Raw genomic sequence first — 109052 nt, forward strand, 5'->3', positions numbered from 1 at the left:
CTTGGCCTCCAGGGCTCTGGTAAAGGACATGTTTATAAGCTGTCTAGTCTGTAGGACTTTCTTTATAGCAGTCTCTGAGCTATGTGTAAGTTTCTTCCTTTCATTTCTTGCTAATGGGGAGATGACATGATCAAGGATGAGCTAGCTGGTCTGGACAAGGTCCTCTGAGGCTGAGCTAACAGACACAATGGAGATCCGAGTCCAGGGTGGGCTTTGCTGGAGTGGGACTTGAGTTTTCAAACACCTACACCAGGCCCAGTATCCATCCTCCCTCCCTCCCTCCCTCCCTCCCTCCCTCCCTCCCTCCCTCCCTCCCTCTCTTTCTCCCTCCCTCCCTCCTTCTCTCTCTCTGCCTCCAACTTGGGAATAAGATGTGAGCTCTTAGCCCACCTACCACCGTGCTTCCTGCTATGATAGTCATGGACTTACCTTCTGAAGCTGTAAGCCCCCAATGTCTTGGCCATGGTGTCTCTTCACAGCAATAGATCAGTAACTAAGACAGGAAATCACTTGGGTAGAGTGCTCAGGGTTTATTTGCAGGAGATGAGCACCACTCATGTACTTTAAGGAGAGAGAGAGAGAGAGAGAGAGAGAGAGAGAGAGAGAGAGAGAGAGCGCCAGTGCCAGAGGAGGACATCAAGTGTCCTGCCCTATCACTCTCCACTGTGTTCTTCAGGCAGACACCAACGATAACAAGTGGGTTCAGTCATATTTGCCTTTTTGAGTGGGTCTCAGGGATTTGAACTCTGGTCCTTATGTTTGCACGGCAAGTATTCTTACCCACTGAGCCATCTCTCCAACCCCAGGAAGAAACTTCTTAGAGAGGTAATTAGGAACTTTAAAAACTGCTCAGGGAGCTAGAAAAAGGCAGAGTTGGCCCTTTAGAGAATCATCAAAGCACTTTCCAGAGCATCACAGTCTCCCCGGGAAGATAGCCTCTTCCTCACTCCCACCGAGAGTAACTCTAATAAAACTAGGGCTTGCAGGTATCACTCACCCAGGAAAGCAATTGTACAACTGACTTGGTTTGTAAGTCACCAAGGTAGACACTGTCACTGTGAGGTCTCAGGAACCCAGGACAAAAGGCTGAGGTGCCTCTGAACATATCAAACCAGACACTGGCCAGCCACTCTCCTAGCATCACTGTGGCTCCTCCCAGCACTTCTCATCCCTCCCTCCCAGGGGCGGGGCTTCCCATCCCCAAAGTTCCCCAGTTTGATCCCTATATAACTCAGCCATTTTAGCTGCACTGGTCTCTTGGCCCTGCCGCATCTCTTGGTTGGCAGCTTCTCTCCTGTTCTTCCTCCCACTCTCTCCTCTCATGGGTCATGTTCACCCTGCACTCTCCCCTCTTCCTGCTTTCCCCCTTGTATCGACAATAAAAATCTCCTCCATACTTTAGGAGTAGTCATGTCCTTCTCCTTACTAACCTCGTTGTACAGACAAGGACGCTGAGGTAGGAGGGTAATCAGAAAGTCACATGGGCAGAAAGCAACAGTAGAGACGTGGATGCATCCTTGGTGTAAGCTATACAAGCAATGTAGGGCTTTGTTGTTGTTGCTGCTGTTGTTTTAAGACAGGGTCTTCTGTCTCCTTGGCTGGCCTGGAATAACTCACAGAGATCCTCCTGCCTCTGTTTCCCCAGTAAACACTGGAATCAAAGGCATGCACCAGCACATTCAGTCTTCAAGTAGGGGATTGTGGTTCTTGGACACACTAGATGGGGATCATGGTAGCAGTGGTGCAGCTGTCTACCCGATCCATTCACTAGTTGCAGCTGCAGAACCAGGGTTGCCACAGCAACAGTCGGTGGTCAAAGTGCCCAATCTGCTTGTCATCTGTTGCCCTAAGATAAACTCACCACAGGCCCCTATCACGGCAGTTCAAGAGGTCTGGATTGTAACTGGCACACACTTCTGTCTGAATAAGCCAGGCATAAGCCCAGGACAATGACACATGCCCAGGATTGTGGTACACACCTGTAACCTCAGCACCAGGAAGGTGAGGGCAGAAGACAGGAGGTCAAGGCCGATCTCAAAAGCCCCCAATAATGAAGAGGAGGAGGAGGAAAGAGGAGGCTGGAACTGGCTTGCTTCCTACTTTTATTTTGAGGATTGAAATAAAAAATTTAATATTAATTTTGCTGTTTCAGCTTCACTGGTTTTTGGCACAGTAAGAAATACTTTCTTTAAAAACAAGCAAACAGCCCTAAATACAAGCTCAGTAGATTTCTGTAGGTTTCCCTCATGTCTCAGAAACAAACTCACTGTCGCCTCTTTTGCAAAGACTATCACAGCTCTCACAACAAAGGGGTTATGAACAAGTTTGGGGTTGCAAAAAAAAAAAGGTCACCACTCAACTGAAGTGTCTCAACACCGCAAAACTTTATTCTTGATCAAGAGAGCTCTTGGAAGGGGCAACAGGAAGCCACTGGTTTTCACTCTAACACAGGTGGTGATGGTGTCTTTTCCCCATTGGCTGGGGCTGACCCCACAGTCTCCATTTGCTTTAAAAGAACGAGTGCAAAGGAAGTGAAGCAGGAGGGGAAAGGCACTTTAATTGAGAATGTAGTAGGAACTTTGTATAAACTAAGGTTTTACTGGGTAAGTGGGTAGGATCACAGGTAAGGAGGATAAAAAATTTGAATTCCTTGCCAAAAACACAGGTTTTATCATATTTGATAGAAAAGATTCATAGTTAATGTTTCCTACAAAGAGATAGTTTATTCTGGAGTCTAATTTTAGTGACCACACCCAGGAAACAAGGAGTTAGGTTACCCCATGTTCCATGTTCCAACACGGAAGTGGCTTTTCATGAAGTTTTTCAGTAGCAGAACAAAGCTGTAAATCAAGGCAATTTAAAAATATGTCAGTGGGTACATCTGTTGCAGAATATTCCTTTACACTGTGTGAAGATGTGTCGCTGTGATGGGTTTAATAAAGAACTGAAAGGCCATTAGCTAGTCAGGAAGAGGTTATGTGGGACTTCTGGGAACAGAGAGCTCTGGGAAGAAGAAAAGGAGGGGTTTCGAGCCAGATGTTGAGGAAGCAGGATGGGCAGGACAGAGTAAAGGTAACTGAGCCTCATAAAAGAATATAGATATGGGTTAATTTAAGTTACAAGAGCTAATGTGACAAACCTACTTTAAGGCCAAGCTTTCATAATTAGTAAGAAGTCTCCATGTGGTCATTTGGGAGCTGGTTGGCAGAACAGAAAAAGATGAGTTACATACATCAAAGAGGAGGGTTTTGAGAAGATGGGGGAAGCACTCCTATAGGCCTCAGATGCTGTCTCGGGCTCTCCTTCTCTGGAACCTATCACACAGAGCATGGCAGAGCTGAACAAGAGGCCTCTGGGAACAGAGTGGAGAAGACAGAGCTGGATAGTGACCCCCACCCTTTTCCCCAAACTCAGCAGTCATAGTTTGCTCCCTCTTCACCTGGTGAAGGTTGGTGAGAGACAGAGAGAGGCAAAGGTATGGAGACTGCAGAGCTTCCCAGGATCCAGAAGGAAGGACTAGGGTGAAGAAGTCAACACCAATAGCATAGCACACAAAATGAAACAATGAGAAGTCATTTCCTAGAACTGCTTTAAGAAAGTGCTTTGAACTGTGTGGCTTAAAACAAGAAGAATTTCCAGAACTAGGGAGGCAGAGGCAGGTGGATCTCTGTGAGTTGCAGGTCAGCCTGGTCTACAGAGTTCCAGTAGAGCCAGGGCTACACAGAGAAACCCTGTCTTGGAGAGAGAGAAAAAAAAAGAGCCAAGAATTTATTCTTTGTGATTCTGAGGAGTAGAGGACCAAAGTCAAAGTGTCAGAGAGGCCATCCTGGATTATAGACCCACCCTACCTCCCTACTGCTGTCATTGTTCATGACATTCTCCCTGCTTGTGTGTGCATGTGTGTCTGTGTGTGTTTATAACAGGATGAACCTAGGGCCTGGTGTACGCTAAGCATGCACTCCACTAAGGAGAGCCACAACGCTGCTGTCTAGGGGTCTTGATTAGGTTCATTTTCCCCAACTATTAACGAATTAAAGGGGGGGGGTAAATCTCAAGTCACAGACATAGAAGGCAGAAAAAGGTAAAAACAAAAAAAAATAGGGTCTTTTGTGGTCTGGTGTCTTAGTCAGTGTTCTGTTGCTATGAAGAGACACCATGATCATGGCAACACATATAAAGGAAAACATTTCATTGGGGCTGGCTTACAATTCAGAGGTTTAGTCCATTGTCATCATCTCAGGAAGCATGGTTGCCCTCAGGAAGACATGGTTCTGGAGAAGTAGTTTGAGAGTTCTACATCTGGATCAGCAGACAATAGGGAGAAGAGAGGGGGAGGGTGCTGGCTTGGGCTCCAACAAGACCACACCTCCTAATTCTTTCAGATAGTGCCACACCCTGGTGACCGAGTATTCAAATCTATGAGCCTATGGGTGCCATTCTCATTCAAACCACCACACCTGGGATTGGTCTCTCTACCCTTATTTTGGATTGGTTAGCTTAGACAAAGCGGGAACTGAGAGGCCTGCAGCTTTAGGTAAACATGTTCAGGACCTGCCTTGAATGTATCTGACCAGCCAGGCCCAGTCCATGTCCACCTTTGTTTTCCAATCAAGGCAGAGGTTCCCTCTTTTCTTTTCGGCGTTTGTCAACATGACAGTGAAAACAAATCATCCTAGCAGCTTTGCTATGTACAAAAGGGTGTGACATTGTTGCTTTCATAAGCTCCTGGCAACTGCTGCCCTCTAAACCACAGATGCCACATTGGCCTTGCTCCCTCATACAGGACCAATAATTAGGAGCACAGTCGAGTGCATCGTAAATATGTATGTGTTGTGAAGCAAACACAGACAGACCGCACACTGGTGTCAGCATGGATTATTTCTGGATGGGGAAATTTTTAAGGTTCTCTGTGTTCTAAATATTTAATGTTTTTTTTTTCTCGTCATTGCAAAGCTTTTCTTCCATAACCACATTAAGTAAATGACAAAAGTCATTAATGGTATAAGATGGGTAATGTCTTCTCTTATCTCCTGGGTCACTCCCATTCACTGGTGTTGTCTTTTTCTGATACCTTCAGTCCATATTGTTTTTGGACAACATGGGGCCCAGTGCAACATGCCTTTCTGTGTGTTCGTGTGTGTGTGTGTGTGTGTGTGTGTGTGTGTGTGTGTGTGTGTGTGTGTGTGTATGTGTGTGCTGGCCAGTCAGCATCCCTTTTCTATGGCTGGGCATAAACAAAATGAAGGCGGGCCTTCCCGTGGAGGCTCTGGGTCTCTGCAAGGAGTCAACATTTGCCTCCTCAGCTGGAGCTCCTTTACTTGACTTGTTTTACAGCTGAACTGTTAATCACTGCTTCTTATAGCTATGGGATTATTTTATTAACTAAGCTCCTGCTAATGAAACATGAAAGACTATTTTTAAAAAACAGACTGTGGCCGGGCATTGGTGGTGCACGCCTTTAATCCCAGCACTCGGGAGGCAGAGGCAGGTGGATCTATGTGAGTTCGAGACCAGCCTGGTCTCCAGAGCAAGTGCCAGGATAGGCTCCAAAGCTACACAGAGAAACCTGTTAGCCTCCCATTCCTATAACAAATACTTGAGACAATCAACTTACTGAGACTTTAACACTTGGGCCTTTGGGGACCATTTAAGATCTAAACTATGCAATTAAGTAGACAGATGTAAGGGAAAACAGAGTATCTTGTTCTAAACTGTCACAATGCTCACGGCTGGCACTTCTATCACAAACAAAAATAACAACAACAACATAAAACAATGGAAAGAAAGCAGAATTAAGATAAAAGAGCTCCAACTCCATGGCTGTGGTATCTGTACCCACATGCACATGATCCCCCACCACCACACATGCAACACATAATTAAAATAAAAAATAAGTCTTAAAAAATAAAAGGAGTTAAGCTGGGGATGTACCGTAATGAAAAGAAAAGGATAGGATAGGATAGGATAGGAGACAGGACAGGACAGGACAGGACAGGACAGGACAGGACAGGACAGGACAGGACAGATCAGAACAGAACAGAACAGAACAGAACAGAACAGAACAGAACAGAACAGAACAGAACAGAACAGAACAGAACAGAACAGAAGGCTTTCCTAGCATGAGGCCCTGGGTTTGAAATCAGGCAGAGTAGTAAAAACCACAACAAGCTGGACGATGGTGGCACATGCCTTTAATTCCAGCGCTTGTGAAGCAAAGACAGACAGTTCTGAGCTCAAGGCCAGCCTGGTCTACAGAGCGAGTTCCAGGACAGCCACAGCTAGGAAGAAAAACCCTGTCTTGAAAAACAAACAGAAACAAAACAAAACACACCCCCGACCAAAAATAAACCTCCACCTAAACCAAAACAACAGAAACCTAAAAAACAAAGTGTCAGAACACAGGGATGCACACACCTCTAATCCTGAGCTTAGGAGGCTGGGGCTGGTGAAGACGTAAGGCTGTGGGTTAGACATGGCTATTTTAGCAAGATCCTGTCTCAAAAAAAAAAAAAAAAAAAAAAACCAAAGAAAAGGTAGGGCTCCTTGTAGGGGAACCTGTAGCCATGCCTGCTTAGGCATGGTAATTTCCCACTATAACTCCTGGTAACAAAATTTGAGCCCCAGACTCCTTTATAAATCAGGAACTTTGCTCAAACCCCCAGGGAATGGAGACCCTTAGCCAAATGCTTGGCCTTGGGGAGCAGACACTAAATTATACCATTGTTCCTTAGTCTTACTGTATGGTCCTGTTTCCCTTATGATGCTCCCAGAAGGGAAGGTCCTGATGTCTTACTCTTGCCCTTAATGGCCTCAGGCTTTGGATCTGAACTGTAGGCATTTCATCCTTGCCATCAGGTGTGTTTCCTGTTCTTGGTGTAATTAGGAGGGTACAGTGGTGGTAGGGATTTTTTTTCCCCCTGGTTCCATGGTGGTAGGGATTTTTTTCCCCAAGGAATTATTTTGTTTAGAGAGGCTACCATTGTGTGCATTTTAATCCTTTACCAAGGCCCCCACAAAATTTCCCAAATGGAAAATCATTAATATTGAGAATCATTAAAAATGAAAGTAAAAGGTGCTGGAGAAGTGTGGTCCACAGTGTGGAAATGCTGGAACTTTGTCAAGCAGCAATGGTGGCCATGTGGTCCACACCAACGCTCCATATGCATGCAGTAGTTAGAAGAGGGTGTTGAATCCCCTGGAACTAGAGTCATTGGCAGTTGTGAGCTGCTGTGTGGGTGCTGGGAATTGAACCCAGGTCCTCCAGAAGAGTAGTCAGTGCTCTTAACTAGTGAGCCAGTTCTCCAGACCCAGTTCAGGGTTTTTGAGAGTGACAGAACCTTTCACAGCTCAGTTGTGCATGACCCAAGGTCCTAAGATGCTGGGCACTCGTGGTCATTACAGATGGATCTGGGATAGTGGTTCAATGTTTATTATCTCAAGACAAGGAAGGTTAATGACATGGGAGGATGCAAAGTGGAAACAGACTTCATCAAGAATTGTTACAGGACAGTGGAGATTGAGAAAAAATGAGAAATTAAAGGAAAGCGAGGGAAACTCCTAAGGGAGGAGGGATTTCCAAGAGAGAAAAAAGCCATCAGGTTTCCTGTGTCTCTGGGTTTTAAAAGTTGTTTAAATTACATTTTATCTGTGTGTGTGTGTGTGTGTGTGTGTGTGTGTGTGTGTGTATGTGTGTGTGTGTGTGTGGTGTGTATTCATGTGTATTGTGTGTGCTCGTGTGTGTTTGATATGTGTGTTTGTATGTATGTGTGAGTATGTGTGTATGGTGTGTGTGTTGTGTGTGTGTATGTGTACTTTGAGTATATGTGCAGGTGCACAAAGGCCAAGACATTTGTAAGGAAGTGTTGATCCCACCGGGTGAGAATAAGGTGGAGGCGGGAAAGCCTGAGACAGTGTGTGCTGTGTGTGTGTGGTCCATCTTCTGCCTTGCTGTGCCATCCCCAGAAAGAGAATCTACAGAGGTTTCTCCTGACTTCAAGGAGATTTGAGGTAGCTTCATTTCTTAAGTCTCTACTTTCAGCTAGATAAAAGAAACTCCCAGAAGGCTTCTTCCAGCATCTGCTGGATCTCACGTGTCTTCCAATGAAAATATCTTCGTATCAACTCTGGGATTTGTGTGTGGGGTTCCCAGAGGCTAAACCTGAGTGCCATGTGGAGAAGAGCACCTGGAGACTGCCAATGTCCAGATACCAGACCATGTGCTTCAGAGAAGATAGGAGCTGGGGATGGTTATGAGAACTTAACAGTCTGTTTAATTCTCTTAAAAATATGTTTTTAAGTAGGGCATTGGTGGTGCACGCCTTTAATCCCAGCACTCGGGAGGCAGAGGCAGGTGGATCTATGTGAGTTCGAGGCCAGCCTGGTGTCCAGAGCAAGTGCCAGGACAGGCTCCAAAGCTACACAGAGAAACCCTATCTCAAAAAACAACAACAAAAATGTTTTTAAAGTGTGTGTGTGTGTGTGTGTGTGTGTGTGTGTGTGTGTGTGTGTGTGTGTACACCTGAGTGAGGGTGCCCATAGAGGCCAGAGGAGGACATTGGATACCCTGGAGCTGGAACTAGGCAGTTGTGACCTCTGGATGTGAGTGGGTAGGAAAAGAACCCAGGTCCACCACAAGAGCAGTAAGTCCTCTTAACCACTGAACCATCTTTCCAGGCAGTAAAGAGTTAAGTTTCTGTTGCTCTAGACAGGGTCTTGCAATATAGTCCTGGCTGACCTGGAAGCTGCTATGTAGACAGGATTAGCCCCAAATTCAAAGACTACCATGCCCAATCCATCTCTTTTTCACTAGTCATATGTGACAGTTCTTCCACATGCCTCTTGTAAGTACCCAACACTGAAGGACTCATTGCCTACCACAAACATCAAACCCCAGTGTCCACTCCCGGCTCTACTCAACCAGCTGGCCTGATGGCACTGCCTGAAAAGCCAGAACAGCTGCTGCTGCTGGTGGTGCTTCTGCTGCTGCTGTGCCCTTTGCTTCTCTTCTTTTCTTTTTAAATCTGTGAGATCTCCACACACCCCAGTATCCACACATGTGAAATCCTCACGTTGATTTAAGAGCTGTGGGCTAGAGCTCATTGTCTCCAAGGCCACTTGAGTCACCAGTGGAACGACCACACAGAAGATCCAGGGTTTGTCCTCAAGGCGGGGACCAACACTCCTCACACAACAGACACCATTCTGGAAGAGTGGAAACCTAGCATGGGTTTTTTTTTTGGGGGGGGAGGGGTCTCTGTGGTCTGTATTAGACACTGGAATCCAACTAGCCATTATTTGTGAATGAAACCATGCTTCTTTAAGGATTCATAGCCTGTGATTATGCATTCTGAATAAAAGATGGGCAAGAGTGTCTCAGTGTCCAATGGGCAAGAACATTTCGCAGAGTGTTTGGATGTTCTCGCTTTATAGGAAAAGACAACAAAACCGCACATGGTAAGTCTATGGGGGAAGCTGGCCATCCCTGAAGCACATGCTGGTCAGCAGCTGCCTGGGAGTGACACTGTTTTTAGGGGCATAGGATCATTCTCCTTTTTAAATGTCTGTTTTCTGTGTGTATCAATGCCCTCTTCTACGCTTCTCTCAGGGACCTTCAGCCTCTGCAAGAACACCTGCCTCCAGTCCAACCTCTGGTCAAAGAAAGGGGAGTATTTCATGACCATTGTTAGGCATTGGTGTAAATTCTGACAGCCCAGGCTCAGGGGAAGGCAGTGACCCGATTACTGACAGCTGTTAGAACCTCGTTTCTCTGCATTTCACTTTCCCCAGCAGATTGGCACAGACATTGCCATCATTAACATTTAATTTTGATTTAGTAAGTCTGTATTTGCTGGGCCAGCTAAGCACATCCTGCTGCCTATAAAAGTCCAACCTGTCTTGAGGTTGTTCTAAACTGCACCTGCTCAGGCCCAAGCGATGGTCAGAGGAAGCCTTTCAAGGTCACACCAGTTTCTGAAAGTGGAACCAAAGAACTTTGCTAGGTGCTAGGATAATTGCCAAATACTCAGCTGACTTCCCTATGATTTTATGCAGAGAGAAGAGCAGACATTAAGTTAGATACTCAGGCTATGACAGAAAGAAGGCAATAAAACATCAGTTTTAGGATGTCATTTTTAACAGTGGTCAAAACAGATCATTTATATAGTAAGATAGCAAGACTCTCTCTCTCTCTCTCTCTCTCTCTCTCTCTCTATATATATATATATATATATATTATATATATAATTTTTAGAGACAGGGTTTTTCTGTATTGCTTTGGAGCCTCTCCTGGAACTTGCTCTGTAGACCAGGCTGGCCTCGAACTCATAGAGATCTGCTTGCCTCTGCCTCCAGAGTGCTGAGATTAAAGGCATGTGCCACCACTGCCTGGCTCAGCAAAGACTCTCTTGATGAAACTTTGAATATACTCTTTTCCAGTATGTCTCAACTTTGCTCTAAAAGTGACAAATGATTTTGCCCACCCCCATCCCCACTCACTAAAATACTTAGAATGGTTTCTAATAGCTCAAGGCTACACATCTAAGGAACACCCAGCTCCTCTTAAAATTCCTGTGTGGCAAAGGTTTGCTGTAAACCTGGTAGTAGATGAGCCCTAGAATGGTTCCTTAGAAAGCCTGCAGTTGCACATCTGTTTTCTTCCACTCTGAGATGCTGATCTTCACACACTCACACACACACACCACTCACATGGTTGTTTTTAGGACCTGCTCCCAGCTGTCTCATGTGACTCCAGCTTGCTCAGTGGCCTCCTGTCCAAAGAGTCTGACAAGTCTGCTTCTCCCCCAAGGAAGCACCAGTTAACATGCCAGTCTGTGCCCAAGCCTCTACTTGTGCCTTACCTGGCTTCCACAGCTCCCAGCACTCATGGAGGCTGAGTTGAGTCCCCTGCTTTTTTTTTTTTATCCCTTGCAATGGGGTTATCACAGAATCCACTGCATGGTTCATACACAGAACTTTAACCAGTGTCCAGTTTTACCCTGGTCAGAGTAGATCCAGTTAGACACAACACAGAACTAAGAAGGCTAAGGTTATGAACTTAATCTTCCTACGGTTCTGCCAGTATTGTGGTCACATGTGTCACCTCTCAGCTATTTCACAAATGCCTTTTATGGATCACAGGGGACACCAGATGAAGGACAGAGATGGTTCAGCACAAACTGTGTACCTTTTGGGTTCCTTGTGACTGTTTAAGAATCCAATATACAGATGGTGTGGCTCATTGCCTCTTTTATGAACTTCAGCTGGGAGAGCACCTATTCTCTCTCTCTCTCTCTCTCTCTCTCTCTCTCTCTCTCTCTCTCTCTCTCTCTGCAAATGCCCTTTTTATGATTTGTCACAAATGCCCCAAGTTCTCCTGTTCTTTTAGCATCTATTTCATGGTCCATCTCTTCCACAGTTCCTTTCCAAACATTCTACCTCCCACTACACTCACTCTGGTACACAAAGAATTTGTCTTCGGTACCCTGACTTATTTTGTTCACACAATAGCTCATGGTTCATGTATTTGTGCCTTACTACATCTGAAAGAAATGAGGACAAGATAGCCCACCTCTTTTGTTTGATATTGTGGCTAGTATCAGACTAACTACATTTGTATTTGATAAGATGCATTTAAATGTTTTCATTGAGTTTCCAAGTGACCTTGACAAATTTCAGCAGAAATTATGTTGAGTCCCTCATCAATTCTAGGGCAGACTGTAGACTTTTATTATAATCTTCGAAATTCTTACCAGTTTAAGCACTCAAACTATAATGTAATTGTACTTTTTATAGAGCTGTCTATTGCCTGTGAATCATTTTATGTGTACATCTAACCACAAAACCTCCAGTTTATAATGTTATAGCCCCTGTGACTACTGTCTCCTCCCTCCCTCCCTCCCTTCCTTCCTTTTTTCAGGACTGGGTCTCACAATGTCGCCCTGACTGGCCTGGAACTTGCTATGTAGACCAAGCTGGCCTCAGACTCACAGAAACCCACCTGCCTCTGTCTCCTGCATGCTGGGATTAAAAGGATGTGTGCCACACCTGGTGTTATTTTTATTTTTAATTTTATATGCATGGGTGTTTTGCCTGCATGTATGTCTGTGTATCCTGTGTATGCCTGAAGCCCACATAGAATGTGAGAGGGTGTTGGATCTGCTGAAACTGGAGCCACAGATGGTTGTGAGCCACCATGTGGGTGCTGGGATTTGAATGCAGTTCTTGGGAAAACCAGCCAGTTCTCTGAACCACTGAGTTATGTTTCAGGACAACAATCGGTTCTTTACACTTAAGTTGCTGTCAGCTTACATTTTCATAGCTTTATGATAGTGTATTTTTATGATAATGTATTTTCTGCCCATTTTAAAGAAGCAAAAATAGTTTTGAAGAGATGGCTCATAAAACTGCACAGAAACCAGCAATTCGGAGGCCTGAAGAGTTCCCTGCTTCAAGAAAGCCAGTACCTTATGGGAAGCTGCTGAAAATGTGATGGTAGGGTGAGCTTTGCCCATTCCAAGCTGGTAGTCAAATTGGCAGTGCCACCCATTGGGGATTGGCTTTGAAGGCATGAAAGATGCAAGAAGGGGTTGTGGATCCTTCCTCCATGGTTTCAGAAAGCGTCTGAGGCCAGACAACATGTAACAGGGATGAAATCTCTGCAAGGCTGTGAGAAGCCATTGTGTGAAGCTGGGTTGGGATGGGAATCCCAAGATACTAGCGATGTCATGAGACATCTGCCAAGGGGAGCTACACACAAGGAGTGGAACCAGCTCAAGAGAGAAACTGTGTCTAAGAAGCAATATATAAAGAACTAAAAAAAAAAAAAAAAAAAAACAAAACAAAACAAAAAAAAAAACCTGAACATCAAGAAAACAAACTGATTAAAAGTGGGGTACAGAACTAAGCACAAAGTTCTCAAAAGATGAAACATATTGGCTGAGAGACACTGAAAGGAATACTTCTCCATTGCTGGTGGGATTGTAAAACTTGTATAGATGGAAATCAATGTGGCGGTTCCTTAGGAACCTGGGGATAGATCTACCTCAAGATGCAGCTGTACCACTCTTGCACATACACCCAAAGGCCTCAGCACCTTACCACAAAGATGCTTACTTAGTCATGTTCATAGATGCTCTATTCATAATTGTAGATGCAAGTTTCTGTCCCACCCACCAGTTCCCAAATAATTGACAGAGGCTTCATCTTAATGCTCAATGCTCTGTTGATAACTCAGGCTTATTACTAATTAGCTCCTACAACTCAAATTAACCCATTTCTATTAATCTATGTATTGCCACATGGCTGGTGGCTTTTCCTGTTCTCCAGCATGTCTTTCTCCCTCTGTGTCTGGCGACTTCACTGACTCCGCCCTTCTTCCTCTCAGCATTCTCAGTTTGGCTGTCCCGATTATACTTCCTGCCTGGCTACTGACTAGTCGGCTTTTTATTAACAATGAGAGCAACACATTTTCACAGTGTACAGGATTATGTCACAGAACATAATTGCCAGAAATTGGAAACAGTCTAGATTTCCATCAGCTGATAAATGGATAACGAAGTGTGATGCATTTCATTATGATAATGTGGTACATTTATGCAGTGGAATATTATTCAGCTGTAGAAAAATGAAATTATAGGGGCTAGAGAGATGGTTTAGCAGTTGAGAGTACATTCTAGTCTCCCAGCACCCACATTAGGCAGCTCACAACTGCCTTAACTCCAGCTCCCAGGACATTCAATGCACTGGTCTCTGTGGGCACCTGCATTCACATGCAAGTACATATATGCACATAGATAATAATAAAAATAAATATTTAAAAAATAAATCATAAATTCATAGGTAAATGGATGGAGTTAGAAAAAAAAATCCTGCTTGAAATAATCCAGACCCCAAAAAGAAATATTGTATGTTTTCTCTTATGCATAGATATTAGATTTTAAGCTTTTGATATGTGTATTATAATCTGAATAACCTAGTAATTAGGTACCTGGTAAGGGACTAGGGTGAAGGAGAGGATCTCCCAAGGAAGGGGAAATAGAATACATTGTTAGGGAGACACAAAGGAGAAACTACAACAGGAGGATTAAATAGGGAGAGGATGGAAGAGAAAGGTAAAGGAGGAAATATGGGAGGGACAACTAACAAGACAGCCCATTTGAAAAGCTACATAGAAACCTACTCCTGTAGAAGCTTCCTTTCATGTATTTATGGAAGTCACCAGATAATAGCAGAGAAAATGCCTCAACTAAGTATCGTTAAGACACCAAGTAGAACGTTCAGTGCCAGGAACGGGTCACATCTTGTTGAGGCATTTGCCAAAAGGATCCCATGGAACCTCCTAAACATTACAGGCTATTGCCAGAGCTATTGGTTGCTCTGTGCAACCTAGGAAGTCCCTAGCTGAGCTGGTGCCTGACTAGAAGTGTCACCCCTCCTGACTAGCATTCATGGTGCTAAAATGAACTTTGCATGGTTCCCAATAATAAAGTATGGCCCAGGTACCAACCTACAATAGTGACCTGACTGCAGGATGTGCTGGCGCAACAGTGGCAGAACTGTTACGAGAGTAACCGACCACTTTTAAAAATTGGATATAAGGTCTACTCTAAGAGATGGAACCTGTATCTGGTACCGCTAAAGTGGCCAAGAAACAAAGACTTAGGGAAAACCTGTTACTATTCTGCTAAAGGAACATAGCAATAAAATGACTCAGTGAAATACTGCTCTGCCCATAGATCAGTGCCTCACTCAGCCCACATCAGAGAAGCTTCTTCTTGTAGTAGAGGGGAACTAACACAGAGACCCACACTTGGACAGTGTGCATAGAGAGAGACAGAGACTTTGGAGCACTTGGTCCTAAACGGGATGATTTTCATCAAACCCTGCCCCAAAGGCTCAGGGAGCTATGCTGAAGAGCAAGCAGAAAGAGGCAGCGGTGATGAATAACTCCCAGGAGACAGTGTACTGGCTAGTTTTATGTCAACTTGACACAAGATTTAGTCGTCTGAGAGGAAGGAACCTTTATTGAGAAAATGCCTCTAAAAGACTGAGCTGTAGGCAAGCCTTACTTAGAGATTAATGGGGGAGGGCCCAGCCCATTGTGACTGGTACCATCCTGGGTTGGTTGTCCTGGGCTCTATAAGGAAGCAGACTGAGAAAGCCACGAGGAGCGAGCCAATCAGAAGCACCCCTTCATGGTCTCCATATCAGTTCCTGCCTCCAGGTTTCTACTTGATTTGAATTCCTGCTTTGAGTTTTCCTCAGTAGACTGTGTTTTGTGGTATATAGGCCAATTAAACCCTTTCCTCCTCAGCTTGTTTTTGGTCATGATGTTTCATCAAAGCAATAGTAACCCTAACTAAAATAGTTTTCTAGACACAACAGGACTGATGTTCATATGAACTCACAAGAGAGCGTGGCAGCATGCACAGGACCTGTACAATCTTAGCACTGAGAGGGGGAGTAGAAATGGGATACCACCCTTAACCAAGAAGCTGTTTGCAATTGACACCTGAAGGCAGTAGGAAAATCAGTTTTCTCCAATTGAGTGTATTATCAACCACACTCCAAATCAAGCCCCATGCCCAGAAATGGTTGTCCAAAGTTGGGTGGGTAGGGAGGTGGGAAGGAGTTGGGGGAGGAGAAAAAGGGAAAAAACCCACAAGGTAAAAATGGAAGAGAGAGCTGGGCAGGGGTGGCAGAGGCAGGTGGATCTCTATGAGTTCGAGGCCAGCCTGGTCTACAGAGTGAGTGCCAAGACAGGCTCCAAAGCTACACAGAAAAACCCTGTCTCAAAAAAAAAATGGAAGAGAGAATAGTTTGACTAAATCTTGCTTTAAACTGGGCATCTTCTACTTTACTGAGAGGAGAGATGGCTTTAAATACAAAGCCAATATCAGAACTAATTCTAGAAATGGGCATATTTCTATTTTATGTTGGGTGCATTAAGTATTTGATCTTCTTTTTTTATTTTTCTTCCTTTTCTTTTTTCATTTCTTCTTTCTTTCTTTCTCTTTCTTTTCTTTTTTTCTTTTCTTTTCTTTTTTTTTTTTTTTTGCTTTGTTTTGAGGCAGGTTCTCACCATCACACAACTCTGACTGTCCTGGAACTCACTAGGCAGCCCTGGATGGCCTTGAACTAAAAATGTTTGAGAAGTGAGCTTTCAGCTGCTGCTTCAGCTGTGTCTTTATTCCACCATCTTGGACGCTCACCCTCTCAAACCATAAGCCCAATTAAACACTTTCTTTTATAAGTTGCCTCAGTCACGGTGTTTTATCACAGCCATAGAAGAGTAATTAAGATACTGTCCTTTGCGTCCACTTCTTCCAAACACTTGTAGGGCAGTGTCTTAATTACTCAATCTGAAAACAGGCAGAGAAAGCACACTGGGACGGGCCCATTCTTTTGAAACCAAAAGCCCACCTTCAGTGACACACCTCCTCTAACAAGATCACACCTCCTAATCCTCCCCAAACAGTTCCACCAACTGGGGACCAAGCATTCAAACATGAGCTCATTCAAATCACCCCAGAGGCAACTACCATCAAGAACAGAATTATCACTGGGCATTTCGATTCACACCTCCAATCTCAGCACTCAGGCAGAGGCAGGAAGATCAAGGATTGAAGGCCAGACTCGGTGAGTTAAAGACCAGCTTGAGCTCTATGAGATTCTGTTCACAACAACCAACCAACCAGCACTGAGAAACAAATAAAACAATTGTTAGTATGACTGAATGTGGGTCCTGGCTGTTGCCCTATTTAAAGGGAGTTGTAGACAGACTTCTGAAGGTTGTCATCTGACCTTTACATGTATGCTATAGCAAGTACATCTGAACATTTGCACACAAATGCACCCCCCCACACACACACAGTTCTTAGAAACCTATGAAAGGAAAAAGCCAAACAAAAAAAAATAACCAACCAACCAAACAAATAAACAAAAAAGGAGCTGGGTCTGGTGGTGCACACCTTTAATCCCAGCACTTGGGAGGCAGGGGCAGGCCAAGCTCTTTGAGTTTAAACTCACCCTGGTCTACACAGCAAGTGCTATGCTAGTCAGAGCAACATAATGAGACTGGGTCAAAAAAAAAAAAAAAAAAAGAAAAAGAAAAGAAAAGGTATTCTGGGAAAGCCATTTTAGACAGAGTAAAAAATAAACCTTAGATATCTGATGGGGGATGTCCTGCCCCCTTCCCCTTGCCGTCTATCCCATTTTTCTCTTTTAGTCCCTGCCCCATCCCTCTGGGGCAAACAAGTCTCTCTTGTGTTAAGAACTTAATCTGGGGTCCTGAGCCGATACTTTTCCTTTCAGTCAGTGGATTCATTCCCTTTTGCTAAGGTTACATTTGGATTTCTATCACACGAAAGTGAAACCATGCTTATTATCAACTCTTAAATGCATCTGGGTCTACTGCTCCCTACTGGTGCTGGTGTACTTCTCTATTCTTTTTGTTGTTGTTGTTGTTTTGTTTTTTGTTGTTGTTGTTGTTGTTTTTTTCAAGGCTGGGTTTCTCTGTGTAGCTTTGGAGCCTGTCCTGGAACTCACTCTGCAGACCAAGCTGACCTCGAACTCACAGAGATCCGCCTGCTGGGATTAAAGATGTGCACCACCACTGCCAGGCTGTACTTTTTTATTCTTTTCTAAAATAAAATTGTTTTTTTTTCTTCATGATTGTTAACATCCCTACGAGCTAATGCCCCCGTTGATCAATTTTCATTCCAGTAACAAATATCTGAAATAAACCAGTTTAAAGAGGAAAGGCTTATTTCAGCTTGTAGCTGTGTAGTCCATGCTCACTTGGCTTTGGGTGTTTGGTGGCACAGGATGTCATGGTGGGAGCAAGAGTCAGGAACTCAATATCCCCACAAGGGGCACATCTCTGGTGTCTCACCTCACTTCTAATAGTCACCATCTTCAAAAGGTCCCATGACTTGCCAATAGCTCCTTAGTCTTCTGACCGCCACACCTTCAACCTAGGTCTTTTGAGTGTTAGGAAACACACTATGATCACTATGATGACATCTGCCTAGATAACACTGATGGGGTGCTGCTCTGGCTGCAGATAGACATTCTAGTCACTGTGAAGGTACCCTCTCCTTATCCTGCTTCTAATTTTAAATTAGTAGACTAATTTTGAATTATAAATCTCTTTTTTAAATTAGTTAATTTTAAAATTTTTATGTGCACTGGTGTTTTGCCTGCATGCATGTGTGTGTGAGGGTGTCAGATCTTGGAGTTACAGACAGTTGTTAGATGCCATGTGGATGCTGGAAATTGAACTCAGGTCTTCTGTAAGAGCCATCAGTGCTCTTAACCACTGATCCATCTCTCCAGCAGCCCCCGCCTTTTCCAAGACAAGGTTTGTCTACGTAGCCCTGGCTGTCGTGGAATGCTCTCCTGTAGACCAAGCTGGCCTTGGACTCAGAGATCCATCTGCCTCTGCTTCCTGAGTGCTGGGATAGCTGGGGTTTCTAGATGTAACAAAACTGAAGAGTAACTGGCCCACTGTGAGCATCTATCCAAAGCTGTTCAAAGTGGCCAGAAGGCCAGCCACCTGCTCTTGTATAACCCATTTGGCCATAATAAACAGCATGTGCTTGTCAGTCTGTCATACTTTGCTATGTGTAAAGAAATGTAGAGATGGAACATGGATAATGGGGTGTAATGCTAGGGATGAAGTCAAGCCTAGGGATGTTGGGTAGCAGTTTCCTCTGAGATTGAAACATTCTATCTCCCAGAGGAGCTCCTTCTAACACAGAAGGCAAACAACTCAAGAGAGCTTCAGGAAGTCCCTGGAACTGAACATATTCACTAGGCTCCACCCTCCCGGAGTAAGCAATAAAGCCCAGCCAATCAGGCAAGAAGGAGACCAGCCCACTGCCTAGAAGAGGCTTAGATCAACTGGGCCACCTGGGACACTCTCCAACCTGTGAGCTGCTTGCAGGCTGCACAGTGTGCTTCTGGTTCCCAGCTTTGTGAGCTGTCACCCATGCTGGGCTGGGCTTTGGTGATGAAGTTTTCTTTAAGTCATTTCTTCTTTTGTAAGTAATCCTTCACCCATATTCCTGTAACTCTAATAAAACTCATTAGTTCACCAAGTTGGTGGTGTATTCGTTAGGGGCTTCTATCGCTGTGGTGAAACATCATGACCAAAAAGCAAGTTGGAAAGGAAAAGTGTTTATTTGGCGTACCCTTCCACAGCACTGTCCATCACTGTAGGAAGTCAGGACAGGAACACAAGCAGGGCAGGAACCTGGAGGCAGAGGCCATGGAGGAGTGCTGCTTACTGGCTTGCTCCCGCTGGCTTTCTCAGCCTGCTTTCTTATAAAACCCAGGATCACAGCCCAGGGATGGTCCCACCCTCCATGGGCTGGGCCCTCCCAGACTGATCACTAATTGAGAAAATGCCTTACAGCTGAGTCTCATGGAGGCATTTCCTCAGCTGAGGCTCCTTCCTCTCTGATGACTCTAGCTTGCGTCAAGTTAATATACAAAACCAGCCAACACAGGTACCTGCACTTTGGTCTGCTTGGACTCCTTATCTGTGTTAAGTTAATACCTATGTTGCATCTCCCTGGGAAGTCTTGTCACACAAGGGGAAAGAAACACTTGGAAAGGAAAACATGGACAGAGCCACCAAGAAAACTGAAGGGGCTCTAGCAGGCCTGAGCGTGGCAAACATGGCTCTGGCAGACTTGCCTTTTCCCCATTCCCTCCACCTTGCTAAACCGTTATAAAGCTAGTCACCAAGGTCTGTTCCTTTATTTAGACACTTCCTCCCCGAGGCTGACCACCAAGGTACAGCTATCAAAGTATTGAAGTCCAGCAATCAAAAGCCCCCTTTTGGCTCACCTAATTAACATGCATAATTAAAATTAACCACTTCATCCTAACCTGGGGTTTCCCTTTTTCCCTTTATGAAATGGCATAAATTATGAATTTGCCTATGGGCCATGTCTGTCTTCCTCTATCGAGAGGCAGTCCTTTGTCCCTCTGGAACAAGTATCTTTTCCAACACTCTCCCTTGTCCCCTTCCCCTTCTCCCTCATCCTCTATCTCCTGTCTTTGTCTCTTATTCCCTGGCCTTTGTCCCCAAGAACTTGGTCTTGAGATGTCTTGTGCAATACTAGTCCTTTCAATAATAAGTTCATAAACACTATTGGGATTACATGGATCTTGGTTCCTGTTTAGCAATCATCGGTCTAAAGCCTTGGATAAGGTGCCTTAACCTTTTTGCTCACTCATGCAGTGGGGACAACAGCAGTACCTGGGATGTTGTTGGTTACTTTGCATGAGCAGTAGTTACTGGACTATGTCAGTGAGCGCAAAGCTGTCATCTACTGTGCTAGGACACAGGACATGGTTGTGAACCCCTCTGAAAACATTCCAATGCAAGGCACTCAGGTGATCAGAGCTGACCCAAACCAGTCCAGTCCAGTGTTTGCAATGTTGCTGGGCTGCATCTTTCCTTGTCCTGGGCTTAGCTGTTAAAACAGATTTTAATCTTTATTTTTATTTTATGTGCATGGGTATTTTGCCTGCAGGTATGTCTGTGCACCACATATGTATATGCAATGCCCGTGGAGACAAGAAGGGGACATTAGAGTTATGGACTGTCGTAATCTGCCATGTGGGTGCTGGGAACTGAAGCCAGTGCTCTTAGTCCCTGTGAGTCCCTGTGCATCTCCAGGTTAGCTATTTTTTCACTATAATTCTGATAAAGGAAAGTTGTATTTAAGGAGATTCTTGGAAAGAATTATTTCTAGTTAATTTTGGTGTGTGACTTTTTAAAAGTTATTTGCAATTTTTTTAAGTAATAAAGTTTATAAAGTTAGAAAATAGATTCTTCAATTTGTTAATCTGGTTCTTCATCACATTCTTACTCTGTGAGCTATGGTAGATGCTGTGTGGCATACACACATGATCAGTAGGCAGGTCATATACTCTTAAGGTAGCAGCAAAAGAGAAAAACAATCCCTTAATACTTAGAGGGCACCCTGTGAGGCTTACACAGATGAGTATGGAGTAATTCACGGATGGGATTTGAATGTTTTCAGTTGGCACTAGAAGCATACTAATATTTTTATATAGGGCTAATAACATACACCAGCTAGGACAGACAGGGTGTGGAAATGACAAGGCAAGTTCTGGTAACTTTGGTCCAATCTGATGAGAGAAATGAGAGAGAAGGCTGGGTGTACAATTTACCATCAGAGTATGTGTTTAGCAGATACAAAACACTGGGGAAAATTAGTAAAAGATGTGGCCAAAGAGCTAGGTTGGGGGTATGTGGAAGAAACTACGAGGAACAGGAATTGGAGAAAATGGGTTATTAGTGGGACAGTTACAGCAGTTACAGGTGATAGTAGATTCAATCATCCAGAGGGCCTTTTAAAAAGTTCATCCACAGTCTTTAATGTACAACTAAAATACATATTTCATTTATAAAGAAAATCTTCAATAAAAAGACATATGTATAATAATAAATAAATCAAATGTGAAGATATACATCAAACAGTTTCGTGGTTTGTTGTTGTTGTTTTTCCTTTTGTGAGAGACTCCTGTAGCTCAGTCTGGCCTCCAACTCTATATGTAGTTGAAGATGACTTCAACATTCAGTCTCCTGCCTCTACCTGGAATTACAGATGTTCACCACCATGCCAACTTATAACCTCTCTAGTTTTTTTCTTCTTTCTTGGAGGTACTGAGGGTTTAATCCAGGGCCTCAGGCATATTAGGCAATGCCCTACCACAGAGATGTGTCCTGAGCACAGCTTCATGCCTCTTCAGTGTTAGGACCCCCCAGTCCAGGGAGGTCTGGAGGCAATCTCAGCAATTCTTCAACTTCTTCTTGCAAAGCCTCTGCCTTTTCATGCAACAGCATCTGCAATAAAAACCCAGGCACAAGGCTGAATGTACTTGGTTAGAGAGTTGCCAACATTTTTATGTCTGCTAAAACCTAAGCCTGACAACATCAATATCTAAGGTAAGAGCTAAAATAATGAGACTGAAAAATAGCCACTTAAGAGCAAGTGATTTCAGTAAATGAAGCCAAGGAATTCTGTTAAAAACCATTTTAGCTGATCACAGTGTTCAGTGTACCAAAGACAATGGAATTTTTCCTACACTCAAAGGTTCGCTTCACAAAAGACTCATAATCTATAAAATTCCAGAGAACTTTGCAAAATTTAATTACCTCTTGAAACTGTTATCCTGTGCATACATATTTAATTAGCCCTGGAAACTTATATTAATATATACTTTGTTCTCACATCTAGTTTGCTTTTAAAAGCCCACTGGTGTTGCAGGGAAACTTTTCTACGAAAGCTTCTAAGGTGAACACAGTCTGATCTAGCCTCCTCCCTCCATCTGCTCCCTCCCCTCATTTTCCCTCCTGTATTTTTTAAATTTAATTACTTAGTTAATTATTTAATATGTATGGGTATTTTTGTTAGCATGTATGGGCATACACCATGTGTTCCTGGAGGCCAGAAGAGTTGGCTGGATCCCCTGGAACTGCAATTACAGATAGTTGTGGTGGCCACATGGGTGCTGGAAATATGAACCCAAGTCCCCTGGAAGAGCAGCAGTGATCTTAACCAATGAGCCACCTCTTCACTCTTCTTCCTATGTTTTTGAGGTAAGATTTCACTATGTAGGCTAGGCTGGCCTCAAATTTGTGATCTTCCTGACTCAAGGCCCTGAATGAGCATGCTACCATGTCTGGAAATATGGTTAATTTCAAAAACAGTGTTCAAGGAAGAAAGTACCCCAAGCACAGTGCACAGGACGTGTGCTGGCCCCTTTACTTCTCCCACACAGGAGGCAGAGGCAGGAGGGATCTCACTGACTCAAAAAGCAAAAAAATGGCATTTAGAAGATTTCAATAAATAATTGATGAACAGTGACTTCTTTCTATTTTCTAAACATTAGAAACAAAATGCTAGGATTAGTTGCAGGTGGGATTTATCTAGAGAGCACAGAAACTTATTTGTAATGCTGTTTATAATAAAAAGCTTAGCAAAAACTTCATAATGGGAAAAATTCTAAGGAACAAAGTGGAAATGAAAAAGAAAAAATGCTCTCTAATTAGATAAGGCATAGCATTACACAAGAGAAATTAAAATATTAGTCAGGTAACCATATAAATGTCCCATCATATCCTCTGCAAACTACACAGATCTCTTGGTGGTAGTGGAGCACGCCTTTAATCCCAGCACTCTGGAGACAGGCAGGCAAATTTCTGTGAGTTCAAATCCAGCCTGGTCTATAAAGGGAGTCCCAGGACAGTTAGGACTACACAGAGAAACCCCACCTCAGAAAACAAAACAAAACAAAATGAAAAAACAAACAAACAAACAAACAAAAAACAAAGAAAAAAACTACACAGATCATAAACTGGGAGTGGTGGTGCATGCCTTTAATACCAGTGCTCGGAGGATCTCTGTCAGTTTGAGGCCAGCCTGAGCTACACAGTGAGACCCTGTCTTAAAAAAAAAAAATCAAGATGACAAAACCCAAAAAACCTCCCCCAAACCCTACACAGATCAGCAACAATACAAAATCCACACACCAGTATCAGGAGACACAGATCACTGCCAACCTCAAACGTGTGTCAGGAAGTAGAATGAGCTGACTGGGAAGTGAGAGAGGTGGGAATCTGAGTGTTGAGCTGAGGCCAGAGCCGTGGCCAGAGCATGGCTGAGTGCTAAAACAGGAGTACGGTCCCTGCAAACACCACTGGCTCCCAGAAATACAGTCTGGCCCCACAGTCCTGGCTCTATCATTTGCTGTTTCCTTGTGTAAACCACTTGATTTCTTTGGGTCTTGTCTATTTATTTCTGCAAGTGTGTTGCACAGATAACTATCAGCTGAGTGTGTGCTAGGTGCTATAGAGGAGATGACTGCAGGCCCTCCCTACCCATCCAGGAACACCTAGCCTACTGGACACAGTCCGTCTTGGAGCTGCATCTGTAAATACCTAAACTGTCTCCCTTACAGAATCAATGCAAAGATAAATTGAGGCAATGCTCAACCACTCAACAACGTGTCAAAGAAATGTGTTTTTTTTTTTTTTTAGCAATTCTCTTTCACATAACGACAATAACTGTCTTAGTTAGGGCTTCTATTGCTATGACAAAATGCCATGACCAAAAAGCAAGTTGGTGAGCAATAGGCTTGTGGTAGTTTGAAAGAAAATGGCCCCCAAAGGGAGTGGTACTACTAGGAGGTGTGGCCTTGTTGCAGGAAGTGTGTCACTGTGGGGGTGAGCTTTGAGGTCTCCTTGGACCAAGCTATGCTTAGTGTGACACACAGTTGCTTCTGCTGCCTTCAGATCAAGATGTAGAACTCCCAGCTCCTTTTCTAGAACCATGTCTGCCTGCATGCTGCCATGCCACCCACCATGACAATAATGGACTAAACCTCTGAACTGTAAGTCAGCCCCAATTACATGTTTTCTTTTTAAGAGTTGCAGTGGCCATGGTGTTTCAGCAATAGAAACCCTAAGACAGGGTTTATTCAGCTTACATTTCCATATCATTAAAGGAAGTCAGGACAGGAACTCAAATAAAGCGGGAATTTGGAGGCAGGAGCCAGGGTGCTTGCTTCCCCTGCCTTGCTTAGCTTCCTTTTCTATAGAATCCAGGACCACCAGTACAGGGTGAAGAGCACCCACAATGGACTGGGGCCCTCCCCTAAAAATCACTAATTAAGAAAATGTGTTACAGCTGGATCCTGGAGGCATTTTCTCAGGTGAGGTTTCCTCTTTTCAGATAACTCTAGTTTGTGTGTCAAGTTGACATAAGACTAATCAGCATAATAATGCAACAATGGAGTTTTAAAAAGCTGAGCAATTTATATAATTGTGACCAAGAAGAACATAATTCCAAATTGCTGTGCAATGGCTTCACCCACACAAACAGAAGTACAATGGCAATCTTGAAAGGGAACTGAAGACTATGAATGGTTTAAATAACTTAATATAGAAAAGAGACACTCTTGCTTAAAAAGTGTGAAAAACTACACTAAGAAAGAATGGCCTGGCTCTGAAGGGCAGTACGCCAGATGTAATGGCAGATGTTTGAAGAGGTAAATAACCCCAACATACTGGGATGATTTTGGTAATACTAAAAGCACCCAAACCAACAAGAACCTGATTCTGGAGGCTGAAAGCTCCTGGCCAGTGAAGGAGTTTGCAAGCTGAAGACTGGATGCTGGGCTCCCTAGGGAAGGATTTCTGTGAGGAGGCTGTGGGCAGGCCTACACTATTACATGACCTGTGAGGAGGCTGGGGGGGAGGGAGGCCTGCATGACCTGTGAGGACGCTGGGGGGGAAGGGAGGCCTGCATGACCTCAGCAATCCTGTGTCAACAACAGGTACAGTATCTGTACCTACAAATTCTGGTTACATGGTTTTGTTTTTTTTTTCTTTTTTTTTTATTTAGATTTTGCTTTACGTGTATGGATGTTTGCTGTATGTATGTCTGTGTACTATGTGTGTGGTGACCTTAGAGATCAGAAGGCATGAGGTCCCCTAGAACTAGAGCTACAAAGTATAAGTTAACCATGCGGGTACTGGGAATCGAACCTGTGGTGCTCTGGAGGAGCAGCAAGTGCCCCTAACCACTGAGCCATCTCTCCACTCTGAGCACGTTTCGTAACTACACTATGATGCACACTACTTTGCTCTGATACCTACAGCATAAGCACATGATGCTACTTTTCAAAGCTTGCTCACCTTTGCTGAGGACACAATCTGCTTGGCCTGGCGCCTGGACAGATGGCCAATTGTCCGCACGAGCACCTCTGGATTGGCGTTGGCTAAGTGCATGACACTTTTGTAACCTGCACTGTATAACTGCTTTGCTCGACCCTACGGCATTAAAGAAAAATTAATACTATGAGTATTTGAGACTATAAGAAAATCCACATGCAACAGACAGGAGTAGACAAAGATAATAATGGAAATATGAAGAGATGACTGGGCAGAATATGGCAGAATTTTAAGGATGTGTTTGGGAGTCTGTTCTGACTCAGGGGAGTTTCCCACAAAGTAGAAGTCAGCTGGTGTGCTAAAACCAGGAATGGGGACCAGTTTGGCACTTGGGAGAGCAGCACTTCATGTCTTCAAGTTCCTGCCCAGTACCCTTCACTGGTGGGTAGGCTTACTACGGAAGTGGGCACTTGCTGTGCTTCCTAGACAGAATGAAAAACTGAAGACACAAGAGGCTGACGCTGAGGGTCGTTGGTACAGGAAACTGAGAGCCCACTGAGGTCTTAAAGAGCACCAATGGCCTTCCCGCCACCAGACAGCACCGAACTGGGTACAAAATGACAGAAGGCAGGATATACATTCAGTTTTTCATAACTGAAATCTTTCATTGTATTTTTGTCTCTCAATTAGCAATGGCTTTCTAGGAGGCCATCGCATCATTTTATTTAAAAACAAGAAAACAGACTTCTGGTGATGTGGTCTGGGATCAATGGAGTCTCTTACCTAGGAGGCCTGCACGGGGTCTCCTGGAAGGACTGACAGAAGGGGAAGACCCTCCCCTCCCCCAGAGTGGGCAGCAGCCCAGACGGAAAAAGGCCTGGGGGAAAGAAGCAGGGATGCTCCGCCTGCCCATTTTTGCTCTCTGCAGTTCAGTGTATCTACGCTGTTGCTGCTGCTGCAGTCGCTATTCCTCACTGACAAGAACCCAGCTTCTTCAACCTCCACATGAAGATCAGCAGCCCTCCAGGAAACTCCAGCTTTCCACACCAGACCAGGACGGACTGTCGAGCATTCGGTATCAGGGTCTGAGCAGTCTCTCCAGTGTGGAGACTTCCACCACAGGATGACTCAGCATTGTCAGGCAATCTACCAAGTCCCTTTGTTTACATATATTGATTCTATTGGTTCTATTTCTCTATAGAACCCAGAGCAATAAGACTCTTTCTAATACCTATTCTGCAGTGACACTAAACAGAACAGTAAAAAATAATTTTCCCGTTAGTAGAAGGAACCTGAGCGGGGAACCAGTACAAGGCTGACCTCTAGGACCCCGGTCACTTCCATGAGCGGGATTAGCTCCGCCTTCACGCAGTACGTCAGTTTCTTGGTAAGTTCCACCAACAGGGCTTTGTAAACCCAAAACTCCTCCAACTCCTGGGAAGACAAGGACACATCAAACGTTAAGGTGAGCAAGTTACCTCTAAGTTTTCCTGAAGTTTGGGCACAGCGAGGGGAGAGGATGACCCCATGCACAACGACAAGGAGGCAGGGTGGGCACCTTGGGGGGCTTGATGAACTAGATTTGGGGGAGGAAGAAGATGAAAATAAAAATAAAACCCAAGTTATTTCTAATCAAAATCACAGGGAGTGGATGTACGGCTCTGACTGTCAAGTGACTACAGTTCTTACTTCTGGGAATTATCCCAGAGATGGAGTATTAAATAAGGAAAGATTCAAACGCAGTGTAATATTCAAGGAAACAGTTGCTAAGTTAATAAAAACAGGAAATATGAACAGAGAACATTAAACTTGGCTTGGAGGTTATCACATCAGTTTATCTTTTTATGATATATATTTTAGGGCTGGGAGCTGGGGCTGAGTGAGTGAGTGAGGGAGTGAGTGAGGGAGTGTGTGAGGGCCGGGAGCCAGGCTGAATGAGGGCTGCACAAGCATGAGCTGCCTCAGCACCAGCATAAAAGCCAAGTGTAGTGGCCTACGTCTGTGACCCCAGCACAGCCACCCGCACAGCACTGTATGTGTGGGTGTGTAGTCAAAATGGTGAGCTCCAGGTTCATCTAGAGACCCTGACTCAAAAACTAAGACAGAGGCCGGGCGTTGGTGGCACACGCCTTTAATCCCAGCACTCGGGAGGCCGAGGCAGGCGGATCTCTGTGAGTTCGAGGCCAGCCTGGTCTCCAGAGCGAGTGCCAGGATAGGCTCCAAAGCTACACAGAGAAACCCTGTCTCAAAAAACTAAAACCAAACCAAACCAAACCAAAACAAAGATGGAAAAGCAACTGAGAAAGACACCTCTGATGTTGACCTGTGACCTCCACATGTGATTGTGACAAATATAAGGACAGGTGTTATCACCCTGAAGTCACCGAGAAAGCAGAGCATCACGAATAGAGCAGAGTGAAAAGATGCCCTAGAACAACCAGACAACCAATGCTGGCTTGGAGCTGCCTTGGTGTGGGCCTTCCTGCTACATGGGAGAAGCCATCAAGTTTTCACTGTTAACTCTAGTTAAAAACCATCTTCACTAACACAGCTGCCGTACTATCTCACAGCATTCACATATAGATTCCTTAAAGAGAACAGAGTGAAGGTTAAAATACACTAATCACCCTTCATTACTATACATGTGCACAGTGTACAGAGGTTTAAGATAGGATAGAAAGAAAGTTGAAATTAAAACCTGGCAAAAACAGCTTGCATGATATGTCAATTAAAAATTATTTACGTAGCAAAGTCTGGTAAGATTTGCTGTTACTTAAAGAAATTCTACAGTTTTCTAGTTTTAAACTAATCTACTTCAAATGCATATATAAATAAAGTTCATTTTCTGGGCGGTGGTCATGTACACCTTTGATCCCAGCACTTGGGAGGCAGAGGTGGGCAGATCTTTGTGAGTTTGAGACCAGCCTGGTCTACGGAGTAAGTTCCAGGACAGATTCCATAGCTACACAGAGGAAACCCTGTCTCAAAAAAAACAAACAAAAAATTATTTATATACATATGTCAAATATATGTATATGTAAAACCCCTGTATTTGATGTAGATCCCTGCCTGCCTGCCAGGTACATCACGGTGGCTGTCCAGAATACATGGCACTGAGTAATCAATCACATGGCAGCTGATGACTCAGGTAACTTACCACCCCGCCCATCACTCATGAGTCACCACGTGGAAGCCACAGGTTGTAACAGACACCTTGAAACTATTAGCAGTGGTCCTGGCAGCAGGCTAACTCTGCACCTTCTACTGACTTAAGCATTTTAGTTGACTCAGTAATTTCTGCACCATCCCATAAGCTCACACAGTAATCTTGTAAACAGGCAGAAACACAGAAATGTTTTAAATAAATCTGCGTGCTTTGAAATAACACAGTCAGCAGAGAGCAAAGATAGACTGCAACTGCTTTATGAGTTTAATAACAGTTAAAACGAGAAGACCAGAAGTATGTATGTATTACACATTGAACTGAATTACCTCACAGAAATGTAACACACAGGACGAGAAGGAGGCAGCTCCAGTGAGCAGGTTTTGTATGTATCCCCGGGGCATATTAAACTTCTCAGACACACTCCAAATGTTGGTCTCTTTCAGCAAGGAATAAAGGACAAAGGACAGATAAAGCCTGTTGACAATGTTCTTGTCCACCTTCTAGAAAGACACAATCGAATAAACACAGTTGGTAGATGGGTAAAAGGCAAAGTGTACGAAACTATACTGCAGGCCAGCAAGCACAGGATGAGTTCACAAATGCAATATGCACTTTACATCAACTCTCCCATTTTCCTAGTCATACGGAGAGAAGGTAAGCTGTTTCCAGTGTGAACTACACTCCCTCTGCAGGGAGGGAGTAGACATAAACTCAGGCTCTAACACCTGGCACCCGTGACTGTGACAAGTTGGGAAGAGGACCTTTGCAGATGCAGTTAGTTCAGGACTTGTAAATGACACCATCCAGGAATCACCATGGGCCCTGAACTCACAGAAGAAGTAAATGAACAGTGAGGCTCAGGTCAGAGATGTGCCTGTGAGCCAAGGAGCTGCCTTGCCCAAGCCACACAGCTAGGAGAGAGCATGAGAGAATTCTTGCAGCCTACCCAGGAAGCCAGTGTTGCCCATACCGTGTCTTCAGATCTAGCCTCCTTTACTGCTAGGAACTGAGTCATGGGCTTCACATATTCGAAGGGAGTGCTCTATCACTGAGCTGTAGCCCGGCTGGCTTCTGTTGCTTAAGTCATACAGTTGGCAGTGGTTGTTTATGGTGGCATTAGAAAAATCAATATGAGGAGGGAAGCAGGAGTGTTGGAGGCATGGAGGTCCTTGTGTTTACAGAGAAGCACTAGGGGACCAGGAATGTTCTATACACAGGGTTGTCCCTTCAAGCACAGACAACCTGTTCTGTGTGTGTAACCTGTTTTACACAGAGCAGATGTGCCTAACAGCCTAGTGACCTCTGTGCTCATCATGAGCTTGCTTTCCTCAGTCACTCTACAGAACCCATCTTTTTTGAAGAGGCTACGTGTACTTTACAAAGAGCTTTTATGTAGTCATGTTGTGCACACAGGATTGAGTTATTTATCATTAGGAACATTTTTACCAAATTGTGCTGTACTTAATTAAATATGCCTAAAATAAACTACTCGGGGTCAGACACTCAAAGTTTGAACCAATACTGGCTACAGAGTCATGTGGAACCAAACTACCTTCTCGCCTCCCAAGGGTCAGTGCTCTGCTGGAGGGCGGGGAGACCTCCACATTGACTGTACTGTTGTAAACTGCATTTTCCTGTGAAGGAAAGTTAGACACACACAGCTAAAAAGTAAGCTTGTCTATACATATACTATAAACTTCAAGGAAATATGCTATGGCTTCCACATGGTGGTGACAATTGGTGCTCCCGAAGTGGAAAGAGAGACAGGAAAAGGCTTCCTATGGCAGCTTCTGTTCTGTGATTCTACTTTGGCTAGTGGTGCTTGTGACCTTATTTTTTTTTTTTTTTTTTTTGTGCAAAGAATCTCATCACTAGTATCAAACTAACTTAAGAAACAGAAGTAGGCCGGGCGGTGGTGGCGCACGCCTGTAATCCCAGCACTTGGGAGGCAAAGACAGGTAGATCTCTGTGAGTTTGAGGCCAGCCTGGTGTACAGAGCAAGTGCCAGGACAGACTCCAAAGCTACACAAAGAAACCCTGTCTCCAAAAACAAAACAAAACAAAATAAAAAAAAAAAACAAACAAACAAAAAGAAAGGAAAGAAGCAGAAGTTGTCCTAAAATACATTAGCTGGGCATGATGGTGGGCCTATAATCCTAGCACTTGGAGCCTTAGGTAGGAGGACCAAAACCTGAGTTACACAGCAAGTCCCTGTCTGAAAAAAAAAAAAACAAACATAAATATGATATAAAAATGAATACTGAGGTAAAAAGCTATGTATCGGTGGATTTTGAGTTATAGATTCAGCATGTATAATGGACCATCCTTTTAAAAGCCTTAAGCTGAAAAAATATGTTGAATACTTGGTAGGCAAAGATAGCCTTTTAATTTGCCATGTTAATGTGCTTTTACCATTAACTATAAATTGAGTTAATGGAGACTTTGCTTAGAATGTAATTTCAAAGCCAGGAGAAAGGATAGAATTATTAAATGGCCAGATGGATGCTTTAAAGACAGTTTCAAGCATTTGCAGGAAATGTCGATATAAGGGGTAGGGGTTGGTGAGACAGCTCAGTGGGTGAAGCACTTGCTGTGCAAGCCTGACCACCTGAGCTCCACTGTCGTGACCCTTATCAAAGGGAGAGAGAACCAACTCCCGGCGTTGTTCCCAGACCTCCACGAGTGCTGCGGCATGAATACACACACACACACACACACACACACACACACACACACACACACACACACAAAAAAAAAAAAAAAAAGAGAGAGAGAGACAACAGGTTTTAAAGGAGCAGGTGCAGCTTGGAGTTCTTGTTTTTTTTTTTTTTTTCAAATTTTATTTATTTTTGTGTGTGACTGTGTGTGCCTATTAGTACTTGTGCATGTGTGGGTGGTGCACATGAGGAAGTCAGAGGTCAAGTTTTGGGAGTGGGCAGGACAGGTGCAGCATTGAGTACAGATAAAAGTGAAAGCTGTTGTCAATATTTAAAACAAAATTAGAGCTGCTACATATATCCAAATATATGTGGGAAATGGCAGGTAAGACAATTAAGTTTTAGTAGAAATTGGAATAACAATGAAACCTAAAAAGGACACAGCATATTGAGTGGGAAATGATAGTAGCTTAAGAAACTGGATGATTACCAAAGAGCTATTTGATAGGCATTAGACTGAGTTTTGTTTTGTCCCAATAAATGAGGATGATACTATTTGCTTTATAATTAACATATGCTTAGTTATATCAAACGGTCAGCATCTACTGATATGTCTACACTCGTTTTCTTTTTTTATTACAGTATATTTGCTATATAAAATTTCCTTATGACATGTTCATATGTATATCAAGTATGATTATCATACCTCTATTACTTCCTTTCACAGTAACTGAATTTTAAAACAGTAAAATATAAGATACAGCACAAAAGAATCTTAGCTTATCCACTTCAATCTTCTCAAATGCTTTATATACTCCAAGGATTAAATTGGGAACTTCTAGGCTTTTTTTTTTTTTGGAGACAGGGTTTCATTATGTAGCCCAGGCTGGCCTTGAACTCACAGAAATCTGCCTGCCTGTCTCCAGAGAACATTGGGAGCTTTTTGAGACCAATAAATAACCATAAACCCCAGATCCCACCCATGCAGAATTTGTACATCAGGTAGGACAGCTCATATAAAGTTTCTAGAAAACAACTTTACATTGGCTTCTTTAAGGGCTGGAAGCTGAGTGGCAGAATGCTCACCTATCATGTGCAAGTATCTGGGTTTCAAACAGCACTACACACACACACACACCACACACACTCTCTCTCTCACACACATTCACACACATACACCACACACTCACACACATACACGCAAGCTATATATAATATATAAAACCTGTATGCATCATATATATTATAAAACATTCATTTCAAATTGAATTTTACATTTAAATGATATTGTATAAATATTTTATAAGCCTAACAGATTAATAATTGTCTTTGTTTTTAAAGGCAGGGTCTCACTGTGCAGCTCTAGCTTGCCTGTTATGTACCCTATAGAGCAGTCTGGCCTTGAACCCACAGAGATCTACCTACTTCTACCTCCCAAGTGCTGGGGACCAAAAAGTCAGGTCAGTAAAGGAGATGATAATACTAATTTTGCTGAGTGGCTTTAGTTCATTATTAGAAAACAGAGAGACACAACACCTTTCTGATGGCTTGCCCTGATGCCTTCTTCCCAATGAAGCTTTCGGAGACTCCAAGAAGAGCAGCCACATTTTGCTCTGCTGGACTGAGTTGGCTAAACTAAAGAAATAAACACAGGAAAAACATAAAATTGTAGCTTTAAAATTCTATCACTGGAGCCAAATCCAGTATTAACTTTGAAGTCACATTTTCATAATTGTAATGGAAAAGAAAGAAACCCATGACATTTATTTACAAATATTACAAGTTTCAAAAATATTGGATCAGAAGATAACAAACTGTATAGAGTTATCATCATAAGCAGAACAATATTTCGTTAACATCAGACTATACATATGATGGTGGCTCTGTAAAATTACATAGCCTAGAGAAGTCACAGCTGTCTTGGGTGTCAGCACATTCTGATGACCATGTCTTACTGCATTCCTCAGAACACATCTTCATCGCTGGTAGCAAATGACTGTGCATGAAGACATGGCCACAAGTACTTTTTATGGACTATGCTTATGTTTAATATTAAAGTGAGCTACAAGAAGACACGAGGGAAGGGTTTGAAGGTAACTGCATCATACAGTACCACTTCAAAGACTCAGGCAATGACTAAAAATGATGCTATAGAAGTTAGTTTCCTGAGAGTAAGAAGCTGTAGACCAGGGGCTTGGGGGTGCAGTTCAAAGGTACAACATACACTTATTATACACAAAGCTTTGGGTTCAATCTTTAAAGCCATGGGAGTTAGGGGGAAGCCTGTCACCATTTTTGCCAACAGTAATCCTGTGTGGCATTCAGCTAGCCTGTCCACAGGAAAAAAATCATAACACCTTACTTTACCAGTTAGTTTTATTACATACAGGGCCAGCTCCCTGCATTACTGTCTATAAAATAAATACTCTTTGTGAAGCTGGGAGATGCTCAGTAAAGTTCTAACACAGGCATGAGGACCTGAGTTCAACCCCAAAACCCAGGTAAAAGGCCAGGTGTGGTGGCCCCTGGAGCTCATTTGCCACTCAGCCTAGACGAAGTAGTAAGCTCCACATCCCAGTGAGAGATCCTGTCTCAAAACAACAACAACAACAACAACAACAACAACAACAACAACAACAACAACAACAAAACCCAAGTCTCCCCCAGACCTCCCAAAACCAAAAGAATGACACCCAAGGTTGACCTCTGACTCTACATGAATGTATATACACACAAATAAATATTGAAATGAACTTGAAAGACGTGTGTGTGTGTGTGTGTGTGTGTGTGTGTGTGTGTGTGTGTGTGTGTGAATGTCATAAGACCCATAGTTTTGCAGAATTAACTTACAGTAGTCTAAATGAAGAGAAAGAATCTCTGAAAGCTGGGAGTCCCAAGTCCAAATACTTCAACAGAGAAGCAGGTAACAGTAGCCAATCACTTGAGGGAAGTCCAGATTAGTCTAAGCTGAAAAGTCCTGTTTTCTCACCTGCCTGAAGTACACCATCCAGTCAGGCTCAGTCTGAGCAACAAGGTCATAGGGGGTTGTTAGGTAGACCAGATGGAGAAGACTTTCCAGGACAAGTCCTTCAAGACCTTTCTTCAAGTCTCTGTATAGAGTGTCACAATAGGCCAAATCAATGGCCCCTGAAGAAATACAAACACATTCAGGAAGTGACTGCATCTACTCCTGTTTGTCCCAGCACTCGGATGGCAGATGAGGATGGCGGGCTAGGGGAGGATCAACCACAAGTGCCCGGCAGTCTGAGGCCAGGCTGCCTAGAATGAGACCCAGTACCCAAAGCCAGTTTGGAGTAGTCTGAATTTGAACAAATATATTCAACCTCTCAGAGTCTTAGTTTTCTCAGTTTTAAGAGACAATAAAACACAACTGAGTCATAAATGAGAAAACATACATTGAATACTTGGGCTTTGTAAATTGGAATAATTCCTACATAAATAACATGAATGTACATGAGATATACAAAGATATCTATGATATTGGTTTGTTTGTGCCTGTAGTATTGTAATGAAATAAAAGGAACACTTTGAAAAACTGAAAATAAGCAAATACAAAGACTTGTTATTCTTGTTTTCAGAGGATCTCAGCCAGGGTCTCTTGCTCTACACCTGTACTAGAGTTCAGGTCCTATGTTAAATCTTGTGTAGTAGTTAGCTAACTATACCAGTAACTTCAAATTACCTTGTTTATAATGATTTTGAAGGTTACTTTAATAGTATGTATCAATTTTTAGACAGTTCTGATATAACTACTCTAATTTTGGTAATCTAGTAAAAAAGAAAAAAAGAAAACATTTCAATGTGTACCCAAAATAAATTGAGATGCCCACTTTATAAACCATGTAGCTATTTATAATTAGAAAAATCACAAACAATGCAAATGTTTATAAATAAGAGATGATTAAATAATTTATGCTACAGCCCTATTATGGATGACTACAGTATAAAAGGAAGGTGAGTCTGGGCTCTCTCAATACAGGCACTCATATAATCTCAGCTACTTGGAGGCTGAGGCAGGAGGATTGCAAGTTCAAGGGCTACCTGGGCTACAGCTGACAAGCTGGGTTGACCAACTTAGTGAAATCCAATTCCAAAAACAAGAGAGAAAGCTGGGGATGTAGCTCAGTGGCAGTGTGCCTGTCTAACATGTGTGATGCCTTGGATTCATTGTATTTTATAAGCACAATTCCATTAAAAAGTGAGTAATGTACACATGTTATCGATGCAGAAAAATACAGTCAGGTGCCAACTGCCAGGGACACACTGCCCTGTGTAAACACCAAAGAGATGGCTAACACCACTATTAAGTCACATGATCTTTTTTTTTTTTTTTGATGCAAACTGCACGAGGCTTTATTGTAGTTGTTTAATGAGCTAACCCCATGTTAGCTTGGGCCTTTCATCCAACGGCCACGGCAGATGGCTAGAAAGACAGCTCGAAGCATCTGCATAGAGATCTTATAGGGCAGCGTAAGGGGAGTGTCCACGGGTACACGAAGGCTCAGGATTGGTGTGCCTCCAGGCTTGGAGGGTTTGCCCTGTGTTGATTGGTCAACTGGTGGTTACTGCCCATAGGCTCTCCCAGGGTGGTTGCTATGCTCTGTGTGTCATTGCTGTGCACTTGAAGTGACATGATCTTTTTGGACCTCTGTGATGTATGTGGTCAGAGTAGGCGGACAAGCTATGTGGTAGGTGGATGTATTTGGAAGAGTATATATTGAACTGAAAACAGTGGGAGTTCCTGGGGAGTGAACAGGGGACAGAGTATGGGACTTGTGATAACATAATCCTGATGACTTAGGATAGTTTCCCCTTGTGTATATGTGTACATGTGTGCCAGAGGATAGAGGCCAGAGGATAGAGGAAGGTTCTTTAGCCATGCCCCACCTGGCTTTTTAAGACAGACTCTCTCACTAAGTCAAGAGCTCACTGATTTGGCTGGGCCAGTTTGCCAAGAAGCTCCAAGGACCTACCTGCCTCAGTCTCCCTACTGCCACCCATACTACCATGCCTGGCTGTTCATGTGGGTGCTGTCGTTTGAACTCAGGTTGGTCTTCATGTTTGCATAGCAATCACTTTGTTGACTGAATCATCTCCCTAACTGAAGATTTTTTTTTCTAAGATGTTTTTTTGAGGTAAGTTTATTTTATTTTGACGTTATTGTCTTCATAACAAGATCACTTAGAACTGGATCACTTGGCCCTTTCTCTTCTTATCTCTTCCCAGTTCAAAATGTTTGCATCTCTTAGTAGCCAGCATCCAGTTGGGCTCAACACACTCAAGCCTCAGCACAGTCTTCTTTGTAGTTTCAGCCTTTTTACAAAAATAGGCTTAGTCTGCCTACTGTGGCCACTCTGTTTCCTGTCATACAACTGCTTTCCCTGGGCATACAAAGAGTCCTTGCCTTTCTTGTACTGTGTCACTTTATGGGGCTGGTGCTTGCCACATTTCTTGTATACTGTCTGGCAGGTCTTAGGAACGTTCACCATGTTGGTGGGAGCAATATCAGAACAGAAAGCTCTAAGAATTTTTTTTTAAGAGCAGACCTGCATTATTTTTTAGTAAGTAAATTATGATATACTCATTAAGTAATAGACTCTTTGTTCAGATATAATCTATATAGCATGTAAAAAGCCAGTTCTAGAACAACAGAAACTACTTATTTAAAAACAAAAACTTAAGCCTGTTTATAGCATGTACTGAGAACTGAAGTAAAATACACAGGTGTTATTCATGACAGGATTTAAGCTCCGTGTTGATGAGGGAGGGGAGTGGGAAGGAGGCATGGCCACCTCTTTGTCTATAAACTGTGCAATGACCTACAATTCAAAATATTTCCTCAACTTTTGAAAGCTGAAGTAGCTTGTAAGATTAACACTTCTAATATGAAACCACAAATTCAATTTAAAGAAAGAAAATAACTTAATTTCTACTGTTTCCAATATATCCCCTTAGAAAACACTGGGATTTAGGTAAACTTACCCTTAAAAGAAGCTTGGCCTAGTTTTGTGACACGGAAATGACTCTCTAATTCTGTGTCACCGCGGCTCTCTTTCTGTAGAAGTCCTTTCTCTGTCAAGTAGCTAAGTGAGTCAACAGTTATTTCCCAGAGACTTTTTTCTTTCAGTAAAATCTTTTGCTGAACACCAAAAAATGTACCATTCATAAACTGATAGATGTCACCAAGACTTGTTGCAATCTGAAAGAATTCAAAACATCATTAGAAACTTTTTCTTTAGTTCAAGGAACAAGATTATTCACTTTTATAACTTAAAGCTATTTGAAGAAAAATTAGCAAAAAAATTTTACAGTTAAAAATTAACAAGAAAAATAACTGAAGGGGAAAGATGTCATCATGTTCACACTTGTTATACATATTTTTCATTATGATGCTTTTTAAAAAGATTTATTTTATGATGATGATGATGATGATGATGATGATGATGTTTTGCTTTGTTCTGAGACAGGGTTTCTCTGTGTAGCCCTGGATGTCCTGGAACTATGTAGACCAGGCTGTCCTTAAACTCACAGAGCTCCACCTGCCTCTGCATCCTGAGTGCTGGGATTAAAGGCGTGTGCCACCACACCTAGATCCTATTTTATTATTTTTAGTTGCAGGCCTGTGTGTGTGCATCAGTGCAGGTGCCTGTGGAGGGCAGGTGTTAGATCCCCTGGAGCTGGAGTTACAGGTGGTTATAAATCACCCGATATGGGTGCTGGGAATTGAACTTGGGTCCTCTGCAAGACTAGTACTGGCTCTTAACCTCTGAGCCATCCTCCAGCCCTAAAATGTGGTTTAGTTGTTGTATTACTTCTGAAGCTGGACTTTGTTCAACCTCCCCAGTTGGTTCCCAGTTCCACTCAGACACCTTTGGAATCTTCTCTTTAGCCACTTCTACCCATGGACGCATCCTTCAGCTCTAAAAACTTCGTTCCTTTTCCTCCTCGCTCCTGTTCATCATTTACAACTCACAACAGCGATCCTAACATACCCTGCATTTGGTATTCAGACGAAAAAAAATCACTCTGAATCAGAACATACTTTTATTAGCCAATTTCACCAAAATCAGCATGTTATATTAAAATATGATCAATCAATAGCTCTCTCTTACAACTCTGATGATGCTGCAATGGGAATATTTAAGTAGTCATTTTATATAAAACCAATATGTGGGATAATAAAAATATTATGGGGCATTTGTTTCTCTATTGCTTCTTTCCTTTTATTAGCAACCATTTGTAATATTCAATCAAGCTCAAATGCACTTATAAGATATTCTAGAGCTGATCTTCAGTTTGTGGATCAATAACGTACTTAAGCTTCTGTGTGGTTTGAATAAGATAGTCCCCATAGTCTTAGGCATTTTAATACTTGGTGTTTAGTTGGTAGAGCTTCTTAGCCTTGCTGGAAGAAGTATATCACTAAGATGGACTTGGAAGGTTTAAATGCCACACCCTATTTCCATTAGGAGCTCTGTTTTCTGCTTGCAGTTTGAGTTGTGAGCTTGCAGCTTCCAGCAGACATGTCTGCCACCTGCTGTATCCTGTCCCCACCATTATGGACCCTCACCCTCTAGAACTATAAGCCCAAACAAACTTTTCCTTCTACAAGTTGTCTTGGTTGTGGTGTTTTATCTCAGTAATAGAAATAATTAACAGTTTCCACATTGCTTCTCTCCTGACCGATTAGTTGATGTAATAGAAGACCAGGTTGAGTAGATGCAAGGAACATCTTGCTTGACTTATCTACCTGCCTTCAAGTCATTTTTGCACTCCTCTCGGGGTCTTGTAGATGTTAAGTCTCTGTCCCACCCAGTCCTGCAGCCCTATGGTCACAGAGGCTTATATTAATTATAAACTGGATGATGGCTCAGGCTTCTTATTGACTAGCTCTCTCTTAATTATTAACCCATAACTATTAATCTGTGTATCTCTACATGGTCTTGGCTTACCAGTAAAGGCTTCCTCAGCAGCTACATGGCATCTGTCTCATGACTTGTGTTCCTCTTCCTAGAATTCTCCTAGTCTGGTAGCACCACCTATACTTCCTGCCTGGCTACATCCTGCCTGTCCATTGGCTTTATTCATCAATCAGTAAGAGAAACATATATTCACAGCATACAGAAGGAATCCCCCATCAGAGTCTCATGTAGCCCAGCTGGCCTTCAACTCCTGATTTGTCTGCCTCCCCTTCCTAGGGACTGGGACTACTATCCCAGGTTTTGGGTTTAAATGTTTTTTGTTTTTGTTTTTGTTTTAAAGACTGAGTCTTACTATGTAGTCCTAGCTGGCCTGGAACTCACAAAAGGTCTTCCTAACCTCTGTCTCCCAAGTGCTGGCATTAAAGGTGTCATGGAATATTGCTTGGCTTCAATTTCTATAACATCAGGAAACCACTGACAAAGCTGAAGTAGAAAGAGTGGCATATTCACTCATATTTTGTAGTTACTCCGTGTGAAGCATCACTTGGAGGGGATATGGTAGGCCAGGCAGTGAACAGGGAGCCATCAGAAGGCAGGAAAGTGAGGATTCAGCAAGGGACCCAAGAATGCAGTGCAGGTCTACAGTTGAAAGCAACTAGGCTCTTTGCTTTCAGTTCAGTGTTTGTAAAATGGAAATTAAACTTGGTTCAAGGGTGTGAATCCTTGGCAAGGATCGAAGATAAAACAGGGTGTTTATCAGGGTGTCAAACATGGCTGTGATAAACAACTGGGGCTCCCTGAATCTCACGATGTAACTGCTATGTCCTCTTCCTGGAGTTTCCTTCCCTTCCCATCATCTGTGTCTCTAGGGTTGCCCATTTCCATCCTCTGAGCCTCTGACCTTGGATACAAGTCTTGGCTGGTATCAGAGCCCCTGTTCTTACCAAGTCTCTATGACAACTGTTACTTGCCTGACAGCATGCTCCCCTACTACCCCCAGTCAACACCATATGGTTTGGGGCAACTTTTCCCACCTGACCATGCACTCTTCAGTATCCTCAGCCTTTCTCCAGTGTTACAGTATCCAGCCTGCTGACTGCCCATGTCACAGCCTTCTCGAGTGTTACAGTATCCAGCCTGCTGACTGCCCATGTCACAGCCTTCTCCAGTGTTACAGTATCTGCCTGCTGACTGCCCATGTCACAGCCTTCTCCAGTGTTACAGTATCCAGTCTGCTGACTGCCCATGTCACAGCCTTCTCCAGTGTTACAGTATCTGCCTTCTGACTGCCCATGTCACAGCCTTCTCCAGTGATAAACTAGCCTGCTGACTATTACCATGTCACAGTAAGCTTTCTTTTCTTGCTTTCTACTCTCCTCGGATGGCTTATCTCTTCCTTCTGAATTTATTTGGGGTCTCTCTTTCAACCTCAATGCTAATTCTTTTTCTTCCTTTGGACCTTTATAGTGGGAAATTACCAATACGGAGTCAGGTAGAAATATAAGGGTATTTAATAGGGAAAAGCCTTATTTACAGAGTGACCTAGCCCAGCCGGCGTGGCAGCAGTCTGTACAGCAAGTACCAAAGTGAAAGTGAAAGAGCAAACGCAGTCAAACTACGTCACCCTGACCACGCCCTCACAAGCATGGTCAGGCACACCTGTAGCCAGCCCCTAAGTAGGCGTGGCTACAGCTTCCCCTACAGACCTTCATGACTATAAGTGGGCAGGTGATACTGTATGGATAACACTATTCATCTGCAAGGTACCAAAACTTACGATATCTCTTTTATCACTTATGCCTCACACCTCTACTACTATATTCATAGTAATGAGGACAGGTTATATGATGAGCTAAGAACAGTGGTTTTACAGTTAGAAAAAGCTAATTCAAACTCTGGCTTTTACTACTTTATGGATAACTGTACTTGGGCACAGGACAAAATTTAATTAACTCAAGAATAAATCTAAAAGAATAACCCTAAAAAAATCTAATTTCTAATCTCATTATTTTTCATACTTGATAATGGCCATACAGATCTCTAGGGTGCTGTTTACACATTAGTAAATCCATCGTAAGGTCAAAATATGGTAGTAAAAATGCACTTATTACACCTCACCTACAGAGCCTCCCAGCTTGGTAACACTCTGCTCTGCAGAGCATCAGCTACTGCATTTCGTGTTTGCAGAGCTGGGGCTTGCTGTAGCTGTCCAGCACTAAGGTGACGGTACTGTACCAGAGGGTTACAGGCATGCCCCTCTTTTCATGAGAGCAGAGGTGATAGGGTGTCACAAATATGGACCCACTGTTTCATAGCTCCACAGTACTATCTCCTATAAAATAACTTTTGGTAGATATCAATTATTATCTGATTTCTTGTATCTCCTCTAACTGAAGAACTAAAAAGATCCAGATTTAGAGTATTTTTTAAAACGATTAATTAATTAAGTGCCTTGATGTTTGCCTGCATATATTTCTGTGTGAAGGTGTTGGATCCCCTGGAAATGAAGTTACAGACAGTTGTGAGTTGCCATGTGGGTGCTGGGAACTGAATCTAGGTCCTCTGGAAGAGCAGCCAACACTCTTAAACTCTGAGCCATCTCTCCACAGTCCCAGATTTATATTTTTTATGTCATAGATTTCTCTTTTTCACATTATACTAGAAGCTAACATTTTTTTTATATTTTATAATTTGCCTGAATTTTTAAAAACTTATATTATGTCAGGTAGTAGTTGTCACATTTAAGAAGACCTCTTTAAAAATACCTTCAAACCAATTAAAGACAGAAACAAACTCTGGATTCCCTTGCTGAATTCCTCAATAAGATGGCTGTAGCAATTTTCCAGGGGTCCATTTATCAGTTCCAGAACCTATAAAAGTTAAAGCAGTATTAAGTTTTGTGCTGTTCCTAAAGCTAAACAATATTCCACATAAAGGCCTTGTACTTTGTACAGGTCCCAGGAAGCCCCAGACTCCTCCAAAACCAAGACAAAACCATATAACAAGAAACAGAAAGAGCAAGAATTAACAGATGGTCTACAAAATAATAGAAAAATATTTTTCATTGTCTGAAATATAAAAATATTTGAACTACTCTTTCTAAGTCTTAACCATATGGAGGACATATCATTTAAGGAACATTGGTAATTAGTTTTTAAGAGATGATTTCATGTAAGGGCTAGGCCGATGATCAAGAAAGAAAAAGACAGGGCAACAACATTAGTCTGGTCAGATGGAAGGTTACCTGCTGCTTGTCTTTTTCTTGAAGTACAAGAATGCTCTCTCCAACAGTGTCAATTCCAGCACGCCCAGCCCTGCCAATCATCTGCTTATACTGATTCCTCCTTAAGAACTCTCTAGCCACATAGGGGGCTCTTAGGATGACTCTGTGGACAGTAGAAAATGAAAAGTGGTCCTCTATGTCAATAACACCACTTTTTAAACACAATTCCATTTTATCTGTTATTAAAAGTAATGGCATGTTAGCTTTATATAAAACTGCACTTACAGTAGAACTTTGATGTTTTAGGTTCTTAAGTATAATTTCTGTAATTCTTACGAAATACTTAACAATGTCCTTATTTTCTTTTCTTATGAAGGAATTGGCTCAAGTTCAGTAAGTGGCTTAACGTAAGCCACAGGTTAGTAAATGCCACAGCCATCACATGTACTCAAGTCTCTGTCGTTTCGAGGCCTATGATCAATCTATAGTAGTGTTCGCCAAAGCTTTTTGATTTTATACTGGGACTGAAAGATCTGGCATGTGCCACTGCCACAGGCCACCAATTTATGAACTGATGTTATCTTTAACTGAAAGATCTGGGATGTGCCACTGCCACACGCTACCAATTTATGAATTGATGTTATCTTTAACTGTGAGGCATTCGTTTCAAGTTTCAACTGGATTTAGTCTATGAAACAGCAATTCCAACTCTGTTCAGGTATAAACAAGTCTGTAGCCAGCTTCCTTCTTCAAAGAGACTGAAGAATCAATCTGTCATTGCCTATATATTATCAACCTCTTCATTTACATATCTCAACAGACTGTTTAGATTGATGAACGCTTAAAGAAAACAAACAAAAAAAAAAGGAATGAGAATGTCCAGAAAAAACGACTAAACATAATAAATAAAATAGGGAACAGTAAAGAATTGTGAGAAATTATAGTGTCCACAAAAAATCCCAGAGAGAGTCATGGGCACTCTACTAAAGCAGATGGCTACAAGAGTATAATACAAGAGAGTTCTTGGAAATTTAAAATTCATTTAAAATCTAAAGAAATAATAGATGAACAAAGCTAACAGAACAGTAAGAATCTAATTTTTTATATTCTGACAACTCCATAAATGTATAAAATGTATAAAATATATATAAAATGGGGGCTGGAGAGATGGCTCAGAGGATAAGAGCACCGACTGCTCTTCCAGAGGTCCTGAGTTCAATTCCCAGCAACCACATGGTGGCTCACAACCATCCGTTATGAGATCTGGTGCCCTCTTCTGGTGTGCAGATATCCATGGAAGCAGAATGAAGTATACATAATAAATAAATAAAATTAAAAAAAGAATATTTATTAATATATATATATATAATGTATAAAGTGTATAAAATGTATAAAATAATGTATAAAATGTACTGTTATCATATTCATCCATTTCCACACTTTCTTATCCCTCCCACTGGGGCTAACCTCCTATTTCTGTGTCTTAAATATCAATTTTTTGGGGTGGTGGTACTGGGGTTTGAACAGGGCAGGGAGGGGGGGGAGAGGGGGGGTCTCTGTTGGTGTTATGCAAGCACTCTGCCACCGTACTGCTTCTCAGTCCACTAAGAAACCTGAATTTTATACAGAAGGTAAAGCCAAGCCAAAGTCACCAGAGAAGACAATCCAGAGGAAAGGATGGAATACAGATATGACTACCAAAAGTTCTAAGATGAAGAAAACCACAAAGCTCAAGATGGAGCCTCTCAGCCAGTGCCAAGCCCTACCTGACAGACAGATAAGCTAAGACTGTTGGGATCACACAATCAGGCTGCTTAGATTCCAGCCTTTGCTTTGAAACTCTTACCTGATGTGACATTCAACTAGTTAACTATTTTATACATTTAACTTCACAAGATGTTAGTCATAAATTGTGAGTGTTGAGTAAGTAAATTCATGTTTAGCAGTTGGGTGCTGGGGGTGGGCGATGGTGACGTGGGAATAAGAGGGAAAGACACAATGACTATAGTCAGTGTAATTACACACATTGAGGGAAACTTAAGGTTAAAGGGAAAGTCTAAAAGCTGCTGGAGGGACTAGCTCTGTAGACAAAGGCACCAGCCTCCAAGGCTGACACCCTCAGTTCTATCCCCTGAACCCACATGGTGGAAGGGGACAACCAACTGCCTCCTGACTGGCAAGGCTGTCCTCTGACCTCCACAGTCACAGGGGACATGCATGCTTTACCCCACAATATAGATATCATTTTTTTTTACACATTTTCATTTATTTATTGTGTATACAACATTCTGCTTCCATGGATATCTGCACACCAGAAGAGGGCACCAGATCTCATAACAGATGGTTGTGAGCCAGCATGTGGTTTCTGGGAATTGAACTCAGGACCTCCAGAAGACCAGCCAGCACCCTTAACCTCTGAGCCATCTCTCCAGAAAACCACAAATCCATACAGAAATAAAAACTGGTTCCACACTGAGTGTGGTAGTGCAGGCTTTAATTCCAGCACATGGATGCAGGGGCAGGAGGAATTCTGTGTGTTTAGAGAGGTCTACATAGCAAGTTACAGACCAGCCAGAGCTACAGAGTATGACCCTGTCTCTAAACAGATGAATAGATAAATATGAACTTAGAGGGTGACAGAACAATTAACGACTATGACACTGAAACTGTCTTAAGTTTACCCAGCAGAAAAGCATGCTTTTCAACAGTCACAAAAATTTTGTGGAAGTCAGTTATATAGTTTTACAAGTTTGGTACTATGTGAAAAGGTGACGAAGGATCTGACCTGGAAAAGCTACTACATTCAGCCTGGGCAGTGGAAGCACATGCCTTTTATCCCAGAACTCAGGAGACAGGGTAGGAGAATGAATTCCAGGCCAGCCAAGGCTACACAGAGCACCCTGTCTCAGAAAACCAAATCAAACCAAACAACAACAACAAAAGCTATCAAATTCAGCTGACTTTAATCAGTCCCTCCCCCAAGGACTGAACTCAGGGCCTCGTACAAGGCAGGCAAGATTCTAACCACTGAACTCCACCCATAGACTGGCTTTCCAAATGAAGTCATGCTTCTAACTCCATCACTAGGAAGGAGGCTGACGCAGACGTATTCCCTCCAGTTGGAGGCTTGGTCTACAGAGACCCTGCCTCACAAGTTCAAAACACAGACAGATTAAACACATGAAAGAGACAGGGCACAGAAGAGAGGAATCTAATACCAGGAAATTTGCTTTTCATTAAAATGTCAAAGGAAACAAACCAATCAGCTCAGAAGAGGAAAGGGCTCCATGAGTCTCACCTGCTATGGGATGATGCCTTACCTGCGTGCTGGTAGGTTGACCCCTGCTGCCAGGGTGGACGTGCAGGTGAAAAGGCAAAGGACACCTGTGGAGTAGGCCTCTTCCAGAAGCCTCCGTTCATCAGTAGTTAGACCACTGTGGTGATAGGCAACTCCGAAAGGGATGGTGCGCTTCAACACAGGGCACACTTTACCATTGCCCACATTCCTCAAGTTTTTAATCACTTCAGATTTTTCTTCATCTCTGTGGTTTAGATAGTCCCTAGGGGGAAAAAAAAAATCCATTAGACATAACAGCTGGGACTAGAGAGATGGCTCAGCAGTTAAGAACACTGACTACTCTTCCAGAGGACCCAGGTTTAGCTCCCAGCACCCACATGGCAGCTCACAACCACCTGTAACTCCAGTTCCAAGGGATCTGAAGACTTTTGGTCACCTCCAAAGGTACCAGGCATGCACATGGTATGTGTGTGTTTGTGTGTGTATGAATGCAGGTGTCCACGGAGGTCATCGGTGCTGAGTCCTCTTGGTGCTGGGGTTATAGTCAGCTGTGAGTCTCCTGAGATAGGTGTTGGAAACAGAGCTTGGGCCTCTGGGAGCCTCTGGGAGCTTGGGCCTCTGGGAGCAGGAAGTGCTCTTAACCACTGAGCATCTCTCCAGCCCAATGCACTTCACTGCTTTTCTGTTTGTTGTATATGTCATTGTGTCTGCCCTGGAACTTACTATGTAGACTAAACTGGACTCAGACTCACAGTGGTCCTCCTGCCTCTGCCTTCTGAGTGCTGGGATTAAAGGCATGAGCTATCATGACAGTTTCTTTTGTTTCCCTTTAAATAATCAAAACCATCACTGTAAAGGCAGATTATCAATCACTGAAATTCAACTTCTTGACTATACCCTAAACATTTTTATCATTGTACTATCCAGTACATTTAATTCTAATTTATACAGTCTATGCCAGTAGGATTGAGAGGGAGGGTACAGAAATCACCATATTAAAAATTCATGTTAGTAGTCTATGACTACTGAAAGAGCCTCAGGTAAGGGGCTAAACAGGGCATAAAAATTACAAAACCCTCACACAACAAACAGGTGTAGGAAAACAGAACTAACAGCACGTACAGCTGCCTTACTTTGTCTTTGTGGACACAGCAGAGCTCATATTAAAACATCTCAAACTCCCAAACTAATGCATTTCTAAAATTCATAGGAAATTATTTCTAGTGCCCACACAAGTTAAGAAAACAAGGACAGTGGTTATTAAAGAGACGGGTCAGCTGCAGACATGACCCGGTCTCAGAGCCATGGCAGTAGTCATCCTGCCCTTGCTGCATGCAGCCTGCCCTTGCTGGGTTCAGCCCATCCCTGCTGTGTGCAGTCCTTCGGAGCCCATTCCCAGACATGCAGTGTGGTCTAAGATGTGGCTGAACCCTGGGTCACTGCTCAGCCAAAGCTTCAAATCTACGTCTCTGTGGGGGGTCACTCTCCTGTAATTGTAGAATTTTTTACTTCAATGTGAATTTCAGTTAAACTTGCTTTAAGGTCAATTCCTTCAGAACCTAACAAACAATGCATAAGAAAACAGTGATCATCCAACAAATAGAGTGGACTACTAGTCTGTAACTTGTGACAGAAATAGAACAGATTATTTTACAAAAAGATTAACGTACTTGCTTAAAAATTTGCACAACATTTCTGCTACATTTTCACAGTTCTTCTTACTGGGACAAAAAACTAGGCAGGAGTAGTTGGGGATAACTTCTGTCACCAGTGCTACCAAGTGATCGGGGTCCATCTTTCTCAGGGCGTCAGAGTACTGCAAAACAAGGAGCCAGGCAGATCTCAACCACAAAGCACATTCATTTCCCAGTGTGACTTTTAAACTACTCCTTATCTCATCATTAAAACAAAAGATAAAAGCTCTATAAAACACCAAATGCTCAATTTTCTTCTCAGGTAATTTGCTAGAGATTTGGTTTGAGGACACATTTAGTCCAGAAAGAGGATCAAACAATTAAGAATTAAGGAAGTGAAAACAGTTCATGTTATTAATAACTCTGTTATATGCCCACCTGCGCCCGAGCAGAACAAAAAGCCCAGAGAGAAATGAGGATTGATGCCACCAACAGTCAAAGGACTGCACAAGTAACAACTTCCTTTACTATTACGAATCAGAGTCCCTAACACTTTTCAGAAGATGACAATTTGTAACATCATGCAGGGACACAAAGGACATGAAATAAAGGCTAGTCATTTAAAATCTCCTTAGTTCCTTTTAGTTTACTGAAAACTAAGATAAGGATTTAGACTATGCCTCACAAGATTCTAAAGGTGTGATAAAACACTTTCCTCATTAATATCCTTCATGCCAGTTGTAAGCATTAGCACGCAAACACGAACACTTCAATACACCAGTGTGCCACGTACAGACTATAAATTATTCTTTTGTTGTTCCTGGATGAATGACATACTTACATGATATGTCTCCAAGTTTTCATGGTTTAGGAGCCAAGAAACATCTTACTGGATCATCAATTAGTCAGGTGCAAACAATCTAATAGGTACTTCCTCAAAATTCAGGAGTCATTTGAATAAATAGTATTCTAATTCTTAAGTAACATAAGAGCTCACTAACAGGATGTGTGTACAATGTGGTACTGTCTTTTAAACTCTGGTGTGGGATTGCACACAAGTCCTGTTCTCCCAGTTTTCACACAGTATCGAATACAGCAACCATAAAATACCCAACTTCACAAACATACACCAAAGGAAGAAACCCAGTATGGTCTAATGATAAAATGGAACTAGGGACTAGGTTGAGCTCTGTGGCTGTGTGTGTCTTGTATGTACAGGAGAGGCCCTGGCTTGATCCCCAGCCCTGAAAACAAAACAAAGAGGAAACTAACTGCATTCAATCAGTAGCTGTTATTCATGACAAATCAAGAACCAGACACCTCCCCCCAAGTACAAACCAGCTAGAGCCACAAGAACCTACTGCAGCGCCCCAGCACACACAGGTACAACAGAAGGGAGCCTGGATTGAAGGGTTTCAGTGCATCATACCTTATAGTTAAGGAGACGTGAAAAGGTCATGCCATTTGCAGCTCTGCTGTCTACCTCATATATTGTATCATTTACTTTCAGGTATTCTTTTAGTTCAACCTTGAATTAAAAGGAAAACACAATTAATATAAAATTTGTATATTGAAATTTAATAAAATATCTTAACAAAGAACACCTACACTGTGTTCACCACCCTTTTTTCTTTTTTTTTTTCCCTTTCTTTTTTCTTGAGACAGGGTTTCTCTGTGTAACCTGGCTATCCTGGAACTCTATCTATATACCAGCTGGCCTCGAACTTACAGAGATCTGTCTGCCTCTGCCTCCTAAGTGCTGGGATTAAAGGTGTGTGTGTGTATACCAACTGGCCTGCCACACTTATTTCTAAGGTGAATACATAATAACCAATACCGTGCAAACCTTGGGTACATACTGGTCTGAACTGACTGGTATAATATTCGGCTTTCAGGAATTCCTGTAGGTCTTCGACGTTGTTTAATGTTGCACTCATGCCGATAATCTGAGTTGTTTCTAAAAAAAAAAAATCAAAACATTAAGAGTAATGTGTCATTTACATCCTAAAGTAATTTTAGCAATACTTCAGTGTTATCCTGCCTGAGTGACCTGGAAACTGAGCAGGGAGATGAGAGTACAAGTTGAGTGCCCTTTATCCAAAATGTTTGGACCAGAAATGTTTCAGATTTGGTCTACAGAGTGAGTTCCAGGACAGCCAGGGCTACAAGGAGAAACATGGTCTTAAAAAACAAACAAAAGACTGTGCTAGAAATACTGGGGTATATGCAGAAAATGAGGAGGCTCTGGAAGGAGGTGAAAGGTAACATTGTAATTAGGTTTTGCATTTGTAAAGATCTTTTTGTCTACATTAGAGGAGTCAGGCTTGGAGGGGGAGAGATGAAGACCAAGATGTGTGCAGAGTTACAACTTAGTGCTTTCTATGGCAATGTGGCAGAAGGGAGGAGACAGCTAACCAAAGAGTCAGTGAAAAGGAACAAGGGGAGAACCTCAAACAGGCTCTCCAGTAAGCCAGGAAGAACTGGGTGCTGACAGATGTTTACAAGTGAAAACTAGAAGACTCATTGCTTGGGACACTGAGGTAGCAGGATCACTTGACCCTGGAAGTTTCTGTCCAGCCAACCTGGCAATGTGAAAATGTAAAAATACATTTTTTAGGTTTAGCTTTAGCTTTTAGGTTTGGCCCTACCAAGGGCCAAAATACATTAAATAGGTTTAGCTATCTGCCAGTGAATGGTGATGGGAAGTTCAGACTGAAGAATGGGTTTGAAGGAAATAAACTTCAGGTGAGCTTGGCTGCTTATAAAACATTCAAGATTCTACTTGGAAGGGAAGTGTAATCTGGAAATACAGACTGAGTTGCGAGTGTATGGCAAGCTGAAATCTGGAGGAAAGATGATTAGCAGTATAACTGTCCTGGCAGATGAAGACATTCTAAAGGGACACCTATGTTCCTCCTTTCTCATCAGACTGCTGAAATGATGGACTGCAGGAAAGGTAATTTCCCTGGGGTTACCATGCTGACATCAAGAAAAGGCTGGGGCCCTAGTATCCGGAGCAGGAGCCTGTCTCCTAGAAAGAGATTTCAAATTGTCCTGTCATTTTCACTGACATACAAGTCTGATAGTGGCAGGAATTATTCACTCCAGGAACCTCTAGCACTGAAGGAAGTGACAGGAAAGCAGTAGCTGTTCAATAACTTACAAAAAGACTACCAAGGGCCATAATCTACCTAAATGCAATTACTTTCACAATTAAAAAAAACAAAAAACTATTCTTAGGGCCCAGAGGTGTTTCCTAGTATTTGAGTTCATGATCGGCATAGATACAATGGACTCAATCCCTAACACCTGCCAATTAAGATTTTATGAGATGACATTTATAGTTTTCTATATATAAGGTAAGCACTGCAATACCACATCAATAAATATAGAGATGTTTAGAACATTTCATGCATATCTAAAGACAAGTGCATGTTGCAAAATAGTTCCTTAAGGTGACTTCTAAAATACATTTTGCCAGGTGTGCTGGTACACACCCTTAATCTCGACACTCAGACCCTTAATCTCGGCACTGAGAAGGCAGAGGCAGGCTCTTTGTGACTTTGAGGCCACCTGTTCTACACAGCAAGTTCCAGGTCAGCTAGAGCTAGATAGTGAGACCCTGTCTTTCAAACAAAAACAAAAACAGAAAAAGCACATACTGTTCTCCTGGGAAGATGATGGTGATTGCCCTGAGGGCCATGGTGACAGTAAACCTTAGCCAGGGCTGTGTGAAGCCCAGTGAAAGCATCACATGTTCTCAAGTAAGCCTCACAACCATCTCACCAGGCTGGCACCATTACAATCTCCATTATATAGATGGAAATGAATATGGAGGCTGATGCTGTGACTGACAATGCAAGCATTTGAAACAGGCCTGCTTCAAGTACCTTCATAATTCCCACCCATCTATTCTTTTGTTTGTTTGTTTAGTTGGCTTTTTGAAACAGGGTTTCTCTGTGTAACAGGCTGTCATGGAACTTGTTTTGTAGACCAGGCTGGCCTCGAACTCAGAGAGATCCACCTGCCTCTGACTCCCGAGTGCTGGGATTAAAAAGGCGTGGGCCATCACTGCCTGTTGTCACCCATCCATTCTTTCAACAAAAATGTGTAATTTGACAAATTAAGACATGACCCTTAAGTACCATGCGATAGGTTATATAATCTAGTGATAGAATTAAGTTTACAACACAGAATTCAACTATAAGTCAATACTTACTGCTAGTGTAAAGGACTTTTGCTAGGGTCATCTCCAGTATGGCACCACGGCTCCCTTCACCAATCATGTGCAACTATGAGATTTAAAAGTGGGAGTAAAGAAGTCAATTGTCATATACTGTCCATATAAAACATGGCTATTTGTTACAGCTATAGTACACACTTAGTGCTTTAGGTTGATGAAATTTGGAGCAGCATCCCCACACATTTGGGATTTAGTAAGGCCCACTTTCACAGTTCAAGAAACATTTGCCATAAGAGCAAATTTAAGACTGTCTGACATGGAAGGTCTCCTCTTGTGCTCTCTGTATATTAATTTAGTTGCTGAGAGGGTTCACACCACGGCTGGGTAAATGAGAGCAATATGCTAGTATAATAAATATGATGTTAACTGACCTCATCGACGACTACCAGACCCAGAGTGCTGATCCTTCCGGTTTCAATCAAGGCATTCACCAGGCTGTGCCCTTTCTCAATAGTGGCGATGTACAGTGATTTCTTTTCCCTCCTTTTAGTGGGAGGAAATCTTCCTTTGCTTCCAGCATATTCTTCAACAAAGAAACCAAGTTCTATACCAAAACTTGATAAACTGGAAATCTAGAATGGTAGTTAAATAAACAAAAACATAAAAAAGAGGAGTAAAAAGTGCTCAGAGAGATTCCCTCGAGGTGTGTCCAATCTTAAGAACATCTGTCTAGGAGCTACTGCAAAAGTAAGGTGATGATCTTTACAAAATGAATGCATGTAATGTTTAAATTAACTTTTTACATGTGTATGGGGCATTCTGTCTGCCTGTCTGTTTGTGCATGCAGTGCCAGAGCCGAAGAGGGTGATGGGTCCCCTGGGACTGGAGTTACAGATGGTTGTGAGCTGTTTAGAACTACACCCAGAGCCTCCGGAAGAGGAACCAGGCTTTCCACCATCTCTCCAGTTCTGATATGTGTAACTTTAAAAGTATATAAGGTGAAAATAAATTTTGTCTTCTTTTATACTAAAAAACTCCATCAGATTGGCTCATTTATTCTGACAAGGTGATGAATTAGTTTCTGCTTGAAAAAGCAGGCTAAATGTTGATGGGACATTTAAGATACAGTTCAAACCACCAACATAGTAAAAAAAAAAAAAAAATGCAATTACTATGGAAGTAATTAAGTATCTGTGCTACTTCTGCACACCCTAAAAAAAATAATGAATCAGTTAATAGTTAACACACTTACCCTAGTTTTAAATCTTAAAGAGTCATAGTAGACAATAACAACTGTTTAAATATACACACCTTTTCTTGGACAATTGCCACATATGGAAGAATCATTAAAACATCTTTCTGTCGGCAGAGTAGTTCTTGTAGCATTAAAATCTCAGCCACTAGAGTTTTTCCACCACTTGTTGGCAAGGAGTATATTAAATTTCTTCTTTTTTGCACAGAACTTAATGTTAGACAAGTATGCTGCCAGTCTGTAGAATTTAAAGAAAAATAGCATATTATTTCTTCCTTCAATATTCTTAAGAGTTTTTCTAGTCAGGCATTAGTGGCGCACACCTTTAATCCCAGCACTCATGAGGCGGAGGCAGGTGGATCTCTGAGTTTGAGACCAGCCTGGTCTACAGAGCGAGTTCTAGGACAGGCTCCAAAGCAATACAGAGAAACCCTGTCTTGAAAAACCAAAACAAAACAAAAAAGTTTTAAGAAATTGGATATCTCAGTGTGGTGGTCTATGTGAAGATAAATGAAATTCTTTTTTTTCCCATGTAAACTATTTTTATTTTTTAATTTTTAAAATAATCTTATTTTACATATTAATCCTAGTTCCCTCTCCCCTCCTTTTTTTTTTTTTCTCCTTCACAGAGGGTAAATGCCCAACCCTGAATGTGCACAGCCAGCAAGTATGAGTTCAGTCCTTGTCACCCTTACAATACAGACACAGGTGTCAAATTCCAGTGGAGCAGACAGCTGCCTGGGGACAAGGGGCCAATATGTATAGAGAAGGGTAGTCTAAGGACCTGTGTTGGTTCTAAATTCTTTGTATGCTCTACAAGATCATGTAGACCAAACCCCCTCATCTATCCAAGAGCCTCTTAGGCAGAAATAGAGGGAGGAAGAAAAGAAAATCCACAAGATCTTGTACAAACCAGAAAATCCTTCAATTAGACTTGGTCTTTGATTGGTCCAAATATCATTTTAAATAAGGACTACTTAGATCATAAAAAGCTTCAGTTGCTAACTGGGACACCCAGGGTCTTCCCATCCCCAATTCAGTAAGAAATAATTGGTGAAAGTGGACCATGTGTGAGACATTATGTGAAAACTAGTGCTCGAAGGAATAGTTTAGACGTTGAGGATGTAGTTCACTTGGTAGAGTGCTCACCTAGCATGTATGAAGCCCTGGGTTTCATCCCCAGCACCCCATAAAAGGGGTCTCCCCAGACCCCTGTAATCCTAGCACCTGAGCAGTAGAGATAGGACGATCAGAAGTTCAAGTTTATTCTCAATTACATAGCTAGCCTGCAATCCACGAGGCCCTGAATCAAAATGATGGTAATAATGGAAACAAGCAATTTGACAACGTACATCAACAATCTTTAGAATGCAAATTTTGTGAGTGTATGCTTAGCATACACACACACACACACACACACACACACACCACACACACACACACACACACACACACACACACGCACGCACACGCGCATGCCTGTGCACCACTTATATATACCCTGGTGCTGAGACTTGGGCCTGGGTACCCTGGAAGAGTAGTCAGTGACTGTTCTTTAATGTTGGATCATCTTTTTTATCATTAGAGGAACAGGAAAACAAAGTAACAGATACATAAAAAGAAGCTCAACTGTAATCTACAGGATAGGCAAAACAAACAGGAAGGAAAAAAAAAAATCCCACAGTCGTAAAAACCCAGAGACTACAGAGAGAAGCTGACACTAGACAGTCTGTGAGAAAAGTGATGTAGCATTATGAAACATAAAACTGCACCTTGACTTCAGCAGCATTTCTTCAAGAAAAAAAAAGTCGAAAATATTAAGCTGACAGGTTCAGCTCAGTAGTGTGTGCTTAATGTGAAAGGTCTTAGGTTTGATCTCCAGATCTAAAGTATCTCAGACTGGTATCACCGACCAGTTATAAAACTGCACGTGCTTATACCCAAACTACACACACACACACACACACACACACACACACACACACACACGATGTGCACACATGCACTTGCACTCACACACAGAAAGTGACTTACTGAGGCTTTTACTTAGACAATACCAATATAAGGACAGTCATTACAACTAATTTATTGTGTATGTCTAACTACACTGTAAAATAATTATTTTGCTGTATCTTTTTTTTTCTCTACTAGATAAGGCACTGTTTAAGTAACAAGGCCAGAGTTAAAGAAGCTGACAAACTCTAGCAGTTGGGGATTCTATATAAAGCCCGATATACTAGGAAAAATGCTGGTTGCATAAAACACTGAGTCCAAGTCCTGTCCCAGCTGAGCACTGTGCTACATGTCTGTACTTCCAGTATTTGGGAGGCAGATGCAGGAGGATCATGAGTTTGAGGCCAGCCTGTGCTACATGAGATCCTGTCTGGAAACATGAAGGCTGTGAATGGAGTTCAGAGGAAGAGTATTTGCCTACCATGTTCAATGGCATGGGTTCAACTACAAAATACATTCAGGGCACAAAAGCAGAACAAACAAAGCAGGGCCTGCCACTTGACAGCTGATTCAGACTGAACAAAGTAGCCTGCAGGAGAAGAGTTTGGTTTTGTTGAGACAGGGTCCTCACGTAGGCCAGACTGGCTTTGAACTTGCTGGGTAGCTGAGAATGACCTGAGCTCCCGACCTTCATCTCCTGAGGGGGAGGGTTGCACACTACACCTAGCACTAGACTGTTAGGTCGAAAGCCACATGTCTCACAACTTACAATGTCTAAGATTCTTTTGTTTTCTGTGCATGAGTACATGTCTAGCCCCACTTTGGTCTGAAGAGGGTCTCAGACCCCCTGGAAATGGAGTTACAGATGGCTGTAAGCCACCACATGGGTCCTGGGAACCAGTCCCCAGTCCTGAGGGAATCAAGCACTCTTAGCTACAGAGCCCTCTGGAATGTCTTAGATTCTTTCAGTCTGATTAGACTTTATTTTCCCATCGTTCTACTTCTCCTTCCTGATTGTCTTCTGAGTTGATAATCCACATTTTCAAACGGTTCATACGTTCTCCAGGAATATTTATAAAGTGAGGGCGAATGGACTGACCTATATGGCACCTGCTGTCCCACCGTCTAAAATGATGTATCTGAAATTTATGCGAGGACTTAGGACTTCTGAAAAACACTGTGTAATTATTATTGTTACTGCAGCCTTTTTTTGCACTTAAATCTTAGCTGTCTTTAGATGTGCTTAACTGCTACTACTGATTTCTTTCACTTAAGATTCTGAGCAGTCAAAGGAATTTAAACAACTCAATTGTTGGAGAATTCAGATGCAGCCAATAGCAAGGAAACACTAGAACTAATCAGAGAAGAATAGAGTGAGAAGCAGAGTGTGAAGGGACGAAAACTCAACGATGTCGTCACTAGGAAGTGGCTCTGGACGCATGTCTGGGCTTGGATTCCTTAGTCTTTGTAACTTAAGTGAGGGCACAGAAAGTGAGGGGACTGAAGACAACTTGGGCAAGGAAGGAAGGAAAGAAAGAAGTCCATGATAGGGATGCAGGGCTAACACAACTGACATTCTGGCTATTCCAGATGAAAAACAGAACCAGGGAATCACCTGCTTCCACTGATTTGAATGAATGTTATAATATTATTTGAATTATAAACTTGGTTTTCATTTCACAAAAAGTATTACCATAGAGTTTTTTGATTCCTTTCAACTGAACATAAAGGTCTCTCACTTTGCTGGGTAGAGAATAAAAAGGACCACGATCATCCGACGGTGACTCCATTGCTTCCTTAGCAACACTGATTTCCTCAGATAGGAGAATCTCTTTGAGTTGTTTACTCCGAGAGAACACTGGTGTTTGGGCTGTGGCGTTGCCAGTCATGGCACTTTTTAGGCGGTCTGTAATACTCTTCCTCCTGTTGATCTCGGGAGAAGCTGTGACTTTGGAGAAGCCATCACTCTGCTGAGGTTGTTCTTTACAGCTGCAGGCCGGTTCTTCATTCGGTGATTGATGTGAGTTCCCGTCTCTTTCCTTAGTAGACTGATCACCCAAATCACTCGATGAGCTCTGCATGCTTTCAAAGTGTAACATTTGAGAAGAAGGCACATCAAATAAAAGGTCATTGTCAGGTTCAGGTCCAGCAGTGACATCTAGACCACTCTGACTGCTTTCAGAGTGTAACATTTGAGAAGAAGGCACATCAAATAAAAGGTCATTGTCAGGTTCAGGTCCAGCAGGGACATCTAGACCACTCTGGCTGTTTACAGGTTTATTAGTTTCAGAGTCAGTAAAGCAGCTCACAGTGGTGACACTGACTTTATTTTTGGTGCTTTCTGAACAAAGACCTTTGGTGGCAGAGTCTGTAACAAGTTCCCTATGTTCAAATGATTGCATATATTTCTGTTCCAGGTCATCAACTTGAGCTAAAAAGGAATTTTCTGTAAAGCTATCATAGCCACTAAACATGTCCTCTTCACTGTCATTTTCCTGGAAGGAAAACAAAAGTACGTAAATGAATTCCATCTTTATAGAGAATAAAAAAAAAAAAAAAAAAAGGTCCAGCAAAGGTATATACCACTACTTGCCAATTATCCTCTAAATATATATTATCATGACCAGATTAAAAAAAAAAAAGTCCAGAGAGTTGAATTGACCTGCCTAAATAGTGCTTAGTGCTGCTGGATTATTAATGGGTATTAAGATGCTTCACATTTTTTGAGGGGGGGGGGTCAGGACAGGGATCTCATACAGCAGAGGTACAAAGCCTTGAACTTCCCACCCACCTCTATCTCCTGAGTGTACCACCATACCTGGTTTTATGAGGTGCTGGGAATCAAACACAAGGCTTTGTGCAAGCATTCTACCAACTCAGTTACATCCCCAGCTCAGCTTAAGAGGTGACAACTAGATTATTTATTTAGGTGCTGATGTGTGAGCCCAGGACTTGCCTCTGGCTCCACTGCTGAGCCCAAACCCCCAGCCTTTGGGATTTCAATTGTTTTAAATTTATATGCTTGTCTATGTGAGTGTTGGGTCCCTGAAATTGGAATTACAGACAATTGTGAGCTGCCATGTGGGTGGTGGGAGTTGAACTCAGGTCCTCTGGAAGAGCAATTAGTGCTCTTAACCACTGGGCCATCTCTCCAGCCCTTGGGATTTTAATTCTTAAGCCTGTACTACAGCACTAAGGAACAAAAGAACAGTAGATATCTATAGGTTGTGAGTTCAATAGATGCTTCTGGTAATTCCCACACAGGCACTAGTGTAGAGGCTGGCCTGTTACAAAACCATGGTTGTACCACTAGACACTAGTTCAGAACTTTGGTTCTGAACTTGGAATTGTGACAAGAGTATGCACACTGATATGGGGTGGCTTACTGAACTGAAAAAAAAATGTAAATTGGGAGGCAATAATCATTTATTAGAGTTGAAACTTTAGCTTCTCAACTTCCCTGGGGCCAATTACTGCTGCAAATTCTAGATACTATGGCTAGTTTAATAAAGTAACCAGCACGTCATAGGTCACCAATAAAAGTCATTTTGAAGGCTGACCTTCTGTCTGTCAAGCCAGTTAACTGCCCCATGAACACTTTTTATAACAGGGATTTGTGTGTGTGTGTGTGTGTGTTGAAGGCTGACCTTCTGTCTGTCAAGCCAGTTAATTGCCCCATGAACACTTTTTATAACAGGGATGTGTGTGTGTGTGTGTGTGTGTGTGTGTGTGTGTGTGTGTGTGTGTGTGTGTGTGTGTGTGTGTGTGTGTGTGTGTGTTTAAGGCAGTGTCTCTCACAAATGGAGAACAAGGAAGTGTGTGTGTGTGTGTGTGTGTGTGTGTGTGTGTGTGTGTGTGTGTGTGTGTGTGTTTAAGGCAGTGTCTCTCACAAATGGAGAACAAGGAAAACGAAGATGAGAAGAGCACATGAAGGCTATTTATTCATCTAACCTGTCAACCGTGTGCACCTGGGAAGTTTCGATCCCCCGCAGCTGTGCCGGGTGCAGGGGGCGCGGGTCGGCCCCGCAGCCCTTGGCGATGACGGGAATCAGCGGGGCTGTACCTGGGTGGGCTCCGGGCTCCCGGTTTTCCGCCGGCGGCTCCCGGCCGCAGCTTCGTCCTCCAGGTCCTCGGCGGGCTGGCTCTCCGCCGAGGCGGGGGCGACACTGAGGCTCTCCAGGCTGCCGCGGTTCCTTTTGCGGACAGACACCCGCCGGCGGATGCGGGAACCGCCGTCCTCCATGGCTAGGGCGGAGAGCCGGGTCGCCCTGCGTCCAGACTCAAGCTACCACCGCCGCTCTGGGGATGCAGGTGCCCGAGCATTGGCTCTCCATCTCTCCGCAGCCCGGGATGCGTGTCACGTGACTTCCGGCCCGGGAAGGGCGGGAACAGAAAGGTGCAGCCCTGCGGTCACATTGAAATTCCGTCTGCTTCCGTACCCGGAACCTTTGCGTGGAGTCCCCGGGGCCATCGGGGGACGAGTACCCGGAGGGACCCGTCCGGGCGATCAGGGAAAGGAAAGGAAGAGCAAGGGCGGAGAACCATGGCAGCTCTGGTTACCGTGTGCGCTGGTGTAGGGAGGAAAAGCTTGACACCGGCTGCAGTCTGCCTCGCGGATCGCGGAGCTCACACCGGTAAAGTCTGCAGCAGAGCTCTGCAGCAGAGCCCTGCAGCCGCAGTCTGCTTCTTCTGGTGGTCGATGGCGTCTTCACTGTTAGCACTTAAGTTTAAGATGGGTGGGAAGCTCGAGTCGCTTTACACTGGTTTCTCAGAGCTGAAGAGGACTGTGGGGATGTAGTCAAGGCTTTACTTTTGATGTTTGTTTCTGTGCTTCTCTGTCAACGGCTCGAATCTTTTCCTTGTTTTCCCTTTGGAATGGTAGTGTCCTTCCGTTGCTTGTGTTCATATTTGCATTACAAGCTAACAACTGTAGAAAGGGGAAAGGTTTTATAGGAGACGTTAACAAATCACTGAGTAAAAAGAATGTGGAACCTCTATATTGTGCGGGTGGTGTTTTTTTGGGGGGGTTATATCCCTGTTTTTTGAGACAGTATCTCAGTATTAATGTAGCTGACTGTCCTGGAACTCACAGAGATCCATCTGCCTATGCTTACCAAGTGCTGTGCGCCACCATGCCCGGCACTATATCATGCGTTATGATTCATGTAGTCTCTTTAAAAACATTAAGTCTTTGTTAGATATTCAGTGAATGAAAACAGTTGGGTCATTGCCATTTCTATTTAATTACAGTGCTGTGGAGAAGAGGTTGTTCACAGTATAAACAGGTAGCCAGCAATGAGGACCTGGTAAGATTTCTTTTTATGTTTTTAAAGAAAACATTTACTTTATTATTTGTGTGTACATTGGGGTGGGGGAAACTGTGTAAGCCAGAGAGGGTGTTAGATCCCTTGGAGGTGGAATTAGAGGTGGTTGTGAGCCACTGGATGTGGGTGCTGGGATCCTAACTGTCCTCAGTAAGAACATTAAGTGCTTTTAACCACACCCATCCAGCCCCAGACTTTTCCCCCCTTATATTACTAAGCCATTTCCAAATTCAGCCTAGTTTTTTTTTCTATTTGGAATTTAATTATAGAACAAAACGATATTTACTTTGAGTTTGGAAAGCATAACTTACTGACTATAGTCACTTAGGTTTTGAAGAGAATTCCTAAATTCAGGCTTCGGTAAAACCATGTTTTTTTCCCTAGATATTAAAGGATATATGATTTGAGAATTTCTAAAGATAGCTCAGGTAGATAGAATAATTGTAGATGCGGAAATTTTGGTATGGCACTATCTTTTATCTAATTTATCAGTTTGACATGCTACCTTGATGAGAGATACAAATTAAAGTTGTTTTGTTTTTCAGGACAGGGTTTCTCTGTGTGGCCCTGGAGGTCCTGGAACTCCATCCGTAGACCAGGCTGGCATCAAACTCACAGAGATCCACCTGCCTCTGCCTTCCACCAAATTAGTTTTACTTTAGGACATTTAACCAGCTGCTTCTAAACTGTAGGTGTATTTTTATGGGTTTAAAGTATGAACATGGATGTGGGCACCTAATCACACCATACAAGTACTTGGCTAGAGTTGAAAAGGAATACAGCTTATGTCTCAACTGATTATAAATTGGATTAAGAAAATTCAAGGCAAGCTAGACAGGGTGGTACAAACATATTATAACAGCACTTAGGATACTGATGCAGGAGGATCTTTTGAGCTCAAGGCCACTCAGAGCTACAACAAAAACAATCACTTTTTGGCCTTTAAGCTAAAATCAAATGTTAAAAAAAAAAAAAAAGCAAGAAAACAAAGAAATCTTAGGGAACTGTTATATACCAAGGAATTCGTCTAAACAAATGTGTGTCTTTCTTAGTCATCTAATTCATATGTCATACTTAAAAAGAATAAAGGAAATTTACTCTTCTGTTTTAAGTCATAAATCCCACTGTGACTAATGAAAATTAGAAAACATACACAGTCATACTCATTTGTCACAATTAAGGAAGACTATAGATTTCAAAGTCATTTCTAAATTAAGACCCTGTACCAGGGTGTGGTGGTGAAACCTGTAATTTCAGCAGTTGGAAGGCTCATGAAGGAGGGTGGAGAGTTTGAGACTGCCACGTGCTACACAACAAGTTATAGGACAGCTGAGGTTACACAGTGAGAATCTATTTCAAGAAACAAAACAAAACAGACTACGGAACAGGAACATAAAAAGGGACTGTGACAAGGAAAGAAGAATTTCAAAGGGCAAGGGGAAAAAGAAGGTCGTGGGATACATATGTTTCGTTAGTGCTGCTTTAGAAGCAGAAAAGGGTGTTATTGGGAATGAAGGGGACCAGCAAGAGAGGAGAGGCAGTCTGAGTGAGAGCTGTAGAAGTATAATCACACACACACACACACACACACACACACACACACACACACCACACACACATCTCTCTCTCTCTCTCTCTCTCTCTCTCTCTCTCTCTCACTCTTAATAAATCTGAGAGAAAATGATAAAATTATATGTATACCAAAGAATTACCTTGAAATAAAATTTTAGTTGCACTAATTTTGAATAAACTAATGCAGCATTTGAGCAAAGAACCCTTCATCAGCATTCTTATCTTGAAGTCCTTTTCTGCAGAAATGATTCTTCAGTGCAGGATATTTCATGAGGTAATTCCTCTCCATCCAGATTGACACAAAATAAGATGCTTGCATAAAGAAATTGTAAGTGTAGCTGTAGCTTTGACTTTCCTGACTCAGTCTTAACATTTTCTCATCATGAGACTCTTGTTTTATCCTAGCCAATCCCGATGGAAAACCCCTATAAGGAGCCCCTTAAGAAGTGTATCTTGTGCGAGAAACAGGTTGATTATAAGAATATACAGGTGAGCGTTTGTTTAACTCTGTGGTACTAGACAAGGATTCTGTTCTTTGTTCATTTGTTCAGAAGATCGTGTCACTGTCATCAGGTTTTATGTAGGACAGACTCGGCAACTTCATGATATCAAGTATGGTTATAATGTCCTATGTTATCCCTATTCAGCTTAGAGCCCTTGGCTCCCCTCTGTCATTATTTGGCTAAGTATTTCTCCTTTTTCTCTGTTTTTGCTAAGTAGCTCACTGCACATGGATAGAAATGAGTGCTTTGGGGAAAGTTCCTCTTGGGAAGTTGACCTGTACAGTTCACTATCATATGCTATTGCTCTAAATACTGTTTCTCCTTAAGCTTTCAGCAAATTTGGGGAAAGTGAATGATATTAGAGTTAAACATTTTCTCCTTTGAAGAAAGAAATTATAAATTTTAAAAACTACAATGCAGCAGATGATTGTGGGGAGAGCCAAACACAGTGTCTACTATCTACAAAGTTATTGAAGTGTTCAATAAGAATAAGTTAGAGTACAAAACAAACCAAACAAAGAAATAGGTTAGAGTAAATGCCCTAGTCTGTGTCTCCTAAGAGCTCACTCCATAGCCTGCCATGACAGGCAAAGTATCCAGTAACTGACTGTAAGCAGCAGTGTTGTAGGTGCTGGTGGGAGTTGGTAGCCTTGGGACCTAACATATAGGTTGACTCATGTTACTTGTTCTTGTCAAGCTGTGATACACTAGATGTTAACTTTTTAAAGTTGCCTTGTTACTACAAGGTATTTTATTTCATGTTATTAACTTTGTTTGAAACACATTAAATGTTAATAACTTGAAGGTTGTTTCTGAATGTTTTTTAAGTTTGCACATTCAGGGTTGAATAACAAATATACTAATTATTTTTCCCCTTCCAAATGTATCCCCCAAACAGCTTTTGTCCCAGTTTATTTCTCCATTTACTGGATGCATTTACGGAAGGCACATAACAGGTACTTTTTTAATCTTAGAAATGTAAATGTAGATAAGAATTACGCTGATGGATTTTGCTATTTCAGGAGACTGGCAAGTTTTTAGTCACTGTTAAGCCAGCTGCCACAGGGACTGGAGTGAGGTCTTTAGGGAAGAAGACCTTCAGTGCAAGGGGCAATTGCTTTTTCTCTTCAGGGTGACAACATGCAGAAATTTGGGCTTAAGGAAAATTGTATCTTGGGTCTAGATGGTGGCCCAGCAGTTAAGAATGCATACTGTTCTTGCAGAGGACTGGAGTTCAGTGTCCAGCACCCACAGCAGGTGGCTCATAATCATCTGTAACTCCAGCTCCAGGGAATACAGCATGCCTGGCTTCCGAAGGCACCTGCACTCATGTGCACATACCCCACCTGCATTGGAGATGGCCAACCTAAATCTATTGTAAAATTACCATCCCTAGACCAGAACTTAGTGTCAGCAACTGATGACTCTATCCAAACTGTCATTTGCTTTTTTTTTTTTTTTTGTTTACATAGGGCCACATGGTTGTCATTGAGTTACAGTAACAGAATTGAGTGTGTGAGACCAAATGACCCACAAAAGGTTTTCCACTTTCTTCACAGAAAAAAACTTAGCAGTATTCGACTTAGAAAGCTGCTGTAAGTGTAGTGTTCTTATTTTCTGATGTGTAGGAAAGCACGTGTTCTATTTTCACAGGTCTTTGTGGAAAGAAACAGAAAGAAATAACAAAAGCCATTAAGAGAGCTCAGAAAATGGGTAAGTCCCCCTGCACAAATGAATGGGACTAGTTAAGATTTGCTCACTGTCTTTGTGAAGGACTTTAATTATCTCTTTACAGGGTTTATGCCGGTTACATACAAGGATCCTGCATATCTCAAAGACCCTAAAGTTTGTAACATCAGATACCGGGAATAAGTTGTGTAAAGTACTGCCAATAAACCTGGAAGTGGATATGTCAGCATTGACTTGAACTAATTTGAATAGAAATGTCTTTCAATAGATTAGGAGGGATGCACCCTCTCCACACCAGTGAGTGTCTCTGGACATACTGCTTGAGATGGTAATGTTACATTGTACACTTTGGTAAAAGTGGTACCTCATGGTTGTCACAGCTTCTTTATACAGTGCTTTTGATTATGGAAGGGGAGGGCTTCTATTAGAATCCACCTGAGCCCACATTCTATTCTTGTAAATGGGATGGTTTTAGGGGAATGGTTATAGAAAGGTAGTGTTTGAATAAGGCTGTGGAGTTCAGCTTGCTTGGAATCATTTTGTGGTTTTGTGTGTGAACAGGGATTTATGGAGGCTAGAAGATACTAGACCTTTTAATGTTATCTCCACTTTTTTATATATATAAAAAAATTACTCTCTGATTTGTGTGTGCCTGCCATAAGAGCACATTTGGAGGTCAGAGGTCATTGTCCAAGCGTTGGTTCTCTCCTTCCAACCATGAATTATGTGGTGTCAGAAACCAGGTCTCCAGGTTTAGCACAAGTATCTCAACCAACCAAGCCATTGCACTAGCCCATTCACCTCATGTTTTGAGACCAGGTCTCACAGAATCTGGAGTTCACTAGCCCCAGGGTGCCTCTTCTCTCTGCATCCAGTCCAGGGACTCAAATGCACATCACTGTGCCAGGGTTAAACAAAACACAACTGCACTTGGCTCTTCAGTCAGACTCCCTTTGACCAGTTTTCAGGTTGTCAGACTTGTGCGGCATTTTTATACCAAGTCATGCCCCAGCCCTGGCCTTTTCTTTATTTTAATGTAGTTGCTAGGTTCCAAACACATGTCCTCAGACTTGAGACTTTGTTGACTGAGGTTTCTCCTGGGCTCCAGGAGTCCTTTGCTAACTAGTTAGTTCACTAGTTAGCACCTGATTGTGACAGTTCTCTTTGCAGAGGTGGGATTGATTCTGGGCCAGGCCCTGCAAGACAGACCATTCCTGGGAAGTGTATCCTTGAACACAGTGTTCCTTACACGAAGGTATGGCACATACACAATCTGCTTACAGTCATCGGTGATATGAGAAAGATCTAGTGACAACTGTGGCTCTTCCTTTCCAGCCATGTACAGTACCACTTTACTACATCACCAGTAAAACACCCCAGCAATTTGTACCAACCATCCCCTGGGTGATGGGTGGTTTCAGAATTACCCCATATAATTAAGCCATATCTTAAAGTAGTTTCTCTAGGAAGCAACAAGTAGAGCAAGGGGGAGGTGTGTGTTCTGTGTTAAATGTCTAGTGAGTAAAATGTGTGAAGGTACCATGTGTGCACTTTTGAGACAGATAGATTTCCCAATTCCTGGGCTTGTGTAGTCATCTGTCCTGAGGTGGGAACTGCATGTAGATACATGCTGGTAAGTCCACCTTAACAGACTGTCAGCATTTAAGAGTTTTAAAAGAGATTTAATTCTTTTTGGCTTTCCAAGATAAGGTTTCTCTATGTAGCACTGGCTATCCTGAAACTCACTCTTATAGGCCAGTCTGGCCTCCAACTCAGAGGTCAGCCTGCTTCTGTCTCCCATGTGGTGGGATTGAAATGTGTTGTTATCACCACTCAATTTGAGAGGGAGAAGGGAGGGAAGGAGGGAGAGAGAGAACGAACATTCTTGGAAGCTGAAAGAGGGCACTGATTGGACCCCTGGTGCTGGAGTTAACAGGTAGTTGTGAGCTACCTAAAGGTGCTGGGAACCAAACTCCAGTCCTGGAAGTGCTTCAAGCACTCTTAATTGCTGGGCTCTCTCTTCAGTAAGAATTGCAATGAAGTAGATAAAAATAAGATTTTACAAACATTTATTTATGGGGGTTTCATGTATATGCCAGTGTGAAAGTCAGAAGAACTTGTGGAAGGCGGTTCCTTCCTTCCATCGTGGGAGTCCCAGGAATCCAACTCAGGTTGTCAGTCTTGATTGCAGATGTCTGTGCCAGCTGAGCCAAGTCCCAGGCCCAATCTCACAAACTTTTGTGCTTTATTTCTGTGCTGTAAAACAAAGCTAGTTTCTCGTTTCCAATTTGAAGAATGTTCTAGTTTAAAAGAATGCATCTATTTAATCTTTCCCTTGATGACTTAGGGAGGAAGTTGAAAAGTTGTGGCTTTGAAATAAAAGCATCTTAGCTGGGTGTGGTGGTATGTATCTTTTTTGTTTGTTTTTTTTTCGAGTCAGGGTTTCTCTGTAGCTTTGGAGCCTGTCCCGGAACTTGCTCTGTAGACTAGGCTGGCCTAGAACTCACAGAGATATGCTTACCTCTGCCTCCCCAGTGCTGGGATTAAAGGTGTGGGCCACCAGTGCCCAGAGGGTGGCATGTATCTTTAATCCCAGCACTTGGCAGGCAGATATTTTTGAGTTTGAGGACAGCTAGAACTATACAGAGAGACCCTGTCTCAAAACAAAACAAAAACCACACACACAAAAAAACCAAACAAACAAAACAAAAAAAGTACGGAAAAAACCCAAACAATTTAGACTGCAGTTCAATGGTAGAGAAGCTGCTTACCATTCACATGGCCCTAGATTCCATTCCTGCCCTGCGAGTATAAATAAGGCCAAAAAAGAAAAAAGAAAAAGAAAAAGAAAAATGTCTCTATTTCTAAAAAGTACTTTAGATGTGGATAAACAGAAGTGAAGACACTAGAAAGGGGCCATGAGATGGGAGACAAAGAATCTATGGGGAGAGGAAGGTAACAGAACACACGAGATATGAAAGGAGAAATTACTGCCAGCAGAAGGCACAGTAAGAAGAGGCTGGGAAATGAGGAGGGGGAGGTTGCAGCTTAGCTGAGCATGCACACATTTACAAAGCATTTACAATGTATGAGATATAAATAAGAATTTCTAAGATATTTTATAAAACATTAACTTACATATTATAAACAGTTGGAACAGTAAAAATACCTTATTCATACATTATAAACAGCTGAATACAGTAAAAATAGGAACAAGTGGTCTGAACCTCAGTCAAGTCAAAAACATCATCTAACAATCAAAATGTGGGAGACCGAGGATATTCACCATCCTCTTCTGTGCTCCCCATCTCTGTGTCTGTATCTAGGTTGCTGGAGGAAGTTTTGTTTTGGTGACTGCTTTGGAAATCTGTCAGAGGTCTGCTTTCTGTCTCCAACAATCGTGGTTTCTTCATAGGCCACTGCTCTTGCGTGTCTAGAGCCTTACGCTTAGTCAGCTGGGCTTCAGAGGTTGGACTAGCATCAGGGCTGTGAACATACTCCACCATTAAGGTCAGCTTAGCCACATCAAGATGATGGTTCGTGTTACACCCACTTTGAGAAATATGTCTGTTTTTCAAAGAAATAACACAAGAATGAAGGACTTCGGACTCTGGAAAAAAGGTTCTTAAAGCTTGACAAAGAAGGATATTCTCCTGGGGGTTGTTTTGGACAGTCTTCTCTCCTAAAGAAAATAAGGATTTAACATGTGTTTGTTTCACAATCTTTTATAATTAGCTGTGTCGATAAAGTAGATTCCAAAAGATGGATTATTCAGGATAAGAATGACATAATACTTAATTCCTGTTTATGTGCCACAGTATTCTGTGAGAAAATGAGTCTTGTGCTTTTTTATTCAACCCAGCACACCCACTACAGTGCCCTGTTCACCCCCAGGGAGGATTTAGGGGCACAGTGTAATCACCACTTGTAATCCCAGTGCACCAGTTCATGGTCAGGACTGCTGACTCGTCCATCACTGAGCCTCATGCAAACATGAAGCCAGCACCCACAGTGTTCATTCGATGCTTACCTGCTGCTTTAATCTTCGCATGCTGTTCTTTTCTAACTTCTTTTAATTGATTTATATCCATCATTAGTTTCTCTACTTCTCGTTCACTTTGTTCAACTTTTTGGCATAGACTCTGCACAATAAAATAAGGACACAGATAAAAACATTCCAGGTTTTATAGTCATGAGGACTCAGAACATAAAATCCTCAGACTGTAAAATACCATTAACCTTTTCTGTAAACTATCTTAATAACAAGACTTGATGTTGCTCTGTAGATTGTGTAATACTGATTTGTAGCATTTATTGGAAGTGATTCTAGCATTTATTGGAAGTAGAATTAACAATTAAAGGTTATCCTTATCTATAGGGAATTCAAGGCCAACCTGGGCTATAAAAGAGCCTGTGTCATTAATACCAAACAGAACAAACACCAACAAAAACCCATGCTAAAATAAATAAAAAGTGACTATGGGGACTGGAGAGATGTTTCAGTGATTAAGAGCACTGACTGTTCTTCTAGAGCTCCTGAGTTCAATTCCCAGCAACCACATGTTGGCTCACAACCAACTTGAATGAGATCTCGTGCCCTCTGCTGGAATGTAGGCTGAAGGCTGTATACATAATAAAATCTCAAAAAAAAAAAAAGAAAAAAAAAAGTGACTATGTTTTAAGAAAATCATGGAATACTATATATAATTCCTGTAAGAGAAGCTACACTTGAAAAGCAAACTGATGCTATGTGTCTCAATTTGAAAAGAATGAATAATTTTATTTTGGAAATATACCTAACAAAAGTTTATATATGGTAATAATGTTTCTTACTGTTAAATCAAACATCATTAATTTCAAAATATAGGTCAGAATGTTAGTACAACCCATTAGTGAACACCTTTTATGTATCCGCCCAGAACTATTTAAATAATCAAGATATAGAATAATTACAAATGTCCACTGAAAGACAAGCGAGTAAAGAAATATGGCGCTGAGAAAAGCTAAAAATGATTTACTTGGAAAATGTAGAGTGAATGAGTGTTCTAACCACAAAAATGCTGACCCAGGCATTTGTTATCTTCCTAGGTATAACCCTTCCCCAACACACATTTTACTAAAGGTTTTCCCTCTCTTTATTTATAGAGAGGGTCTCATGTAGCCCAGGCTAGCCTCAAACTTAACTGTGTTTCTGAGGATGACACTGAATTCCTGATCCCCTTGCCTCCACCTCCACAGTGCTAGAGTGGCAGGTGTGCATTTACACGTGGCTTTACATGAGTTTTACCTGTCAATTTAAGGTTTAAAACATACTGCATTAAAAGTAAAAGATTATGTGGCAAAGTGAAAATGTTTAATGATAAATCTTTTTATTTTTTAAATCACAATACAAATTCACTCTTAAGTATGTCAAAGTATTTATGTGTTGGGAAAAAATGGCAAAATAAAAATAATCACTTGAAAATGGTGACACTCTCCACTGGGTATGATAGCAAATGCCCTTAATCCCAGCACTTGAGAGGCAGAGGCAGGCAAACCTCAGTGACTTCTAGTCTAGCCTCGTCCACATAGTTCCAAGCTAGCCATGACTACATAGTGAGATGCTGTCTACAAACAAAGCTACTTAGCTTTCCTCCTGCAGCAGAAGGGAACAAATAAGAGACCCACAGTCAGACATTATGCAGAGTGAGAAACCTTGGAACACTCAGCCCCTATGTCTATCAAATCCCTCGATAGGGGTCAGGGAGCTCTATGGAGAGGCAGTGAAAGACTATCAGTCAGAGGGGATGGAGGATGCCAAGAACCAAGGCATATATTAGCAGGGTCAAAGCTCAAATAAACTCAGACTGAGGCAGCATGCACAGCGGCCCCCGCCCCCCCCCAGGTCCTGTCCATATGTATTATGGCTTCCAGTTTAGTGTTTTTATGGGATCCCCGAGTGAGAATGAGTGTACTGCGTCTCTTTTTTTTCTTGTGCCTTCTCTTGGGCACTTTTTCTTCTGCTTTGTTCAACTCTGGTGTATTATTTTTTGCTTTATTATATTTCATTATTATCCTTTAGAAGCCTTTTTGTTTTTGGTTTTTTTTTTTTTTTTTTTTTTTGGTGTAGTCCCAGTTGACCTAGAACTTCAGGGCTGGCCTTGAACTCAAGATATGCCTGCATCTGCCTCCCAAATGCTGGGACTGAAGGTGTGAGACACCAAGGCTTGCCTGTTTGTTTTCTGAGACTAAAAGGGAGTAGATGGATGGAAGGGGAGGTAATAGGAAGAGTAAAGTGAGGGAAACTGTAATCAGATGTATTTTATGAGGGAAAAATTTATTTTCAATAAAAGGGGGGAAATGGTGACAGTCCCAGTGTTATTTTCAAAGTTTGTATGTTGTTTATTCATTGCATAAATTAGTATACGGGGTTTAGAGAGATGGCTCAGCTTTTAAGGGGACTTGAGTTAGATTTCCAGCACCCACATGGCAGCTCATAAACTGTTGTAACTCTAGATGCAGAGGAACAAATGCCTTCTTTGGACTTCTGAGGGCATTAGACACACAAAAAAGTGAATCACATCTGATGGGGTATGTCCTTCTGTGTATATGTTTATCTCATTGGTTGTTGAATAAAGTACTGTTGGCCAATGAAGAAGCAAATTAGGTGGGACTAGGGGGTCAAGGATAATTCTGGGAAATGTAGTAAAAGGAAGTCTTGTGATATAGGCAGGAAGTGACATAGTAGGCAGACTCATATATAAGCAAGAGCAAGAAGGAAGTCTTTCCTTTTTCTCTTCCTCCTGCTCTCTGCTCTGGAGCTGCCATGTGATCCCAGCAAGAGAAGACTGCAGCAGCTAGCGTCCGATAAGATAAGTCTTTATGGTTGATACTTAAGACTGAGCTAGCAAGGAGGAAATCCTAGTCAGCATTTGTACCTAATAATAAGTCTCTGTATGTTACTTGGGACCTTAATATGGTGGTGGGTGGAACTCAGGTGGCCTGGTGGAAAGCGCCCACGTGGTGGCAGGGCTCGGGTGGCTATGAAGTAAAGACTTATTGTTACATACATCAAAATAAATAAATCTTTAAAAAATAATACATAATGTGCTGGGCATTGGTGGCTCATGCCTTTAATCCTAGCACTCTGGAGGGAGAGGCAGGCAGATCTCTGTGAGTTTGAGGCCAACCTGGTCTACAGAGTCAGTTCCATGACAACCTCCAAATACAGAGAAAGCCTGTCTTGAAAAACAAACAAATAAATAAAATAGTACATAATATCAGTAGTATACAAAGTGTGTTAGCCTTCACCCTCCCTTACTATGCTCCACTGACAAGAATGGCTGCCATGAAAACAGACTTTAGATATCCAATTGAAGAAAACAACTGACCAATAGTTCCAGTTTTGGACTCATGATTTTGCAATTTATCAGAGAAAGCCGCATGTATCCCAGGTTGGCCTCAGACTTAGTATACAGCCAAGGATGACCTTGAACTTCTGATCTTCCTGCCTTTACCTCCCTAGTGCTGCAATTACAGATGTACGCCATCATGCAGTGCTGGGGTTCTACCAACTGAGCTACATCCTGAGCTCCACAGTGCTTGCTTTTAAGCAACATTCCCTAAGGACTATTCCTAGCAATGACTGAACATGGGGAGGACATTAGAACATGCCTATGGAACAACTTTGGGTCACTTTGTTCAATTAAGGATTTAACTTTTTTCTTCCTTTAAGAAAGGGTTTCAGAGCCAGGTAGTGGTGGTGCACGCCTTTAGTCCCAGCACTCACAAGGCAGAAGCAGGTGGATCTCTATGAGTTCGAAGCCAGCTTTTTTCTACAGAGTGAATTCCAGGACAGGCTCCAATGCTACAGAGAAACCCTATTTCACGGTGTTGCTAAGATGAGAGCAGGATTCTGAGTCGTGTTATGCTCAGGTAAGCTTTCGTAGAACGGTACAACCCAAGGCTCTTCCTGACCAGCGGTTCTCTCTGTCTCTCTGAGGTCAGATTCTGTTGTAACTCTCAATCCCCTGTAATTTATTTTACACTGGCCCAATAACTCTCCTGCACTTGGGATCCATCTCATGACTCTACAGTGACTAAAACAGTAAGGCAGACTATAATGTTGTAGTGATGGTTTGTTTCTAAATATCTGCTTCCCTCTTCATCTTCAAAAAGACTATGAGGACTGGGCCTGGTGGTACATGCCTTTAATCTCGAATTTGCGAGGCAGAGACAGGAGAATCTCTATAAATTCAAGGACAGTTTGGCCTACTACATAGCAAGTTCCAGGACAGTCAGGACTCCACAGTGAGATCATTTTTCAAATAAGAGAGAGAAAATAAATAAGTATAGCCATGATATAATGAGAGCAACATTAAATTTGTATAACTCTTCCCCAGAGGTGGTAATACAAAGGAATACAACATATATTCAAACAAATGTTAATTTTTCTATGAAGTAATTCATAGCAACTTATAGATATGAATACGAAGCAGTCCCTAACTACTTACCCTTAATTCTTCTTGTATAGCAGCGTACATTTCATTTATCTTATGCACCTCCTTTAATGATCCATCTTCATTAAAAAATTGAGAACTGTTTAAAAAAAAAAAAAGGTGACTTCTTTGGATTAGTGTATAGAACTTTGACAAGTCTAAAAGGAAATACGCAAAGGTGAAAATACTCCAGTTCTACAAGTATTCACTTAGCCTTTATTGTCTGAGTAAGAATCATACCTGTGTGTTCTCACGGCTTTGCTGAAGCCAGTGGATGTACAGGAGGCAGACTCTGTTTTATAGCCCAGTTGATCAGACATTCCCAGATTGGCAACCACCAAAGGCACCCTGTGAAAAAGCCTGATAAAAAAATTTTAAAACAGAGCTTAAAAGAACACCAGAGCAGGCTGCTTTCCTAATAGCATTAAAATAAAACAACCCCCCATTATTATTTAGCAAGAATTTTCCCAGATGAGCTAAGTTGAAACAACTAGTTTTTAAAAATTATTATTTTATGTGTATGGGTATTTTGCCTGCAAGTATAACCATGTACAACTAGTGCCCTTGGAGGCCAGAAAAGTGAACATCTCTGTGGAACTGGAGTTACAGATGGTTATGAGCTGTCATGTGGGTGCTAGGAATTGAACTGGAGTTCTCTGAAGAGCAGCTGGTGCTCTTAAATGCTGAGCCATCTCTAGGCTCCTGAAGCAGCTAGCTTTTAAAAGATGTCACTCAGAAGCAAGAGGCAGGCATAGTTGGAGGCTGATGTAGTTTACACAGAGAGTTCTAGGAAAACCAGGGATGTATAGAGAAACCCTGTCTCAGAAAACACAACAAAAAATCAAGAGATACATAGCATAAAAAGTTGTATGAAGGTAGTTTAATGGCTATTTCTCCTGGCCATACACATGTAAATAAAGTGAAGCTGCCTCAGAAGGCTGAGGAGAATGGTGAGTTGAAGCCATGACAGGCAATATAGGTGACACCTGAGTTTTTTGTTACTGTTCATTTATTATTATTGCGTGCATGTTTATAATATTTACGTGTTCAGAGGACAGTGTCAGAAGTTTTTGTTTGTTTGTTTGTTTTTCGAGGCAGGGTTTCTCTGTGGCCTTAGAGGCTGTTCTGGAACCAGCTCTTGTAGACCGGGCTGGTCTCAAACTCACAGAGATCTGCCTGCCTCTGTCTCCTGAGTGCTGGGATTAAAGATGTGTGTCACCACTGCCCAGCCCAGCTTGGTTCTTTTCTTCTAATGAAGGTTCTAGGGATAGAACTCAGGTCTTCAGACTTGTGGGACAAGCCATTTTTACCAGATGGGCCATTTCACTGGTTATTTATTTGTTTATTTAGATTCATGGTGTCAGGTAGTCCACCCTCCCTTCAAGCTCTATGTAGCCGAGCATAATCTTGAACTCCTAATCCTGCTCTCACTGTACCATCATGCCTACCTGAGACCCTTAAAGAAAGTGGAAAAAAGAAGGAAAAGAAATTTTGTTGGAGGTGAAGATCAGCGGTGTAAATCCTGCCCGCCAGGATATAAATCCTGTGTTCTGTATCCTTGGGTCACCAAAAAGGCAGAACACCCTAGTACAAAAGTTTAAAATCTGAGATAGATCTTATTATGTTACCTAAACTGACCTCAAACTATATTCCTCCTGCTTCCACTTACTGGGACTATACGTGTACACCACCACAGACAGCTTAAAAGGTGAACACTTCTAAGCACCTTCCTTCACACATGTTTGGAAATGCTAAGGCAGGAAGATTGTGGTTTCAAAGCCAGACAGGCTCATCTATCCATTTTTTACTAAGCTTGTTTATACAATGGAGTCTCAAGGAAAAACAGCAAAAAAAAAAAAAAAAAAAAAAAAAAAAAAAAAAAAAAAAAAGACAATTTCCTGTCTGACTTTCATGTGACAGATCAGTACAACACATGTTACAATATGATAACCTATTATCTGTAATCCTAGCACTAGGAAGACTTGGGCAGCAAGATTTCAAGTTCATGGTCAGCTCAGGCTACACACTGCCAATAAATAAATAAATAGGTAGGTAAATAAACAAATAAAGCATTTGCAATATTGTTAAAAATTAATTTGGTCTCAAAAAACCAAAAAAATTAATTTGGTTATAATTATGGGTATAAATGAGCTTTTTATTTAGACTTGAATCTGCCCCACTCACAAGATATCACTGGATGTATGCAAATAATCCAAAATCTGAATGAAGTGTTTGGTTCTGTCTAGTCCTCAGTGTTTGAGATAAGCGATAATCAAGGAGACTGTCTGGACTCACTGTGGCAGGCCATCAAGAAGCACTGTCTCTGAAGAATTTGTACTAGTCCACACTTAAATAATAAGTAGGACAGTAACACTTTCAGCTCCAGAACAGAGTCCAAGTCATCACTGCACCCTGGGCTTCCCTTTCCTTGCATGGCCCTTGTCTTCTTATCTATTACTAAAAGTCAGTAAGACTGACTTTGCTGTGATTGTGATACCTTATGCAACACTGTATGAAGACAGAGCCACAAGGCACTATCAAAACACCATGAGTATTTTTCTATTAGCTTAAAATAGCCAATACCAACCAGTGCTTACCCCTTTTGAGGTTTATACAGGGCATGTTCCAGGCAGTGAGTGGAGCAGCTTTCTGTTGTTATACTTGGTGTTAACAGCAGAAAAACAAGTTCTGGGCTTGAAAGCTGAGTCTGTAAGTTTCTGTGCAGCAACTGCTCTCTAAATGTCATGATCTGATCTGAGTGACGGCGGAATTTGTACCAACCCACCACAGTCTGAAAAGAACAGGAGAAATTAAATGTGTAGTGGTTACAATTATTACTTGCCTTCTTATAGCTTAGCAATAAAACAGATGGTCTTGAGGCAGTAACTGCAGTGTACACAATGGCTCCAGCACACACAAGACTAAGGCAACAGACTGTGGTGTAGCCTAGGCACACAACAAAACTAAACAAAAACCCTGCCAGTCCTTTTGGTTTTGGGAGGCAGGGTTTCTCTGTAGCCCTGGCTGTTCTAGAACTCTCTCTGTAGATCAGATCTGCCTACACTGGGATTAAAGACATCACTACTAAGCCTGGCAAAACCTGCAGGACTTAAAATGTTTTTTTTCCAACTGTTGTAAAGTTTGGGTTATTGTAAGTCAAGAATATACTTAGTTATATACTTTACTTTTGTAAAGCAAACAAACTGACATAGTTAAGTTACTTTCCACTTAGCAAAAAACCCTACAGTTTTAATGCAGGAAAACAAACTAACAAAACAAAACAACCCTTCTTGCCAGGCAGTGGTGGTGCACACCTTTGATTCCAGTATTCAGGAGGTAGAGGAATGTTCGAGGCCAGTCTGGTCTAAAATTGAGTTCCAGGATGGCCAGGGCTACACAGAGAAACCCTGTCTTTACCCCCCCCCCCAAGAAACCCAAAAGTAAAAAAACCTCAAACACCAAGACACCTTTCCAAAAAAACTTCTTGACTTACTGGTTTTTTTGTTTGCTTGTTTGTTTGTTTGTTTTTTTGGTATACTGGGTCTTGTGTACCCTGTATGTAGCCAGGGATGACCCTGAACTTCTGATCCTCTGCTCTCTTCTCTAGTACTGGGATTATAGATATGTGCCACCATGCCTGTTTTTACTTTTTTCTTTTTTTTAAATGTGGAACCCAGGTCTTTAGATAAGCACTTTACCAACTGAGCTACACACCCCCAGTTCCTACTCTAATTTAACAACAAAGCAAAATATTTACTATCTTGCAATTACTATCTTCTGTTAGAGAGCTGACTCGGTGGATAAGAACACTGGTTCTTCTTCCCGAGAACCTGGGTTCAATTCCCAGCACCTATATGGCAGCTCACAACTGCCTGTAACTCTACCTCCAGGGAATCCTACACCCTCATACAGACATACATTCAGGCAAAACACCAACGTACATAAATAAAATTTTAGAAAAATCATTAAAAAAAAGAATTTACATGAAGGAAATACCAACACCATTGTTTCACATAACAGGAATCACTGCCTATAAACACATTCATGTCCTATGTACACACTTCATTCATAAATGTTAAGCTGTTTAAAATGATTTTAAGATCATTTGAAAGGTTTTTGTAATCTGTATCATGCAAAAACATCATGATTAATAGTAATAACTGTTTTAGATTGGAAAATAATTCATTACCGAGTAGTAATTATAATAAAAAAATAACTACTATAGATTTGCATATTAGAGTGAAGAAATTAGAAGTGGCTCCTGCACCTGTAATCTCAGCATTTGGAAGGCTGAGGAGGATAACAAGTTCAAAGACAGTGGGCTACACAGTGAGGCTATGTCTCAAAAACAAAAGTCTTTTCAAAAGAAAATGTTCTTATAGGTATACTTCCTAATAATCAAATTAAGAAATGGACTGCATTTACTGTCTCTGTGTGTGTATGGCAGGGGTGTGTGTGGGGGTGGGGGGTTGAGGGGTGTATGGTGGTCAGAGGACAATTTGGGAGTGTTAAGTTCTCTCCCTCTTTCTATCATGTGACTCTAACGGATTGAACTCAGGTCATCCAGGTTAGCAGCAGGTGCCTCTTCCCACTAAGCCATCTTGCTGGCTCCAAATATAATTTTTTAAGTCCAACCATTTCCTTTTAAAACATTTTTACACCTACTTATGTATTTGTATGTGCATGCGCAAATGTATGTATGTACGTATGTACATTAGGTGCTCTATCCATGGGGAGGTCAGAGGACAGCATACTGTTCTCTCCCTCCACCATATGGTTTCCACAGACTGATCTCACGTTGTCAGGCCTTGTGCTTTAGTGCTAAGGAATTTTGAACCCCGGACCTTATTTGAGGCAGGAAATCCTAGGGCTATATCCACAGCCTGTGTCAGGATCTCACTGGATTGCCTAGGTGGGTCTCAAACTTGAAATCCTCTCATCTTCCCACATACTTAGGATAAACATGTATACACTCAGCATCTAAAAGAAACTTCTAGTATGAAATCTACTTTCATTCTGAAATCAGAGACGTGTAATCATCCCTAGTGACCAAAACTTTCCATAAAATCTTTTATTCTCAGACACATAAAATTTTAAAGACAAAAATGCCTAACTCAGAAAAGGGGGTGGGCGTGCAGGCATTCTGACTTTTCAATAACTTTTATCTGAATATTAAGTTCATGGAGGATGTAATTGCTGTATAGGAAGCTCTCTCTGCATTTATATAAAATAGTAACTGCAAAGCCAGGCTCTGAGATATGTACCTGAAGTCCTAGCCACTTAATATTGTAGTGTGAGACCAGAAGACAAAACAAAGTACAGCTATGTGAAAATAACAGAAACGCATTATGTTCTAGAATAAATCAGACTGTAAATGGCTATGGTTAAGCAATAAACCACAGAGAAGTCAGTATAAATCATAGTAGTCAAGGAAATAGTAAGATGGATACCTTTTTTTCATTTTATTTTATATGCATGAGTGTTCTGCCAGCTTGTATATCTGGGTACTATGTGCATTCATGTGTTCACACAGGACAGAAGAAGAGAGCCTACCTCCTGGGACTGGATTTACTTCTGGCTGTGAGCTGCCACGTGGTGCTGGGAACTGAATCCAAGTCCTCTGGAAGAGCAGCCAGTGCTCTTAGCCACTGAGCCTTCTCTCCAGCCCCAAGATGGATACTTTCAATGACTAGTTTTGGTTTTAGAGAAACTGCCTAAAATTTGGGAAGAATATGTCTTCTTACATGCTCTAATGAATACGACTAATACCATTTAAGGCTTCTGTAAAAGTACTATGTTTTTAATATCACAAAATAGTGCAAACAGTACCAACAAAGAAAAGGTAATACCTTTTTGGCATTTGAAAGAATTTTCTTCAGTGCATGTTCGTTTACTTCACCTGAAGAATTATAAAAGCTATAAGAAATCAAAATTAAAGAGATTTCAAGTAAGCAAGAAATTTGAATAATTTTATTAGCATTTTAAATTTTAGTTACTCCTAACCCATACTATACAATCAAAATGCATATCTATTTGCCTATGTTATGAACTCCTAAAATAAAGAGTAGAGAAAATTTTAAAAAGTAATACTTACATAGTAGAAACTTTAGGTCCATAACCAAAAACAACATACAATACAAAAACTTCTAGGTATGAGTTTTATTATACTTTTAAACTAAAACGGTAAACTACTCATTAAATACAAGTATCAGAAAGTTCATACAGCCAGTTCACAGTTCACTTATTAATAACTAATAATCCCTGATAGAATATACAATGAGTGACAAAGATCAGTAACAAAAGGATAACTTAATCCAGGTGTACAAGTTCATAAAAGCTGTTTTCCTTGATCACTCTCCCCCCTAATTCTTGACAAGGTCTCTCTCTGAACCTGGAGTTCATAGATCTGGCTAGTTGGTGGCCAATGAGGTCTAGGGATCTTCCTGTCCCCTCCCTGTCCCACTCCCCGCCACTAGGGTTATAGATGCATGGAGCTTTTACATGGTTACTGGGGATCCAAACCCAGGTCTTCATTCTTGTGTGGTAGGTAGTTTAACACTGGAGCTGTCTCCTCAGTCCTAGTCCTTCCTTCTTTTAGCACTAAGATGAACAATATTCCCTTTTATAATGCTGAATGCTAAACAAAATCCTGTAGTATTTCACAGGGTTTATTTTAAACTGGAAATCCTCAAGTATATGCTGGAAATATTTATTTACAGAAAACTGGACCAACTATATTCTAATTGGCAACATTTTTAAGCTGAGCTTGGAGGTACAGGCCTATAAACCCAACTACTCAGCAGGTTAATGCAAAAGGATGTCCATTTCTGCCTAAGCAACAAGAGTGAGTCTAAGGCCAGCAACTTAGTAAGACAATGTCTCAAACAACTGTGATTACAGGTTAACCTGGCAGGAGTAAAGCCCTTGGTTCAATCTCCAGTACCACAAAGAAATAACAATAACTAACCTCCATTAAAAATGTTTTAATGGGCTGAGGGACAGTAGCTCAGTTCACTGAAGGACATCTGCTATGACTTGGATAAAGTGACTTGGATAAAGACTGAAATCATGGCAGGTCCAGAAACCGATGCCCAGTTCCTGGGATCAATCCCCAGAGAAGGAGTCGGGGACAGGGCAGAAGAAGAGGAGAGAGAAGAGAAAAAGGAAGAAATATTTTTTTATTGCTGTATTTCTCTAGTATGGCCCACTTCTAAGCATCTCAACCTGGTGCCTAAGGCAGTAAGTACCTCAGGGTGTGTAAGCACAGGCTAATAGTAAACCAGGTGTGGTGGCACATGCCTATAATCCAACACTTGAAAGGCTGAGACAGGACAATCTGGAGTTTTAGGCCAGCCTGTGTTGTATCCCAACTCCCTAAAAGGATATACAGTAAAGATTTCACACCTAAGTGCCTGATTTTTAGTTACTAAGTTTTAGGTTTCGTGGAACTTGTAGACTAATGAGAGGAGCAAAGAATTAGTGTATTCAGTTGCAAAGTCTGAGAAGCAATATAGTCAGTGCAGAGCTGGTACAGTTTATATATAAACTGCCAGTCAAAATATTTCAAGCCTTCCACCCCATCTGCTTCCTATTGTATATTCTTCCTCTTACTCTCCCCATATCCCTTAAACATATAGTAAACATGTTCACATAAAGGGCTGCATGGGGGCTGGAGAGATGGCTCAGTGGTTAAGAGCACTGTTCTTCCAGAGGACCCGGGTTCAATTCCCAGCACCCACATGGCAGCTTACAACTGTCTATTACTCTAGTTCCAGAGGATCTGATATCTTCACCCCAATGCACATAAAAAGATTAAATAAATTATTATTTTTTTTTTAAAAAAAAGGCTGCATGAAAACAGCTCATGGAGTTCTATTTTGATGACCTTTGTAGTAAATTATAAAACTGGGTATTAATGCTTGTCTAACTTGGACTTCGAGAGATGTCATCAGAAGACTTCATTTTAAATATATTCACCTATATGAGTTATAAGAGGGAAGCAGCAACATGACAGGTTGTTAGAAAGCTTAGAGCCTGGGGTTGCAGCTTAGCAGAAACTTGCTCCCCAATGCTACACACACAAACCATTGAAAAGAAATGCCATTTCGTCTAGTTTTTTCCTACCATAAAGTCAGTGGTTCTCACCTTCCTAATGCTGTGATCCTTTAATACAGTGTAACTGTTAGTATTCAGGCATCGGTACTAGCCTGTCCTTCGGGTTCTGACAGGATACACCATCAGCTGCAGCCACTAAGAGCACCACCTGTGCACATTCACTATGCTCCCTTTAAAAGGGCCCTGCCCACCTCCCATCCTCCTCTCTCTCCACCTCTTCCCTGTCTACTCTCTCTTACTGCTCCTGTCTCCGGAGAATGGTATCCCTTTTCCCTAAAAAAAACCCTTTGCTTGAACCCTGTCACATTCACAGGGCATCTTTCTCTCATGTGCCACTTTTCTTTTAAATTACAACAATAACTCCCAACCATAAAATTATTTTTGTTGCTATTTCATAACTGAATCTTACTACTATTATGAATCGTAATGTAAATAAATACCTGTATTTTCTGATGGTGTTAGGTGTTGAGAACCACTGCATTAAGTAGTTCTGTATTTTTCATTAAATCATAAGCTTTGGCCTATTCTGGTTTTAACTGAAGATGAAGGGTATAGTGACTTTATGAATGAGAAGTATTTCCAGATAGCTCTACTCATGTCCTCTTTACCTTCAACTTAAGAGCTGACAAGGCCCGGACATTAGTGGCTCAGGTGGTCTCTGCAGCACAGACACACTACTAAATTGGCCTAATTCTTATTGTGGTCACTTGTTATTGTCTCTTAATCCTTTGCTGGTCCAGAAGGCCCTTCAGTCATTTTTATGAGGTTCCACTAAGAATTCCTCATTTAACGAATAGTTTTTGTATCCACTGTACGTTAAAGGACTGCAGGAAAACTAACTTTCCCTGGTGCATCAGATAAGACGCCAAGCTGCTATGTCACACCCTCTCCCCACCATGACCTTTCTTTACCACATATGCCCCTGTAATGCATACAGAGTGTGACAATGTAAGATAGTGATTATCTTTCTTGTGTGGCTGATACAAACCATAAATGAAACTTTAAAAATGTATTTTTGTGTTTTCTATGAAGGCAATCTCATTAAGACAGTAGTAAAACACAGTATATTAGCAACAGCAGTTCTGCTACTATCTGTCAAACTGAGGGGTAAACTTTCACTAGAGAAATGCAACAGCAAACAGGTTAGACAAAGAATGTAACTGGGTAACAAAAAGAGAAACAATTAAAACTGGAATCAAAAGATGGAAAAGAGGACTGTTATTGACATATGAGAACATGTCAGTGGTGAGTTTATAATACCAAATAAGAGGACTGGGTGTGAGAAAAAAAATGCAATCCTCCGAAGTAAACTGGTTTTTCAGAGGCAGTGGAAACCAGCTAAAGGTAATACAACTAATGAAGAATTATAGATGGGGTGGACATGCACTAATGTACCTTAAAACAAACAACAGCAACCCTCCTTCCATGTATGACTGGTAACTAAGACACTGTTAGTTTTTAAATTATTTAGCTTGCAAAGAATAATTCTCATGGGTAATTTACTTGTTTTTACTAATATTGTTACTCACCTAAAAAGCCGGTAACATGGAATATATTTCTGAATGTCTAGAAAAAAAAGATCTCAGGTTATGAGTGCAGTGATTGTCCACCACACTGAGGCACGTTCACCTCACACCAGGGACTTCACTATGTGCAGAGTACTTCATTTACTCTTCAGATACCCCTAAGACAAACTACTCTTACTTCTTCAAAGGTGAATGGGCAAAGAGGACTCGTGTGACTCCCCAGAGACACAGAACTACAAATCCTACCTGGAGTCCCACTTGAAACCACATGTTATATTCACTAGCCAAAGACAAATATATAGGACCCAACTTCTGATTCTCCTGCCTCCACCTTCTAAGTGCAGGGATTACAAGTGTGTATCACTATACCCATTTTTTTTCAGTTCTTTAAAAAACATTTAGAGTATATATTTTAACAGTTAAAACACACACACACACACACACACACACACACACACACACACACACAGAGGCAAGATGGCTCAGCAGGGAAAGGAACTTGCTGACAAGCTTGCCCAACTCGGTTCAATCCTTGGGAACCACGTGATAGAAGGAGAGAAAGGACTCCAGCAGTTATGCATGACCCATGTATATCCCCCACAATTAAAATGTTACAAAATAAAATAGTGACATTTATGCTGATTACATTCAGCACATAAACTATCAAATACCATACAGAACTAAGTGACTTACCAATTGTATAAACAACTTTAACATTATCCATTTGTGAATCAGTAATGCTATTCTTGGCTTCACCTTTTATTTCACCCAGAAGGAACCCTTCCTATGAGAATAAAAATAAAAAGCAGTATATGAAACACACAGGGTAGGATTACTGTTCTGTCTTCTATTCATATCTTCTCAGTATTTTACAATGTATACAAGTGTGGATAACTGGGAAGGCTGTGTGGACAATGAAGACAGCTTTAAAGGGCTGGATAATCATTTGGGAAGGCAGAACTAGAAGCACTTAGCAGTCCAAAGCAAAAAAGCTAGAGTCTGTCTGGGCCCAGCAGAGCAGTTTGTCCTTTCCTGTATTCCCGCTAGACCTGGAAGCTCATCCTTGGCCTTGCTGGCTATCTTAATCTACTGCTGTGAAGAGACACATGTCCCAGGCAACTCCAAGAAACAATCTAATAGCAGCTTACCATTTTAGGGCTAGTCCATTACCACCATATACATCATTGCAGCACACAGGGAGGCTTCAACACCCCTAGTGACACAACTGGGGACTAAATAAACCAGTGGCACACCTATAATCTCAACTCTTGGGAGGCAGAGACAGAAGGCCATACCCTTAGTTATGCTAGTAGCCAGTTTGACAGCCTGTCTAAAACCAAACCTCAGGAAGCCTGGAGTTCCCACTGTAGCTGGGATTTGCCTTAGTTATTTAAAGTACGGACAGGAAATAAACAGGTCTAGCACAGGTATCTAAGACTGAAGGGACAGGGGTCTGTGAATGGTGAGCACAGGGGAGTCAGTGGTTTCTAAGCAATGGAACAACACAGTGATCAGTGTTTTTCAGACTTAAATCTGTGTAAATAAACATGAAATGGTAAAGATTTGGAATTCAAATCAGCATCTGCTTCCCAAGGGGGCTACCTTGTGCCTGTTTTCTTTTAAAATGCAGGCATACAGGTTTTTTACAAGATGCTACTTCCCGACCTCAAAGTTTTACAGTGAGTTTGTTTTTGAGACAGGGTACCCTATGTAACTGCCCAGGCTGTCCTGGAACTAGCTCAATAGAACCGCCTGCCTCTGCTCCCCCCAGTGCTGGGATTAAAGGCGTGCGCCACTACGTCCCGGTTTACTGTGAGTTAGTTCTTAATCTCCTAAATTTTAAAAACAGATTTGCAATTTTTTTCCACTTTTTCCACTCAGTGACTTCGAAAGTAGGCAAAAGTTTAAAGATGCATTTACATATCTGATCCAGGACAAACTTGCATTTGTTAGGGAAAGCCGCAGGGCCTGGCAATCTCACGCCGAGTTTGCCAGCCCCCGTAAATTCCCGAACTCGGGCTGGCCAGCTCCCTGCTGCTGGCAGCCGCGTCCATCCCGCCCCTGCCCGGCCTCCCGGGTCTAGCCGCTCGCGCACGTGCGCTGCCCGCAGTAACCGGCGCGGGGAACCCTTGCGAAGGACCGGGTGGTGAGGGCGGGAAGCGGCCGGATCTCCCCGCCGAGCCGGAGGCCGCGGGGAACTTTCTTCACGCCCGGACCTGACCCGATCAAAAGGGCCCGGATGAGAGCCGGGGAGGGCGCCCGGGTCCGCGACCGCGCACGGCTTAACAGGAGGCGCGGGCAGGGACGGCGGGGACGACAGCCGCGCGCCCGGCTCACCGTGTCTGAGTCGGTGTTGAGATGCTGGAAGGTGAGCGCGCCGAGCACGAAGCCGGACAGCACCCCCAACGTACTCTCACCCTCCTCCATACCGCCGCCTCAGTCGCTGCCGCCACAGCTACGACCGCGGGGCATGACGGGAGGCCGGGGGCGGGGCCTGAGTAGGGCGGGGCCTCGCGGCGGAGATTGCGCCTGCGTACGGGGAGCGCGGTTTTTTTTTTTTTTTTTTTTTTTTTTGGTTTTTCGAGACAGGGTTTCTCTGTGTAGCTTTGGAGCCTATCCTGGCACTCGCTTTGGAGACCAGGCTGGCCTCGAACTCACAGAGATCCGCCTGCCTCTGCCTCCCGAGTGCTGGGATTAAAGGCATGCGCCACCAACGCCCGGCTGGGAGCGCGTGTTTTGAAGGGAGCGCGAGCGTCCTCTAGCCCAGGGAGGGTGATTCTTTGAACAAGTTGGCTTGGCAAAATCCTATTTTCGGGTGGTTTAAGGCAACTAATGATTGTAAAATTTGAGAATTGCTTGGCAATATTTTAATGCTACAGACATGTCCCAGTTTGGTTTTCTAACTGTATTACACCTAGTGAAACTTAGAAGACCAATAAGGTGGGGTGGTGGCGAGGGAATTGTCTTTTCTAGTATATTGCAGTCGTGTTGCACTCTTCTGTCTACGTGTGTGTGTTTCTTTCGTTTGTTTGCTTGCAATTAAAAACTTAAGGGCTGAATCTAGCTTAAAGACTGCACAGGTTTTTAACATCATGAGCGTTTGACGATAAGCACAATCATACTGTACTGGGCCATTTGATGTCAGTAAAGCGAGTGGGACGCTGTGAGATGGACAGGTATTTCACATGTGTGCACATACACAGTTATGAAAAGCGATGCTTTTTAAATAGTTGAAAGTGGGCAAGATAACAGACTCCTGAACTGAATTAGAATTGCATGTCTCAGTTTTGTTGTGCAACCACCAGGATTGGATTGTCTGTGGCAACAAGGAAGAAGGACCAGCTCCACTCTGTTGCCACTAATAGCTTATAGGGTTCTATTTCCCCTTGGGGAATTTCAGGTTAACAGTATGAAGCAGAGGAATGGTTTATTAAAAGACATTTTATACATGGATTTTAAGCAAGGGGTTAACAGAGATGTTCAGGGAAAGCCTAAGATTTATTTACTTCTCATGTATGTATATACGTTCAGCCTGAATGCCAGAAGAGGGCATTAGATCTCATAGATGGTTGTGAGCCACCATATGGGTGCTGGGAGTTGAACCTGTGACCTTGGGAAGAATAGCCAGTGCTCTTAACCTCTGAACAATCTCTCCAGCCTCGGGTGTGAGCTTCTTAAAGGAGAGTTGCACCTACATCACATATGTATATAGTAGATATACATTTTTGTGGTACATCTCATATTTATCATATATATATATATATATATATATAATTATACATGACATGTATATTGCTGTGACATTTAATTTTCAGAAAAGTAGTATGTTTATCTAAGGAATTACATAAACATGAGGTCAAGGTTGATTGTGACAGCAGAAGGAATAAAAACAAGAGTCCTAGATGACAAAAGTCCCACTCAGCATGTAGTTTTTCTGCCCATTAACCTCTGCACTTCCTTTCCCTTATCTTCTCAGAATACTAACTCTTAAATGAATCTGATTTGCTTCCAACTCTCATTCCCTGAATATTGGCTTTTAAGCATGTAGCAGATGAACTTGGGTCTGGTAACATTTCTTCGGAACAATTGCATTAGTTACTTTTCTACTGCTATGATAAAATACCATGACCAAGGCACCTTAGAGAAGGAATGGTTTATTTGGGCTTACAGTTCCAGAGGGCCAGGAGTCCATCACAGGTCACAGTGGTGAGCATGGCAGGCATGGTGACTGGACTAGCAAGCTGAGAACATCTTGAACCTCATGTAAGAAGGAGAGAGAGAGAGACACAGAGAGAGAGAGAGAGAGAGAGAGAGAGAGAGAGAGAGAGAGAGAGAGACAGAGACAGAGACAGAGAGACAGAGACAGAGAGAGACAGAGACAGAGAGAGAGAGAGACAGAGAGACAGAGACAGAGACAGAGAGAGAGAACCTGAAATGGTACAAGTCTTTTAACTCTCAAAGCCTGCCCCCACTGTCATACTTCCTCCAGTAAGACCACACTCCTAAACCGACCCTAACAGTACCATGAATTGGAGACCATGTATTCAAATATACTAGATTATGGGAGCATCTTATTAAAAACACCACAATAATATCTGATATAATTTGCTCTGAGCATCCTCACTGGACTATATTACTGTCTGAAAAAATATATCACCATGTTGTGACAACACAAATGTTACACAAAGGCAAAACCCACAAGGTTACATACTTCCTGCCTTTGTCCAATCAGGGGCAAACATACATTCTGACATATTTCCTGCCTATTGCCTCCTCCCTACATTTGATCAAGCACATCCTATGCAGTTGGAGCAACCAAGCTTGTTTACAGCTGTGAAAATACATGACTTGTTCTCTTACATGAACAACAGCCCCAGCATTCCAGGAAGTTATCTGTCCTTGGGCAAGTGGGGTATACAGGTTAGGGGCATGTTTGTTCAAGAGATCTCTTGGGCACAGCAATTTAAACTTAAAGCATAACTTTAGCTCTCACAGAATGAGAGTAAGGAGTGGGTATGAGTTTGTGGGTAGTATGGTTAGAGAAATCTAATATTGTTTTAATCCCACCCCTGTGCAGAAACAAAATCGGAGGGCACTGCTTTGAGTTTGATTGTACAAGGTAGCTGAAAGGGAAGCCATATGTCATTAAGACCTCACTTGCAACCAGAGTGAGTGGCCTGTGTCAAGTGATATGGGTACACGGTTGCTGCTGAAAGTTCATCGCTAAAGCTTCAGGGATTGGTTTAAGCTGTGTTAGCTAATGAAAACATTTTCAACCTCAGTTAAACAGCAGAGAGCCTTCTTTAACTGTATCAATCAAATCATTTGGGGTGATTTATTTCCTGTCTCTGAAGGGCCGTTGACCTGTGCAGTTGCATCATGATCCATCCATTTCTGCCCCACCAACCTTTTATAAGAACTTTAATATTCTGCTGTCTTCTTCAGATTTTTAGTGATTTGGGGGTGTGTGTCTGTGTTTCAGTTTCCCTAAGGGGCTGCAAGTTGCAGAGGGGACTCTTCGATTCCTTGAGTGTTTCTTCATCTGATATCAGGAAGTGCAATGAAACTTCACCAGCTGAACTAATCTCAATAATAATAATAATAATAATAATAATAATAATAATAATGGTGATAATAGAGGGCCTGGGGCGAGGGTGATGCTCTTCAGGTTCTCCCAGGTCCTTGATGTTTGGCAGAAACAACTTTCTGACTGAAGCAAAATTAGTGAGTTTATCGGTTAAGCAGGAAGGCGAGATAAACCAGAACCACCCCATGTGAGCGTCAGGAGAGGATGCATCTGAGCACCTTGGCAGTAGCCGTATTTGACTCAGGGACTTTGAAACAACTTAATTCAAAACCAGATTTAGATATTAAGGGAAGCATAGGCTGGTAAACTTATTTTTCTTGCCCGAAGAATTTTGTCCTTGAAGTTACTTCCCCAAGTCATCATGAAGGCTTGCAGCTAGAGTGAAGAAACAGCGTTAGGAACAGCTTTTGAAAAAAAACAAATTTTTTTTTTTGACTCTTCACTAGGGCACCTAGAAGCAGTGTGAAAACTTGACATTTCTGCTTTTGTTTTGTGTCTGTCTCCTTTACTTTGAAGGCACGGGGATAATTCTCATTGTTCTTAACCTTTTTTCTTGAGTCACCTTGGATTTGAAGAACAGCAAAGCTTTGCAGGTCAGAGCAACTCAACCTCAACACAGGTAAGGACAGTTATCTAGAAAGGCAAGACTTCATCTGGCCGAAGAAATAGTTGTTTCTCAACAACCACTTTTTCTCCCTTAGATGAAAGGACTTCTTGACATCACTTTGCAGGACTGGAGGTTTCACCCGGTCAAGAAGACTAGGCCTGCTTAGTTATGAATACATCTTGCCTCTGGCCCGGTTCTTCCTCCATTTAAACCTAAATCTATCCTGAAGGTGACCTTGGAATCATGAGACGCCTATTTGTTTCTTATTCCAATGGTGTCACACTGGATCATCTCCTTTTCCTGCTGTCCCCCTTGTATTTTTCGCTTGGTGTATTTTTAGGTGGTGTATTGTGGTGGATGAGCAAATCTAGCCTTTTAGGGATGCTGGAGGTCATACATTTGCCCTAAAAACTCTGGTTACACTATGAGAAATAAAAGGTTGATCAAATGGATTCCTGTATATATACATGGGTCACAAGGAGGTAGGTGAAAGGGTTTTGCAGCCAAAGAGTATCTTGGTGGTCAGGGGCCCAAGGAATGCAAGCCATGAAACAGATCTCATGCAAGAGAGTTATTGGGGATGGGGAGGATACAAAGTTGATGATTCTGAGCTGGGATGGAAACAAACAGCGGCAGACCAAGTCACGATGGAGGGTGCGGAGCATGAGCATAGGGAAAATAAGGCAACGGTGGTGGTGCCAGAAACGTGTCACATTGGCCATTAGTAATGAGGGGCTGTAGGCTCTGAGTCATTGAAGGTGGGGAGGAGGGTTCTGAAATGTGGGTGGTTCTTAAGAAGGGATGACTGGTGAGACAGGAATGAGGGTGCCATGCTCTCTAGACCACTTCCTGTTGTCTGGGAGCACCGATGTCTTTGGGGACCCAAGAAAGCTGGCATGCTGGCCAAGACTGGAGGAGCAGGCTGTCTCCCTCGCTGTCAATGCTCTGTGGGACCGTCTAGTGCTAGGGAAGATGCAGGTTGCACTGGAGCAGTTTGTAGTCTTTGGTTGGTTGGAAACCTGCTTGAACAGATATACATTAGGGGCAGAAGGTAAAGTTAAGGAGTTTTAGGGGAACATTTTTATCTTGGGTATATATTTGAAACTTCCAGGCCCATAGTCCTGGTAGTTGGGGGAGTGGAATCCCAAGACTAGGGGGAGAGAGAGATCTCACCCTCAGGAATAGGCAGATGGGGAAGCGTGGTACTGATCTGGAGTCCGTGTGACCTGTGAGAGGTGGATCCAAGTCAACCCCCAAAGCTGATGTTAATTTTTTAAAGTTTACAGAAAGAGATGAAAAGTTTCAGATATGTTAGCATCCTCACTGTTTGTCATCTATAGTGAAATCCACATTGTAGAAGAGACAGTCAACCCACGCCTCTGACTCAGTAGAGAGCTTGGGAATTCAAAACTGATTGTGGGTTAAAAGCGTTAACACGCTTTCCAGGGCTGAATGTGTAAATGGGACAGAGATGTTTTAAGTGTGACTAGAAACTCTTTTAAGTCTATTTATTCTTAGAAGACAACCAAAGGAAATTTAAAGTCTTGAACTTTATGACTATAATAGTATCAGTTTATCAGAACTCCACTGAATGATGTTAGTTTTAGTATAGGGAGGAAATATAAAACATTTTTTTTTATTTTTCATAAACCTTAAATCATTTTCTTAGACCTTTACAGCTTGTATTTGAATGCCTTGAAGAGCTTTCTTAAACGGGATGGTTGTGGCACATGCCTTTAATCCTTCTCAGATTAAAGCAGTGGTCATAGGTCTTCTTCAACTGCCACACAGAGCAGTCTTGGCCTTCGGCTGCCAGACACAGGTCTGAGAGATTTTCCTGTGAGGAAGGTATTTGGAATAACTGACCTTACTTTGACCAGGCAGGGCAGGGCAATCAATCCAAAAGTGTCCACAGGTTGGGCAGAGGCCTAGCAGCAAGCGAGGCTTAGGACCATTTTCCCCAGTGGTTAGGGTTACCACAATTCAGGTGGAGTCATTGTGCCCCATCTAATCTTCTTTAGAGACCATAGGGTTCTTGGTATGAGCTTGTATGTCTATTATGGGAAGCTTTTTTTAGTTAAACATTTTTTTTTTCAAGACAGGGTTTCTCTGTGTAGCTTTGGAGCCTGTTGTAGCACTCGCTCTGGAGACCAGGCTGGTCTCGAACTCACAGAGATCTGCCTCTGCCTCCTGAGTGCTGGGATTAAAGGCGTGTGCCACCAAACGCCTTGCTTAGTTAAACCTTTTAAATGTCATATTCAGCAGATCTCTGAAGAGTTTGAGGACGCCAATCTACTAAGTGTAAGGATTCAGGGGTTATGCTGACCTGCCCCTGTCACCTGACAGAATGCACTCAGGCAGTACCCTGGTCAGTCCAGGTGCAAAGGACCCCTTTAAAAGAAAGACCTCTGCCCACTTATGCTCTCTTTTTTGGCTCCTCTCTTTCCAGCTCTCTTTCTGCTTTCTCTCTCCTTGCTTCCTCTTTCCTGCTCTCTCTCCCCACTCCCTCTTTCCTGCTCTCTTTCTACTCTCTTTCCTGCTCCCCTCTTTCCCGTTCTCTTTCCTGCTGTTCCCCTCTTTTTTTTTCTTTTTTCTGTCCTCTCTCTGTCTCTGTGTCTCTGTCTTTTTACCTTTTTTCTCTTTCCTTCTCCTTCCTAATAAAACTCACTTAAGCACTGTCTGCCTGGCATGTTAGTCCCCCTCCCCCAACCTTGGTCAACCTCACCTGCCATGAAATCCACCAAAGTTCACCACACTTTATCATAACACCAAGTATACCTGATTTAAGGTTTAACCTTGAAAACATACTAACTTATCTCTAACAGTTTAGTTGCCAGCTTTTATAAGACTAGGGTTTTGGGGCTGGAGAGATGGCTCAGAGGTTAAGAGCACCGACTGTTCTTCCAGAGTTCCTGAGTTCAATTCCCAGCAACCACATGGTGTCTCACAACCATCCGTTATGAGATCTGGTGCCCTCTTCTGGTGTGCAGATATACATGGAAGCAGAATGTTGTATACATAATAAAATCTTTAAAAAAAAAAAAAGACTAGGGTTTTACAGCCTTATCCTGTTAGGTTTAGCCTTTAAAAAAAATAACAATTTTCAATTGAAACTCTTAGTATCAAAATAAAACTTTAAACCTGCAAATAGCTGAAGATTAACAAAATGAGCAAGGACAAACGAACTAGACAAATCTTACTATGGACCTGAGTAGACCTTAGGAATCCATTATCAAATATGCCTTATTTATCAAACCTATGTTATTACTGGTGTTGAACAGTTAGCAAAGACATAAGTAGTAAGACATACATCTTAAGTCAGATTTTGTTAACCCAGGTAGACATTTACTATCTTGCCTTCTTAGAGGCCCCATTGGGACACCATTAAGCAGGATTCTGGGGTCTTATCTGGTGTAGGGAGAGACCCCGATTCCTGTACCTGTGACCATGCCCAGTTGGTCACAGGTACATAGAAGGCATATGAAATAAAGGGCTGAGAGAGAGGACACAAGTTCTCTTGGTTCCAGTCAGGTTACAGAGAGCAGCTGAGCTTGATCCTCGGAGCTGGAACTTGGAGTTATCTGTTTCTTGTGTGAGTGACTTTTCCCCAAATAAAATTAACCATATTACCCTAGTCCCGTGTATCTTAATCTGTTCATCTACAATCTGGGGCTCATTGAAGAAGTGTCTTGGCTATTATATTATATGGTTTGAGGTGGTACCACAGTGGATTCCGTGGCGGGGGTGGTGGTGGAAACACACCATCAGGCAGAACTTATATGGGAAGGAAGTTTTATTGGGAAGGAAAAGGAGTGGGGGAAGGGAGAGAGGGAGGAGAGAGAGAGAGACAGAGAGAAAGGTGGGAAGATACAGAGAACAATAGAGATCTATCTGCCTTCTCAGAGAGATGGCAGAAAGAGAAAGTGGGCAGAGTTTGCCTCTTAAAGTAACCTTTGCACCTTCGTGCAGACATAGTGACTTAGCAGCCATAAGACCCTGGGCTTGGCAAGAGGGCATAATGCCTGAATCCTAACACTGGCTATTTAGACTGTCAGCAGCAGACTGGAGAGAAAGACACTGGTAGCATATATGTGCCATCTCTAGACCACACAATCACCAAAGCTCTTTCTAATCTGAAATTCCAGTGTTACTGATATTTGGGTCAGAGCCTAGCAACCCCAATAAAAGCCACCTGTCCTCAACATGCCAATTAAGCAAACAAGTAATTGTGAAAAATGGATAAGAGATTTCTTCAATGTGGCCACATTAGGAAGAGGACAAAGAGGTCCATTGATACCTCTATGTGCATCTTCAGGGTCCAATGCTAGAAATAGGTTTGGGGTCTGTGGTGGTTTGAAAGAAAATGGCCTCAAAGGGAGTGGCATTATTAGGAGGTGTAGCATTGTTGGAATAGGTGTGGCCTTGTTGGAGAAAGTGTGTCACTGTGGGATGTGCTTTGAGGTCTCCTATGCTCCAGCTACTCCCAGTGTCTCAGTCCAACTTTCTGTTGCTTACAAGATGTAGGTCTCTTAGCTATGTCTCCAGCACCATGTCTGCCAGCATGCTGCCATGTCCCACTGTGATGATAATGGACAAAACCTTTGAAACTATAAGTCACCACCTCAATGAAATGTTTTCCTTTGTAAGAGTTGCTGTGGTCATGGTGTCTCTTCACAGCAATAGAGACCGTAAGATAGGATCACAAAGAGACATCCACCCCAAGTGAAGAGTCTGGACAAGCAACTTTACTCTGGAACAAGAGGGTGTGCTTGAAGAGCACACACCCAGGGACTGGAAGGGCACTTGCCTTTTATTCTAACTTAGGTGGTGACTGTGTCTTTTCCCCATTGACTGGGGTCCAACCTCACAGTCCTTTTTTTTTTTTTTTTTTCCTTCTGTAACATTCTTTTGATTTTTTAAACTTATTTTGGAATTAATATTAGCAGATCAAACACATGATAGGTATTTAAATATCCAAATTTCAGATCCATAGTTATCAAATTTCATACAGATTACTATTCTTTAGTCCATGTTTTTTTTTAAAAGATTTATTTATTTATTTATTTATTTATTTATTTATTATGTATACAGTGTTCTGCCTGCATCTATCCCAGGCCAGAAGAGGGCACCAGACTACATTACAGATGGTTGGGAGCCACCATGTGTTTGCTGGGAATTGAATTCAGGACCTCTGGAAGAACAGGAAGTGCTCTTAACCCCTGAGCCACCACCTCTCCAGCCCTAGTCCATGTTTTATGCACTACACAGGACATATAACTAAACATTATCGTTATGCATCTGAAATCCAAGCATAATAGGCTGTCATATACTTTTTTCATTTTTTTTATTTAGAGAATACTTTATTAGTTTTTGTAATCAAACCCACGTAGATAAGACCTTACATATTTAATACAGTGCGTTACCCCTGTACAAATGGAAAAAAATTAAGTTCACCATTCTAGACCAATATGGCTGTTAATTTCTGTACAATGCCAACTCAACTGGGATACTTTTTTCCATAGTTGACAGCACAGCTAAAGTTTCCACAAATTCAAAATATATATGTGTATATATTTATATTTATATAAAAAGACCAATTATAGCAGTATGTTGTGTATCAATAGCAGCAACAGCTTTTCCAGGTTCTGCAGTCATTTGAACAAAATTGTAGAGATATCCAGCATACTCCATTTAAAAAAAAACACAAAAAAGTAAAAAACAAAATCCCAGAAAACAGCACAGTTCTGTTACTCTTGTGGTACCTGGCACCATTTTTTTTTTTTTTTTTAAATTAGCTTCTCAATCATCATCTGGAAGGAAACCATTCTGAGCAACATCATTAAAAACAGCTCTGATAAAGCATGGTCACTTCTATGTATCATAAAGAAGGTCCACATATGAGTGAATACATATCATGTTTGTCTTTTTGTGATTGGGTTACCTTGCTCAAAATGGTTTCTTTGAGTTCCGTCCATTTTCCTGCAAATTTCAAGATTCCATTGTTTGTTTTTTTTTTTTTTCTGAGTATTACTCCATTGTGTAAATGTACCACATTTTCTGTATCCATTCTTCAGTTGAGGGGCATCTAGACTGCTTCCAGTTTCTGGCTATTACAAATAATGCTGCTATGAACATGGTTGAACAGATGTCCTTGTTGTTTGAATGTGCTTCTTTTGGGTATATGCCTACGAGTGGAATTGCTGGATCTTGTGGTAGACTGATTCCCATTTTCTTGAGGAGTCGCCATACTGATTTCCAAAGTGGCTGTACAAATTGGCACTCCCACCAGCAGTAGAGAAGTGTTCCCCTTTCTCCGCATCCTCTCCAGCATAAAGCTGACATTGGTATTTTTTATTTTAGCCATTCTGACAGGAGTAAGATGGTATCTCAGAGTTTTGATTTGCATTTCCCTGATGGCTAAGGATGTTGAACACTTTCTTATGTGTCTTTCAGCCATTTTAGATTCCTCTATTGAGAATTGTCTATTTAGTTCTGTACCCCATTTTTAAATTGGATTGTTTGGTGTTTTGGGGAAGTCTTGAGTTCTTTGTATGTTTTGGAGATCAGCCCTCTGTCAGATGTGGGGTTGGTGAATATCTTTTCCCAGTCTGTGGGCTGCCGTTTTGTCTTGCTGACTGTGGCCTTTGCCTTACAGAAGCTTCTCAGTTTCAGGAGGTTCCATTTATTAATTGTTGATCTTAGTGTCTGCTACTGGTCCAACCTCACAGTCTTATTCAATTAGCTGAAAAGCATTGGTCCATAGGAAACAAAGAAGGGAAGGAAAGGGGGCCATACCTCCAAGAAGAAAAGGGTCACTGATCAAGGCCATCAAATTTTGGGAATGCCAAACTTTGTGTAAACAAGGGTTTTACTGGGTGATGACAATTGAAACATTTGCATAAAAATCTTATGAGGTGGGAAGTTAAAAATATTTGTATTCTGGCCCAGATGTGGTGGCGCCCACGCTTTTTATCCTGCACTGGGCAGTCAGAGGCAGGTGGATCTCTGAGATCATGGTCAGCCTGGTCTACAGAGCATGTTCCAGGACAGCCAGGGCTACACAGAGAAACCCTGTCTTGAACAAAACCTTACAGTGTTTATAGAAAAGTCTCCTGTTTGGGGTACCTTAGACTAGCATGAGATTCAGGAGCTGAGATCAGGCTGTGTCCTACTCTAAGTTACTCCATGTTGTGTGTAAATCATAGTTTATGCCTTGCCCTAAGAGACCCCATGACACCCCCAAGTGCTTCCTCCCTTCTTCCCTCCCTCCCTCCCTCTCTTTCTTCCTGAGTCTCTGTGTGGGTTTGTTTGTGTCTCCGAATGCCTGTCTATGGTATGGAGGCAGAAGAGGGTGTTGGGTGTCTTTTGTCACCCCCTGCCTATTCCATTGAGGCACGATTTCTCCTTGAACCTGGGACTTGTGTTTTCTAGGGTACAATAGATGTTATCAAGACCCAGGGATCCTCCTGGAGAAATTCCACTTTAGAAGTAGCTTCAACTCGGTCTTGAGAATAAAGGATGGCTTTGGACCAGGTTGGATACATGAACAGCACCATCAGTCCAGAGCTACCCACGAAGCACAGACTGACAAGTGACTTAGTCCTGGGAATTGAAATCTATTCCAAACTCCAAATGCATCAAGATAAATTACAGAAGAGAGTAGAAAAAGAAGAAACATTTACTCGAATGAGCTACTGTTGTGCCCAAAATTTGAACCACCAAACCACCAAGAGACCCATTCCTATACAAAAGCAGAGAGTCTTTTATTTTTTTTTAACCAGTTAACTGCATTAACTCGGGCCCTCCATCCGTTCCACATGGCAGGTGGAGTGAGAAGGACCCCAAGGAACTTAGAGGTGGGGAATTTATTGGGGTAGAGCAAGGGAAGTGTCTACGGGGTTCTCAGGATTGGTGCACTTCCAGGCTTGGACAACCTGTCCTGAGTTGATTGGTCAACTGGTTGCTATGGCCTATAGCCCTCCCAGGGCGGTTGCTATGCTCTGTATGTCAGCTAACTTCTGATTGGTTCCTTGCCGCATGGAGGGTATCTGACCTTCTAGTGACTAAGGCAGGTCTGTCAAGGTCAGAAGGCCAGAAATTCAGCAACATGTGCTGAGTCAGAGGCTTACATCTTGCTGGGTCCATGGCTGTCAAAACAGGGGGCTGGGTGAGGGTCTGGTCCCTTCATTACCTAGATACAGGTTGTAATTCACAAGCATAGTAAATATTTTGGAACATTTAACAGGTGAAGCATCGTGCTAAGAGTCTACTGTTAATCCCAAACATGGGAGGAGAAAGACCACCGACCGGAATCATCACAGCCAAATTAATTAAATCAAGATTTTTTTTTTATTACTGTACATGGGCTGTCTCCCCTAAGGCGGTGTTTCAGAGGTCAGCATTGGATTTGGGGACACAAGGCTTTATACAAGAGAAGATGATTCCCAAATGGAGGGTTTAGCTGGCAAAATAGGTGGGGTTACAGGAGCAGAACATCACCACAAGTTAGTCCTGAAGGCCTTCTGAAACAAAGACATGGTTGCAAGGTGGGCATAACAAGGTAGTCATATGTGGACATAGAACCTTTTGAAACCAAGGTAGGATTGCAAGATGGTTATAAAAATCTCTTTTGTTTTTTGTTTAGTTTTAGTTTTTTGAGACAAGGTTTCTCTGTGTAGCCCTGACTGTCCTGGAACTTGATCCGTAGACCAGGCTGGCCTTGAATTCAGAGATCCAACTGCCTCTGTCTCTTGAGTGCTGGGATCAGAGGTGTTCACCTTCACACCATCACCAATACCACTATTAACAACTATTTGAAACAAAAAAAAAAAAAACATAATTGCCATAATTTCAGTATGGAACCATTTGTAGTTAAGGTTACAAGTGGGACATAGTCTGATTCTTGAGAAACAGAGGTTTAATTGTAAATAGGAATGAACCTAGTTTGTCTTTACTATGAGATGGCTTTCAAATCTAAGATGAGGCAGACTGGTTCTTCACTACCTTATCAACAGTTCTCTAACCATAATCCAGGAGTCGCAGGAACCTCATATTTATTTTATTTACATGATATTTCTTATACTGAAATAATTTATATTATTACACGATGCAAATTGCACTTTGTGGGCATACATTGGTGCATTTTCTCCTGATTTATGTCCCTCTCCAGTCATCCAGCATCTCTTGACTACCTTTAAAAAGTTGCTTTTGGGGGATGGATAGCTCAGTGGTTAAGAGCACTTGCTGCTCTTCCAGGGGACCTGGGTTTCAGTACCCACATAGTGGCTCACAGCCATCTGTAACTCTAGCCTCAGAGGATCCGATATCCTCTTCTAGCCTCTGAGGGCACCAGAGGCATACATGCAGGCAAAACAGCTTACACATAAAAAGAAATGAATGTATTTAAAAACTCTAAGTTGCTTTTCACAAGACATGGGTAGTTTATGCTTAGGTAGTCACTGCCTTTCTCAGGAGGCTGATGCAAGAGGATTGGCAGAGCCTCAGACTTCAAACCCCAGTGTGGTCAACACAGAGGTGCATTTGTTTTAGTTCCATCTCCCTTGCTATGATAAAACAAAGAAACAAAACCATTCTAGCCTCTGGATGTGGTGGCACGAACCTTTAATCCCAACAGAGGTGGAGTGATCACTGAGTTACAGGACAGCCAGGGCTACACAGAGAAACCCTGTCTGGATAAAACTGAAACCAAACATAGTCACAAAACCACTCTCACCAAAAACAATTTGGAGGAGGAAAGAATGTATATAAACTTACAAATTATAGCCCATCATTGCAGGGCCCCAAGGAGGAGCTTGAGGTGGGAACACTGCTTATTGGCTATATTGATAATGGGAGTCCTCCATTTTATCTTATTATTTTCTTTTATTTTATATGTAGGAGTGCTTTGCCTACATTATGTCTGTGCACCAAGTGCTTTGATAGTGCTCTTGGAGGCCAGAAGAGGGCATCAGATCCCTTGGATCTCGAGTTACAGACAGATAGTTGTGAGCTGACATGTGGGTGTTGGGAATTAAACCTGGGTCTTCTGGAAAAGCAGAAGGTGGCCTTAACCACCGAACTCCAGCGCCAAGTTCAGTTTTACAAATAACTACTTTATGGGAGATTAGAGATGTTTTTATTACTGAAATCTATGAATGAATAGAACGGTCTTACAGGGTGATGAGTAAGCTTGAGCAAGCCTAAAGACAATATAAGTCAACTGTGGAAGAAGAATGAGGGGCAAGACTAAGAGGGAAGGAGCAACTCTTCACTGACTCCCAGAGGTCTTTCTTTGAAGCTCACAGACAGGAGGTCACAGACAGGTTTGACCACTCAGTGGAGCACCTGGCTGACGGTTCACTTGGAGGGCTGGGAAGTGGAATGTGGGCTTTTAAATACTTCAGCCTGGGCTGTCTGTCCTTCTTCTGAGGTTTGTTTGTCCATGCTGACAGTCTCTCCAGAGCATGTTCAGGGCAAACTCCATTCTTCTCGATAGCCTTTGACTAGGAGAGTGAGTCAGGCTCACTTCAAACAGGCTCCAGTGATTTCTGATAATCGCACCTTGTGGGTGTGGTGAGAATACCTGAGAGAACAGAAACAAAAACACTTTGTAAACTATGAAGTGGCTCCTAGTTGCCCTCACCCAGAGCACATCTTGCTAGACATCACAAAGAGAAACGGGTACCCAGGAGAACTAGAGCCATGCCCCACAGTAAGTGTGTGTTCTAAAAACTTGTTGAAGTGGCCTCAGACTACTGAAGCATTGAACATTCCCTACCCTGGTACCATTAGAAATGCAAGCATCAGTTTTTACCATTTCTTGAAAATTACATTACCGTATATGAAAGTAGAGGTACCTAGCTTTTTTCAAATTCCTTTCTCTAGCTCCAGGTAGAGAGCTGGCATTCTGAGCTGCCCAAAAGAAGACAGGAGAAATGATTAATTATCCCTGTGTTGTGTAAGATTCCTAAGAAATTAAACATTCCACCATGCAGGGAAGCTCCTTATGCAGGAAGGTAAACAACTCAAAATAGCTTCAGGAAGCCCCTAAACCCACCATGGTGACTAAAACCCTCCCTGCCAGGTAAGCAGTAATCCGAGAATCTCTCTCAGAAGAGCAGAGTCAGGCTCTAAAGAAGACTGAGACCACACCAGCTTCCTGGAAGAGGTTTAGAGCAACTGAGTTACCTCCAACCTGTTGAGCTGCCTGCAGGCTGTGCCATGTGCTCCAAGTTCCCAGCTTTGTGAGCTGTCACCTGTGCTGGGGTGGGCTTTGGTGATGCAACTGTCTTTGAGTCATTTTTGCCCCTGTAAGTGATCCCAATAGAACTCATGGTTCACCAAGCAGGACTTTGGTGGTATCTGTATTTTGGTCTGTTGTGGGTTCCCTGTTCAGACTGAATAGACATAGGGTTTTTGGTCTTGAAATACCACCTCTTGAAATAACATACTTTTCCTTCCCAGAAGCCCCCTCTTTAGGACAGCCCATTACAGCTACAGTCACAATATCTGCCACAGTGCTTGCCCACTTCTTAAGTTACACACAAAAATGTGAATTTTTCTTCTTCTAGCCCCCTCCCTGCCTCCCCGCCAGAGCCCAGGCATGCTTCCCCGAGGCTCTGTGCTTTGTCATTTCTTTCTCTATAGTCTCTGGTCTCCTCTCCTTCCACCACCTGGCTGCTTGTCAATCTCCCATTTCAGGTGACATTGTTTTTTCTCTTCCTCTTCCATTTCTCCTGGTTGATGCCAAGATTTGGAATTTGCCTGCCCCCCCCTTTTTTTTTGCTTAAGCTCTAAGTAAATTGTTCTCAGACTCAGGAAGACAAATACAGTATGTATTCACTCATAAGTGTAAAGCAGAGGATAATCAGACTGACAGCTGTGGAGCCTGCATGGGACGGAGCTGGGCCCTCTGCATGTGGGTGGCAGTTGTGTGGCTTGGTCTGTTTGTGGTGCCCCTGGCAGTGGGACCAGGATCTGTCCCCGGTGCATGAGTTGGCTTTTTGGAGCTCATTCCCCATGGTGGGATGCCTTGCTCAGCCTTGATGCAGGGGGGAGGGACTTGGTCCTGCCTCAACTTAATATGCCAGGCCTTGTTGACGCCCCATGGGAGGCCTTACCCTTTTGGAGGGCTGGGTGGGGGTAGAGGGGAAGCCAGAGGACTTGTGGGAGGGAGAACTGTGGTTGGTATGTAAGGTAAGAAAATAAATAAAAGTAAACTCTCAAAAAGAAAAAAAAAAAAAAGGAAACTCACTGAAACTGAAAAATAAATAAATAGCCGGGCGTTGGTGGTGCACGCCTTTAATCCCAGCACTCAGGAGGCAGAGGCAGGCGGATCTCTGTGAGTTTGAGTCCAGCCTGGTCTACAGAGCGAGTTGCAGAACAGCTTCCAAAGCAATACAGAGAAACCCTGTCTCGAAAAACCAAAAAAAAAAAAAAAAAAAAAAAAAAAAAAATCCTGTTTTCTAGCTAGGCATTGGTGGCACACGCCTTTAATCCCAGCACTTGGGAGGCAGAGGCAGGAGGATCTGTGAGTTCAAGGCCAGCCTGGTCTACAGAGTTCCAGGACAGCCAGGGCCACACAGAGAAACCCTGTCTTGGAAAAACAGAAACAAAGAAACAACAACAACAAAATAAACGATTTTAATTTTGTGTATCTGAGGCTTTTGTCTGTGTACCTCAGGCATTCGTGGTGCATGTGGAGGCCAAAAGGAGGGCATCAGGTCCTCTAGAAACTGGAATCAGATGGTCATGAGACACACTGTGGGTGCTGGGAATTAAACCGGGGGTCCTCTGGAAGAGCAGCCTATGCTCTTAACCGCTGAACAATCTCTCCAGCCCCTTTCTTTTATTAATGAAACTAACAATCTCAAAAGGGAATCCCAGTTTCCTTTGTAACAAACTGTCCCATGAGTTGATTAACTAAAGGGATGGAGAAGTTTGTGAAGTGTTCACTAGGAGCGTTTTAATCATTCTCTCTAGAACAGGCTCCTGTGCCTGAACTGTACTGATAATACAGATTTCATATACATGCACACATGTTGCATTATACACATATACATGCTTATACCATACAAATATACACATCACATCATATATATCACATACAATACAGGTATCTCACACACACATACACAAAGATTTTTTTTTTTAATTGTTTTATTGTTCTTTGCTTTTTGAGACAGGGTTTCTCTGTGTAGCCTTGGCTGTCCTGGAACTTGCTGTGTAGACCAGCCTGGCCTTGAACTTACAGAGATTCACCTGCCTCTGCTTCCTGAGTGCCGGGCTTACACACAAAGGTTTTTTTGTTTTGTTTTGTTTTGTTTTTGTTTTTTGCTTTTCAAGACAGGGTTTTTCTGTGGCTTTGGAGACTATCCTGGAACTCGCTCTGTAGAGCAGGCTGGTCTCGAACTCACAGAGATCTTCCTGCCTCTACCTCCCATGTGCTGGGATTAAAGGTGTGCACCACCAATGCCAATGCCCGGCCACACAAAGGTCTGTTTGTTTGTTTTGGTTTTTCAAGACAGGGTTTCTCTGTGTAGCTTTGGCGCCTATCCTGGCACTGGCTCTGGAGACCAGGCTGGCCTTGAACTCACAGAGATCTGCCTGCCTCTGTCTCTGGAGTGCTGGGATTCAAGGCGTTCAGCACCAATGCCCGGCCACACATGCTCAGTGGGTAAAACACTCACTGTGCAGCTGTGAAGCACCAAGTCTGAGTCCCCAGAAACATCTGAACTTGGATGTGTAGCACACACCCGTAATTCTGATGCCTCTGCAATGACATGGGATGAGAGGCAGGAGAGAGAGTCATCTTGCCTAACATCCACAATGGTGAACAACAAGAGATTGAAAGTAAGGACTAGGGCTGGAGAGATGGCTCAGAGTTTAAGAGCACCGACTGCTCTTCCAAAGGTCCTGAGTTCAATTCCCAGCAACAAAACATGGTGGCTCACAACCATCTGTTATGAGATCTGGTGCCCTCTTCTGATGTGCAGATATACATGGAAGCAGAATGTTGTATACATAATAAATAAATAAAATCTTTAAAAAAAAAAAGAAAGTAAGGACTAATTAATACCCAAGGTTGTCCTCTGATGCCCATGTTTGCTGTGGTGCACCAGTGCCCTCATTTGTACATACCTGCACACACAGACACAAGATTTAAAAAGAAACAAATGTGCATCATTTCTTGTAGTGAGAATAGTATTCTGAACCCTACTTAGGTTAACTGTTATCTTGCAGCAAGCTACCACTGAGCTGTTCTGACTGCAACAAAGTAAGCCATTCTTGCAAGGTAGGGTCGTATTTGCTGAGACCAACCGAATCACTGGCAAGTGTATGGATGGAGCACATAAACAGGTAACCTTCCGTCTTAGGGTTACTATCTCTGTGATGAAACAGTGTGACCAAAAGCAATTTGGAGAGGAAAGGGTTTATTTGGCTTACACACCCTGAGGGAAGCCCCATCAATCACTAATTAAGAAAATGCCCTACAGGCCTGTCTGTCTACAGCCTGGTTTTATGGACCAATTTTCTTAATTGGGCTCCCTCCTCTCAGATGACTCCAGTTTGTGTCAAGTGAACATAAAAGCAGCCAGTTGGCCTTCCCAGACACTGTTTTATCCAAGGGGAGTCTGCAGTCACCTCTGCTGCTTTAACTAGACAGTGCTCTGAATCCAGCCTTCCCATTACCTTTCCTGTAGACTTGGAGCCACCGAAGTTGCAGCCAGTTGGAGGTTGGTGGGTGTTGGTGAGTTTGAGGACAAGGCAGTTATGTGTTGTTGTTTACCATTCCACAAGTTGCCCTCAGTAAATGGTATTTTCACCAGCACAAATGAATCATTTTCTTCATTGTTGGTGCCTTTGCAGTTTGGGAGCAGAGGTTAATTTTACCTTTTCCCAGAAAAGCCACACATTTCTTCTATTTAAGTAAGTTGTTCTAATTCTACAACGGACCAAGATTGCCAAATGCTCGGTCTAGCAAGACATGGCCACCGAATAGGTCTGACTCGATTGTTCAGTGGCTTGAGTAAATATTTATAAGTCTCTGGTCCTGAAGAGAGGTGACAAGTAACTGTAAAAATGCTTATGTTGCTAAGTAAGGGTGTCAAATTATTGGTGTCTGTTCAAGTGGGGCACCTGTTGACATTAATTATTTGTTCGTCCATCCATCCATCCATCCATCCATCCATCCATCCATCCATCCATCCATCTGCTTAGCACATTTATTGAACACCTGCAATGTACTTAAAGTATGCAGATGCCAGTCAATTGAGAGTAGGGCCAGACAGTCTGTGCAATAGAACTCATCTGATTCCAGTGGCTTGGGGTTCAGTGTGCCCATGCACCTTTATGTGATTCTTGTCCCTACATTATAGTTTCTACTGGACTTTTTTGTTTTTGTTTTTTTTTGGGTGTTTTTTGGTTTTTCGAGACAGGGTTTCTCTGTGGCTTTGGAGGCTGTCCTGGAACTAGCTCTTGTAGACCAGGCTGGTCTTGAACTCACAGAGATCCACCTGCCTCTGCCTCCTGAGTGCTGGGATTAAAGGCGTGCGCCACCAATGCCCGGCTCGGCTTCTACTGGACTTTTATGAGTTTTTTTGTTCACTTTTTTCTTTTGTATACTGAGTTGCTTTATGAGGGCTTTCCATATTAAGGAGAAGCAGATTATATAAAGCCCACTCTTGTAAAAACCTGAAATACTCAGCGGTGTGTGCTCCAACCTGACAGTCTGATGCATAAGTTAGATTTGGCAAGAACTCGAACTGTCTTTTCCTCACTTGATCCAAATGTACAGTGTTAGAAAAATAAAAAGTTTAACCCTAACAGCCTTAGGTCCTTCCTAACTTTCAGCACCTTTGATCCCCAGGAGCTGTATTGTCAACAACAGTAAAATCTCTGTGACATAGAGGTAGAACTAAGCTCCTAGTTGTAGTTCAGAGATTTACAAAGAGGAGTCAGACATGGTAGTTCATGCTTGTAATCCCAGCTCCCAGGAAGTAGAGGCAGGAGGGTAGTGAGTTCTTGGGCTACAGAGCAAGCCCTTATCACATATACTTGTGACATATATTTACATGTAATGCATATATTTGCATAAAAGGAATATTTAATGATTAACTAAAAAGGATTTTAACAAATATTTTTTCTTTGTAATTCATGTTTAGACTAAAGTAGAAATATTACTTTTAAGGTAGCATAAAAGAAATGATTTTATTAAAATTTTAATGAGATGATTTATGTCTCCCTGACATTTCCTTCTTTGAAAAAATACATAAGCATATAAAAACATGTAAACACAGAGAAATGTTAAGTTTGTTGGGTCAAACTCTGTTTGCAGAACTATTGTAATTATAAGTCATTAATATTTTTAACATGGAAGCACCTGGGTTCTAGTATCCACACAGAAAAGATTTTTTAATCTGAGTTTGTTCTTATTCTTGAAATTTTGTTATTTTTAAATTATTGGTATATGTGTTCCTGACTGTATGTAGTTCTGTTTACTTGTGATGCATGTGACTTCAGAGTTCAGAAGAGGGCGCCAGATACCCTGGACCTGGAGTGATAGGAAGGCATGGGCTCCCTCATGGGGTCTAGACTCTTTAACACTGGTCCTCAGACACAGTAACAAATGCTTTTAACTGCTGAGCCATCTCTCCAGCCCCTTGTTTGTTACATACTGGGCTGCATCCTTAGCATAGGCTTTGCCGAGATCATTGCTGGCCTGCTTGCTCACTCATGTAAAACTCAGGGGACAGCTTTTAATCCTTTTTTTTCCCCAAGATGGGATAGAATTCAGGTGGTCAAAGTTGTACAGCAAGCATTTTTACCTGCTCAGACACGTCATCAGCCTTGCTTTTTGTTTGTTTGTCCGAGGTGGGGGTGGGAGTGGGAGGGTGGGGTGAGTCTCTGTGGCCCAGACTGTTTTGAAACTCACTATGTAGTCTAGGTTGGCCTTGAACCCACGGTAATATCGCCTGCCTCATTCTTCTAAGTGCTAATTTAATGACTTCCCACTCAGCAGTTGTGGGAGCATTCAATACTGTCTGCTCAGTCCAGCTGATCCTCTCAGGTTTGCAGTTTCTGGCCTGGCAGTTGACCATCTTTGCAGAAGATTTGTAGACAGGGATAACAAAGATTAATGTAAAACTAAAATGTCTTGTTAGAGAAGCTTTTCTGGCCCCCACACAACAAACACAGCTGAAGTCTCAGCTCATGACAATGGTGTATAGCCTCCACCCTCAGATCCCAGTTTTTGAAGCAAGTCAGAAGGAAGTGTCTCCCTCCTTGTGCAGAAAGGTACATCACACTCTTCCTTATCTCCTGCCTCAAAGCTCTCCATCTCAGGATGAAGGACAAGAAGGATAAGAGCATCCCAGGAAAATCTGCGATGCTCTCATGGGGTGTGGCTTTGCCATCTACAACCTTTCAGCAAATGACCTCAGAACTTCTGTCATACTTTTCTTACATCTTAGTACCTGTGGACAAATGGCTCCTGGGGTGGGGGTGGGGGTTGTCCCTGCAGGTGTCAGACAAGGAAGCAAAGCACTGAAGAGGTGAGAATGAAAACCTAGTGCAGATTGACCTTGTCAACCTGGATCAGACTATCATCAGCATTTTAAAACAATGCAATTAGGGAAAAGGTTTCCAGGCAACAACCAGTCCAATTCCAGGTACACAATAAGGCTTAAGGAGTGTCCACAGAGATGCTCCTATACACAGTACATGTGACCATGAGGGTAGGTTCTATAGCTAAAAGGGCTAGAATCTAATGTGGTCTTTGACTGAGAGCATAGAGGTCATCAGGCCTTAAAGGACTTGTGACATTTCCCCTATGGATGGTCTAGGGAGGGATGAGACTGGGATAATTAGTCAGGGGAATTTGGGTGAGGTCTGGTTCTATAGCAGAAGGTGGGTGAGGTCTGGTTCTATAGCAGAAGGTGGGTGAGGTCTGGCTCCACAGATAGCACAATGGTCACTGAGTCATTAACAAAATGCACTCTGAGCCTTCTGAGTGGGAAAACAGGTATTTTATCTCATCCACTAAAGAGAGGCCCCTGTGTGTTTAACATTCCTGGTTCCCTAGTGCTTTGTGGATGCAAGGACCTTTGTGCCCCCAACATCTTAACATCTTAGAACCCATTTTAATTTTTTATTATATTTAGTGTGCGTGCGTGCGTGCGTGCATGCGTGCATGCGTGTGTGTGTGTGTGTGTGTGTGTGTGTGTGTGTGTGTGTGTGTACAGGTATGCATATGGAGGTCAGAAGACAATTTTCTTTTCCCACCATGTGATGTGGGTCCTGGAGATTGAACTTGGTCTTGGTTCAACAGATGCTAAGACATCTCCCCTGTCCTTGATGGTCATGTGAAACAAATAATTGAAACATTATACTCCAATTGCAAATAATGAAGTAGGACAAATGAATGATTTTGTGTAAGCAGCAGTTAAGGAAGAATTAGAGGATTTGGAAGCAGCATATAATACAAATTGGAAGCCAAGTGTGGTGATCCACACCTTTAATCCTAGCATTTGGGAGGCAGAGGCAGGTGGCTCTCAGTGAGTTCCAGGCCAGCCTGGTTTTGAGTTCCAGGCCAGCCAGGACTGCTTAGAGAGACTATCTCAAATACCAGATCCCCTCATGAAAAAAAATATAGAATAGAGTTTTAAGAAACCAGTAATTGAAGTATATCATGAGACTTAGTTGCTCACTGTGGACATCAGCATAACTTTCCTATGTGGAGAGCGTTCCCCTCACACTCTTGGATATAGGGGTTCTGAAGATTATTTAAGGTGGGCCTAGGAAGAAGGTCATATCAACACTGGGGCAGAGACTGGAGTTGCCCAAACCCAAGACCTCTGAGAACAATAGAAACTTGACAAGGGGAGAAGATTCTCTCCAAGGGCTTTGAGGGGAGCCTGACCATGTGTTACAGACCCCTTGATATTAAATTTCTGGCTTCCATTAAGGTAAAAAGTCCAGGGCTGATCTGTTAAGGCCAAGGTGTCCTGATTGCAGGAGGGAAGGAGGTAGCAGTTTTCTGATTTCCAGATACAACTTTGTTTACAGAGCCATTGCTAAACAAAACTCCAGACCAAAGCCACTTCACAAGTTTGGTTAGGAACAAGAAAACAGTGCAGCGTGTGTGTGTACTCAGCACCAGGGTGTGTAAACAGAAACAAGGGCTGCCTGTATATTTCCTCTGCAGGGTGGACTATTTAGCAACCCTTCTTCCTTTTGGTTGGAGGAAATAAAGGAGGCTAAGCATTTCACCTGGACAATATTACAGGAGCTAGTCAACCCTAGATTGTGAGCTAAATATAGATAACACACATGTAGACGCAGAGATTTGTTGGCCAGCTTCCAGAAATGCTTGTTTCTGCACATAAATATTTCTTTTTGTGTTTTTGAGACAAGGTCTCAGAAAGCCCATGCTGGCCTTGAACTCCTGGTCTTCTTGTCTCCATTTCCCAAGTGCAGGGATTACAGGTTTTTCTCAGCGTGACTGGTATTTATTTATTTATTTTAAAACAACCATTTATTTATTTATTTATCTATCTATTTTTGTTTTTTTGAGGCAGGGTTTCTCTGGGGCCTTGGATCCTGCCCTGGAACTCACAGAGATCCACCTAATTCTGTCTCCTGAGTGCTGGAATTAAAGACATGTGTCAAGCCGGGCCTTGGTGGCACACACCTTTAATCCCAGCACTCGGGAGGCAGAGGCAGGCGGATCTCTGTGAGTTTGAGACCAGCCTGGTCTCCAGAGCGAGTGCCAGGATAGGCTCCAAAGCTACGAAGAGAAACCCTGTCTCGAAAAACCAAAATAATAATAACAATAATAATAATAATAAAGACATGTGCCACCACTGCCCTGCACAATTTTTTAAAATAATTCATTTATTTTATGTGCATTGGTGTTTTGCCCTCATGTATGTCTGTCTATGTGAAAGTGTCAGATGTTGGAGTTATAGACAGTTCTTATCTGTCATGTGGGTGCTGGGAATTGAACCCAGATCCTCTGGAAGAGCAGTCAGTGCCCTTAATCATTGAGTCATCTCTCCAGCCCACACAATTTTCTTTAAAATTATGTTTTATTTATCGTGTGTGTGTGTGTGTGTGTGTGTGTGTGTGTGTGTGTGTGTGTGTATCATGCCAGTGAACACCTATAGTCAGGTGATAAATTGGTTCAACGCCTACACCATAGGGGTCCAAAGACTGACAGTTCATGGTGTTTGGCAGCAGGCACCTTTGTTGATAGCTGTCTCACTGGCCCCAGAGGCTACATTTTGAGAGTGAGTTCCTGACACCTTTTCCTTCACAAGTTTCTAGTGGGGAGAGTGTGGGCAACTGGCAGGAGGTGCAGAGAGAAGAGTTTTCTTCTTCCTCCAGGACTCCTGGGGGTGGGGACAGCTTTCTCTGCAAAATTTGCTATTAACATGCTCCGTTCAGTGTGCTGGCTCTCCCCACTTTTTCCAACTCCAAAAACAATTCCTGACTGTCAACTGTGAAACGAGTTTGGTCCTACTAAGAAGAATTTAGAGCCGATTCAGTGATGGTCTGGACCCTGGGCAGTTTGCTCACAACTGTTCTCAGTGTCCCTTCTCAGGTTTTAATTAAAACTGGTTGAGCTGCA

The 109052-nt window shown here is 42.3% G+C and overlaps 3 protein-coding genes and 1 pseudogene across 10 annotated transcripts; 1 reads left to right on the forward strand and 3 right to left on the reverse strand.

Annotated features, from left to right (window-relative positions):
- Positions 1 to 21385: 21385 nt before the first annotated feature.
- Positions 21386 to 59399, reverse strand: Helq (helicase, POLQ like). 5 transcript variants are annotated; one of them, XM_027388535.2, is made up of 18 exons: positions 59087 to 59398; positions 56717 to 57518; positions 53130 to 53308; positions 52250 to 52450; positions 51855 to 51927; positions 49495 to 49592; positions 49065 to 49163; positions 47672 to 47817; positions 46024 to 46263; positions 42725 to 42866; positions 42246 to 42350; positions 37541 to 37757; positions 34527 to 34684; positions 33074 to 33172; positions 29207 to 29380; positions 27035 to 27148; positions 25739 to 25873; positions 21386 to 21883 (listed from the first exon to the last, which is right to left on the reverse strand). In XM_027388535.2, the coding sequence occupies exons 1-18, from the start codon at positions 59264 to 59266 to the stop codon at positions 21776 to 21778; spliced, it is 3270 nt and encodes a 1089-aa protein (XP_027244336.1). In that variant the 5' UTR covers positions 59267 to 59398; the 3' UTR covers positions 21386 to 21775. The 5 variants fall into 5 exon arrangements, with proteins under 5 accessions (XP_027244336.1, XP_027244338.1, XP_027244337.1 ...); XM_027388537.2 differs by having other exon boundaries at positions 58992 to 59225; XM_027388536.2 differs by having other exon boundaries at positions 58975 to 59225.
- LOC118239614 lies at positions 36068 to 37533 on the reverse strand (annotated as a pseudogene).
- Positions 59400 to 59475: 76 nt separating the features above from the next.
- Positions 59476 to 64337, forward strand: Mrps18c (mitochondrial ribosomal protein S18C). 2 transcript variants are annotated; one of them, XM_027388540.2, is made up of 6 exons: positions 59476 to 59657; positions 60274 to 60329; positions 62325 to 62408; positions 63321 to 63378; positions 64076 to 64135; positions 64196 to 64330. In XM_027388540.2, the coding sequence occupies exons 1-6, from the start codon at positions 59567 to 59569 to the stop codon at positions 64201 to 64203; spliced, it is 357 nt and encodes a 118-aa protein (XP_027244341.1). In that variant the 5' UTR covers positions 59476 to 59566; the 3' UTR covers positions 64204 to 64330. The 2 variants fall into 2 exon arrangements, with proteins under 2 accessions (XP_027244341.1, XP_027244340.1); XM_027388539.2 differs by having other exon boundaries at positions 59481 to 59657; positions 64218 to 64337.
- A 2863-nt stretch (positions 64338 to 67200) lies between these two features.
- On the reverse strand, positions 67201 to 84723 carry Abraxas1 (abraxas 1, BRCA1 A complex subunit). Of its 3 annotated transcripts, none has more exons than XM_027388532.2 (9): positions 84567 to 84723; positions 82923 to 83013; positions 82233 to 82269; positions 78438 to 78504; positions 75186 to 75379; positions 72829 to 72948; positions 72604 to 72688; positions 68142 to 68253; positions 67201 to 67793 (listed from the first exon to the last, which is right to left on the reverse strand). In XM_027388532.2, the coding sequence occupies exons 1-9, from the start codon at positions 84654 to 84656 to the stop codon at positions 67369 to 67371; spliced, it is 1221 nt and encodes a 406-aa protein (XP_027244333.1). In that variant the 5' UTR covers positions 84657 to 84723; the 3' UTR covers positions 67201 to 67368. The 3 variants fall into 3 exon arrangements, with proteins under 3 accessions (XP_027244333.1, XP_027244334.1, XP_027244335.1); XM_027388533.2 differs by lacking the exon at positions 84567 to 84723 and adding an exon at positions 79556 to 79686 and having other exon boundaries at positions 82923 to 83014; XM_027388534.2 differs by lacking the exons at positions 82233 to 82269; positions 84567 to 84723 and having other exon boundaries at positions 82923 to 83012.
- Positions 84724 to 109052: the final 24329 nt, after the last annotated feature.

The sequence above is a fragment of the Cricetulus griseus genome (assembly GCF_003668045.3).
Source record: "Cricetulus griseus strain 17A/GY chromosome 1 unlocalized genomic scaffold, alternate assembly CriGri-PICRH-1.0 chr1_1, whole genome shotgun sequence".
Classification (NCBI taxonomy): Eukaryota; Metazoa; Chordata; class Mammalia; order Rodentia; family Cricetidae; genus Cricetulus; species Cricetulus griseus.

Excerpts from the sequence above, each read along its gene's own strand:
- Helq (XM_027388535.2), bottom strand. The coding sequence starts at position 59,266 with ATGGAGGACGGCGGTTCCCGCATCCGCCGGCGGGTGTCTGTCCGCAAA. Across the intron at positions 46,264-47,671 it reads TTGTGCAAATTTTTAAGCAA|GGACTATCTAAACCACAGAG; the intron begins GTACGTTAATCT and ends TTTTCCCCCTAG. Across the intron at positions 27,149-29,206 it reads GTGTGTTACATTTCTGTGAG|GAGTTGGAGGAGTTTTGGGT; the intron begins GTAATTCAGTTC and ends TTGTCTTCCCAG.
- Mrps18c (XM_027388539.2), top strand. The coding sequence starts at position 59,567 with ATGGCAGCTCTGGTTACCGTGTGCGCTGGTGTAGGGAGGAAAAGCTTG. Across the intron at positions 59,658-60,273 it reads GGATCGCGGAGCTCACACCG|TGCTGTGGAGAAGAGGTTGT; the intron begins GTAAAGTCTGCA and ends ATTTAATTACAG. Across the intron at positions 60,330-62,324 it reads TAGCCAGCAATGAGGACCTG|CCAATCCCGATGGAAAACCC; the intron begins GTAAGATTTCTT and ends GTTTTATCCTAG.
- Abraxas1 (XM_027388532.2), bottom strand. The coding sequence starts at position 84,656 with ATGGAGGAGGGTGAGAGTACGTTGGGGGTGCTGTCCGGCTTCGTGCTC. Across the intron at positions 82,270-82,922 it reads TAAAGTTGTTTATACAATTG|ACATTCAGAAATATATTCCA; the intron begins GTAAGTCACTTA and ends TTTTTTTTCTAG. Across the intron at positions 78,505-82,232 it reads CCATGTTACCGGCTTTTTAG|CTTTTATAATTCTTCAGGTG; the intron begins GTGAGTAACAAT and ends GATTTCTTATAG.